Source organism: Acomys russatus, chromosome 24 (genome assembly GCF_903995435.1).
Source record: "Acomys russatus chromosome 24, mAcoRus1.1, whole genome shotgun sequence".
NCBI classification, from domain to species: domain Eukaryota; kingdom Metazoa; phylum Chordata; class Mammalia; order Rodentia; family Muridae; genus Acomys; species Acomys russatus.
The window spans coordinates 50,436,531-50,540,209 of NC_067160.1; the positions used below are offsets into that span (position 1 = coordinate 50,436,531).

The 103,679-nt window shown below is 49.4% G+C and overlaps 1 protein-coding gene and 2 non-coding genes across 4 annotated transcripts; 1 reads left to right on the forward strand and 2 right to left on the reverse strand.

Moving 5' to 3' along the window:
* Positions 1 to 7,387: 7,387 nt before the first annotated feature.
* Positions 7,388 to 7,497, reverse strand: LOC127207772 (small nucleolar RNA SNORA76). Its single transcript, XR_007832979.1, has one exon. It is a non-coding gene; the product is annotated as a small nucleolar RNA SNORA76 (small nucleolar RNA).
* Positions 7,498 to 33,654: 26,157 nt separating this feature from the next.
* On the forward strand, positions 33,655 to 97,842 carry Stxbp1 (syntaxin binding protein 1). Of its 2 annotated transcripts, XM_051166266.1 has the most exons (20): positions 33,655 to 33,837; positions 61,921 to 61,970; positions 64,179 to 64,260; positions 66,521 to 66,597; positions 67,977 to 68,055; positions 68,819 to 68,922; positions 71,716 to 71,864; positions 74,656 to 74,740; positions 75,493 to 75,623; positions 77,861 to 77,968; positions 78,772 to 78,832; positions 80,139 to 80,204; positions 80,738 to 80,818; positions 83,267 to 83,405; positions 84,139 to 84,248; positions 85,752 to 85,853; positions 87,590 to 87,675; positions 89,648 to 89,802; positions 91,273 to 91,399; positions 96,400 to 97,842. In XM_051166266.1, exons 1-19 carry the CDS (start codon positions 33,801 to 33,803, stop codon positions 91,380 to 91,382), a joined length of 1,812 nt encoding a protein of 603 aa, XP_051022223.1. In that variant the 5' UTR covers positions 33,655 to 33,800; the 3' UTR covers positions 91,383 to 91,399; positions 96,400 to 97,842. The 2 variants fall into 2 exon arrangements, with proteins under 2 accessions (XP_051022223.1, XP_051022224.1); XM_051166267.1 differs by lacking the exon at positions 91,273 to 91,399 and having other exon boundaries at positions 33,656 to 33,837; positions 96,400 to 97,839.
* Positions 53,496 to 53,620, reverse strand: LOC127207815 (small nucleolar RNA SNORA31). The gene has a single exon (XR_007833015.1). It is a non-coding gene; the product is annotated as a small nucleolar RNA SNORA31 (small nucleolar RNA).
* Positions 97,843 to 103,679: the final 5,837 nt, after the last annotated feature.

The window sequence follows — 103,679 nt, forward strand, 5'->3', positions numbered from 1 at the left end:
AAAAGGGGAGAGAGGGGGACCTGGTGTGGCAGCCCAAAGGACAAAGGTATAAAAGGGGTGGGTAATCAAAATGGCTGGAAGAAGAGCCTCTGGGATGGAGGGGGCGGAGTGTGCCAGCCCAACCCTGTAACAGGTAAGGGCTGAGAGACTTTGGGAGAACCTGGTGGCCAGGTCCCCTTTGATATGTTAAATAGGCACCTGGACCAATCGTCCCACCCTGGGTCTGAGACTTAACAATGCGCATGTGTGTTCTTGCACGTGGAGGCCAGAGGTCAACATCAATGCTCTCCACCTTATTTCTTGAGGCAGGGCCTCTCCCTCAACCAGGAGCTCAGTGAAGCAGCTAGACAGGCTGCCTGTCTCAGCTCCACCCCCACCCCAAGCTGGAATTACAGAAGCATGCCCTAAATTCCCACACAGGCTCCTGCAGCCTGTCAGGTAGATGCTGGGTATCTGAACTCTGTTCTTGATACTTACCAACTGACAATCTCCCTAACCCTGTGTTTTTGTTTGTTTGTTTGTTTGTTTTCTTTTGTTTTGTTTTGCGAGACAGAGACAGACCTGGACTCCCTTTGTAGACCAGGTTGGCCTTGAACTCCCAGAGCTCCGCCTCCCTCTGCCTCCAGAGTACTGGGCTACCACAGTCAGGCGAGGCTGCCTCTACCCAGTAGACACTCCCACCCCAGATAAAGGATAAGTATGTTAGGATCTGGGACAAGGAGGGAAGGGACCCTGCTGCCCACCTGCTGGGCCTGCTCCTCCTAAGAAAGAATGCCACCTACAGCCCTTGACTCACCAGTCCTCTGTCAGGAAGTGGCTTCTGCCAACCTGCCTCTCCGCAGGGCTGCCCCGCCCCACCCAGCCCCACCCGAAAGCACATTTGGAAACAGCCACCCGAAGGTGAAGAGTAATAAGCCTTTACTTTCAAAGGGAGGGTCTAGAAGGCTGGAGCCAGAGGCTGGACTGAAGCCCAGAGCAGGGCAGCCATTTCTCTAGAGTTTCCAGGAGGGGCTCGACCAGTACTTACCTCTCCTTGTCCTATAGGAAGAAGGAAGGACCCCTCTTTGCCCCCCATCCCCCCCACAGGGTTCCTCTCCCTGCAGGTTGGCTCCAAGCCCTGGCTCTGCTTGCCCCACAAACCTGTCAGACTAGAAATAGAGGAGGAGGGGAAAAAAAAAAAAAAAACAACAAACACCTCCAGTAAACTGTGGGGTGTGTGTGGATGAATCGAGATTTTGTTTTTAAGGAATATCATGTGTCCACCTCTGTTTACCTGGTTGGCATGCCCTGTGGTACGGAAGGAAGGGACCCTGGCATTTGGCCCAGACCTCCCCCTTGGGCAGTGAGAGGCATGGCAGCATGCAGCCTGTTCCACCCATCACCTGGCCTCTGCGAAACTCCCTTCTTGATCCGTTGGGACTATGGCCTCATGCAGGGCCCAGCAAGTGCCCAGGCCTTGGCTGGCCTGCCTGGTGATGGCACTAGACACTCTAAAACACAAACATGGAGCCGGGCATGGTGGCGCATGCCTTTAATCCCAGCACTCGGGAGGCAGAGGCAGGCGGATCGCTGTGAGTTCAAGGCCAGCCTGGTCTACAAAGCGAGTCCAGGACAGCCAAGGTTACATAGAGAAACCCTGTCTCGAAAAACCAAAAAAAAAAAACCACACAAACATGGTTATGTTATTCTTCACCTTAAACCTTCTGTGGCTCCCGCTGTCCTTGAGAGGAGGCCAAATTCCTAAATGTGACACTTAGGAAATTCTTTCAAGCCTCTCCGTTTTTGTTTTTGTTTTTGTTTTTAATGTTTTCACATTTATTTGTTTATGTGTGTATGTATTTGTGTGACAAGGGAAGGGAGAATAGCACAGAATGTGGATCTTAGATTTGCAAGCGTCTCTTCTTTCTTCTCCTCCCACAATGTGGCTTAGATAGCAGCTGCAGTCCCCTGCACCCTGAGTGAGCCATAGCGCCGGCCCCTCCTTTATCCTGCTTCTTTTTCCTCCTTCACCAGGTCACCCCGCACTTTCACGTATTTAGACTAGTCCAGCCCTCCTCTAGCTCAGAGTTTACAAACTAGCCAATCCTTTCCCCTGGGTTTTACCCCTCCAACCACCACGCACTGTTCAGACCTCAGATAAAACCATAATCCTTTACCACACACCTCTGAGTCAGGCTAGGCCCATCATCATTGCCCTCCCTACAGTCAGCACGCTTAAGGTTTTGTTTTGTCTTTAATTGTGTGTGTGGGTTATCTGTGTGACCAGAGTGAGCATCCTCTCTGTGGACTAGGACCCTCCTCATTGCACGTAACATGACAGGATTGAGTGAGCACTAACCATGGGCAACGTGAGGTCCACTTGCCCCTGGAACTTAACAGGCTTGTCGGAGACCTGTGTATCGTCACACCTTCAGCAGCCATCTCCACCTCACGTGACAGCAAAATAAGCCCCTGCCAATAGGGTCTGCTAGTGTAACTTTAGGAATAGGGGCCTCACTACCATTCCAGATCGTGGTTCCATGGTCAAGGCAGACAGGGAGCTGGGGAAGTGTCCTGAGGACAGGGCCAGCCTAAGTTAAGCTCCCACACACAGCAGGGATGCTGCCCTGGGTACCAGGTTTCTCATTCTCTGCTCACCGGCATCTGCTGGGAGAAAACAGGCTCAAGGATGCTCTAACTTGTCAGAATTTTCAAAGCAAGTAAGGGATGAAGGGTTGGGATGTAGCTCAGCGGTAAAGCATGTTCTTGGAGTGTATGAGGCCTTGGTCCCATCCGACCAGAATCAGAAGAGAGAAAGGAGGCCCTCACTTCACAGAGCTCTGGCTACTTCAGAGCTTCAAGGAGCCATACCTCATGCCACCTACCTTGTATACCCAGTCCTAACCCCTCAACCACTTCTTAGGTCCAACATAAGATCTTCCCATTGACGTCACCCACGTCCATGTGTCAGAATGTCATAGCAATACTTTCCATATCAATGGCTATTCATCTATTTTATTTTATTTTATTTTTTCCTTTTTCAAGACAGGGTTTCTCTGTGATAGCCCTGGCTGTCCTGGACTCACTTTGTAGACCAAGCTGGCCTCGAACTCACAGAGATCTGCCTACCGCTGTCTCCCAAGTGCTGGGATTAAAGGTGTGGGCCAAGCCGGGCGTGGTGGCTCACGCCTTTAATCCCAGCACTCAGGAGGCAGAGGCAGGCGGATCGCTGTGAGTTCAAGGCCAGCCTGGTCTACAAAGCAAGTCCAGGACAGCCAAGGCTACACAGAGAAACCCTGTCTCGAAAAACCAAAAATAAAAAATAAAGGTGTGGGCCACCACCACCCGGCTCTCACTTACTATTTTTATTTTGTCTTCATTCCCAAGCCCGGTTTTGTGTGATATTTGTGGTTGAACCCAGGTCTTCATGTATGTTTGGCAAGCCTTCTAAGAACTGAGCGACCCACCTACCCACTCAACTTTTATTTTATTTATTTATTTTTCAGTTCTTCAAGACAGGGTTTCTCTGTGTTATATCGGCAGTCTTAGACTCGCTTTTTAGACCAGGCTAGCTTCAAACTCACAGAGAACTGCCTGGCTCTGCCTCCAGAGTACTGGGATTAAAGGCATGCACCACCACGCCTGGCTCAACCTTATTTATTTATTTATTTAGGTTTTTCAAGACAGGGTTTCTCTGTGTAGCTCTGGCTGTCCCAGACTGGCTTTGTAGACCAGGCTGGCCTCAAACTCACAGCAATCTGCCTGCTTCTGCCTTCCAAGTCCCGGGATTAAAGGCGTGTGCCACCACTACCCAGCTCAGTTTTTTTTTTTAAGACACAGACACGATCTCGGCCGGGCATGGTGGCGCATGCCTTTAATCCCAGCACTCAGGAGGCAGAGGCAGGCAGATCGCTGTGAGTTCGAGGCCAGCCTGGTCTACAAAGTGAGTCCAGGATGGCCAAGGCTACACAGAAAAGTCCTGTCTCAAAAAAAAAAAAAAAAAAAAAAAGACACGGTCTCACCATGTAGCCCTGGCTGTCTTGGAACTCACAGAGATCCTCCTGCCTCTGTCTATCAAACACTGGGATTGCTGGCTTGTGCCACCCACCGTGCCTGGCTTTGTCTTCTAACTTGGGGGTGGGAGGGGTGTTTGTTTTGTAGCACTGGAGGTTGGACCCCTTCCTCAGAGTACAGTAGACGTGAGCTCTGACTTCAGCCCTCCTTTACTGTGAGACAGGGTCTCTCAATAAGCTGCCCAGGCAGTCCTTAAACTCGCAGACTCCCAAGTAGATAGGATTAGTGCCTGTGCCATCAGCCCGCGAGGTTTTGCTTTTAAGACAGTCTTGCTGTGTAGCCCGGGCTCACTTCAAATTCACAACGGAGGGTTTATGTATGACTTTGAACTCTTTTTTTTTTTTTTTGGTTTTTCGAGACAGGGTTTCTCTGTGTAGCCTTGGTGACTTTGAACTCTTGATCCTTCTGTCTCCACCTCTCAAATACTGGGATTAGAAGTGTGTGGCACAAAGCCCAACTTCAAAACGATTTCTGAGAATTGGGGTTATAGGAGTGAAATGGCTGGCTACACCTCCAAAGCTTGGTGACTGACTGAGGTGACTGTAGCAGCCTGTGTCCCTCAGGCACTCCCTGCCCTGTGCTATCTTATGTCTCTCATCAAGTAGTCCTTCTGTTGGCTGCTGCACTTAAGCACAGGCCTTACCACTCACTCGCTGTTCTCTAGTCATAGCTGGCCCTGACTCCTGGTGGACCCTGGGAGCTGTGAGTTGCTAAGCCCACTGGAGCTGGCCAGTCCTTCCCAGTTCTTCCCTGCCCCCCAGCCCCCCTGGCCCTCAGTAAGGGGAAGGGACTCAGGCCCCATCAACCCACACCCCACACACCTCTTCCACTGTAGCCTCTCGGTTTCCTGCTGGCCCACAGCTGTCCCTCACCAGCCGGTGACTCAGAGCCTTCCAGGATGGCAGTGCTGCCAGCCTTGCCCAGCCCTCTGGGCGGGTGACTAAGCTTGTGGTAAAGAGTGGGCTGAGCTCCTGGGGCAGGCGGGGCTCCTCTACTGTTCTTGTCCTCCTTCCTCTATCCTTCACTGTCTGCTGATTTCTGTCTTCTGGACCTTCTTCAGAAAATGGGGACAATCTCAAACTCCACAAATGTTTCCCGGAGCACCAAGCATCCCACTGGGACTGAGAATTTCAGAGAGAAGGAAAGCAAAGAGGAAGTGGGAGAGAGATGTAGTCCCAGTGTAAAGGACTGGCGGAGGGGTGGGCAGGATCCAGGACTAGGAGTGGCCCACCCTTCCCCCACATATGCCTCTGTGAGGACTGGGAAGCCAGTGCCCAAGAATCTCGGCCAGTCTGGTCCAGGGCCCCAGCTAGCTTGGCAAGTGTAGCAGGCTGGATTCAGCCCCTGTCACCCACTCCACCAGTCACACTTGTACAGGGAGGCTTGGGTGAGGAGGCTGGGGTAACACCTTCTTCTGGGAGACATTTAGAAATGGGTTCTCAGCTGGGCAGTGGTGGCGCATGCCTGTAATCTCAGCACTCGGAAGGCAGAGGCAGGCGGATCTCTGTGAGTTCGAGGCCAGCCCGGTCTGCAAAGCGAATCCAGGACAACTAAGGCTACACAGAGAAACCCTGTCTCAAAAATAAAATAAAATAAGATATAAAATAATCAGAAGATGATGTCACATTCCCTGAAACTGGAGTTACAGAGGGTTATAAGGTGCTACATGGGTGTGCTGGGCACAAACCTCTGCACGAGCAGCCAGTACTTCTAAACCCTGAGGCATCTCACCGGCTTTCAGATGTGCTGTTCTTTTTTTTTTTTTTTTTTTTTTCCGGAGACAGGGTCTCTCTGTGTAGCATTAGCTGTCCTGGACTCGCTTTATAGACCAGGCTGGCCTCGAACTCACAACTATCTGCCTGCCTTTGCCTCCTGAGTGCTGGGATTAAAGGCGTGCGCCACCACGCCCGGCCAGAAGTGCTGCTCTTTTTATCACCCACATTTTGCTGAGAGAAAGCCTATGGGTCACCAGGTGAGAAGCCAGGAAGCCAGGTATCCCAAGCCGACTCTTAGACCCCCAAATTGGTGGATTGTGGATGTGGAAATGGATGTGGAAACTGGCTTGGTCATTCGGGTGGATGAACTGGTCCCAGACCATCACTGGTAAAACCATGTGGACCTCCAGTGTGGTAGCATATCAGTCAACAGCCTTTCCTCCCTGACACCCCGCCAGGGGTTGCCTAGCTTCTTCCTGCTCAGAGTGTCTCTGACTTTAAAGCAACAAAGCCCTTATTTCCCAGGTGTTTTCCTGAACCTTCAAAGGATCCCAGAAATAGAAATGACCCTCTGGCACCTGGGAGACCGTCCGCTGTACCTGAGTGATTGGCCATCTGGACCTTGGTTTCTGTAAATAGAGCTAGAAGTCCACCTGAACTCTAGCTACCAGAAAGCCTGGGCCAGGCACTGTCAGCGACTGGGGAATTGCTCCTAAGAGCAGTGTGCTAATCTCAGAGGTGGTCTACACCGGGGATTCTAACTTGGGGGGTGCTGTGCTGTGATACAACCCAGGAACTCCCCCACACTAGGTGAGTGCTCCATTGTTGAGCTCTGATCCCGCCAGATGCCGATTCTGACAGTCTGAGGGCAGGCATGCACACACACCTTGACTGGGAGGGCGTACCTGGAGGCAGGATGGCACTGTGGGAGGAGGCAGCATGTAAGCCAGGCAAGCCATCAGGGAGAGAGAGAAGCGGTGTCGCAGGTGTGTCAGCTGAGCTGCCGAGGCCTGATTTGTGGAAATCCTCCCCAAGGCTGCTCCCAATGGGAAAGAAAGGTCCCTCTGGGTTCCGGCAAAGCCAGAAGGCCGTTCTGGGGAACAAGGTCAGACACTCGGGTCTGTCTGTTCCTTTGCTGTTTCTTTTGTTTGCTTTTACAAAATGACCTAGCTTTCGGCAGGAGGTGGCAGGGGTTTTGTTTTTGTTTGTTGCTTTTTTTTTTTTTTTAAGATTTATTTATTATGTATACAGTATGCATCAGGTCACATTATAGATGGCTGTGAGCAACCATGTGGTTGCTGGGAATTGAACTCAGGACCTCTGGAAGAGCACTCAGTGCTCTTAACTGCTGAGCCATCTCTCCATCCCCCTTGTTTTTGCTTTTTGAGTCAGGGGCTCATGGGGCTCTGGCTGGCTTTATATGTACCAGGTAACAAGATGACGTTGAATTATTGATCCTTCTGCCTCTACCTCCCAGATGCTGGGAGTACACGGAGCTAGCTGTGAAACCCAGGGCTTTGAGCATCTACCAACTGAGCCCTTCTCATTGGCTTTTTGTTCATTTGTTTGTTTGTTGGTTGGTTGGTTGGTTGATTAGTTGGTTGTTTGGTTTGGGCTCGGCCTGTAGCTAGCAGTTAAAAGGGCCTCCAGAGATGGGCAGGCTCCAGTTATGCGCCAGCAATTGGCTTGGCAGCACAATTTAACCCATCAGTGAGTCTTAAAAGTATGATTTGGGCTGGGCACTGGTGCACGCCTTTAATCCCAGCACTCAGGAAGCAGAGGCAGGTGGACCTCTGTGAGTTCAAGGCCAGCGTGGTCTACAGAGCGAGTCCAGGATCTGGGCTGGATGCAGTGGCACGTATCTTGGGAAGCTGAGGCAGGATGATCACTGAAAGATGGAGGCCAGCTTGGGCTGTACAGTGAGTTCCAGGCTAGCCTGGGCTACATGATACCTGTCTATATGTGTATGTGGTACACACATGTACATGAGTGCACTCGTGTGTGCATCATGCCATCTTCTTAGCTTATATAAAACACTTCTGACCAGATGAGGTGCCACATGCCTGTAATCCCTGAGTGCTGGGATTAAAGATATGAACCACCACACTCAGCTTCATGAAAAAAAAATTTAGGGGGGGGGGTGTTTTTTTTTTGGTTTTTTTGAGACAGGGTTTTTCTGCATATGTAGCCTTCGCTGTCCTGGACTCACTTTGTAGATCAGGCTGGCCTCGAACTCACAGTGATCCACCTGCCTCTGCCTCTCAAGTGCTGAGAGTAAAGGCGTGCACCAACATGCATGGCAAAATATTTTTTTAAAGTAACTTTTATTTATTTATTGTTATGCACATTTGGTGTTTGCTGTACATGAATGTCTGTGTGAGGGAGCGGGATCCACTGAAACTTGAGTCACAGGCAGTTGTGAGCTGCCATGTGGGTGCTGGGAATTGAACCTGGGTCCTCTAGAAGAGCAGCCAGTGCTCTTAACCACTACGCCATCTCTCCAGCCAAAATTTTTTAATAAAAAAAAAAAAAAAAAAAAGAAGATGGTCTCCTTGGCTGTTCTGGAACTTGCTATGTAGACCAGGCTGTGTTTGAACTCACAGAGATCTACCTGCCTCTTCCTCTAGCGTGCTGATATTAAAGGTATGTGCCACTATACCCAGAGATAAGTTATTTTAACTTTTATCATAATGAAACATTTTTGTTTGTCATAGAAGTTTATATAAGCTGGGTGTGGTGGTGCATGCCTTTACTCCCAGCACTCAGGAGGCAGAGGCAGGTGGATTGCTGTGAGTTCGAGGACAGCCTGGTCTACAAAGCGAGTCCAGGACAGCCAAGGCTACCCAGAAAAACTCTGTCTCAAAAATCCAAAAAACAGCAATAACAAAAGATGTTCAAATGGACAGAACATTCTCCACAGTTGAGTGAGGTATGACTTTCACACGAACTCTGGTGCCTCATATTTGACCATGTCCCCTGGAGGCGGAGACCTGGTGGCACTCAGAGGAAGGACAGCAGGTTACCAAGAAGAGACTTGATACCCTATGAGCATATATAGGGGGAGGAAATCCCCCTCAGGAACAGTCATAGTGGAGGGGAATAAGGGGAAAATGGGAGGGAGGGAAGAATGGGGGGATACAAGGGATGGGATAACCATTGAGATGTAACAAGAATAAATTAATAAAAAATAAAAAAAAAAACAAAAGATGTTCATATAAATGGGATCAAACAGTAACACATCCTTCTTATTACTGTTGTTAATTTTTTGAGACAGGTCTCACTGTGTATCCCTGGCTGGCCTAAGACTCGCTATGTAGACCAGGCTGGCCTCAAAGTCACAGGATTCCATTCTGCCTCTGCCTCCTGACCACTGGGATTAAAGGTATGCACCACCACACCTGGCTGGTTGTGTTTTTTTTTTGTCTGGCCTCTTTTGCACAACACTGCTCCTGAGAGGAATTCATATTGCAGCATGTTTGCAGTGCATTCCTTCCTATTGCTCTAGTATTCCATTATGTGGTCACACTACGGAGCACCTGCCCTGGGTGTAGTCCTGGACTCGATTTGTAGACCAGGCTGGCCTCGAATTCAGAGTGATCCACCTGCCTCTGCCTCCCGAGTGCTGGGATTAAAGGCCACCACGCCCGGCTCACATCTAGCAGTCTTATGATGAGTACACATTTTCATTTGTCTCGCGTAAATAGCCAAGAGTGGAATTTATAGCTCATAGAGGAAGGATTTGTATTGCTAGAAATCACCAAACTTGAGCCGGGCGTGGTGGCGCACGCCTTTAATCCCAGCACTCGGGAGGCAGAGGCAGGTGGATCACCGTGAGTTCGAGGCCAGCCTGGTCTACAAAGTGAGTCCAGGACAGCCAAGGCTACACAGAGAAACCCTGTCTCGAAAAACCAAAAAAAAAAAAAAAAAAAAAAAAAAAAAGAAATCACCAAACTTTTCTCCCCCAAAATGCCTGTCCTACTTTAACACCCACACAAATGATATACAAACACTCCAGTGGCTCGGTGTTCTTGTTGACATTTGTCATTGTCAGCCTTTCATTCTAGCTTTTCTGATGGCAAACAGTGGTGTTCATGCTGGCTTTGTCTCCCTCACACACTTTTTTTTTTTTTTTTTAATTTATGTGCATTGGTGTAGGGTGTCAGATCTTGGAGTTACAGACAGTTGTGAGCTGCCATGTGGGTGCTGGGAATTGAACCTGGGACCTTTGGAAGAGCAGACAGTGCTCTTAACCACTGAGCCAACTCTCCAGCCCCGCTTTTTTTTTTTTTTTTTTTAAAAAGGTCTCACGTATTCTAGGTTTGTACCAAAGTCCCTATGTAAGGGAGGATGACCTTAAATTCCTGATCCTCCTGCCTCCATTTTCAGAGTGCTAGGATTACAGGTATGTGCTGTCACATCTGGCTAATTACTATACATATATACATTCAAGGTATTAGCGATTGAGCCATCGCCCTCGTGCTAGCTAGGCAAGTGCTGCACCACTGAGCATGTACCTCAAGCTTTCTCTCATTCCTTTAACAGTTAGTTTTTTTTTTGTTTTGGTTTGGTTTTTGGTTTTTCGAGACAGGGTTTCTCTGTGTAGCCTTGGCCATCCTGAACTCACTTTGTAGACCAGGCTGGCCTCGAACTCACAGCGATCCGCCCGCCTCTGCCTCCCGAGTGCTGGGATTAAAGGCGTGCGCCACCATGCCCAGCTCAACAGTTAGTTTTCAATCCATGCTACAAGGGAGATGAAGGGTCAGCCAGCCAGACTGACTTGGAAGAGAGGCATCTGATAGAAACAGGGAGAGCAGAAAGTCAGCGAAGGTGTACCCTCAGAGATGCTCAGGATGCCCAGGGGAGAGAAAGACCCTAGCGCTCAGACACACACACACACACACACACACACACACACACACACACACACACACACACACCCCACTCTCACACATCCCCTCAGCCCCCCACATGCAGACACACACAAAATAAATAAATAAATAAATAAAATGTAATTAAAGACACACAAAAGGAGGCTGTAGAGATGGCTCAGCTATTTAGCTTACTCATTGTCCTACCATAGGACCTGCACGTATTTTATACCCAGCACCCACATCACAAGGCTCACAACCACCTGTAACTTCAGTTCCAAGGCCAGACTCTGACTTCCACAGGCTCCTGCACACACATAGTATGCATAAACTCAAGCTGGCACACACACATATGTGAGTAAAATAAACAACTCTTTTAAAAAATAAATAAAGCCGAGGGGTGGTGGCATACACCTTTAATCCCAGCACTCAGGGAGGCAGAGGCAGGTGCATCTCTGTGAGTTTGAGGCCAGCCTGGTCTACAGAGCAGGGTCCAGGACAGCCAAGGCTACACAGAGAAACCCTGTCTCAAAAAACCAGTCCCCCCCCAAAGAAAACACAAACAAACAAAACAAAAAGAAGAAAGAAAGAAAAGATGAATAGAGGCCTGATTTTCAGATTCTAGGGGGCTCAGGTTTTAATTTGTGATTTGATTTATGATCCTTCCCCTCTTATATGGTTCTTCCTCAAGAAATACCTGCCTGGTCTTGGAGGCTGAGGTCATGGGGCACCAGGCTTTAACACAGAACCTGGGCACAGCTACTGTCTGACCTTTGCCCTTCCCTATTTCTGCGGCCAACTTCAGGCTGCCTCATAGACCAGGAAGGTGTCCACTGCCCCCTGGTGGTCACTGAGATGTGGACACAGAGCTTGGCGATCCAGCCTCTCCCGACACCCCCATGACAGGCCCCAGTGTGTGAGCAGGCGCACACATGCATACATACATGCACACCCAGAGAACTGTCTGATGTGTTCACCCTCAGGCTTCCTTTCTTCCTCTCAAGAACCAACTCCTGTGTGCCCCACTGCTGCCATCTTACCCCAGCTCCCCCAGCTAGTAGCCCCTACCATTGTGAAGCCTTCTGGTACCTCCTTGTCTGTCCATGGCTCTAGTGTCTACACAAAGCAAAGGCGATCTTTTTTTTTTTTTTTTTCCCCTGACACAGGGTTTCTCTTATAGTCCTGGCTGTCCTGGACTCACTTTTAGACCAGGCTGGCCTCGAACTCACAGTGATCCGCCTGCCTCTGCCTCCCGAGTGCTGGGATTAAAGGCGTGTGCCACCACTCCTGGTTCGCAAAGGCGATCTTTTAAACAATTATGATTTCAGTGAATGCTCTAAATAGTGTACATATCTTAGGTGCAGAGCTCTCTCTCTCTCTCTCTCCCTCTCTCTCTCTCTATATATATATATATATCTCACATATACATATATGCAAATATGTGTGTGTTGGGGGTTGGTCTGGTGCTATATTTATATGAATGGCTAAATTCTGGGCCCCAAGATCTGGTCACGATCTGGACATAGGCACTGCTACGTACTCTGAACAATGTGTAAACTTTGCACTCAATTATCTCTGCTTAATAAACAAAAGTCTGGACAGCCTGTAACTGGGCAGAAGGGTGGTAGGTGAAGTTCCCGTTCCTGGGGCTTAGAGGTCTGAGGTAGGGACCAAGAGGGAGAAGGAGGAGGAGGAGGAAGAGGAGGAGGAAGAGGAGAGGAAGATGAAGAGAAAGAATGTGGCCCGATGAAGCCGGGCGTGGTGGTGCACGCCTTTAATCCCAGCACTCGGGAGGCAGGGGCAGGCGGATCGCTGTGAGTTCGAGGCCAGCCTGGTCTACAAAGTGAGTCCAGGACTGCCAAGGCTACACAGAGAGACCCTGTCTCGAAAAACCAAAAAAAAAAAAAAAAAAAAAAAAAAGAATGTGGCCTGATGGAGCAGATCCTGCTCAGACTGGACAAATATTGGCAAGTAACTTGGGCATGCGGCTGGAAAGTAGCTACACTAGCTTAGAAAATTATTATAAATCATTCCTGCCCAGTTATTATGCTTAAGATTATTAAATAAATCAATAGGTCTCACCAGGCAGTGGTGGCACACACATTTAATCCCAGCACTTGGGAGGCAGAGGCAGGTGGATTGCTGTGAGTTCAAGGCTAGCCTGGTCTATAAAGTGAGTCCAGGACAAGCAAGGCTACACAGAGAAACCCTGTCTCAAAAAACCAAGAAAAAAAATCAATAGGTCTCTGTCTCAATTATTTAGGAGCTGCCAGGTTAGGAAAGCCCTCTAGAAGCTGGGCATGCTGGTGCATTCCTGTAATCCCAGCACTCAGGGAGGCAGAGGCAGGAGGATCACTGTGAGTTTGAGGCCAGCCTGGTCTACAAAGTGAGGCCAGGACAGCCAAGGCTACACAGAGAAACCCTGTCTCAAAAAACCAAAAACCAAAACAACAACAACAAAACAAAAAAAAGAGAGGGGGGCGAGAGAGAGAGAGAGAGAGAGAGAGAGAGAGAGAGAGAGAGAGAGGAGAGAGGAGGAGAGAGAGGAGAGAGAGAGAGGAGAGAGAGAGAGAGAGGAGAGAGAGAGAGAGAGAGAGAGAGAGATTCTCTGTGTATCCCTGGCTATCCTGGACTCACTTTGTAGACGAGGCTGGCCTCAAACTCACAGTGAACTCACAGGCCTGCTCCTGCCTCCCGAGTGTGTGGGCCATCATGTCCAGCGCTTTTTGATTTTTTTGAGACAGGGTCTCACTGTGTCACTTTGGCTAGCCCGGAACAGATCAAGCTGCCCTCAAATGCCTAGAGATCCATCTGCCTCTGCCTCTGCCTCTGCCTCTGCCTCTGCCTCTGCCTCTGCCTCTGCCTCTGCCTCTGCCTCTGCCTCTGCCTCTGCCTCTGCCTCTGCCTCTGCCTCCTAAGCGCTGAGATTAAAGGCAGGTATCACCACACCCAACCCTTTAACTCTTTTCTTTACTGCTGTCTCCCCTGCACCTAGCACAGGTCCCAGCACACGTGAGGCATACAGAAATATTTGGCGAATGAGGGCGGTGTTTATACTAATGAGCTCTGAGAAGGGCAGACCTCAGATTGCACCATCACTCTGATACGACCTGTAGAGAGATTTTAACCCAGCATCGTGGCTACCGTAGCTGGAACACAGACACACCCTTTTAGTGTGCACCTTTGATCCCAAACAACGAAGGACGCCTAGTCCTAGGACAATTGCATCAAGAGAAGAAAACAACAAAGGAAGCCTAGTCCTAGGACAATTGCATCCAGAGAAGAAAAGTCACTTTTACAATTACCAGCTGGGGAACAGAGAGCGAAGGACCCCTTGACTCTCAGCTTTGTTTCCATGGTCCACAAAGGGAAGTGAAGGTGGTGCTTTTGCCTCGGGGTGTCCACTGACACGTGGATCCAGTGCTCATCCAAGGCCAAGCAACGCCCGCTGTCTCCAGGTGTACAGCTGAGCTTGCTCATCAACGGCACCCCAGCCCGGCCTCTTATTGACTATTCGGCTCACTCCCAACCAGTTGTACACACTTCTGCTCTAAGTGTGCTTAGCCTTGGGGGAGGGGGGCTAGGGTGCATAGGCAGGGAAGAACTGAGGCAGGGGACTTCATCTCTGTGGCTATGGAAAAACCATACCCTGTTGGGTAAAGGCATTCTAGTGAGATCCTTTTCACATGGAGGATCACCCACACTCCTGTGTGTAACCCCTCAAAAACATGCTCTGTAAGTAACCCCAATAAACTCATTTACTGATGCCCCAGGGAGAACTTGGGTGGCGGCACACCTTGGTTTGTCAATGAGACCTTGGGGGGGGCATTACTTAGGTCTACCCAAGGACAGGAATTTTAGCAACAGTGACTTAGGTCTTGTCTGGCTTTGGAAGCAGCAGCTTGCATGGATGGAAACTGCGGCCTTTCAGGTCTTTCCTCCCTGTATAGCCCTTCCCTTGGTCAGCAGAGTTCCCATAGCAGCCTGAGGTAGCCTAGATAACTGTAACCCCAGCACTCAGGAGGTTGAGGCAAGAGGATGGGATAGACGGTGACACAAGGGTCCTGAGTTCAATTCCCAGCAAACCATATGGTGACTCACAACCATCTGTAATGTGATATGATGCCCTCTCTGGCCTGCAGGTATCTACGCAGGCAGAGCACTGTATGCTAACTAACTAAATAAATCTTAAGAAAGAAAGAAAAGAAAGAAAAGAAAGAAAGAAAGAAAGAAAGAAACACACAAACAGCTCTTGTAACTGTGCCACCATATGCCTCCCTACTTAACAGCTGCCTAAGGGCAGCAACAGTGATTTCCTAGTAAAAGCAGCCTGGCCCAGAGAGGAGAGGAAAAGGAAAGAGAGCTTTGCTGATGGCTGCATGGCAGAGGTAAGGCCCTCTTACAGGTGACAGTGCTGGCAAGTCAGTACACAGGGATGGCCGTGATGAGCGCAGGCTTTGGGAGTAGGAAGCCATGGGGGAGTCAGGCAAGACGGTTCATGCCTGTAATCTTAGGTGGGGGCAACAGGATCAGGGGTTCAAGTCATCCTCAAGTGCATACTGAGTTTGAGGCCAGCCTGGGCTACATGGGACCCTGTCTCAATAATAAAGAGACAAACAGATGCTAAATAAAGTTGTAGGAAAAGAAGAAAGGCAGCTGCCCAACATTTTGGGTGCAAAATTTAAGGGAGTGTCAAAACCTCAGCGATCAAGTCAAATAATTATCTGGTGCAGTGTATATTTATACATATATGAGACATGAGCAACGTAAGTATATTGCAGTGCTGGAGACACAAGCACAGGTCATGAATACCAGGCAACAGTTGTGTAACTGTTAGCTGGAGAGATGGCTAAGAGCCCAGCTTGCTCATTTGTGTTTTGTTTTTGTTTTTGTTTGTTTTGTTTTGTTTTTCGAGACAGGGTTTCTCTACAATAGCCTTGGCTGTACTTGGCTCGCTTTGTAGACCAGGCTGGCCTTGAACTCACAGCGATCTGTCTGCCTCTGCCTCCTGAGTGCTGGGATTAAAGGTATGCACCACCACAGCCAGCTTCTGGTTGCTCATTTGGTCCTGGATTTAGTCCCATTACCCACATGGCCTGTTACTCCAGCTCCAGGAAGTCCAATACCCTGTTCTGTCTTCCCTCAGTGCCAGACAAGTGGTGCAAATAATACATTTAGGCAAAATGCCCTTATGTAGGCTTAGCTTTTTTTCAAAAATCCACTTTATTTGGGGTTCTTTAACACTTCTATCTCCCTTCCAACCTACCAGCTGAGGGGTGGGAGAGAAAGAAGGTTAACAGGAAAAGAGGGTTGTGGACATTTTTAGAAATAGTTTCTTGGGGTGATTCCACTCTTTGTTGTCAGGCCAGCCAAACAGCAAACAGCGATACGAATCAGCAGTGGCATCACCATCCAACAGAGACAGCAAGACTCTGCCACATCGGCAGAAATCTGAGGAAGCTGCCAAAATCAACCAGAGTACCACATGAAATTCTCTGGAGCGTTTCTTTCTGCAAAGTGTGGAAAAAAACCGAAGACCAGCAAAGTGATGTAAACCATGGCAAGGCAGAGTGATGCAGAAGTGTCTTCATCCCTCACATGAGACAGCTTCCAGTAAAACATCACGGGTCTGTTTTCTGCTAACAAAGGTCAAGAAACTGTCTTCTGTGGTGGAAAAACATTCCTACATCCCATATAAAACCCCACATTCATATGATACAACTGAGTCTTCAAAAACAAACAAACAAACACCCAAAAACTTCCACTTCACCTGTACATATAAAAATTATATTGGGCTGGAGAGATGGCTCAGTGGTTAAGAGCACTGCCTGCTCTTCCGAAGGACCCGGGTTCAATTCCCAGCACCCACATGGCAGCTCACAACTGGCTGTAACTCCAAGATGTGACACCCTCACACCAATGCACATAAATTAAAAAAAAATTAAATAAAAATTATAAAAATTAATTTCTTTTGTTTTTTCAAGACAGGGTTTCTCTGTGTAGCCTTGGCTATTCTGGAACTTTCTCTGTAGACCAGGCTGACCTCCAACTCACAGACATCTGCCTGCCTCTGCCTTCAGAGCCCTGAGATTAAGAGTTCACCACCACGCCCAGCTATGCAATTTTTAGAAGTTATTTACTAATTTATTTTGGGTGTATGTACTTGTGTGGGCAATGTACATAGCATGACATCAGTGTCTATGTCAGATTGGTTCTCTCCCTCTACCACGTGGATCCTGGAGATAGAATTAAAGTAGTCAGAGATGGACATGGCGGTGCACAGCTTTAATCCCAGCACTCAAGCACTCACGAGGCAGAGACAGGCGAATCACTGTGAGTTTGAAGCCAGCCTGGTCTACAAAGCGAGTCCAGGACAGCCAAGGCTACACAGAGACACCTTGTCTCGAAAACAAAACAAAACAAAACGGAGTTAAAGTAGTCAGTTTTGGCAGCAAGTGCCAGAACCTGTCAAATATTTGTTTTATTTTTAGAGACAGGGTTTCTCTGTGTAGCCTTGGCTGTCCTGGAACTCACTTTGTAGACCAGGCTGTCCTTGAACTCACAGAGATCCTCCTGCCTCTGTCTCTAGAGTGCTGGGATTAAAGGTATTTGCCTCCACAGCAAGGCTGACACAATATTTTCAAAAGACACAATTATTGATAAGAAATTCATAATACTTAAAGAAGTGAGGCCAACACGCTACAGAAGTGCCTGTGCATCTGTGTTTATTGTAGCACAAGATATGGAACCAACCTAAGTGTCTATTAATGAGTGAATTCAGCACCTTTACATGCTAAGCCATCTCGCCAGCCCCACAGTGAACTCTCCCACCCCTGAGGCAGGGTTTCTATGTAGCCTTGGCTGTCCTGGAACTCACTCTGTAGACTATGCTGGCCTCAAACTCACAGAGATCCGCCTGCCTCTGCCTCCTGATTGTTGGGATTAAAGGAGTGTGCTATCACTGCATAGCACACAGTAAACCTTAAAAAAAAAATTAACTAAACTTTATTTTATGTGCATTGGTGTCAGATCCCTAGGAACTAGAATTACAGACAGTTGTGAGCTGTCATGTGGGTGCTGGGAATTGAACCCACGTCCTTTGGAAGAGCAGACTCCCAGTGAACTTTTATTCAGCCATAAAGAAGAATTTTTGCAGGCAGTGCAATGGAAGTGGAGAACAAATGGAACAAACTGAAGATCATCACGTTATCTGAATAAGCCAGACTTGGAAGAAGAAGAAGAAGAAGAAGAAGCAAAATGAAGAAGAAGAAGAAGAAGAAGAAGAAGAAGAAGAAAGAAGACGAAAGAAGAAGAAGAAGAAAGAAGAAAAGAAGAACGAGAACGAAGAAGAAGAAGAAGAAGAAGAAGAAGAAGAAGAAGAAGAAGAAGAAGAAGAAGAAGAAAAAAAGTCACATAGTGACATAGTGAAATGCCCCTAGAAGGACTGCAGGAACATGCTGAAGAAAATCGAAATTGGCCAGCATTCCAAGTGTAGTTGCCTCCTCTCTGGTAAGAGACGAGGGGGCCCTGTGCAGTACCTGTTATTACTCAGGTTCTGGCATGGAAATGGTGGCTAGTAGGGGGCCTAGACCTACATCACCACTTCTGCTGTCAAGGTCAAGTCAGCCTCCAGAGGACTGAAGGACCAGGAGTAGTGCGACCATCTGAGACATCCCCAGTCTGCAAGAAGTGGGTTGATTTATGTAACAACTACAGCAAATGTTTGCAATCCACAGGCTGAGCGCACAGCACAGTGGAGGAGCTTCCCAATTGGCCTAGATGAAGCCCTCAGGCGCCTGATGTTCCTCCTGACCACCAGCAGGTGGCGGAGTCAGCCTGCATCTGGACAATGGTTTCTCACTGAGTCTCAGCTCTGGTTCCAGCGAGCATGCTAGCTTCTTTCTCCCTGTCTCCCCATCCGCATCGGAGATCTCAGGCCTGCCTTTGCCTCCTGAATGCTGGGATTAAAAGTGTGTGCCACCACTGCCACCATTCAGCCAAGGCCTATGAGTTTAATTTGTTTGTGTGTTCAAAGATTTTGTGTAGCCGAGGCTGGCCTTGAATTCACTAAGTAGCCAAGGTTATCCTTGAACTCTTAATCTTCCTGTTTGAGTTCCAGCACTAAAGGGAAAAGTTTTGGCTGGGGATTCAGCTCAGCAATAGGTAAAGCATGTGCTTAGCACAGCACACACAGGTAACAAGAAAAGAAAGCTTAGTATTCAGAGCCAGGCTCGTGTCTACAGTCCCAGCCACTTGGGATACTGAGGCAGGAGAATCACAAGTTTGAGGCCAACTTGGATTATTTTAACTCTGAGTATAGATTTAACTGTTTCCCATTGATTTTTGGTTATGGTTTTGGTTTTCGAGACAGGGTTTCTCTGTGTGTAGCCCTGGCTAACCGAGACTCACTTTATAAACCAGGCTGTCCTCAAACGCATAGAGACCCACCAGCCTCTGCCTCCCAGGTGCTGGGATTAAAGCTGTGTACTTGGGGCTGGAGAGATGGCTCAGCGGTTAAGAGCACTGACTGCTCTTCCAGAGGTCATGAGTTCAATTCCCAGCAACCACATGGTGGCTCACAACCATCTATAATGTGATCTGATGTGCATTGTGTACATGATAAATAAATAAATCTTAAAAAATAAATAAATAAATAAATAAATAAATAAAGCTGTGCACCGCCATGCCCGCCATTTTTTTTTTTAATTACTATGAAATGAAATGAAAATACACAGGAGCTCTCTCTCGCTGTGGTCTAACCCCATCTTCCTAGGGCTGTCACTGCGGAGCCGAGTGGGAGGAACCTAAGGATGGATAACGGGGACGAGTGCAGTGACGTCAAAGATCTAATGCTTCTCAAGAAACAAGAGGAGACGTCAGGCGTAGTGGCGCATGCCTTTAATTCCAGCACTCAGGGAGGCAGATGGAGGTGGATCTCTGTGAGTTCAAGGCCAGCCTAGTCTACAGACAGGGCTACACAGTAAGACTCCGTCTTGAAAAAAAATTTAAGTTAAATTTTAAAAAGGGGGGGGGGCGGGGGCAGAAGAAATCAGAGGAGAGACCCTCCACGGCTAAGAGTACTTCTTCCAGCCAGGTGGTGGTGGCGCACGCCTGTCATCCCAGCACTCGGGAGGCAGAGGCAGGCGGATCTCTGTGAGTTTGAGGCCAGCCTGGTCTACAAAGTGAGTCCAGGACAGCCAAGGCTACACAGAGAAACCCTGTCTTGGGGGGAAAAAAAAGAATACTTCTTCCTCTTGCAGAGGACCTGGGTTTGATTCCCAACACTCATGAATGCCAGCTCACAACTGTCTATAACCCCAATTCAAGGATGTACATGAGAGCCGGGCGTGGTGGCGCACGCCTTTAATCCCAGCACTCGGGAGGCAGAGGCAGGCGGATCGTTGTGAGTTCGAGGCCAGCCTGGTCTACAAAGTGAGTCCAGGATGGCCAAGGCTACACAGAGAAACCCTGTCTCGAAAAAACCAAACAAAACAAAACAAAAAAAAAAAAAAGAATGTACATGATATACAGAGGTATATGCGAGCAAAACACTCATATATATATACACAATAAAATATTTTTTTTAAAAGACGGAAATCAGTTCAAGGCCAGTCTGGTCTAGAGAGGAAGTTCTGGCTAGCCAGGGCTACACAGTGAAATCCTGTCTCAAAAACAGCAAATGTCACCCAATCAGCCCACCAGCCAAACAAACAAAAGACTGAAAGGGAGGAGCAGGGGTGGGGGTGGGGGTGGGGAGGTGGGGATGGTGAGGAGATAGATACCCATGCCTAAAAAAGGGGTGTGTGCTCCTGGAGGCTGAGGCAGGAGGATCTGGAGCTCCCTGCTAACACAGGCTGTATAGTAAGACCTGTCTCATACATAATAAATAAATAAGCAGGGGCTGGGGGTGGCTCCGTCATTAAAGTGTTCGCTAGTAAGTATGAGGGCCTCAGTGAGGGTTTCTGACACCCCCATTGGCCTCAGAATAGTGCATATCTTTAGTCCTCAAGAGGCAGAGGCAGGTGAGTTTGAGGCCAGCCTGCTCTACATATGAGTTCCAGGCTAGCCAGCCCTACACAGTGAGATCTTATCTCGAAAGGAAAAATGTGAAAGGTCTCATGTAATGGCCCGTGCCTAGAACCTTCTGGTTAATTTGGTGAGCTCTAGGTTCAGAGAGAGAACCTATGTTAAAAAAAAAAAAAAAAAAAGGCAGTCACGCCAGGTGTGGTGGCGCACATCTTTAATCCCAGCACTCAAGCACTCAGGAGGCAGAGGCAAGCGAATCACTGAGTTCAAAGCCAGCCTGGTCTACAAAGCAAGTCCAGGACAGCCAAGGCTACACAGAGAAACCCTGTCTCAGAAAACAAACAAACAAACAAAAAGGGAGTCAGGACCTCAATCCCTGGCCTCCAAAGGCACCCCCTCATACATCTGTATGTGAACATGCATACGCACATACCAAAATAAATAAAGCCAATGAGGGCAAGAAATGGGCCTGACCTGGGATTCAGCATGCCACAGCCTTCTTCTCGCCTCCTCCGAGGAGCCTCAGCTCAGGAAGCTGAGGTTGTAGGAATGTTCTGAGGCTCTCTGTGGATCCTGGCAATGTCCTGACACAGCTCCTGGGCGGCTCTGCTGATGGCCCTGAAGGCGCGTTAAGCCCCCGGGGTGGGATGTAGCAAACGCGTCTTGAGGTTGTTGGGAATCTGTTCTGTTCAGTACCTGCTGTTTTTGCTCTGGGAAGCAAACAGCTGCTCTAGCAGCCCCTTTGGGGACCCAGGGCGAGGCTGCGATGTGCTCAAGGGGGCGTAATGTCACAGGCTAGGAAGAAGGGAGGGAGAGCCTTAGAGCCTTAGAGACTGAGAGGACAACATCAGAGGAGGAGGGTCCCAGTGAAGAGGAAGATGGAGAGTCACACGGGGGGGGGGTGTAGGGGGGCGGCGGAGCAAGCTCCCATCATTGACAACCAGACAGGGACCCAAAGCCAGGCTCCTCCCCTGCTCTCCCAGTGGCAGACACCTAAGTGTCCTCTAGTGAAGCAAAGGTGGGGAGGAAGGGTCCTAGGTAGGGAGGAGGGTAGCCGGACCTCCTAGGAATGACCTCTCTCCTGCGGTCCATCCGTTCTTGATTTGGAGAGAGACACCACCCAGGACAAGAAGCCCAGGGCTCAGGTCTATGCAAATGAAGAAAACCCTTTCTAGAAGGAAGAAAGAAGTGGCTGGGAGTCAGTCAGAAGGCAGATGCAAACCCCAGAGCACTGTCTCCCTGAGAGGTAAGCCGCCGCCCACCCCACCCCCAGCTCTGCCTGCCTGTGGGCAGGCAACACTTCCAGGCTGAGCCACATCTGCAGCTGGGCCTGACTCTGAGGTGAGGAGTGAGAGAGAAGGGGGCTGCTGTCAGGCATGGGTGAGTGTGGAGAGCAGAGGCGGAACACGGAGGCAAAGGGTGGAGAAAAGGAGGAAGGGAGTATGGAGAGGCAAGAAGCTAGGAGGGGGCTAGAAAGGCAGCCTGTGTTTAATGTTGGGAGTGAGCTTTGTTCCCTTGGTGTGCTGAGAGCTTTTCAGGACACAGTGCTAGGGGCGGGGCGTGGGAAGGGGGCAGGAGAGGAGGATGCTGGGATGCTGCCAAGGACTGAGAAAGGGCTAGTGGTGTTAAGAAATGATCTTAAGGGCTGGAGAGATGGCTCAGAGGTTAAGAGTGCTCTCTGCTCTTCCAGACGTCTTGAGTTCAATTCCCGGCAACCTCATGGTGGCTCACAGCCATCTATACTAAGATCTGATGGCTTCTTCTGGCCTGCAGATAGGGCACTCATACACATAAAATAATAAATAAATAAATAAATCTTACAAAAAAAAAATAAAAGAAGGAAAGAAATGATCTTAAGGGCTAGGTGTGGTAGTGTTCACTTTTAATTCTAGCACTCAGGAGGCAGAGGCAGGCGGAGCTGCTCCATGAGTTCAAGGCCAGCCTTGAACTGGTCTACACAGTGAGTTCCAGGAAAGCCAGGGGTACACAGAGAAACCTTGTAAAAAAAAAAAAGTAATAAATACATAAATAAATGCAAGCAAACTTGGGCCAGTGAGATGGCTCAATGGGTCAAGGTCCTTGCTATCAGGCCTCACGATCTGACTTTGATTCTTAGGACTCATATTGTGAAGGAGATAACCAACTCCTGCAAGGTGTTCCGTGACCTCTGTGTATTTGCCATGGTAGGTGTGTGTATACATAACACTAAATTTAAAAAACAAAAATAAAAACCCTTCTATGACTCCCATAATTTGATGGGGCAGAGGCATGCCAATCATTGACACCCCATCAGACACTGATGCCCCACCCATCCTGAATCTCAAATCTCTACAATCTTTTTTTGTTTTTTTTAACTTTCAAAATCAACTGTCAAACCCCCCAGTTTTACCGAGCTATACGGCCAGAGGGAGACATCTCACAGGGTCACCAATTTCGTCTAAAAACTAAAACTAAAATATTCCACCACAGTCTCATTGGTTTACTGCGTCATCCCAGGGCACTTTGGCACAAAGTATAGAAACCCCAGGTTGGAGCTTTTTAAAAATTTTATTTTAGGCAAGCAGTGGTGACACACACTTTTAGTCCCACCACTTGGGAGGCAGTCAGGTGGATCTCTGAGTTTGAGACCAGCCTGGTCTATAGGAGTTCCAGGAGAGCCACGGCTACACAGAGAAACCCTGTAGTGAAAACAAAAACAAACCAACCAAACAAAACAAGCATAGAAAAGCTTTCTGGGGGACCTAACCACAAACAACTAATCTATGTAAAAGGCACTGAACCTGTAAAACCTGCCAAATTGATTTTTCCAAAGGAGATGAAAATAGCTTTAAGGCTTCTAATGTGTGGCTTTAAAAAAAGAACTTGTTTGTTTGTTTTTGCCTTTCCTTGTTCCTGGGTTTGTTTCAGGACTGTGAGCCTTGCATGTCCAGGCAAAAGTGAGCTCAGAGCGATCTCTACTGTGTTCTCCCGTGCTTGCCCCATGGTCTGGTCTCTACGCATGCCCAGAGCCAGGCCTAGCTTTCGGCACTTACCCTCTAGGTGAAGATCCTGGTGCTTAGTGTGAGGCAGCCACACCTCACCCTTGTGCAAGGGTGCTGTGTGAGTCGGGTACCTCGGCGTCTGTAGCTTCATTTCCTGTTGGAGACTTCTTGGTCCAGTTCCCTGAGTTCTAAAACAGAGGTAGCTGTGAATCCAAAAGAGGAGTCATTGTTGTTAAGGGGCCACACTGTCATATATTGTTATTAAATCTCTGTACCTTAAAGAATAAGTTTCTGGCACTTGGGAGGCAGAGGCAAGCCGATTGCTGTGAGTTTGTGGCCAACCTGGTCTATAGAGTGAGTCCAGGACAGCCAAGGCTACATACAAAGAGAAACACTGTGTCGAAAAACCAAACCCAACCAAACCAGACAAAAACAAAGAATAAGTTTGTTTCCTAAGTCTAATGTAGCCTGCAAACCATGTTTTTCATGAATATATGGTATGTGTGTGTGTGTGTGTGTGTGTGTGTGTGTGTGTGTGTGTGTGTGTGTGTGTGTAGCCACCCCTTTGCCTTGCTGAACTCTTGAGTCTGTGATGCTCCCTTCACAGGACAATGTTCTACCCCACAGGCAGCCTGGAGCCCAGCTCTTTTGGCCAGGTGCTCACAGCCAATTACCTCAACAGCTGTTTTCCATCAACCCTAACCCTTCCCCAAAAAGAGTCCTCAAAACCCAGCCAGGGGCTGCTCTCTGACACCTTGACTTAGGGGGTGGCAGCTGTTTGGTCAGTCTAAATAAAGATTCTTTTCCTTTTTCTTTTCTTTTTTTTTCGAGACAGGGTTTCTCTGTGTAACCTTGGCTGTCCTGGACTCACTTTGTAGACCAGGTTGGCCTCGAACTCACAGCAATCCACCTGCCTCTGCCTCCCGAGTGCTGGGATTAAAGCCAACATGCCCGCCTTTAAATAAAGATTCTTAATCAGACAGTTGTGGAAATGTCCCCCAAAGCGCCCCCTCCAAGATCTAACACAACCTTGGGAAAAATGTGACCCTCTGTTACATTGTGTTTCCCCCCCAAAGTGGCAGCAGCATCTTATTTTGAGGGGTACAGGGCTGAGGAATCTTGCATCTGCTTCCACTGTAAGAACTGGTCAAATGGCTCAGCACTTAAATCAGTTACTGGCTTTTCTTTCTTCCTTCCTTCTTTTTTTTGGGGTTTTCTTTTTTTCTTTTTTTTTTTTGGTTTTTCGAGACAGGGTTTCTCTGTGTAGCCTTGGCCATCCCGGACTCACTTTGTAGACCAGGCTGGCCTCGAACTCACAGCGATCCGCCTGCCTCTGCCTCCCGCGTGCTGGGATTAAAGGCATGCGCCACCACGCCCAGCTTTTCTTTTTTTTCAAAACAGGGTTCCTCTGGTTAGCTTTGGCTGCCCTGGAACTTACTCTGTAGACAAGGCTGGCCTCGAACTCATGGAGATCCGGCCACCTCTGCTGGGACCAAAGGCATGCACCACTGCTACCCAACTCTGTTATTAGTTCTGCAGAGGACTCTGAAGTTGGTTCCCAGCACCTGCATTAGGTGCTCACACTTACCTGTAACTCCAGATCCAGGAGGATCTGATGCCTCTGGCCTCTGTGAACACCTGGACTCACACGCACTTACCCATACAAACACAGATACTCACATACATATAATTGAATTCTTAAAAAAAAAAAAAAATCTCATTGCAAAACCTGAATATAGGGGCAAGGTCCCAGACTTGTGCTCCAGGTCCAGCTTTCCCTGCAGGGTCTCTCTCTCTGTGTGGATGGGTGGATGACAAGGCAGAGACATCACTTTTTTCTTCTTAAAAAAAAAAAGTTATTTATTAGCCAGGCATGGTGGCACATGCCTTTAATCCCAGCACTTGGGAGGCAGAGGCAGGCGGATCACTGTGAGTTTGAGGCCAGCCTGGTCTACAAAATGAGTCCAGGACAGCCAAGGGTACACAGAGAAACCCTGTCTTGAAAAAAAAAAAGTTATTTATTGTGGGGAAGTGGTGGTGCATGCTTTTAATCCCAGCACTCAGGAGGCAGAGGCAGGTGGATCTCTGTGAGTTCTAGGACAGCCTGGTCTACAGAACAGCCAGGGCTAGCTTCGCAGAGAAACACTATCTTAAAAATCAAAAACAAAACTCACACAAATATATGCATTTTACGTGTACGTGTCTGGGTGCATGCATGTGCCCCATATACATGCAGAAGTCGGAGGAGGTGGGAAGGGTCATCAGATCCCCTGGAGCTGGAGTTAGAGGGTTTGTGGGTGTTGGGAATCAAACCCAGGCCTTCCTGTGCTCTTAACTGCTGGGCCATGTCTCCAGCCTCCTCCTGTAGACGTCTCTGCTCCTGAGCCTGAGAGATAGCTCCATAGGTAATGGCGTTTGCAGCCACACCTGCCGACCTGTCTGATATCTTGCTCCCACACGGTGGAAGAGGAAACCGATTCACACAAGTTGTCCTCTGAACTCCACCTTTGAGGACACACATACACACATGAATAAACAAATGTATTTTTGTACAGAAAAAGAAATTGTACCCAAAGCAGTGCGGGATTGGGGAACATACCGGCCCAGCAGTCTGAGGGAAAGGGCCGGGTGGGCAGAGAGGAACACAGCTGGCGATGCAGCTTTGAAGCGGAGGGAGGCAGGTGTAAGCCCTAGGCGGTGGAGGAGTGGCCCACACTCCTCACTCAGGGCTCCATCTCTCTATATCACTGCACCAGGTTGCTACTCTGTAATTCACCCGGTTCCTGTTTCTTGCCAGCGTGTTTTCTTACTCTCGGGTTCTCCAGGCAGCTCCCTCCTAAACTGCCCTCAGCCCTAACCTTTTCTCCTCTTTCCATCCTGTCCACCTGGACTGCTCTCCCCATCACATGACCCGAGCGTACATCGTAGAATTCTTCCCACGCCAGCTGCGGGTCTGCAGAGGGCTTTGCAGAGGCTGCGGGCAACGCATGCGCACTGTCGGCGCACCTGCGCCTCTGCTGGCCGCGGAGGCTAGACATTCCCTACGCACCCTGCGGCATCATCCTGGTCTGGTCCTTGTGATAAGATGAGGCCATGGACAAGGAACCCGATTGGGCTAAAACTCCAGAGGTGATCTGGTTCTTGTTGCTGATACACGCGTAACAGGCTGGCCACAGAGCCAAACCTCTCCTTCCGCCAGGGCCTTTGGGCTGTGTCCTGGGCTCAGCAGATCTTTACGGGGGGGGGGGGGGCCATCAGGTAGTCAGAACCCGAGTGGAGTTACTGGTCTGCACTTTTAGCCTTGTGACCTTGGCCAGGTGGCTTGACCTTGGCGGGCCTGGAGAAAATAATGATGTTGCCCTTCAGAACCGGGACAGGCAGCTCCAGGTTTTCCAAGCATCCCCAGTCCTTGCCTGCGGTAGTGCGTGGCTGTCATACTCCCACTTTGCTATGTGATCCAAACATTTTGGATTTCTTCTCTCACTCCTCCCTCCCTCCTTCTCTCTCTTTCCCCTCCCCCCTCCATCTTTCCTCTTCTCCTCTCTTCTCTCTCTGGTTGCTTTTCTTTCTCTCTCCCACTCCCCCTGCATGTGCCCAGAGCTGCTTCCAGTAAACTTGTATTTATATACTTTAACTTGTTTTTCATTATTAGCTCATATCACCTTGATAAGGTTTATCAAATAATGCCACCGACCTCATGGAGGTGGAGGGAAAACTACTGAGTGTTCTGTGCTGTCTCACACTCTCGGCCAGTTGCAGAATACAGACAGCTCACTTGTAATTCCAGAACTCAAGAGACTGAGGCAGGAGGATTATCGCTAGTTTGAGGCCATCCTGGGTTATCTAGGGAGACACTGTCTCAGCACTCTGCTCTAGGGTAAGTGGTGTTGGTCATTGCTCTGGATCCTCAGACCCACCCTCAGTGTGAGACGCTTCACAGATGGGGAAGCTGAGGCTCAGTGAGAGGCTTCACAGATGGGGAAACTGAGGAGAGATGTCCGGAAGCATTGAGCCAGGTGATAGATTCCACATTCAGCATGATTTCAAAGCAGGGTGGCTTTAAAAAATTTTTCTAATAGGATTTCATGTGAGTTTACGCTGCCCTCGAACTTGCTACGCAGCCAAGGACTGTGAAAGGATCATCTTGAACTCTTGATGCCCTCCCCTTCTTTGCTTCTACCTCCCAAGTGCTGGCATTATCGGAGCCAGAACCCACCAAATCCAGGCTTCTTGGTGAGTTCACAGTCTGTCATCCTACTTGCTCTTTGAACTATCTTTTTTTTTTTTTTTTTTTTTGAGACAAGGTTTTTCTGTGTAACAGCCCTGGCTGTCCTGGAACTCACTTTGTATACCAGGCTGGCCTCAAACTCATGGAGTTCTACCTGCCTCTGCCTCCTGAGTGCTGGGATTAAAGGCGTGCGCCACCACCGCCCGGCGAACTATCTTTTTAAAACTAGCATCCATTCTGATTTTACCCATCACCAGGGGACATTCCAGGTACATCCTCTTGCAGAAAACAATCTTTTTGGGCCCCTGCTACTACTGAAAATAAGGAGCTGCTTTATTTGCTGTGATCTTTGAAGAAGTTCCTTATGCACAGACCCCACACCACCTGAAAGTCGACGATGAGTGATGCAGCAGGCCCCCCCCCCACCCCCCAGCCAGCCTCAGGCTCTCGGATGTAATCCCAATACCCTCTTTTTCCAGAGAAGCTAAATCCCTTTCTGTTGCTGGGTCTTTGCACCCACTGTGTGTTCAACAGGGTACTCTCCCATCCCCTCCTGCTACCTTTTCCTTGGCTCAGGGAGCCCATTCTGACTGCAGCCTCGCCTGTTCCTTGGATCAGGTGGCCTGTCACCAACTTTCACAGCCACCTTTCCTGTTTCAGATCTTTCCAGAACGCATGGCTCCTTCACTACTGTATGTCTTTGCCATCAGTCCCTCAAGAGCTTATGGTGCTCAGCCCGGACATCAGATGGCACCCTTATTGGCCCACTTGACTGCGTGAATGGCAGTTGAGCCCTCAACATCCCTACTCCTTAACAATAAGAGATGTCAAGCCTGGTGTGGTGGCGCATGCCTTTAATTCCAGCACCAGGGGAGGCAGAGGCAGGTGGATCGCTGTGAGTTCGAGGCCAGCCTGGTCTACAAAGTGAGTCCAGGACAGCCAAGGCTACACAAAGAAACCCGGTCTCGAAAAAACAAAAACAAAACAAAACAACCCCCCCCAAAAATCCAAAAAAAAAAAAGAACAAAAACAAAAACAAAAAACCAATAAGAGATGTCTCAAGCTTCTAATTCACATTTCCTTGGTAGATGCATTAACTGTGGAGTCTCTGTTGACACATGCCAGCTGGTTAAGGAAGGCGCATGTGGTGTCACAACTGTACCCGGGGTTCCCTCGCAGTTACACACGCTAGCTCCTTCTCCAGATGAACCCAGAATCTACCAAGTGTTCTCTAAGCCAAGGCAGAGCTGATATGTGGAGAGAAGACATATTGTACCTTCTGTCTAGGAAGGAAGCGAAAGTCTCTTCGGGTGCAGGCTGAGGTAGAGGGCAGATGTCTGGGTTCCTTTTCCTGTTGCTAAGGAAGAAAAATATTTAGTTTGGTTCACAGTTCAAAAGGAAGTCTGTTATAGCAGGGTAAGCACAAAGGTAGGAGCTGGAGATGGCTGGTCACGTTCTGTCCACAGTCAGGAAGCACTGAACTCACAGCCTAGGGAATGATGCCAACCACAGTGGGCGGGTTTTCCCACCCCAGTGAGTCTAATCACAATACTCTCCCACAGGCATGCCAGAGGCTGACCTTCTCAAGCTAAATCCCTCACAGGCAGACCTGGAGGCTTGCTTTGTTGATTGCAGCCCCTGCCAAGTTGACAGTCCATACTGTCTATCACCAGAACACTGTCAAACCTTCTCAGCCAGGCGCTGGTCTCTCGAGCTAGGACATACGGTATTTTAAGTTTGACCACAATACACTTCATGACCTTGGAAAAACTCTTCCTTAGTCTTTCGCTTCTTATCCTGAGGTGCAGTATAAAATGTGGTTCAGAATTCAAATTAGAGAGTTGTATTACTAGGGGCTAGCCTGAGCTCCATTGGCAGACTGATTGCACAACATAAGCCAGGCATGAAAGCGCATGTCTATGAGACCAGCATCTGGGAGAGGGTAAAAGGAGGATGAGAGCGTGAAGGTCATCCTGAGCTACATACCAAGTTTAAGGCCAGCCTGTGCTACTTGAGCTCCTGTCAAAAAAAAAAAGGCACATGGTAGGGGGATGGGGGCAGTGCTAGTACACACCTTTAGTCCCAGCACTTTGGAGGCAGAGGCAGGTGGATCTCTGAGTTTAATGCCAGCCTGGTCTACAGAGTGAGTTCCAGGACATCCAGGGCTGCACAGAGAAACCCTGTCTCAAAAACTAAACAAAACAAATTATCACAAAAAAATGAATAAATAAAGACAGAGGTATGGTGGACACCTTTAATCCCAGCACCCAGGAGGCAGAATCAGGTGTGTTTCTGTAAACTCCAGACTAGCCAGGGCTGCATAGTGAGAACAGTCTAAATAAGTAAGTAAAATACATTTGTTTTAAAGATAATTGAATTATTGCTTAGTCATTAGTCAACGCAGCCTGTCTGAGACTCCAGGTCCCTGTCTGTAAAGTACTCACTTAATTTCCAAATGATATGAGAAGGGGTCCTGGATCACAGGCCGTTCATGTTTGTGGGGTACTCTCTGACTTCACTCCTTCATCTGCTGTCCTTGGTGATTTGTTTTCACTTATTATCATTATGTCTGAAGAGCACTTTGTGCTAGTCACCGCATGTGGTCAGAGAACAACTCTAGAATCAGTTCTCTCTTGTTATGTGGGCTTGGGGGTGGAGGGGGTCAACCTCAGGTTCTCAAGCATGGTGGAGAATGCCTTTACCCATTGAGCCATACCCATTTGTTTCAGGGTTGTTTTTTTGTTTTTTTTTTTTTGTTTGTTTTTTGTTTTTTTTAGACAGGAGATTGCCATGTAGCTCAGACTGGCCAAAATTCACAGAAAGTCTCTTACCTCAGCCTCTCAAATGCTGGGATTACAGATGGATTGCAACCATGTCTAGCAATCCTTTATGCTTAAAAAATTTATTCATCGGCCGAGCGTGGTGGTGCATGCCTTTAATCCCAGCCCTCGGGAGGCAGAGGCAGGCGGATCGCTGTGAGTTCGAGGCCAGCCTGGTCTACAAAGTGAGTCCGGGACAGCCAAGCCTACACAGAGAAACCCTGTTAAAAAAAAACAAAAACAAAAAAATGTATTCATTTAGTAGTAGTTATTATTATTATTATTGTTATTATTATTATTATAGTTCGATGTGTGTATGTACATGTGCTATGGCACTCATATAGAAGTCAGTCAATTTTAGGGAGTTGGTTCCAGAGAACTGTTGTAAAAACTTTATTATATTTACTTAATGTGTGATACCGAGTGCCACCGTGCCTGTGTGAAGGCCAGAGAGCAACCTGTGGGAGTCTGTTTGTTCTTTGCACCAAGTGGGTTCTGGGGACCAAACTTAGGTTGTAAGCATCTTTACCCACTGAGCCATCTTGATAGCCCTTCCTTTGTGAGGTTTTTTTTTTTTTAAACTGGGTTTATGTAGCTCTGGCTGTCCTCAAACTCACTGTGTAGACCAGACTAGCCTGGAATTCTTGGAGGTTCACTTGACTCTGCTTCCGAAGTGCTGGAATTAAAGCTCTGTGCCACTATGCTCGACTTTATGACTCTTGTTAACTTACTATATATACAGTGTTCTGTCTGCATGTGCATCTTCTGCAGGCCAGAAGAGGGCATTAGATCTTACTATAGATGGTTGTGAGCTGCTGTGTAGGTGCTGGGAATTGAACTCAAGACCTCAGGAAGAGTAGTCAGTGCTCTTAACCTCTGAGCCATCTCTCCAGATTTTCCTCCTCCTCCTTCTTCTTTTGGCTTTTCTTTTTTCTTTCTTTTCTTTTTTTTTTTTTTTTTTTTTTGGTTTTTCGAGACAAGGTTTCTCTGTGATAGCTTTGGGTGTCCTAGACTCACTTTGTAGACCAGGCTGGCCTCGAACTCACAGCGATCCACCTGCCTCTGCCTCCCAAGTGCTGGGATTAAAGGCGTGCGCCACCACACCCGGCCTGGTTTTTCAAGACAGGGTTTCTCTGTGTCTTCTTTTTTTTCCCCAATGATTTATTAATTTTTGTTTTATGTGCATTGGCATTTTTTTCTCCTTGTATGAGTGTCTGAGGGTGTCAGATCCCCTGGAACTGGAGTTACAGACAGTTGTGAGCTGCCGTGTGGGTGTTGGGAGTTGAACTGAGGTCCTTTGGAAGAGTAGACAGTTCTCTTAACCACTGAGCCATCTCTCCAGTGCCACTTCACTGCCCCCAGCTTTGTGATTCTTGTTTGTTTTTCTAGACAGGGTTTTTCTGTGTGGCCCTGGCTGTTCTGGAACTTGTTCAGTAGACTAGGCTGGCCTTGAACTCAGGGATCCTCCTATTTTTCTGTCTCCCTTGTGCTGGGATTAAAGATATGGGCCACCACACTTGGCTCCTTTGTGATTTTTTTTCATTTTCTTTCTTCTTTTTTTTTTTTTTTTTCTGAGACAGGGTTTCTCTGTATAACAGCCCTGGCTGTCCTGGACTCGCTTTGTGGACCAGGCTGGCCTCGAACTCACAAAGATCTGCCTGCCTCTGCCTCCCGAGTGTGTTTTTAAAAAGGTTTATTTATGTATGTATTTCATGTGTATTTGTCTGCATTTATGCACACCAGAAGAGAGCATTGGATCCTATCAGGCTACAGGCAAAGACAGTTGTGGGTGCTGAGACTTTAATTCAGAGCCTCTATAGGAGCAGCCAGTTCTCTTAACCATCTCTCAAGCCCTGTCCCTTTGTGATTTATACATTAGCTGGACTCTTCATTTTTCTTTGAAACCGGTTACATTTTATTTTATTTTTCACCGTCAGGTATCAAACCAGAGATGCTGAGATACTACTGAGATATATCTCCCATTCTTGTTCTATGTTTCAAAAGTGATCTTCACTGGGCGTGGTGGCACATGCCTTTAATCCCAGCACTCGGGAGGCAGAAGTAGGTGGATCTTTGGGAGTTCGAGGCCAGCCTGGTCTACAAAGAGTCCAGGACAGCCAAGGCTACACAGAGAGACACTGTCTCGGGGAAAAAAAAAAGTAATCTTCTTCATTAACAAAGATGAGACAGTGAAAACCGATACGTGACCATTTAAGTAATGTACACTCCAAGAAGGAGATGCTGAGTCCAGAGTTGATTCAATATTGCTAATTAGATTTGGACTTTGGACGTGTGGTTTCGTATCATGTCTTGTGCAAGAGTGCAGGCCCAATGTACAGAATATCAGCTTATACATAGTGATGGGGAAATAACATTTATTAGTGAATGAGAGATAAATAGCACAGCAGCAAGTGCCTCAGGTGTTTGTTTTTGTACCTGAAAACAGAGATTAGAAACGATGTTCAGTTATTGAGCAAATTTAGTAAAATGATGGCTGAAAGGTGGATGACACCGAGCCTAGCGCTTGGACAGTGATGGATAAAAGGACCACAGAGACACAGGGATAGTTTCGGTGTACAGTAAGTCTATGTTGTGGCTGTGAATTGGTGCAGTTAATAAGAATCTGCCCTCAGAGCTCTTTTGGTTGGCAGGGAAAAATGGAAGGCTCCCAAAAATGCAGAAAGAGCATCACAGCCTTGCTTTCCGAAGATTCCCAGGGCCGGGGCTGCCAATGCAGAGCTGGTGGAGGGGATTTTAGGACCCTGAGCCACGGGCGCGCGCGTAGGATGCAGGGGAGAGCGCACCCGGAGCCCATCCGCATCCTGGAGGGCGGGGCCTCACGCCGAGGTCGCGCTACGATTGGCGGAAGCGCGCGGGTGACGGTGACGGCTGGCGCGAGGCCCCGCCCCCGAGCCCCCGCCCCTCCCGCGCGCTCCGGCCGCTCGGCAGCCTCGCTCTGGCTCGAGTCGCGCCCCCGCGCCGAGTCCGCGCGTCAGTCGGTCCCGAGCGCGGCTGCGGGGCGACGGGCTGCAGACAAGCGGGGTGCGCGGCTCCGGGGAGGCGACGGTGTCGCGGGAGGAGCATCGGAACCCGAAGACTCGCAGAACGCCATGGCCCCCATTGGCCTCAAGGCGGTGGTCGGAGAGAGTAAGTGCCATCGGGGTGCTGCCCGGGGGCCGGCGGAACCCGTTATCCAGGCGCCGCCCTCCCGAGAGGGAAGCCCCTCCGGCTTCCTGCGGCCGGCAGGCTTTCCTGACTCACCCTTCTCCCAGATCCCCTCTTCATCTCTGTCCTGCTCACCCCGACGCCTTTTCGGTCGCTATTCCTCCATCTCCTCCCTCCTCCTCACACCCCGCCTTTATAAACATCCCGTTTCCCTTTTTACCTTCATCCCTTCACCTCCATCACGCCATCTCTCCTGCTCCATCCCATCCCGTCTCCTCTCTCCCTTTTCATCCCAGACCCCGTCTCTCCCTCCCCCACCCGCGCCTTTATCTCCCTCCAGCCCACTACCCTCCTCTGCAGCCTCACCCTTCTGCACCCCAACCGGTCTCCGCTGGTGGTATTCCTTTCCTACCGTCCCCTTTCGTTGCCCTCTGCATTTCCAGAGCTCCCGATTCCGCTCCCTTTTTTCTGTCTCCAGTCCCTCCCTCTTTCCCACTCTCCCTCGTGAATCGTGACGAACGAAACCTGGCCTGCGTCCTCCTCCCTCCCTGCCTCCCCTCTCCCGGGAGCAGGGCGCTGTCCCCGCCTGCAGAGACCCACCTGGGAGCGGCTGGGCGCGCGCCGCCGGGGCCACTCCTGTCGGCAGGGGAGGGGACACGAGGTTTTCCTCCCGCGGGGCTCTCTCCGCCTCCCCTTCCCGGGGCTGGACTTCAAGGGCGGGGTCTTAGCGGGGTCCCGAACCCTTCGAAATCCCAAGGGAGACGGGAAGCGTTTCTGAGTGCCGCGGGAGGAGTGGCCCCAGCCAGCCAGCGCCGCAGTCTGCAGTCTCGCTGCTTGTGGGACTCGGGCCCCCGGGCGTCGCTGCGGGGAAGATATAATTGTTTATGGGTTTGCATGAAAGGCACAGCAGGCACTTAACATTTTATTTTAAGATTTATTTTTATATTGGATGGTGAGCGTCGAAGTGAGAGCGGGCTATGGGTATTTTAAAAACGGCGTTCTCAAATAAGATGGGTGACCTAGGTGGAAAACTAGCGCCTCTTCAATATTTTGACACGTCTTTATAATGAAAACGTGAGAACTGCTGTGGCTTTCGCTATCTTTTTGGAGTAAGAGAAAATGAAAGTGCCTTTTTCCTGTAGGAGAGGTGGAAATTTACAGTTTCCTTTTTCAGTGAGCTTCTCCTATGATAGCCTGCTCCACCCCACCCCCACCCCCATCAAATGCAGCATAACTGTTGATCATCCTAACTGCCCTCCCCTATTCGTCTGACTGGTATATGGGAATACTCTTTTGGTGGAATCTAGCCATGTGCAACCTTCCTTCCCTGATACAGTACATCAGAAGATAGTATTATAAAAACAAAACCCAAAATGGACACTTTTTAAAATGCTCATGCTAACACCCGTGCTGTAGAGGTTATCTGAGCTGTTTTCTGAGGAGAAAACAATGTTTAAGGCTGGAAGGATCCCATAGGGATTTTCTAATGTCAACATCTTCGTTTTAACCCATGGGAAAGAAATTGAGGCTTGGAGCAGTCAAATGACTCGCTGAAATTGTTAATTAAAAAAAAAAAAAAAAGGTCCAATGTGCATTTTCTTGCAATTTAAGTAAAACCAACCTCCTTGCTTTCAATATACATACAATTTCCTACAGTACCCCTCTTTTCAGGGTTTAGAGGTGTGGCCATATTCCAGGTGTTATAATCGAATATTACATTTTGAGAGATTAAAATACCTAGTCTAGAACTTCCCCCAAGACAGTCTCTATAGTCCTGGCTGCTGACCCAGGAGGCACCGGGTAACCTAGGCTGGCTTTAAAATGATCTTAATCCTCTCGCCTCAGCCAGCGTCACAAATGAAGAGATTATGGGCGTGAGCCACCTTGTCCAGCTAATTTGTTGTTGTTTGTTTGAGAGAAGGTCTTCCTTTGCAGCCCTAGCTAGCCTGGTACTTCCTACCCAGTGCAGGCTGGCTTTGAATTCATCATACTGCCCCTGCCTCAGTTTACCAAAATGTTGGGATTACAGGCTTGCACCCCCACACCCAGCTCAGAAGTAAGGTTTTTGTATTCTTTTGTCAAGACCCTTGATTATGTAGGTGTCACCATAACCTCTTTCCTTGCCTCTTCTAGAAGTAAGCATCAAGATAAAAAAAAAAAAAAAAATCAGTATGCAATATGGCCAAAATTTCTCTTGAAACAAAGTGAAACTGTGGTGTACAAAAATAAACCCAACTTTTAAAAAACTTGGTGAATGTGTGAACAGCCTTCTATTTCTGTGACAATTGAGTTAGACATGTGCTTTAGGAAAATGCATCACTGAAAACTGTTTTAATGCTACCTCCTAGTTTTTGGTGGGGTTTCTACTTTGGCTTTTAGGGTGAGATGAGGATTTTTTTTTTTTTTTTTTTTTTTTTTTTTTTTCTGCTGTCCCAAGAACTGAGGCTGGAATAGCCCAGGTGCGCCGGGAGCTGGCCAGAGGCTTGGGATGAGCTAAATACTGATCTCCAGCTTCTCTCTGGAGTGTGCGGCCACTCTCATTCTAAGCAGTAGGGGATAGGGAGGATTGAACCTGTGGCCTCTAGTATGCTAGGCTGGTACTCAGTCCACTGAGCTACATCTGCAGCGAAAGCTATGTTTTTAAAATCCACTATGTGGGCTGGAGAGATGGCTCAGCGGTTAAGAGCACTGTCTGCTCTTCCAGAGGTCCTGAGTTCAATTCCCAGCCATCTACAATGAGATCTGATGCCCTGTGCTCATATACATAAAATAAATAAATCTTAAAAAATAAAATAAAATCCACTATGCACCAGTTTAAATGTCACCTTCATGGCCTGGTCCTCTTGATCTATAGTCCTATAGTCACTATCTTAGTTAGGTGAGACCCTGTGACCAAAACCAACTTGGGGAGGAAAGGGGTTGTCACCGTCACAGTTCGTCACTGAAGGAAGTCGCGGCAGGGCAGGCACCTGGACTCAGGAGCTGATGCAGAGACCACGGAGGGGTGCTGCTTACTGCCTTGCTCAGCGTGCTTTTCTCACAGAGCCCAGGAGCACCAGCCCAGGGGTGGTCCCACCCACAGTGGGCTGGGTCCTCCCATTTAAATCAGTAAATTAAGAAAATGCTTTACAGGCTTTTCTATAGCCCCATCTTACAGAAGCATTGCCTTTTTGTTTTTGTTTTTCAAGACAGGGTTTCTTGTGTGTAGCCTTGGCTGTCCTGGACTCGCTTTGTAGACCAGACTGGACTCAAACTCACAGAGATCTGACTGCTGCTGTCTCCCTGAGTGCTGAGACTAAAGGCGTGCGCCACCACCACCTGGTTCAAAGGCATTTTCTTAATTGAGGATCCCTCCTCTAACTTATGTCAAGTTGACATAAAACTAGCCAGCACCGTCACTGGCAAATTTTTTCACAAGTAAAAAGTGATCTTGTTCATTTTGCATGTTTGTTTGGTGGGGAGGCCCACATCTGAATTTTGTATCCATTTGAAAGTCACAGTCTGGTTCTGTGATACGGGTTCTGGACCCAAAACTTGCAACTAGCTTATAGTTAGCAGTTGACAAATATTTGCTGAATGAACAAATGCCATTTAGGATATGAATAAATGTAAAATAAGTGTAGTTTTGAACCCCTTGCCTTCCCCTATAATCTGCCCCAGTTTAACATAGAGCCCTGCACATGTGCAGTACCAGCCCCAGTGCCCTCCTGGTCCCTTCTAAGTTAATCTCACTGGACAGCCCACAGGCTGTGGGTATAAGTAAAGAAGAGGATGGGGGCTGGAGAGATGGCTCAGAGGTTAAGGGTACTGACTGCTCCCCCAGAGGTCCTGAGTTCAATTCCCAGCAACCACATGGTGGCTCACAACCATCTATAATGAGAACTGGTGCCCTCTTCTGCCACACAGGCATACATGCAAACAAAACACTGTTTACTTAATAAATAAAAATAACTCTTTCAAAAAAAATTAAAAAGTAAAATGTGATTTCTAGGGCTGGGGAGATGTCTCAGTGGAGAAAGTGCCTGCTATGCAAGCACGAAGACCTGAGTTCAGCAGATCCCCGGCCTCAGGTGAAAATGCCAGGTGTAGCCACATGCATCTGCAACCCTAGCTTGGAGGAAGTGCCTGGAGGAGACAGATGGATCCTTGGAGCACAGGGCTAACCAGACTAGCAAATCTGTACACTGTAGCGTAGATATGATAGCAGGCGACACCTGATGTTGGCTTCTGACCTCCATTTGTTTGAACAAACATGTCTTTTCAATGGCGTTTGTGTATACATACACACACACACACACACACACAGATAACACAGAAAATATGTACATTTTTAAGAACTTGATTTCTTTCATCCAGAGCCGTATTAGTACATGCTGGCTATCTCAACACCAGGGAAGCAGAGGCAGGAGGATTGCAGCAAGTTCTAGGCTACTGTAAACTGCATGAAAAGTTCGAGGCTGGTCAGGGCCATGTAATGAGACCCTATCCCAGCTCCTGCCCTTCCTGAAAGTGACTCCTATGGCATTTGCTGGTGTGTGTGTATGTGTGTGTGTTTGTATGTGAGTGTGTGGTGTGTGTGTGTGTGTGAGTGAGTATGTGTGTGAGAGTGTGTGTGTGTGTGTGTGTGTGTGTGTGTGTGTGTGTGGCATTTGTTCCTTTTCATCACTGACTACTGTGCTGTCACATGAGTGTCCTCCATCTTCCAGGTCAAGGACCTTTGCGTTACTTCCAGTTTTGGACAATTTACAAATAAATGTTCACCCACAGATTAAAAAGCAATTATTGCATTGATTTATTTTGTGTGTCTCTGTGTGTGCACATGCTTTCCATGGCACACATGTACAAGTCCAGAATTGGCGTATACATATGAACATATATTACTACCTAAATGCCTAGGGGTAGGGCTAGTGGATTGCATGAGAAGCATGTTTAACTTCGTGAGAAACTGTCATGCAGAATTCTGAAATGGCAGGACCAAATTGTTATTACAACCAGTGGTGCTCAAAATTTCTTGCCAGAACTCAGGAGCTTGAGGTCAGCCTGGTCTACATAACAATTTCCAGGCCAGCCTAGGCTACAGAGTGAGACTCTGTCTTCTTGTGAGCTGTTGGTGTTTTGAGCTGGCCATCCTGACAGGCTGTGGTAGCTCACAGTTTCCGTTTGCATTTGCTGAGAGCTTCCCCAGTGTAGTTCTGTATGCCAATGGTAAAGTGTCCAAATCTTTGCTTTTGTTCCCCTCAAGGCAGGGTTGTTTATGCTATTTTTATATTAACTGGCTTTGTTTCTCAGTTTATTTATTTCTTTTTTCTTGTTTCCCTCTCACCCCCCAGACACAGGGTCTCTCTGTGTAGCCTTGGCTGTCCTGGACTCGCTTTGTAGACCAGGTTGGCCTGGACTCACTTTGTAGACCAGGCTGGCCTCAAATTCTCAGCGATCCACCTGTCTCTGCCTCCCTAAGTGCTGGGATTAAAGGCATGCACCACTACGCCCGGCTCTCAGTTTATTTCTTTTTCTTTTTTTCTTTGGTTTTTTGAGACAGGGTTTCTCTGTGTAGCCTTGGCCATCCTGGACTCACTTTGTAGACCAGGCTGGCCTCGAACTCATAGCGATCCTCCTGCCTCTGCCTCCTGAGTGCTGGGATTAAAGGCGTGCGCCACCACGCCCGGCTTCACATTTTTCTTATGGATTTTTTTTAGATTTATTTATTGATGAGTACAGTGCTATCTGCACATATACTTGCAGGCCAGAAGAGGGCAACAGATCACATTATAGATGCTTGTGAGCCACCATGTGGTTGCTGGGAATTGAATTCATGACCTCAGGAAGAGTAGTCAGTGCTCTTAACAGCTGAGCCATCTCTCTAGTCCTTTCTTAGGAATTCTTATTTGTGTCCCAAGAAAGCCTCGTCTAGATGAAGTTCACAAAGATTTCCCCTAAGTTCTCTTTTAAAAGTTTTTACCATTTGAGGTATTTGCTTTATTTAGATTTGAGTAATTTTGAGTTAAATTTTATACAACATTTGAGGTATAGTCCAGGTTTATTTTTTCTCTTGTGTTTGAACGTCCAGTTGTCTCTGCACCACTGAACTGTCCTTGGGTCCTTGGTGACATCATCTGGGTGGGCCTGGCCTGGACATTCTGCCCTACCGTGAGCTGCATGACCATTTCCATCAGCACCTGCTCTCCTAAGCTTTTACTGCAGGTATGGGAGCCCGCCCCACCGTGACTCGGCTTTACCGCAGGTGTGGGAGCCCGCCCGCACCGTGACTCGGCTTTACCGCAGGTGTGGGAGCCCGCCCGCACCGTGACTCGGCTTTACCGCAGGTGTGGGGGCCCTCCCGCACCGTGACTCGGCTTTACCGTAGGTGTGGGGGCCCTCCCGCACCGTGACTCGGCTTTACCGTAGGTGTGGGAGCCCGCCCGCACCGTGACTCGGCTTTACCGCAGGTGTGGGGGCCCGCCCGCACCGTGACTCGGCTTTACCGTAGGTGTGGGGGCCCTCCCGCACCGTGACTCGGCTTTACCGTAGGTGTGGGGGCCCTCCCGCACCGTGACTCGGCTTTACCGTAGGTGTGGGGGCCCTCCCGCACCGTGACTCGGCTTTACCGCAGGTGTGGGGGCCCTCCCGCACCGTGACTCGGCTTTACCGTAGGTGTGGGGGCCCTCCCGCACCGTGACTTGGCTTTACCGCAGGTGTGGGAGCCCTCCCGCACCGTGACTCGGCTTTACCGCAGGTGTGGGAGCCCGCCCGCACCATGACTCGGCTTTACCGTAGGTGTGGGGGCCCTCCTGCACCGTGACTCGGCTTTACCGCAGGTGTGGGAGCCCGCCCGCACCGTGACTCGGCTTTACCGCAGGTGTGGGGGCCCTCCCGCACCGTGACTTGGCTTTACCGCAGGTGTGGGAGCCCGCCCGCACCATGACTCGGCTTTACCGCAGGTGTGGGGGCTCTCCCGCACCGTGACTCGGCTTTACCGCAGGTGTGGGAGCCCGCCCGCACCATGACTCGGCTTTACCGCAGGTGTGGGGGCCCTCCTGCACCGTGACTCGGCTTTACCGCAGGTGTGGGAGCCCGCCCGCACCGTGACTCGGCTTTACCGCAGGTGTGGGGGCCCTCCCGCACCGTGACTTGGCTTTACCGCAGGTGTGGGAGCCCGCCCGCACCATGACTCGGCTTTACCGTAGGTGTGGGGGCCCTCCTGCACCGTGACTCGGCTTTACCGCAGGTGTGGGAGCCCTCCCGCACCGTGACTCGGCTTTACCGTAGGTGTGGGGGCCCTCCCGCACCGTGACTTTTTGGCTTAACCCCGCAGGTGTGGGGGCCCTCCCGCACCGTGACTCGGCTTTACCCGCAGGTGTGGGAGCCCGCCCGCACCATGACTCGGCTTTACCGTAGGTGTGGGGGCCCTCCTGCACCGTGACTTGGCTTTACCGTAGGAGCCCGTCCGCACAGTGATTCTTCCCAGTTGGCTCCTTCGTCATTTTGCGTCATTCCCTTATCGGCACACATCTCGGAATCAGCTGGTTGATTTCCGTTAAAAACTGGAATTTTTATTGTAACTGTGTTGACTCTGTAGGGAGATTTGACATCTGAACAACTTTTCCTAGTTGAGTTTACTTGCTATATTGCAGTGTGTCTATCTAAGTTCTTTGTTTCACAAATAAGAGAGCACACACCATAATACAGAGAATCCCAGAATATATGGCAAAATTACAATAATTAATTGTGTTTCCCTAAATTAGCAATGAATTATTAGAAAGTCAAATATGGGGCTGAAGAGATAGCTCAGAGGTTAAGAGCACTGGCTACACTTCCGAAGGTTCTGAGTTTAATTCCCAGCAACCACATGATGGCTCCCAACCATCTATAATGAGATCGGTGCCCTCTTCTGGCCTGCAGGCATTACATGCAGACAGAACACTACGTACATTAAAAAAAAAAATCTTAGGAAAAAAAAGTCAAATCTGGAGTGCTGGTCTATGGAGCTGGGAGAGGCACTGAGTGCTGGGGCACGTTCGAAGTTTCCAGTGTAGCCTTCCGCCCTCCCAAGAGTGAATTACTTAGGTATAAATCTAGCAATATTTTGCAGATCTGTGTGTTGAAAGCCATAAATCCGAGGGCTAGAGCAATGGCTCAGAGGTTAAGAGCACTGGCTGTTCTTCCAAAGGTCCCGAGTTCAATTCCCAGCAACCACATGGTGGCTCACAACCATCTATAATGTGATCTAATGTCCTCTTCTGGCCTGCATGTGTACATGCAGGCAGAGCACTGTATAAGTAGTAAATAAATCTTTAAAACAACAACAAACAATAACCTTAAATCCATAACAAAAGAAATCCAAGAAGGCATACATAGGTATACCATATTCATGGATTGAGAACTGTCACTTTTATTTACTTTTTTAAATGTCCTCAAATTCTCTCTGTATTACAGCAATTTCTTAGCTGTATAACACCTCAGTATTGAACTGGATTTCTTGTTTTTACATTTATTTCAAAGGGGAACTTGTGGTAGTCAGGTCTCTCCTTCCACCTTGTTGGTTGGGGATTGAACTCAGGGTGTCAGCCTCGGGGACAAACACCTGCTGAGCCAGCTCTCCAGCCCTCAGAATTTAACTTTCTGAAGAACCTCCAAAGCAGCTGCAGGGCCTCACCTTTCCTCTAGGTGTCTGAGGGCTATAGTTTTACAAATTCCTCAATTCCTGGCCAGGCTTGCTGCCTCCCTCCTCTGCTCTTCCCTCCTTCCTTCCTTTGAAGGAACTTTTATTAGTTACAGGCTAAACTCAATTCCCTTTCTTTCTTTCTTTCTTTCTTTCTTTTTTTTTTTTTTTTGAGGCAAGGTTTCTCTGTGTAGCTTGGCTGACCTGGACTCGCTCTGTAGACCAGGCTGGCCTCGAACTCATAGTGATCCGCCTGCCTCTGCCTCCCGCGTGCTGGGATTAAAGGAGTGTGCCACCACGCCCAGCCTGAGTGAGTGTCTTTTATTACACTCTGGAATACTAGGGTTCAGGGAAGTGGTAAAGTGGCAATGGAGAATTTGGCTCTCTGGCCTCTCCAAATTACTTGCCGCTCTACCCTTGATCTTTAATGAATTTATCAGGCCAAATTTTATAATTTCCCCTGGCAGTTCAGCATCCTTAAATTGTGCACTGTGGTCCTAAGCTTGCCCTAGGAAAACTGTGTCTGGAAGGCCAGCTTTGGGGCTGATCAACAGGACCTGGCTCTTCCTAAGGGCATTTGGGTGGGGTTAAGCACTGTGAGGTGCTACTGAGAATGCTAATTCCAGCATGGATCTTTAATGTAAACATCTTTTAATGCTTTTCCTCCAAGCTGTGAAGCTGTGGCTTGGCCTTTTGATAGATAGCTGGTACCCCGCCACCCCACCCTACCCCAACCTGGCTGTGGTCAGCAGGGAACTGTCAATCATTAGCCTCTCCGCAATCAGCCAGATTCTCATCATGGCAGCCCAGTTGCTTTGAACAGTTCACAGAAACTTTAGCAAACTCTTCCTTAGGAGGTTCTGCTTTAGTCACAACTTCTCCAGACAACTTGCAAGAAAAAGCAAGAAATAGGTTCTGCTATGGCAAGCCTCTATAAATTCTGCAAGACCCTATGTGAGCTAGTCTCATTTGGGGCCGGAGGGGAGCCTGGCTGTGAAGGTCCAGGTTCAAAGTGGTCTCCAGAAGTCAGTCTTTCTGTAGTGGCCTTTGGAGATCTCAGAAAACTCAAGGGTCATTGAATGAACCTGGATTTCACTCGGTGACTGCCAAGGGGCCTTGGAACCGAGCGCTTTTGTTCATTCAGCCACCATGTAGACAGCCTATCGGTGCTAGAAGCTGTGCAGTAGGTGTTGGGTGAGGGAACCTGCCCCTCCTGCCTTGACTGCCACAGTGCTAGGACTATAGGCCTGTGTCACCAGGGCCCAGCTAGACCCGGTTCTTGTGGGGTCCAAGTAGCACAGCAATGCCCTGCCCTGACTGGGACTCTGGATAATGTTGAGGCCCATGGGAAACAAGTGAGGACAAGGAGGCCTGGAAAAGGAAGAGCTAGCCATGCAGGAGGTAGTGTCTGTGGGGCCCGAGTAAGGCAGGCAAAGGAAGAGCTGGGTTTGGCAAGAAAGAGGGACCCTGTAGTGAGAATTCTGGAATTTTGGTTTCTTTAAAAAGCACAGAAATGGAGAGCCAGGTGTGGTGGTGCCCACCTGTAATCTCAGCACTGGGGGAGGCAGAGGCAGGCATATCTCTGAGTTCAAGGCCAGCTTGGTCTATAAAGCAAGTCCAGGACAGCCAGAACTACACAGAGAAACCCTGTCTAGGAAAAAAAAAAAAAAAAGGACAAAACCCCCCACAGAAATATTATAAGAACATGTGTTTGTTTTAATCCCAGATGTGGGGATGTGGGACTGTTTCAGACTGTCCGCAGCAGCTGACTATGATCTGCCTTGTCCTCTAGCACAGGTGCGGTTTTGCCAGCTGCCCATAAATTCTGCGATTGTGTGACATTTGGAATTCTGGGCTCCAAGAGGTGGGATTAGTGGTTGTTGGTTGTTTAAGGAGGTTGCTTGCTGTTTGTTAGTAGCTGTGGTCAAAGAAGAAACAAACGGAAAGAAATTAGATTCAGGGATTTTCCTATTTCCTTTCTCCCCTCTTTCTTTGTTTCTCTCCTATCCCGTGTTAGGGGATGAAACTGGAGCAGGGGACAAACGATGGGAAAAATAAGAACCCACAAAGTAGCAAAGGCCGCTACAGGACCCAGGGTAGTTTGGCTGGGGAAGGGAAGACAGAGAGGAACTGGAGGAGTGCTAGAGTTCCATCCTTAGCCTTTTGGGATTTAAACATTTTTTTTTTTATTGTGTTTATTTTTGTAATGGGAAGGGTCATGTAATGTGTGGAGGTTAGAAGTCAGCCTGCGGGAGTCGGTTTTCTTCTTCCATCATGAAGATCCTGGGGACAGGACACAGGACGTCATGCTTGGTGGCACACTTCTTTGCCCACTGATCCATCTCCCTGGACCTTTTGTTGTTTTTCAGAAGCCCTGAAGACCTCATGAAGACCTTTAAGTCAGTGGGAGACTGGTTAGAATAGCTTAGAAAGTGCCCTGCTTCTCTGTGGAGATGGGCTGGGAGGTAGTGAGTGAGGGGTTGTGGTGGTGTCCTGGCCCTGACAGTATTTGGGAGGCTAGTAACCTAAGTCTGAGGCAGAGCAGGGGGTGGGAGAGATAGGCGAGCTGGGAGAAGTCTTACAGGTGTTGAATGGCCATTGGATGAGAAGAGAGGGTGGGAAACCAGTCCTGGTTTAGAACGTTCCAGCAAGTCCTAAGGTCATCTTGTTCAATGTGAGACAAAGGGCAAGAGAAACAGCAGATTCCGGGGGAACATTAGCTTCCCTAGGCACCTATGCACTGTCCACCCCCCCCCCCCCTCCTCTACCCCCTCCATCCCCCCTCCCCCCCAAGAATGTGCCGAAAGGCAGTGGGCGGGGCTATCAGAGATCAGGGAGAAATCAAGATGGAGGTCAGGCTGTGGGCCATTAGATGACCTAAGCTGGAGGGGACAGTCAGACAGTTGAGAGGATGGGAAATGTGGAAGAATGAGAGAGACACTGACAGTGACTGATAGGCCCAGGCAGAGCAGCCAGAAGGCTTGAGAGTCAGCAGCCAGGCCAACCTGTCAAGCAAGCAAGGGGCCCTTGCAGCTTAATTCTCCATGACCTTGAGCCAGGTGCAGTTCTCAGCTCAGGGGCAAGACTGCACGCTCCAGTGAGGGGGTGCTGTAGCCGGACACTCTGAGGGGTGCTTGCCTCTTGGTGTTTCCCAGGTATCGGCATCAATAGCTGCCCATGCTGACTTCATTGCTCCTGGTGCATGGAGGATGAAGTGTGGATGTGTCTCAATGTGTGGAAAGGCAGAGTTTGTGCTGTGTTAAACATGGCGTCAGACTCTGGGGCTCTGGGAGGCATCTGAGAAACCCCCCAGTCTGAACTCTTCCCCAGAGCTGGGGACTCAGGTGGTTCTGTCTGTTGGGTGAATCACCTCCCCAGGCCTTTTCCTTCTTTGTGACTTGCGGGGACAGACAGCACCATACTCATGTTCCGTGCCAGCGCAGACTCACAAGGACAAGCCAGAGCCAGGAGGACTGCCAGAAAGGCAGCTTACGCTGAGTGCAGACACAGCAGTGGGTTTTCTCACACTGCCCTATAAGCTTCCTGTAATGGCAGGAGAAGGCACGGGGCTGCTGTAGCCGGACAGCCTGAGGGAAGCAGGACCTTACAGCTGTAGGTGCTTCTCAGGGATGACGAGGGACCAAGCCCTGGGGAGGTCTTCTGAGTGACTTAGGTTTTAGTGTAGCCAGGAGGGCACTCAGAGACAAGCCTCCCTCTTCTCAAGAGAGAAAAGAAGCATGGGAGCTAGGCAGGGTGTACTCTAAAGTGGGCTCTTGTACCTCTGTGGTCTTGAAATGGTAGGCCGCTAAGGGCAAGCCTTTGTAATTACTCAGCATTTAAGAGTGTTAGCCACTTGGGCTGGAGAGATGGCTCAGTGGTTAAGAGCACAGTCTCCTCTTCCAGAGGTCATGAGTTCAATTCCCAGCAACCACATGGTGGCTCACAACCATCTATAATGTGATCTGATGTCCTCCTCTGCCTGCAGATGTACATGCAGGCAGAGCACTGTATACATAATAATAAATAAATAAATCTTAAAAAAAAAAAAAAGAGCGTTAGCCACTAAACCCAAGTGTATTTGTGTGCTGTGGCATGAACACAACCCGTGCTAAATAAATAAGTAAATAAATAAGTAAATAAATAAATATTTAAGAAAATGACTCAGGCCCGGGCATGGTGATGTACACACTGGGGAGGCAGAGGCAGGCTGGTCTACAAAGCAAGCCCAGGACAGCCAGGGATACACAGAGAAACCCTGTCTCCAAAAGCCAAAAAGAAAGAAAGAAAAAAAAAAAAAGAAAGAAAGAAAAAAAGAAAGAAAGAAAATGACTCAGCCTGCAGGCTCATCTTGTTTGTGCATAAAGGCTGCTCCCTGGAATCTATTTTTTATTTTTGTTTTGGTTTTGTTTTTCAAGACAGAGTGTCTCTGTGCAGCCTTGGCTGTCCTGGACTCACTTTGTAGACTAGGCTGGCCTCAAACTCACAGCGATCTGCCTGCCTCTGCCTCCCAAGTGCTGGGATTAAAGGTGTGCGCCACCACGCCCGGCTGTTTCCTGGGATCTGAAGATGAAGCTGTCATGGCTTTCCTTAGGTATTCTCAGGGGTTACCTGCTGGGAAAGCACCCTAAATAGCCTCCGAGGTATCTCCCTCTCTGGGAACCTCTGCCATTTGAGTGTTCCACCTCATGGTGCTCAGTCTTTCTTTTCTTTCCAATCATCTGTCTGCGTTTTCTAGGAGGTTTCCTCAAAATCCCTCAAATTTATCATTCTATTTTTCTGCGTAAGTTTTTGTTTCTACTCTCATAGTCTTTCTAAATTCCAAGTAGTTCTCTCTTTTTTTTTATGACTCTAAAGTCTTGTCTCATGGATGGAGTAATTTTTACATCTTCCTCTTTAAACACACACACACACACACACACCCCTCATTTAGATTTTCTTCCTCTTCTTCCTCCTCCTCCTTCTTTTTGGTGGTAGTTTTATTTGTTGCAGTGTCTGTTTTCCATGCAGGAATTTTTCCTCAGATGTTCAGCAAACTGTGCTGTCTGCTTATGATTAAGAGTGGGAGACGCAGACAGCAGTTGGGAGCTTTCAGCCTGGATCAGATGTGTTGTTGAGGGACCCCCAAATCAGTGTCTTTTTCTCCTTAGTCCCCACAAAGTGTCCTCCTGTCTGACACCACGGTCTAGTGACAGGAATTCTGGAAATTGAGTGGGTGAAAAAGACTGGCGATAAGAAGGGGATTTTCTTTCTTTGGTTTTATCCCTGAGACAGGGTTTCTCTGTGTAGCCCTGGCTGTCCTGGAACTCACTTTGTAGACCAGGCTGGCCTCGAACTCACAGATCTGCCTGTCTCCCCTGCCAAATGCTGACACTGAAGGCACACACCACCACTGCCTGACAGGAAGAGGATTCTTGGCAAGCTGAGTGTGTGGCTCCTTTGGTTCTCCTTTTCTGAGTTGAGGCCTGTAGTGAGAATTCTGGAATTTTGGTGCTCTAACAGAGGCGTGGTTTTCCAGCTGCAGATAGTTTCTGTGATTGTGTGACACTTGGAGCTCTGGGAATTTTTCAGAGGGCATATACTTGCTAGCTCCCGGATAGGTGGGGCTGGTGGTTGGTGGTCATTTAGAGAGGTTGATTGAGGCGTGTTAGAAGTTGTGCTCAAGAAGAATTAAAGAAATTAGATTCAGCTCTCTTTCCCTCTCTCTTTCTCTTTCTTCTATCCTTGCTTCTCTTCTATCTAGTGATAGGCGGTGAAATCGGGGTGGGGGATAAAGGGTGGAGAAAAAGAAGAACCCACAGGGCTGGAGAGATGGCTCAGAGGTTAAGAGCACTGGCTGTTCTTCCAACAGTCCTGAGTTCAATATCCAGCAACCACGTGGAGACTCATAACCATCTCTAATAAGATCTTGTGCCTTCTTTTGGCATGCAGGAGTACATGCAGGCAGAACACTGTATACATAATAAATAAATAATTCTTAAAAAAAAAAAAAACCCACAAAGCAGCAAAGATCAGCAAGAGAGACCCATACGTCTTAGGTCCTCCAGGCCAAAAGGAAGCAGCACTGTTCAGCCATGTTGGAGGTGTATGACTCCTCAGCTGTGGACAGTGGGGAAAGGTACCAGGGGCATAAGCACTTTTCACACACAGTCAGCCCACACACCTCACTCGTGCCTGTCTCCTTTCAAGTTCCACAGACATTGCACGCTGCCAGCTCCTAAAGCCTCCAAGGATCAGGACAGACTGACACGCTTGGATGGACTTAGCTTCCATGGGTGCAAAGCAGCTAGTATGTCTGCTGTAAAATGAGGTATCAGTCAGGAGAACTGCATCCTAGGAAGGAAAGAGGGAAGTGGCCATCAGACAGAGGCTGGGCTCCACCACACCCTGTTTTCTAACAGCCAGTGACAGGCCTTTGGGCCACTATTTTTTTTCTCTCTCTTCCTCACTGATATAAGCAGTCATAAATCTTAGCATTTTAGTGCTGGTTATGTGGACAGCAAACAAGAGCTTGGCTACAGGTTAAAAACAAATATTTGGGCCCAGTTTGGTGGCACGTCTTTAATATTGGCACTTAGGAGGCAGAGGCAGATGGAGCTCTGCAGGTTTGAGGTCAGCCTGGTGTATATAGGGAGTTCCAAGCCAGCCAATGCTATAGAGTGAGACCTTGTCTCTAAAAAAAGACAAAAGAAGGCCAGGCATGGTAATGCACGCCTTTAATCCCAGCACTTGGGAGGCAGAGGCAGGTGGATCTCTGTGAGTTTGAGGCCAGCCTGGTCTACAAGGTGAGTTCCAGGACAGCCATGGCTACCCAGAGAAACCCTGTCTTGAAAACAAAACAAAACAAAAACCCCCAAGTATTTGTGATAGCCTACACCCAGGAATGTCATGATAAACTAGTTTTCCAGCCTCCAACGTACATGGTCAACAAAGTGGTCTTGGGCATAGAGCCTTATGCACTCACCAGGCATCCTCTGCCACCTTCCCAGTGCACAGTTGAGGGCAGGTCGCCAAGACCACCCCAGCACCCAACCTTTACTGCATGCTCTGGCAAAATAACTCCATCATGCTTAGGAGAGTGCGTACAGTTCATATGGAGCTAGAGAGAGCTACCTCCTGTCATTTCAAGTGGAAAAGAACAATGAAATGTCTGCATAGGAACTTGAAAAGAAATGTTGTTTGGGGAGGGGGAGCATGGTACACCTCTTGAGCTCCCAGCATTTGGGAGGCAAGAGCAGGCAGATCTCTGGGAGTTCTGGGCCAGCCAGAACAACATAGTGACATCCTCAGAAATGAAACAAAGCAGTTACAATGTTTTCTAGGGAAGGAAGAAACACAGCAAAGGCACATGTGCAGGAAAGCGATTTTAGCTACTCTCAGTTAAGAGGGTTATGAGCTAACAGCCCAAAGGAAAGGTACAGTCACTTGCCCTGCACACGCTGTGGAAGCTAGCATCTGGTCTTTCTCCTGGTGTGTCAGCATTCTTTTCTGCGAGCCCCACCTTTTTCCTGTGCTTGACCCTGTGCCCAAACCCAAATAGGATATTTTCTTTTTTTTTTTTTCAATTCTTTAAAAGATATTTTTAGATTTATTTATTTTATTTTATGTGTCTGAGTGTTCTGCCTGTATGTCTGTGTACCACATGTGTGTCTGGTGCCTGCAAAGGTCAGGAGAGAGCTTTGGATCCCCTGGAACTAGACTTACAAAGAGTTCTGAGCCATCCTGTGGGAATCAAACCTGGGTCCTCTGCAAGAGCAGCAAATGCTCTTAACCACTGAGACACAGTTCCACCTAGTTTCCTCGCCCCCCACCCCCGTATCTTATTATAAACAATTGCACAGACTCAGGAAAAAGAAGAATCCCCCCAGAAACTGGAACTTTCCATGTGCTTACTTCTGGTGGGAGACTACCTCCTGCCTCTAGAAGCTTCCCTTGGGGCCTTTCTCTCATGTCAGTGCGATATGTACGGAACTCTGTATCGAAGGTTTCAGAGGGACTTTCAGTTCTTGCTCTGACAGGCTGGGTCAGGGTGTCTCAGCTGCCCAGGGAACTCAAAAACATCTTGGGTCAAGTGTTCCCCCAGTGAAGCCGGGTGTGGTGGCGCACGCCTTTAATCCCAGCACTCGGCAGGCAGAGGCAGGCGGATCGCTGTGAGTTTGAGGCCAGCCTGGTCTACAAAGCGAGTCCAGGATGGCCAAGGCTACAAAGTGAAACCCTGTCTCGAATAACCAAAAAAAAAAAAAATGTTCCCCCGGTGCAAATTCAGTCCGAGCACCGGACCACCCTGTCCGCACTGGATTCTCGAGATCCGAGGGAGCACTCCATTGCACTGCCCTCTTCAGAGTCTGAGGTTGGTCTCTGGGATGCCCACACAAGAAATTAACTGTGAACCATTAGATGCCACTTCAATTCAGGTGGCTGCTGGCCATGCCTGGGTCCCTACAGTTCATAGACTTACTGCTTACCCCAGGGTCGGTGCTGAGAGAAGCTCAGTGGTTGACAGTGAAATGCATTCAGACTGGAGACCAAACTGCTGGTGGTGTAGGAGAGGGCAGTGTCTTTTGTTTTGTTTTTTTGTTTGTTTTGTTTTGTTTGTTTTTTGAGACAGGGTTTCTCTGTGTTAGCCTTGGCTGTTCTGGACTTGCTTTGTAGACCAGGCTAAGCTGGAACTCACAGAGACCGACCTGCCTCTGCCTCCCAAGTGCTGGGATTAAAGGTGTGCGCCACCACACCGGCAGTGTCTTTTCTTGAGCAAATATAAATTGCTTCCCTCATCACTGAATCATTCGTGATTCTTTCTTCCTTCCCTCCCTCCTTCCTCCCTTTCTTTCTTATTTATTTATTTATTTATTTATTTATTTATTTGTGAGATGCCAGGGATTAAACCTCAGGCCTCCTGAATGTCTGGTGAGCACTCACCACTGAGCAGCCCTGCCTTCCTTTAAATGTTGAGACTTGGAGTAACTTGCCTAATAGGCCTTGAACTTGCAATCCTCCTGCCTCAGCCAGCTGAGTAACTAGGATTACAAGTGTGCCCCTGCCCTACCCCCAACTGACAGGCCCGCGCTCTCTCTCTCTTCTCTCCTCTTCTCTTCTCTTCTCTTCTCTTCTCTCCTCTTCTCTCTCTCTTCTCTTCTCTTCTCTTCTCTTCTCTCTCTCTCTCTCTCTCTCTCTTGGTTTAAAGTATCAAAATAAGGGTTTTTCTTTGAGACAGAATTTCTCTGTTGTAACCTTGACTGTCCTGGACTCACTTTGTAGACCAGGCTGGCCTCGAACTCACAGCGATCCGCCTGTCTCTGCCTCCCAAGTGCTGGGATTAAAGGCATGTGCCCCCACCGCCCAGCTTTCAAAATAAGGCTTTAAGAAAATAGAAATAGTTTTAGTTTCCGTTTTTGCTGATCTTGCCATCTGCGTGAGTTTTTATAACGTCACAGCTCCTTTTATCTGAGGAACACTATGTTTAGGCGACCTTAGGAAGGAGAACAAGGTAGCTTTTTATTTATCGTTGTGTCTGTTACTATTTTGGCACTGTTTATTGAGGCTAAGGCCACATCTGCTCATGGTCCCCAGGACGTCCTCCGTGTTGACCAGCCTGAGAGAAGCTAGCTTCTTGACTGGCTTTCAATCTCACAAGGTTGGGAAAACACAGGGAGAATCTGCCTGGAAAGTGAAAGCGGAAGTCTTTCCTGAAACTTGGCCCAGCACCCTTCGGTCTCTGAGAGAGCGTTAGCTGCCGTGCACGTCTCTCAGCTGCTGGCAGGCAGCCCACAGCTGGATGTCATAACCTTGGGCGTCTGAGTCTTAAGCAAAGTCTGGGGCGTGCTCACCAGTGTAATCAAGCCATGGCAACCCAGCTCCAAACCCTTGGGCCCTGTTCTTTCCTCTAATCCCCCACCACCCCAGAATCAAGCTTACATGGACTAGACAGTAGCCACTAAGCAGTTGCAGAGAGGGCAACCTGTTCTTGCTCTGTGGCCGATGGCTTTGTGGTCTCTCTTATGTCTGCAATGTACAGTTTAGATACAGATAGTAAATAAAAGTCTTAGCTAAATGCTGTTTTATAAGGGTAGGTTGGGGGACCTGTCATCTGAAAGCTCTTTTGGCAATCCTGTGTTTAAAAAATCTGCATTATTTAACTTTTTTTTTTTTAAATAAATTTTATGTCCATTGATGTTTTGCCTGCATGCGTGTCTGTTTGAGGGTATCAGATCTTGGAGTTACAGACAGATGTGAGTGCTGGGAATTGAACCCCGGTCCTCTGGAAGAGCAGCCAGTGCTCTTAACCACTGAGCCATCTCTCCAGCCCCTTAACTATTTCTTTACAAGTGAGTTTAATGTACTTTATTTTTAGACAACCCACATGACATGTCTTTTAAAAAAAAATGCCCCAGCCAAGTATGGCGGTACACTCCTTTAATCCCAGCATTTGGGAGGCAGAGGCAGGTGGATTTCTGCGAGTTCAAGGCCAGCCTGGTCTACAAAAAAGAGTTCCAGGACAGCCAAGGCTCCACAGAGAAACCCTGTCTTGAAAAACCAAACCAAACCAAACAAACAAAACAAAAAAACCAAAAACAAATAAAAACCCCTCAGTGTCTCCCTCCATGTAAATAATGGCCAAAGGAAAGGCCAAGCTGCCATCAGTCTCATTTGTCTTAAGTCCTGGTGCTATTTGGATGGTCATCAGCAGCTGGTTATGGTGACAAGGGATAGATCCAAAGTACTCCCTGATTTGTTTCTGCAAAACAGTATTACATGGGCTGGAGACATGACTCAGAGGTTAAGAGCACTGACTGCTCTTCCAGAGGTCCTGAGTTCAATTCCCAGCAACCACATGGTGGCTCACAGCCATATGTAATGTGATCTGGTGCCCTCTTCTGTCATGTATGCACACATGCAGGCAGAGTACTGTTTACATAATAAATCTTTTTTTTTTTAATTACATAAAGAGCTTTTCCAAATTGAGTATGCAGCTTTCCTACCATACAGACGTGCTCCCCAGTTCAATCTGGACGCCACAGAGACAGGCAGAACCCAGGGAGCACTTTTTTTACATCCTAGTGCAGACCAGAAGAACAGCTGCAAGGTGCTCAAGGCCGTCAATGCACGCAGTCATTTGTTTGTTTGTTTGTTTGTTTATTTATTTATTTATTAAGACAGTCTCATTATATAGACCAGGCTGGCCTGGAACTCACAGTGATCCACCTGCCTCTGCCTCCCAAGTGCTGGGGTTAAAGGCGTGTGTCATCACACCTGGTTTTCTATCTTTACTTTATTTTTGAGACAGGGTCTTATTTAGCCTAGGCTAGCCTTGACCTCACTATATAGCCAAAGATCTGGGACTCTTTTGTGTTTGTTTGTTTTTTGAGGCAGGGTCTCACTATGTAGCTCTCTCTGACCTAAAACCCACAGAGAAGCTGGACGTGGTGGTGCACGTCTTTAATCCCAGCACTCGGGAGGCAGAGGCATGCGGATCACTGTGAGTTCGAGGCCAGCCTGGTCTACAAAGCAAGTCTAGGACAGTCAAGGCTACACAGAGAAATCTTGTCTTGAAAAACCAAAATCCAAAACCAAACCAAAACAAAACAAAAAACTCACAGAGATCCTCTGCCTCTGCCTCCCCATGCCTGGCTGACCTCGAAACTCTTTTCTCTGTGTAGTCCTGGCTGTCCAGGAACTCACTCTGTAGACCAGGCTGGCCTCCAGTTCACAGAGATCTGCCTGCCTCTGCCTCCCAAGCACTAGAATTAAAGGCGTGTGCCACCATTGCCTAGCCCACCGTGAGCTGCGCTGGGGGTAGAGCGTAGGTTTGTCATACATGAGATCCTGGGTTTTGTCGTCAGCACAGAACAACACCCCAGCAAGTGAGTACACAGAGCACTTCTAAGGTGGTGGCTGTTCTTACCTGGGCATTGCTTGTGTCTCTGCTTTTACACAACACCGTAGTCCTCACTGCATTTAAGAGTTTTCTGGCCGGGCGTGGTGGTGCACGCCTTTAATCCCAGCACTTGGGAGGCAGAGGCAGGCAGATCGCTGTGAGTTCGAGGCCAGCCTGGTCTACAAAGTGAGTCCAGGATGGCCAAGGCTACACAGAGAAACCCTGCCTCGAAAAACCAAAAAAAAAAAAAAAAAAAAAAAAGAGTTTTCTGGTTTGCACTGTTTACCTTTGTTGTCCTTCCAGAGTGAAGGTGGGTGCCCCCAGCAGGCCCTGTGGGAAGACCTCTGAGGTCTCTGTTCAAGCTGTGGACTTTGGACTGGGTCTTCTGAACACAGGGGAGGTGTGAGAACGGAGACCCCTGGGCTGAGTCGCCTCCTTCAGCTATGAGGCCTACCATAGATCACTGTTCGTCTCACTCACAGAACTCTACCCATCCACGCTAGAGGGTTCTGTGGGCATTTTACCCAGTCATCATGTCATCCCTGATGTGGGATGTGATGGGAATGCAGATCCAGGACAGGAAGGGCTCTGACATATTTGAAGGGGACTAGGGCCTGCGAGAGTCCTCAACAAGTCCTGCTATCACACCTGGAAACTGCCTCCACCACACCACGGTTCATTAAAGTGTGTGTGTGCATGTACGCATGTGTGTATGCCTGCATGCGTGTGCATGTGAGAGTGTGCATGTAGGTGTGTGTGGGTGCATGTGGGCATCAGAGGACAGCGTTGGGTGTTGTTCCTCCCCAGCAGACTATCTTGCTTTCGAAGATGGTTTCTGACTGGGACTTGGGGTTCACTTAAGCAAGGCTGCCTGGCCAGCAAGCCCCAGAAATTCTCCTGTCTGCCTTCCTATGCCACCACGCCTGGCTTTGTATGTGGACACTGAGGTTCAGACTCAAGTCTTCATGCTTGTGTGGCCTGAGGTGGATGGTGGGAACAGCGTTTTGGCTGAGTAGTTACTTGACCGGTTCTAGAAGGCTCTTGGTCTCTCTCAGTGGAGGAGGTCTGCAAAGTAGAGGGAGTGAGAGGGGATTATATGCTAGAAAATAGCCCCGGCCACTTGATTCTCTGTGCTAAAATGGGCTCTAATCCGAGTTTCCTTTTCAGTATTGGATTAAAGAATGTAGGGCAGGGCTGGGATTGGCTGTTAATAATAGCCAGGACAGATATATGCCCCGAGAACTCCGGGGAGGAGACGAGGCTGCTGGAAGGCAGCAGTTGCACCACTGAGGGGTGCCTGTGAACACTGCGCTCAGTTTGGGTTTTCTCATGTGCCTCCGCATTTCCCAGTCTAAGTGGCTCTTGAGCAGTGCTTTTAGCTGCATTTAAATTTTTGTTAGCAAAAGATATCTTCAGCCCCAGTCATGTGTTAGGCTCAGGTAAAGCAGAAGGGGTGGACTGTATGCAGGTCAGTGGCAGAGTACTCGCCACCCTCTGCTGTGTCACAAGGCCAGCGCAGCCACAGGGAAGGAAGCACATCTTGCAGTGGGAGGGAGACAGGGTCCTGCTGTGGGAGGGAGACAGGATCCTGCTGGTGGGAGAGTCCAGACAGCCAGCTGAGGCAAAGGAATTCAGCCTGGGACACCTGCGCTTGATGCCCCTCCATATTCCAAGAGGTCACCCAACCGAAGACTGCAGAGGAATGCAGAGACAGCCCTCCACACAGTGGTCCAGAGCACTGTCTTCTGTTCTCTGGGGCGTTGTTGTTGTTATTTTGTTGTGTTTTGTTTTTCTACTAGTAGGAGCATGGAGCAGCATTGGGACCTACCGGCAATTAAAGCTAATCATTTTGTTTCCTAAAAGTAACATTTTGCTCTATGTTTTTCCAATTTTCCTGTGCATATATGCTTTTACAAAACAGGTGTGTGTACAATAATTAAAAAAAAAAGGAGGCCACAAGTTTCAGTAAAGCAATGAAGGGTACTTGGGAAGGTTTGGAGAGAGGAAAAGGAAGGGGAAATTATGTAATTATATTGTAATGTAAAAAAAATATTAGCTAGGTGGTAGTAGTACACGCCTTTAATTCCAACACTTGGGAAACAGAGGCAGGCAGATATTTGTGAGTTTGAGGCTAGCCTGGTCTACAGAGCAAGTTCCAGGACATCCCTGTCTTGATAAAACAAAATTAATTAATTAAAAAGCCCAAGAGTCTGACAAGAACACAGGGATTCCCAGGTAGCAGGCAGGGAGCTCATGTACAGAGAGAATAATAAACAATAAAACCCAGTTGTATTTGCATTTGAAGTATTGACATACCTATTTCAATGAAATAGTAGAATTCTAGTGCCTTCGATGTGGATTTGTGATTTCATTTACTTACAAACAAAAACAGTTGTGGAGCTGGAGAAGTGACAGTGTGGGCCTGACCCGAATCCCATCCCTAGAACCCCGTAAAGATGGAGGGAAAGCCAGGTGCAAAGGACCCTTCAACCTCAGTACTCAGGTGGCTGAGGCAGGAGCATCCAAATTGGAGGTCAACTTGGACTACATAGTGAGTCTCAAAAAATAAGATAAAGTAAAAATTCAGGCTTCCCAGCGTCACGTAAAGTGGTGCTTTTAGAACTGCCCGGAAACACTAAAATGTGGAAGTCTACTTCCCTGATCTCCGGGAAGATGCGCTGTTTCTTCTTTTTTTCAAATCTTCCCTCGACACTGTTGAGGTTGCTGATGGCTTCACCTGCAGCCCGCCTCACCCTGGCACGGTAGCCTGTGGTCTCAGCCTCTTCTGCTCAGGTCAGATGCTGACTCCACCCTCTCCTCTCCTAAGCCATTCTTCCTGTCTTTCAGTTTTGCCAAATCTTCTGCTCTCTCACATCTTTCAGAACAAACAAAACCTTCCTTTGCTTTCTCATCTCTGTTCTGTCAGTTTCTTTGTTCTCTGCTACCTTTTAGCAATTCTTTCTGAAAGGATTGCCAAGGTCATCGCTCAGTTCGTCCTCCTCCCTCCCTCTAGTCTGGTTCCATCTTGTCTTGCTGAAAGCCTGTCAAAGTAGCCAAGCTCATATCTCCGGAGGTGTTGTTGATGTTATTGTTGTTGTTATTATTATTATTATTATCATTATCATCATCATCATTTGCTTGTTTGTTTGTTTTTTATTTTTGAGACAGGGTTTCTCTGTGTAGCCTTGGCTGACCTGGAACTCACTCTGTATGTAAACCAGGTTGGCCTTGAACTCACAGAGACCCAATTTGCCTCTGACTGCTGGGATTAAAGGCTTGAATCACCCACCACCCGGCCAGAGTTACGGATTTTATCCAGTCTTACATCCTATTTCTCTCTATATATATATATTTTAAAGTTTTAGGTTTATTTTAATTTCTAACCTTTATTTTCATTTTATGTGCATGGGTATTTTGCCTGTATGTATATCCTTGCACCATTTGCATGTAGTGACTACAGAGGTCAGAAGAAGATGTCAGACCCCCGGGGACTGGAGTTATAGATAGCTATGAACTGCCATGTGTGGGTGCTGGGAATTGACCCCCGAGTCCTCTCCCAGAACAGTCAGTCCTCCTAACTGCTGAGCCATTTCTCCAGAAGCTAAAGTTTTAGTTGGTTTTGTGTGTGTGTGTGTGTGTACGCGTGTGTGCGTGCGTGTGTCTGTGTGTGTGTGTGCATGCGTGCGTGCGTGCAAGTACTTGAGGTGGCCAGAAGAAGGTGCTGGATTTTCCTGGAGGTTGTGAGCTGCCCTTGTGAGTGTTGGGAGATGAACTCCAAGTCCTCGGCAGAGCAGCAGGTGCTGTCCTCACTGCTGAGCCATCTTTCCAGGCCCCTCCTGTTGCTCTATAATTTCTCCATTTGTAACCGCTGCTGAGACCATTCTTCTACACTGGGGCGCCATCTCCCCATCTCCAACTACCTACCCAGCACCTCCCCCTTGGATGTCTCTCATCCACCTTATCCTCCTGCTACACCACACAGGGTCTGTCTACATAGCCCTGGCTGTCCTGGAACTCACTATGTAGACCAAGCTAGCTTTGAACTCACAGAAATTCTCCTGCCTCTGCCTCCCTTTTAAAACTTCTATTATCTTATCTGTGTGGGTGTTTTGCCTGCATAGTGCTCAAAGTGGCTAGAAGAGAGGTTTGGTTCTCTAGAACTGGAGCTGTAGATGCTGTAAGCCAGCATGTGGGTGCTGGGAATGAGCCAGGTCCTCCACAAGAGCAGCCAGTGCTCTTAACCACTGAGCTATTATTGCCCCCATCCCATTTTTCACAGTTTAAAAAGGTCAAATAAAACTGGTATATTCTCCTATTGGCCATGTCTCCTCTCTCTGTACCCCTCTAATAATCTCTGCCTCGGTGTCTTTGATCTCAAGTACTGGGGTTTTCTTATATCGTGTGTCACATCGACCCGCTTCTTGCCATCCTTATCCACAGCACATCAGGTTAGCTCCCCACCTCCCATAGTTTCACAGCACCCAGCCAATAAAAACATACCCTTTGCCAAGGGCCACAGTGCACTGTGTGGTCAGCCTCCATCCTCAGCCCCAAGCAAATGCCAAGTGTCTTTTCTTTGTCCCCTGCAAGCTTCGGTGAGTGTCCCTCTCTCCTCTTTATCTGGTGGCCCGATTTCCTGGGGACTGCCTTGCTGCTGTTTGTGCTGTGTCCTGGCTCCCTCGAGTATTCCTTTCAGGGTGCTTAGGAGATGTGTCGGGTGCTGCTTTCATTGGGCAGTTGCTCCATCCTGAGCCTGTGAGGCCTCGGGAGCTGGCCGGAGCTTGTGTTGCTCCTCCAGTGCTGTGCAGTGTGGCTCACCGAGGGAGGGAGTGAAGGCATAGACCCGTGCTTTCCAGTCCCATTGTTTCCAACAGGCGGGCACACAGTAGTCTATTACAGTAACATACCCCAATTTACTCAATCACTTCGTGTCCAGTTTTTCACCATACCACAGTATAAGCAAATTAAATGTCCCCTGGGATTATTTTTGAGTAAGCTGTGGACTTTTATGCTGGCATTTAAAATCCTAGGGAGCTGGCTGGGGATGTGGCTCAGTGGTAGAGCACTTGCCTAGCGTGTGTGCGACCCTACATTCAATCCTCTGAAATTACCATGAACAACTAAATCCCAGGAAGTAGAAGTGTTTCTCCCATATTAATCTTATTTTTCTATTTTATTTATTTTATTTTTTTTCCCCCCGAGACAGAGTTTTTCTTTGGAGCCTTGGCTATCCTGGATTCGCTTTGTAGACCAGGCTGGCCTGGAACTCAAAGCGATCCACCTGCCTCTACCTCCTGAGTGCTGAGATTAAAGGTGTGTGCCACCATGCCCAGCTCTATTTATTTTAACTTGTTTTTTAAATTTGTCTTTTCAAGTCAGAGTTTCTCTGTGTAGCCTTTGCTGTCCTGGACTCACTTTGTAGACCAGGCTGGCCTCGAACTCACAAAGATCCACCTGCCTCTGCCTCCTGAGTGCTGGGATTACAGGCATGTGCCACCATACCCAGTTTATTTTAACTTTTTAAAAAATATTTCATTTAATTTTAATTTATGTCCATTCATGTGGGAGTGTCAGATCTTGGAGTTATAGACAGTTGTGAGCTGCCATGTGGGTGCTGGGAATTGAACCGGGGTCTTTTTGAAAGAGCAGGCAGTGCTCTTAACCACTGAGCCATCGCTCCAGCCCCCCTTATTTTAACTTTTAAGACAGGGTTCCATAAGTTTATTTCCATGCAAGCATGTAGTGTACTTTGAGCATATCAGTTTTAGTAACACATGGAAATGAGTATGTAGAGTAAAAGAAAAACATTAAATGCGACCTCAGCTATATGAAGTTACATAGGGAAAGCTGGCATAAAATGAACTAAATGTTAACTAAATACATTTTAAGTGAGCACGATTACAAATAAATGGCTTTTCTTTTGTTCCCTTTTATGATATTGGCTATTGGACCCAGGGCCCTGTGCTTGCCCTGTCACTGAGCTTTGGAGTCGTTTCCCAGTTATTACCCAGGCTGTCTTCCAGCTTACCATCTTCCCACTTCAGTCTCTTAAAACGAGCATTAGGTATATTTTAAATATGATTTATCTGTGTTTTTCAGGTTTTGCATTGTTGCTGGGTATAGTGGCATACATCTTTTTTGTTGGTTTTTTTGTTTGTTTATTTGTTTTGTTTTTCCAGACAAGGCTTCTCTGTATATTCTTTACTGTCCTGGACTCACTTTGCAGACCAGGCTGTCCTTGTACCCACAGAGATCCAGCACTGAGGGAGGCAGAGGCAGGCAGATATCTGTGAGTTTGAAGCCAGCTTGATCTACAAAGTGAGTCCAGAATAGCCAAGGCTACACAGAATAACAAAAAAAGACCTTTCGTGTCCTAGAAGGGCAGCAAGGGCCTGAGGGCTTGAGACATCTGCCAATCTCTGCTGTGAGCCTTGTCGTCATTGCAGGATAGTGTGGGGCCTGGCCTTTCTGAGCAGCAAAAATCATATTTCCTGTGAGGCCTCTGTGGCTGTCCAGATATGTGTGAGGCTTCTGTGGCCGTTCCTGTAGGGCTGTGGAGTTGTAGAAACTGGCCTCCTGACATGACAGCAGTGGCAGCAGCGTGGCACAGATGAGCTCAAGAGACTTTGAGCCGCTCCCGGCTGTCGAGTTTGAGGGGGACCCTTGGGCCTGAGACCTGGTCAGAGCCTTTTGTGTACTTACAGCAGTGGTTCTCAGATCTGCCATCCTGGGGGTGGGGACGCAGATCACAGCTGCCTCCACAGGAGGGCTGTGAGGCCGCTGGCCTCCTTTTCATGCTCTTCTGAGCCCTGTCCAGATGTCACCCGATGCCAGACGGATTGGCTTCAGAAGCAGAAGGGACAGACAGCTGTCCCCTTGAAGCCAGACATTCAGGAGAGCTACAAAAATGTAAGACCCCAGCGGTCTCCTAATTTTTTTTTTATTGAGGAAAATACAGTTACTGTTCATTCACTAAAATATTATTTATGTTGATATACGCTGGTTTAGTATTATTTTTGATGAATCAGTTAATGTTTTTTTTTTTTTTTCTAGTTTGTTTTTGGAACAGTATCTCCCTATACTGTCCAGGCTAGCATTCTGTTACCTCTGTGTCCCAGCCTGGCCTCAGACTCAGAATTTGCCTACTTCAGCCCCAAAGGTCTGCAATTACAGAGGTGCCCACGTGCCTGGCTCAGTCTTGCTCCCTCAATGCCTACAGTTACTTACCCCATATAGCTAATCTCGGGGGGGGGGGTCCTTTGTTTTGAAAAGCAGCATCAAGAAGCATGCCCTGAGATCAAAATGAGTTAAGGAGACAGGAAAAGAACCCCCTCTGGGATGGGGGGGTGGCTGTGGCTCTGTGAACAGATGGGTTGAACTGTGCGACTGAGGGAGCAAGGGAAGATGCCCTAGTCTAATGGCGGGGTGGAAGTCTCTGAAATTACAGTAACATATTCTCTCTCTCCCTCCCTCCCTCCCTCTCTCCCTCCTCCCCTCCCTCCCTCCCTTTTTCTCCCTCTCCCTCTGTTTTTAGAGATCATGCATGATGTGATCAAGAAGGTTAAGAAGAAGGGGGAGTGGAAGGTGAGTAGAGTAGTCTGTGACCCTAAAGGTTCATGTGCGTGAAGGGCTGGGGAGACCGCTCAGGGGATGAAGTACACGATGCACAATAGTGTAAGGACCAGAGCTTACAGCCTTACAAGAAAGCTGGGCAGGGTGGCGACCTACCTGTGATCCCTCGCACTCAGGAGGTGGAGCCTGGCTCTCTGGGCAAGCCTGCCAACTGCACTAGCAGAATCAAGGAGTTCCGGGATCAGTGAGAGACCTCGCCCCAGAAAACCAGCTGTTGAAGAGAACACCTGACATCAGCATGTGCATTCCCTTGCACACACATGAACACATGCATGCAAACATACCTCTTGACCCCTCCCACACACATTCAAGAGACAAAAAAGATAGAGTTGGAGTTGGGGGGTGGGAGATAGAAACAAGAGCTTTTCCCAGGGCGAGTATGGCGTTGTGGGCATTGTGTCTGAGCTTTGGTTCAGAAGTCTCTTCCTGGACGTGGAGCCAGGGTGATGGCTCAGCCGGTGAAGGTTCTCTGAGGTAGGCATCGCACTGGCCCTGAGCTGCTGGGACTCTTCTGGAACTTGTCCTGTGCTGATGAAGGTCCCTCACTGTCCATTTGGAACTTCACATTTCCCTGGGGTCAAAGCCCACCCATGCTCAGGTTCGTTGGGCCTTGGACTTCGAAGCTCAGTTCTGGCCTGTGGTGTTGTGTTTTGGTTCTCACAGGTTCCAGAGGGGAAGCCATCTGGTGGGAACTCATAGGCTTGTCTCTCTGTCACCCTTTCCATCAGGTGGGGCTTGGTAGACATGGGGACTTCAGCTGCCTCCTCAGATGTAACCAGGGGACTGCTGTACAGCCCCAGAAACTCTCTGATCGGGCCGTCTGCGCAGTTGGCTCCCATGCTCAGGGTCTCTTCTTGCTTTGTATCTTGAGGAGAAGAAAAGGCCTTGTTCACTGTTGCCTTTTTCTTTCTACTGTGGAGTGAAAGGACATAGGAAAGATGCACACTTCGGGGCGGAGCATTCTTGTGTTTCCAGCCTGGACGAAGATGTGTGCTGCTGGCGGGGGGGGGGGGGGGGGGGGGGGGAGGAGCCTGACCGTAGCTGCACTGAGCCCCAGGAGCCGCCGTGTGTGTGGACACTAGCCAGACCCCCGTGAGAGCGAGTTAGGACCCGAAAAGACCCCCAGATATGGCTGACCCTGAGCGCTGCCACATACATGAGTCCCTCCTCTTTTCATTTCAGTTCGTGCAAATGCTTATGAGTGTCTTTGAGGTTTATGAAGTCACGTCAGTGAGAGTAAACACTGTTGTCTAGAGGGTCAAGTTGGGAAGCAAGTGTGTATCCCAGTGTAGCTGGGGGCCACAGAGAACACCTTCTCCCATATTCTACATTCCGACTATTCTTTCTTTCTTTCTTTTGGTTTTTCGAGACAGGGTTTCTCTGGTTTTCCTGGACTTGCTTTTGTATACCAGGCTGGCCTCGAACTCACAGAGATCTGCGTGCCTCTGCCTTCCTGAGAGCTAGGACTACAGGCATGCGCCACCACTCCTAGCTTCTTCTTCTTCTTTAAAAAAATTTTTTATTCATGTTTTTTTTTTTTTTTTTTTTTTGGTTTTTTGAGACAGGGTTTCTCTGTGTAGCCTTGGCCGTCCTGGACTCACTTTGTAGACCAGGCTGGCCTCGAACTCACAGTGATCCGCCTGCCTCTGCCTCCCGAGTGCTGGGATTAAAGGCGTGCGCCACCATGCCCGGCCCTTATTCATGTTTTTTATTTTTTATTTAAATAATTTATTCAGATCACATCTCACGTGTATCTTCCTGTTCCCCCCTCCTTCCCTCTTTCACTCTATTCCCCTCCCCCTAGGTCTGTGACAGAAGGGGACCTCCTCCTCCACTTGATGATCAAAGCCTATCAGGTCTCTTCCTAGTAGCCTCGTTACCCTTCCTCTGAGTGCCACCAGGTCTCCCACCAAGGGGAAGTGGTCAAATAAAGGGCACCAGAGTTCATGTCAGAGTCAGTCCTGCTCTCCACACAACTGTGGAGAATGAGCTGTGCATTGGCTAGGTCTGAATAGAGGTTTTTGTTTTTGTTTTCTTTCTTTTTCCTTTTTTTCTTTTTTCCCCGGCGGAATGTTCTTTTGCAAGCCTCCTACAGGAAGCCAGTGAGAGAATGAGGGCAGGCAGCCACTGTGCAGCCCTGAGCCAATCTCTTCCTTCCAGGTGCTGGTGGTGGACCAGTTGAGCATGAGGATGTTGTCCTCCTGCTGCAAGATGACAGACATCATGACCGAGGGGATCACAAGTGAGCACAGCCCCCTCCACCTTCCCTTGCAGCATGCCGTACCCTCCCTGTTAATTGCTGTCCTGGGCACTTAGATGCTTCCGGCAGCCCGTGTGGTAAGACTGTAAGCCTCTTTGGGCTTGGAGCCCTCACAGAGTGCAGCACAAGTGCTCCTTAAATGCATGCTAAAAGGCTCGGCATTCAGGGAGGCAGAGGCAGGCAGATCTCTATGAGTTCAAGGCCAGCCTGCTCTACAAAGTGAGTCCAGGACAGCCAAAGCTACACAGAGAAACCCTGTCTTGGAAACAGACAAACAAAATGCATGCTAAGGAATGCCACATAGAAGGGTCAGATGGAGAAACAAGACTGGGGTTGAAGAGATGGTTCGGTGACTAAGAACGCATGCTGCCCTTTCAGAGATCCACGTTCCGTTCCCAGCACCCACATCAGGTGGCTCACTGCGGAATCTGCTGCCCTCTGCTGGCCTCCAGGAGCCAAACCCACACACAGACACGCTTATATCCATAATTTAAAAATAAATATTTTAAAAAGCAAGATGGCACTCTACCCAATAGAGGGGGGAAAATAACGAAATACTTAAGGAAGGAAGAGACCCAAATAGCTGACACACATGTGGAAAGTTCCTGCCTTCACCCTGATGAGGGACTTAAGACACCTGTGTGCTCCAGCTGAGGCTGGGCAAGCTGAGTGAAAGGGTAGAGGAATGGGATCCCCCAGCGGGATGGGACGCTAGTCTGCAGCTGCTGCAAAGAGCACTCGGCAATGTGTGATAAAGTTTAAGATATGCGTGCCTGTGGCCCAGCAGGCTCAGAGGTAGATGCGGATTCTGCCCCAGCTTAGGCGCGTGCCCAGCAAACATGGACAGGAGTGTTCACAGACTGTTGCTTACAGGAGGCCCGCATGGAAACAGCCAAAACACCCATCAAGGGTAGAAAGGTTGGGGCTGGTGATATGGCTTGCGGGCAAGGACATTTGCTGCCAAGTCCAATAACCCATTTGGTCCCTGAGGACCAAACTCAGGTTTTGGAGGAGAGACCCAACATCCATAGGTTTTCCTTTGGCCTCCATGTGCACGCATGCACACACACACATCCATACACACTAACTCAGTAAGCAAACAAGTGCAAAACAATTAAAAACAAAAAAAAAGAGGAGAATGGTTAGATGTGTGGCACATGGCTGTAATGTCAACACTCAGGTGTCAAGAGGATTACCGTAAATTCAAGAATAGCTTTGGCTATGTAGTAGGATTTGGGCCCAACCTGGGCTGTGAGTAAGAGGCTGTATTTAAAAAAAAAAAAAAAAAAAAAGGGTAGAGAGGGCTGGAGAGATGGCTCAGAGGTTAAGAGCACTGACTCCTCTTCCTAAGGTCCTGAGTTCAATTCCCAGAAACCACATGGTGGCTCACAACCATATATAATGAGATCTGGTGTCCTCTTCTGTCGTGCAAGCATATATGAAGGCAGAACACTGTATACATAGTAAATAAATAAATATTTCTTTAAAAGGTAGAATGCTTACACTATAGCACATCTTACAGCCGTGGAGACAGGCAACAGCTTACTGCTCACAGTTACACTGCTAAATCTGAAAAACAAGGGACAGAAGAAAGTGACTGAGGAGATAGGTCAGTCAGTAAAGTGCTGGCTACATAATCACGTGGGCTAGCCTGGTGTGGTGGCTCACATCTCTGATTTCAAGGCCAGCATGGTCTACATTACCGGCTCCATGTCTATAAAGAAAATATGTAATCCAAAGCCCCTGGCTTTGCTGCATCTTGGAGCTCTTGGAAGAAGCACAGTCACTCGGACGGTACATTTGCAACACCTCATTAGGAGTGCACAGGAAAGCATCTGCTTGGTGCATTGGTGCACGGAGCTGGCGGTGGACCCCTGGGTCACACGTGTGCTTGGCAAGTGCTCTGCACCACGAGCCGTGTCTGCAGCTCAGGAGAGCTGTTGGCAGATAAACCCATCGTGGGATTCGAAAGGAATTCTAGGGGATCAGTTAGGCGAGAAGGAACTGAAGGGGCGAAGGGGCTGTCCTGGGCAGAGTGCAGCCTTCCTCTCAGAACAGGCCAAAGCGTGCAGGACCTGCTATGGTAGGATTTCGGGGTTCTAGCACCTCAGGCCTCATTTCCCAGGAACAAGGTGCTTAAAGAAGGTGGAAGGGGTCTCTTTGGATCCTGTCTGTGCTAGTGTGAGGCCTGGCCCGATAGCTTCCAGTTGTCTTACTAACTCCGGCCTGTGTCTTTGTCTAGTTGTGGAGGATATCAACAAGCGCAGAGAGCCACTCCCCAGCCTGGAGGCCGTGTACCTCATCACCCCGTCTGAGAAGGTAAGCCCCTCAGTGTCCCCTGCTCAGGCTGAGGCTCTAGCCCAGAGCTCCCGACGTTTCTAGGTTAAGCATGCATTTAACATGCGGCTCTGTTGAGGCATGTCGTCAGCGGTAGGCAGGGTGGGGGCCCTTGGGCGTGCGGTAAGCCGCAGGAAACAAACGCAGCTGCGGCATAGAGTGGACAGCCAGTGCTGGCGCCCTGAACTCCCCTCTTCAGCAGTCGAGGTTCTGCATGCTCTCTAAGTGATCTACCTTCAGGCCTTGGCATTTTGTGTTCCCAGGGTTATTTCTTCAGTATCTAGCTTGCACTCAGATTTGTCAGATCAGGTCTATACAAGGACCATCTCTCTCTTTTTGGCTGATAGTTGTTGCCAGGTGTTTTGTTTGAGGTTTGTTTGTTTGTTTTGTTTAGTCAACTTGACACAAGAGTTTTCTGGGAGGGTCAGGCGGTGGTGGTGCACACCTTTAATCCCAGCACTCGGGAGGCAGAGGCAGGTGGATCTCTGTGAGTTTGAGGCCAGCCTGGTCTACAGAGGGAGTTCCAGGATAGCCAGAGCTGTTATACAGAAAAACCCTGTCTCTAAAAACAAAAAACAAACAAACAAACAAAAAAAGAGTTTTCTGGGAAAAGGAACTTCAACTGAGAAAATATCTCCACCAGATGATCTGTGGGCAAGCCTGAAGGACACTTGATTTCTTGATTATTGACTGATGTGACAGGGCCCAGCCCACATGGGCAGTGCCACTCATAGGCCCAAGTGGTTCCCTGATGGTGTGTATTTTCAAAAGCAGGCTGAGCAAGAGAGCAAGGCAGTCAGCCGCCCTCCTCTAGGCCTCTACCTCAGTTCCTGCCTTCAGGTTCCTGCCCTGACCTCTGTTCTGACTCTTCTCAGCCACAGACAGTGCTATAGAGCTATGATTGGAAATAAACCCTTTCCTCCCCAAGTTGCTTTGGGTCATAGTATTTTAGCACAGCAATAGAAACCCTAAGGGCTCTTATGTGTATGTATGTATGTGTATATAATATATATTTTTTAATTCCCCTGAGTTTCACGTGTTATTTTTACTTTTAAAAACTAGCTTTCCGGTAAGTTTCTGTAGCTAAACTGCCAGAGCAACATTAACATGAGACTTCTGGAAGGTTCTGAGCAGTTTTGTGGGTCCAGGTTCCAGTGGCACTGACGCTGTCGTTCTGAAGTGAACCACATTCTAGAACAATCCTGCCTTTAAGTGCTCATGGCCCGATTCACACGGCAGAAGCCCTTGGCTGCAGTGCAGTGAGCCTGAAGCCAGTGGACTCAGTCATCTGTGGGTTGCACTGGCTTCTAAAATCAAATTTAATGCCCCCTCCCCTTATTTTTTTTTTTTCCTGTTCTCAGTCTGTCCACTCTCTCATCAGTGACTTTAAGGACCCACCGACTGCTAAGTACCGGGCTGCTCACGTGTTCTTCACAGACTGTAAGTACCCTGCAGGCTGCTCCTGCCAGCCCACGTTAACATTTCCTCACAGCCCCACTGAGCCCGAGCCAAGTCAGGGCAGCAGAAGAAAGGATTTGCACTGTAGTGACGAGATTTTCTCTCTTCAGAAGATGAGCCGTGGAAGACAGAGTTCCTGTCAGTTGTCCCAGAGTCGGCTTTCTGATTTTCCGCAGGCTTGTGTGTGGATAAGCTGTTAGGAGCAGAGTAGCTGCAGAGAGAAAGTGAGGTAGATCTCACCCCATCTTCTCCCTCAGGATAACCCCACGGGCCACCCCTGAGAATACAGAAAGGGAGTAGCAAAGATGAGAAAAAACAGGGAACACAGCACTGATGACCGTTAACCCATAAGATGCCCCCTGGCACCACAAGCTGTTTCCTTGGCCTGGAGGGCATCATGGCCTCCGTGCCGTTGCTCTCGATTGCCCTTGTGCCTTTCTCTTCTGGTTCTTTCTTCCTCACCCTTTCTTAGTGACCTCTGTTGTTTGCTCTCCTTTCCTTGGGATCAGCAAATAGTTTTTATTAGCTTGTGTGTCTCAGTCTGTTGCCGTTTGCTCTGTCGGGCCCTGCAGGTAATTTTCCATTTCTATACCTCAAGGCGCTGGATAGCTGAGGATGTGATGAACTTATTACTAGGTGCCTTTTTAAAAGTCTGAGTGAAATAAAGGTACAGTGACAACATGGCTGTTGACTGAGCTGGCAGACGGATGGACTGAAACCCCACTGTCTTTGGTCATTCTTGCAGCGTGTCCAGATGCCCTGTTTAACGAGCTGGTGAAGTCCCGAGCAGCCAAAGTCATCAAGACGCTGACGGAAATCAACATTGCGTTTCTCCCCTATGAGTCCCAGGTGCGGTCTGTGTCCCAGCTGGTCCATCAGAGTCAGGTGGGGGAAGGGAGCGTATTCCAAGTCGCCAAGCACTTTGATCTGTGCGGGGGGGGGGGGGGGGGGTTACTTAAAGGATACTGACCGCCTTGGCGTCTGCCCATTGTCGTCATCTCTGTGATACCACTGATCACTGCTCCATCCTCTTCACTGGCTCCTTGAATAATCCAAAGTAGCTGTTCCTACAAGAGGGAAGGAGAGGCAGGGCAGAGGGCAGAGCACCCCATCTGCTGCAAGGGAGGCTGTTTTTATTGACAATAACCCCAGCTTGTCATGTGCTGAGAGAACAGATGGTCACCTCCATGTCAGCTGCTAGCACTTCATTCACCCTCACCCGAAGGTTCCAACAGCAAAGTCCTCCCCATAGGGGGGAAAAAAAAAGCTTTTAGGCCCACAAAGGTAAAGCTGAGTGTGAGAGAATATATGAAATTGATTTGAGTATTTTTAGGGCTTGTCCAAACGTTTTCTCCTAGCAAAAAGAATCAAAAGCCCCAGGATTTGCATCCATTCTGAAGTGGTGAAAGCCGTGTCCCGGATCGCTGTAGATCAGCTCCTAAAACCATGGAGTAGCCTGCTGTTAGGTAAAGGTGAGATGCAGCTCAGCGGGCAGAGTGTTTGCCTGGAGTGCACGGAGCCTTGAGTCAGACTTTTACAAATGGAGTATGGCAGCACACGTCTGCATTCCTAGCACTTGGGAGGTGGGTGGAGACAGGAGGATCAGGAGATCAAGGTCACAAGTTTGAGATGAGACTGGGCTACATGAGACTCTGTCTTTAAAAAAAAAAAAAAAAGGCGGGAGTGGAGATAGAGGCAGAGAGAGGAAAAGAAAAAGAGAAAGAGCTGGGACAGATACAGCATGAACAGTCAGAGCTGGCTCATGGCCTTTCTGCTTGCTCTGAGCCCTGAAGCCTGCCTTCTGCTGGAGAGCTATATATATATGTACCCACTTCCCTGTGAACCCCATCATCACTGAAGCAAACAAAATCCAGCTTTAGCACATACCGCCATGTTATTTTTCAGAAAACATGAGAAAGTAGTATATTTTAAAAATCACTTTTTGTGGGGCTGGAGAGATGGCTCAGTGGTTAAGAGCACTGTCTGCTCTTCCAGAGGTCCTGAGTTCAATTCTCAGCAACCACATGGTGGCTCACAGCCATCTATAATGTGATCTAATGCCCTCTTCTGGCATTCAGGTACACATGCAGACAGAGCACTGTATACATAATAAATAAATAAATCCTTAAAAAAAATTTTAAAAATCACGTTTTGGGCTGGAGAGATGGCTCAGAGGTTAAGAGCACTGGCAGCCCTTCCGAAGGTCCTGAGGTCAATTCCCAGCAACCACATGGTGGCTCACAGCCATCTATATTGAGATCTGGTGCCCTCTTCAGTGGGCACGCCCACATGCAGGCAGATGTTGTATTCATAACAAGTAAATAAATATACAAATCTTTTTAGAAGAAAAGAAAAAAAATCGCATTTTGCCAGCTTTAGTGGCATGCCTTTAATCCCAGCACTCAGGAGGTAGGCGGCAGGCAGATCTCTGTGAGTTTGAGGCTAACCTGGTCTACAGAGCAAGTTCCAGGACAGCTAGGAATACTTAGAAAAACCCTGTCTCAGAAATGAATAAGCAAATAAGATCACTTTTTAAGGTAAACACAATCTCATCTCTATAATCCCAGCATTTAGGATTCTGAGGTTAGGGAAGCACCTCAAATCCAAGAATATCCTGAGCTAAGTAGTGAGATTCAGATCAGCCTGAACTACAGAGTAAGGCCCAGACCTCACCACCACCATCATCACCACCACCACCATCATCACCATCATCATCACCACCACCACCACCATCATCACCACCACCATCATCACCATCACCATCATCACCACCACCACCATCACCACCATCACCATCATCACCATCACCATCACCACCACCACCATCACCATCATCACCACCACCACCATCATCACCACCACCACCATCATCACCATCACCATCACCACCACCACCATCATCACCATCATCATCACCACCATCATCATATCTCTTTTAAAAGGAGATCCAGGGAGTTTACACAAATGAGAACATGAGAGAATTCCTGATAGTTGGGGCACTCTATCTTAAAGCGAGAATTCTAACTTCCACAGCTCTTTACAAAAGGGTGGGAGGAACAGGAGGAGGAGAGTACTTAGAGCAGTTTGCCAAAGACAGGATATTATTAAACCTATAAAAAGCTCCTTTATTTGCCCACGGTTGTGACACAATCTCCAGATCATTCTCTGTTTATTAAAAGCAAACTCAAGTCAGCCTATGAACCTTGCACTGACCTCCAGTGACATTGCTCACCAGACACCCCGGGTGCACACACCCTGAGATCCTCAGCATTACCTTCCCTCCCCACGGAAGTCTGCTGCCGCCAGTAAACACCTTACCTCCTTGTAACCATCCCCAGACCTCCCTCCCCCGAGAGTCCAGGCACACCACACCCCCCAGCAGTCCAGGGCATTCTTACTTTATTCTTTTCTCAGCTACTTATCAAATTCTGCGTTCCATACAATTCACTTCCATTGTGTTTCATATCTATCTTATGTGACAGACAGACGCCTAAGGGTCAGGGATGTTCTGGTCACTCATATTTGAAGTGCCTGGCACTAGGATAAACAAAAGCAAAGTGTGCAGCAGGCTGGCAGGGCGACAGACACTCTAGCAGCTCATTTGTAGGACTTACACCCTGTGTGTGTTTCTTTACCCCCCAGGTGTATTCCCTGGACTCCGCTGACTCTTTCCAAAGCTTCTACAGCCCTCACAAGGCTCAGATGAAGAATCCTATCCTGGAACGCCTGGCAGAGCAGATCGCAACCCTGTGTGCCACCCTGAAGGAGTACCCGGCTGTGCGGTATCGGGGGTAAGGCAGCACGCTAGGCAGCTCTGGATGGCATCTTTTGTGTCCCACAAACACCTGAGTTCAGTCCCTAGAACCCATGAAAAGATGAAAGGAAGGAACCATTTCACAAAGTGGTTTTCAACTCATGTACATGTGCCATGCTCAAATGCCCCAGCATACATATCACAAAATGATAAATACATAAGGATATTCCTTCAGTGATTTTTATCTCTTAGCACATTCAGAAAAGAACATAATACTCTTTGCAATGTTTTCAAGCCCACATCATCTTTGCAGGGGGTTTGAAAGTAAAATACAAAGTCAGCTATGGTGGGCAGCACATCTGTAATCTCAGCACTTGGGAGGGAGGCAGAAGGGAGTTACAGATTGCCCTCAGCTGAAAGAAAGAGGAGTGGAGGAGGAGGGAGGGAAGGGTGGGAGACAGGTGAGTGATTCTCTAAAAGGCACAGTCTTTAGATTTGTAAAATATGATTTCTTTAGCCAGGCGGTGGTGGCACATGCCTTTAATCCTAGCACTTGGGAGGCAGAGGCAGCCTGGTCTACAAAGTGAGTCCAGGACAGCCAAGACTACACAGAGAAACCCTGTCTCGAAAAAAAGGAAAAAATTTTAAAATTTATTTTTATGTCTATTGGTGTTTGCCTGCATGTGTGTCTGCATGAGGGTGCTGGATCCCTCGAACTGGAGTTACAGACAGTTGTGAGCGGCCATGTGGGTGCTGAGAGTTGAACCCAGGTTTTCTGGGAGAGCAAACTTCTGAGCCATCTCTTCAGCCCCTAGTCTCTGAATCTTTAAGAAAGATTTAGTGTTAGTAATGTTGGTGCACACTTTTAATCCTAGTATTCGGGAGGCAGAGGCAGGCAGATCTCTGTAAACTCGAGGCTAGCCTGGTCTACAGAGTGAGAGGAGGGCTATGTAAGAGAAACCCTGTCTCAAAAAACCAAAATATAGAGACGGAGAAATGACTCAGCAGTAAGAGCACTGGCTGCTTTCCCAAAGGACCCAGGTTCAATTCCCAGCACTCACATGGTAGCTGCCAACTGTCTGTAACTCCAGTTTTAGGGGATCTGGCACCCTCACATAGACATACATGCAGACAAAACACCAATGCATATAAAAAATAAATAAATCTTTAAGGAAAAATAAAATAAAATAAAAAATAATAAATATAAAAATAAAATTAAAAGATTTAGTTTTATTATCTTTAATATTACAAGATATAATAAAGGTATAGCATATAATGATATGATACAATCAAGGTATCACTATCTTTAATAGTGCGTGTGTATGTTGGTACATGCACTAGTACAGGTAACCTCGGAGGTCAGAGGGGACAGAACCCTCTAGAGCTGGAGTTACAGGCAATTGTAAGGCACCTGACACAGGTGCTGGGAATTGAACTTGGGTCCTCTGGAAGAGCAGTACATGTTCCTAACCGCTAAGCCATCTCTGCAGTGCCCAGTCTTTGGGTTTTAGGATGTCATTGACTCATCCCTTGCTGTGTGTTGAGTGCCGGGGGGACTTCATGCTGAGGACACAGCCCCACCCTCAGATGCTCCAGGTGGAGAGTGGGTAATAGTGGGTGCACTATGTGTGAAAGAAGCACTCACTTCCCAGGGCCTTCAAGCAGCAGTCTAAAGTGATGGGGCGCCCAGAGAGAGCAGGGGCCCTGCAGCCTAGGACAGTGCTTCTGTGGCAGTAGAGGCAGGAGAAGGATGAGGGCACTTGGCTCTTGCTGTTGGTGCAAGCAATGGCTTTGGGAAATCAAAGGGCGAGTATGGTCTAGTCTGGTACAGTAGCCATGTAGGGCAGGGTTAGTTTCTCAAGACTTCCTGAGAGGTTGGCACAGGGAGCAAAGCAAGAGTTTTAGGAGAGGAACTGAGCAGGAGTCAAGGCAAGGGAGAAGCGGAAGCGGGCAGTGAGGCCAGGCCACCAAAGGCAGAGTGAAGGCCTTGGCTGTGGTGACAGCTGTGGTCTGACGAGCAGACGCTCTGTGTGTCTCAGGCCCAGCAATGGGTGAGGCCAGTGGCCACCAGTGTGTGGCTCCGAGCTGACTGCTTCTGAAGGCCACAGGCTGAAACTGCCCTTGTTTCCTGGTCCGCTGAAGTTCGGGGCCATAGAAAACACCAGTACAAGTTAAGAATGGAGCCTTGGCCATCCTCCTGACACAGGAGCAGGAACAGAGCGACAGTGGCACAGAGGCTGGCGAAGGCAGAGACTGCAGCCATATCATCTACCAGAAGCAAGGGGGTTTGAATGGAGGACAGGGTATTTCTTCTTCCACATAGACTGGAAAAGGGAACAAGAAAGATAATTTATAGGCCGGGCACTGAGCTGCGTATTTCATTTTTCTCTTTAAACTACACATGTAACTTGTGGGTTTGTTTGTTTACTTTTGAGATAGTGTCTTATTATGTAGGCCAAGCTGGCCTTAAACTGGCAGTGGCACTCCTCCCTCAGCCTCATACGCATTGATACGTTGTTTTTCTTCTTGTTTTTCGAGACAAGAGTTTCTCTGTGTAGCCTTGGCTGTCCTCCACTCACTTTGTAGACCAGGCTGGCCTCAAACTCACAGCGATCCACCTGCCTCTGCCTCCCGAGTGCTGGGATTTAAGATGTGTGCCACCATGCCCGGCCCATTGGTACATTCTTACTGTAAAAATCTTAATATAGACCATGCTTCACCTCCCCTGTCCGTCCTGCCGTGCACTGTGTGCTGCCTGGAGGCACTTGCACTTGGCACAGTATTTGGAGGCACAGGTGGCTCACCCTCTGTCTTTTTCCTTTTGTCAGGGAATACAAGGACAATGCCTTGCTGGCTCAGCTGATCCAGGACAAGCTGGACGCTTATAAAGCTGATGACCCAACCATGGGGGAGGTAAGTCTGGCCTTGGACCACAAGGTTCTCAGTGTGAGTAAACAGGGTTTGTGTGGCTGACCTTGGGGCAGCATGGCCCTGCAGCTCAGCGAGCATATGTGAGGGCTGCTTTTCCTGTCTCTAGTGGAGTGCCCAGTGCCCCTCGGGCAGGCTGATGCAGGAACATGCCGCATGGCTAGGATGGCCAGCTTGTTCCTGCTTGCTAGCACTTGCAGCTTCAGCCCTCAAGGTCCAGGGAACTCACCAGTAGCAAAGTAGCAAAGGTAGCAAGTAGCAAGTTGACAGCGGTACAGTCCAGTGTCTGCACATATGCCATGTGCACATGCCACAGTTCTGTGCACTTTATATAACTAGAACTGCCACTGAGATACAGAGCCAGGGCCTAGGGCCCAGTCAGTGGCAGAGCGCATGCTCGCTGTGGGAGACCCCAGCTGGTTCCCTAGACCCAGAGCTGCTCCGTTAGTGCTGTAGACTTGTAATCAGACCCCTCAGCAGTGAGCGCTCCAGACAGCTGGTCACCACATTTGTAACAAGTGGCTGCTCAGTTGTATACGCTTCAGGGCTGTGTCAGAGGCCCATAGGAAACCAGCGCCTCACCTGGAATTGCTGGTGCTCTTGGTGAGCAGCAGGCACAGCACCCATTGCCGTTGTGGTGGCCTCGCTCCCCAGAGCTCGCTCCCTGGTGCCCTGTAACAAAGAGGCTCTGATCATTGGTTGGGTGGCTTTTGGAGCAGCTCTCTCTCTCTTGCCAGGGTCCCGACAAGGCACGGTCCCAGCTCCTGATCCTGGATCGAGGCTTTGACCCCAGCTCTCCTGTGCTTCATGAGTTGACTTTTCAGGCTATGAGTTACGACTTGCTGCCTATCGAAAACGACGTTTACAAGTAAGTATTAAGTGACAGGGTCCACAGTGACCAGCTCTGCAGACAACTGGAATTCCTCTGACTAAAAAAAGGATGTTTTTTTTGTTTTTTTTGTTTTTTTTTTTTTTTTCTTCTGTTTTTGTATGTGTGTGAAGTTTGCATACATGTCATGTGTGCTATGCATGTTTGGGGGTGGGGCAAGTGTATGCACAAAGGTAGGCCTATAATTGATGTTGGGTGACATTTTTAAAAATCACTTTCTACCTTAATGAGGCAAAGTCTTTCACTGAACCCAGAGCTTGTCAGTTTTGACTGTCTACCTTTCCAGTTTACCCCAGACACCCACCCCCTTGTCTCAGCCACCCCAGTGCTGGATCATAGATGGCAGCTGTGCCTGTTCACGTTTATGTGGCCTCTGGGCATCTGAACTCTTGTCCTCAAACTTTGGTGGCAAGCGCTTTATCCATTGAGCCATTTCTCCAGCTTTCCCCTCCCCCAAAAGAATGGTTTTGTTTGTTTGGTTGTTTTTTGTTTTTTGTTTTTTTTTTTTTTTTTTGTCTGCTTGGTTTTTAAAGACAGGATTTCTCTGTGTTAGCCTTGACTGTCCTGGACTCATTCTGTAGACCAGGCTGGCCTCGAACTCACAGTGATCCACCTGCCTCTGCCTCTTGAGTGCTGGGATTGTAGCGTGTACCATCACGCTGTGCCCAACTGAACTGGAAGTTCTTAATTACAGATCACAAAATATGATTGTGGCAAAAAATGTTTTGTTCTGTGCAGTGAAAGTGCTTTCTTCATCACAAGAAATATCACCTGCCTGTAATCTCCACACTTGGGAGCCTGAGGACAGGAGGGTCATGAGTTTGAGGTCAACCTGGACAATGTAGTGTGAGACTCTGTCTCACAACAAAGAATGGCTTTAAAATAGAGGTTCCAGGACTGGAGAGATGGCTCAGTGGTTAAGCACATGGCTGCTCTTCCAGATACCTCAAGTTTGATTTCCAGCACATACAAGGTAGCTAACAGCTGTCTGTAACTCCAGTTCCAGGGGACCTGACACTCTCTTTGCCTGACACAGGCAAAACACAAACATAAAATAAACAAACAAACAGAATGATTCTAGAACTACACAGATGGCTTCATCGTTAAAAGCATTGGCTACTTTTGCAGAGGACATGGGGTCAGTGCCCAGCACCCACATGGTAGCTTTAAAACTGGTTGTGACTCCAATTCCAGGGGAATTGGCACCTTCTTCTGGCCTCTGTGGGCACCAGGCACACACATGGTACACATACATGCATATAGGCAAACACTCATATAAATAAAATAAAATAAATACATCTCTTTTTTTTTTTTAATGATTCTGCTGGATGTGGTGTCACCCCCCCTTTTTTGGGGGGAGTTTTGTTTGTTTTGGTTTTTCTCTGTGTAGCCCTGGCTGACCTGGACTCACTTTATAGACCAGGCTGGCCTCGAACTCACAGAAATCCGCCTGCCTCTGCCTCCCACACCTGGCTGGCATCACACTTCAATCCTAGCCCTCAGGTGGCAGAGGTAGGAGGATCTCTGAGTTTAAGGCCAGCCTGGTCTACGTAAGCAAGGAACGTATGTAGGACTACACAGAGGCACCCAGTCTCACTTACTTACTTACTCAATCTTAAACTGATGTTCATGGCTTCCATCCCTTCTCCCTTTTGGTTCCTGATATTGTCTCCTCTGGCCATTCACGATTCCATGTGTAATATTATGCTGAGGACCCATCACAGAAGCTTCTGGAAACCTGTAGACAGATGCATCCCTCCCCTTTCCCAGAGAGCGACAAACAGACGTGTATGCCCATGTAACTCTAGACTCACATGTAACTGGTACAGGCCCTCGACCTCCCAGCTCTGAAGGCTTAAAGCACAGCTCTCTGGCTTTGGGCAGAGTGCTTTCTCCTTGCTCATTTGTGCTGTCCCAAATGGCCTGGTCAGCCTGTCATGTAGTCACAGTGGTGTTATGAGCCACACCTGGGATCATCTGGCAGCTGAGAAAACAGGTGTTATCCTTAGAAACCAAAGGAGACACCTATCATCGCAGCACTTAGGGAGGTGGAGGCAGGAGGATCAAGAGTTCAAGACCTGCCTTAGCTCTTTAGGGAGTCTGACGTTAGCTTGCGGCACATGAAACCTTGTCCCATAAAACTAACAAAAAAATCCAAAGGGGGCACGGGACATGCCACAGGGACATGGGCCCTACCCAAGTCCTGTCTCCTCCAGGTATGAGACCAGCGGCATTGGAGAGGCACGGGTGAAGGAGGTTCTTCTGGATGAGGACGACGACCTGTGGATTGCGCTGCGCCACAAGCACATCGCAGAGGTGTCCCAGTAAGAACTCTGTCACACCTTCCCCAGGGTGGGCCCTCACCCCTGGGCCGGCAGTAACCATGCACACCCAGCCACTTGGGGAGTGAGCTCAGACTCATCCCCTTGGCAAAGTTGCCACCATGCTAACCAAGGCTGACAGCTCCCTCCTGTTCCTTCCTCGTGCGATTCTCCAATTTGGCCAATTTAAAAAGTCCACCTCTACTGGGTGTGGTGGCGCACACCTGTAATCCCAGCACTCAGAAGGCAGAGGCAGGCGGATTGCTGTGAGTTCTAGGTCAGCCTGGTCTACAAAGTGAGTCCAGGACAACCAGGGCTACACAGAGAAACTCCGTCTCAGGAAAAAAAGAAAAAGATCACGCTGGCCTCGAACTCAAAGATCTGCTACTTCTGTTGGGATTAAAGGCTTTGGTGAGCCACATGCCTGATATTGGGGAGGAAATACTGACCCATATTTCCTGCCATTACATTTATGCTACATGCATTTACATTTTCCAAACATAAAATATGAATGTTTCAATTTGTGTGCATTTGGAAAGGACAAAAGAAAAACACAAGGGGATAGTCCAAGACTGATCCCTTTGCCCTTGAGTCATCTGGCACACACTGCCCTGGAGACAGACCAGTGACTTAGAGTGTCAGTTGGAACAGCATGTGCCCTTCACTTTAAACACATACCTCAGTGGGAAGAGAATTGTCACTTAGTCCCTCAGGAAGGCTCTACACGGCTTCAGTGGTCTCTGCGGAGAGTCCTGGGCACTGCGTTGAGCATGGCTGCCTCCCTGCCCCCCCTCCCCATTTTTCAGGGAAGTCACCCGGTCACTGAAGGACTTTTCCTCTAGCAAGAGGATGAACACCGGAGAGAAGGTAAGCCTGCTGGTGCCCAGACGTCCTGGGGTCAGTAAGTCCTGCCAGTGCACAGGCATCCTGGGGGTCAGCAGGCCATACTGAGGCCCTGGTACTCAGGGGAGAAGGTAAGCCATGCGAGTGCCCAGACCCCCTGACGGCCAGCTGCTGCCCTCTCTGTGTCCCACCGGGAGTGCATGGGTGGGGTCACGGTTCTCCATTCACTAAACTGTCTACTTTGGTTTTGCTTTTAAGACTCATATCTGGGGCACGGGTGTGTGGCTCAGTGGCAGAGGGCTTGTTTAGCGGGCACAGACCTTGGGTTTGACTCCAGCACAACAGACAGATCCTGTCTGGAGCTCCCGCCGTCAGTGTTTGTGAAGAGCTGCTTTCTCGGATCTGGATGGTTAAGATACCGATCCTAAGCCAAAAGAGTCGAGAGAGTGTCTTAGCCTGCTGAGGCCACTGCTGGCTCTGGCCTTCTTTTACTGTGTTAGAAGTGTCGTGCCCAGCCAGATGTAGTGGCGCTTACCCTTAGTCCCAACCAAGATGGTTCAGCAGGTGAAGACTTTGCCTGACATGAGTTTCGTTCCTGGAACTCACGTGTCAGAAGGAGAAAAGTGGCTCATGTAAGACCCCCCCCCCCCGAGACTTCTCTGAGTACACTGTGACACTCATGCTGGTGTACTTGTGCACAGACACACGCACACGCACACAATTAATTAGACTATGATTAAAGGGCTGGAGACATGGCTTAGTGACGAAGAGCAATTACTGCTCTTACAGAGGACCCACGTTCTCTGTGGGTTCCCAGAACCCACGTCAGCCCACAACTGCCTGGAACTCCAGCTCCAGGGGGTCTGATGCCTTCTGGCCCCCACAGTTGCATTCAACTGTGCACAACCCACACACAGACATATAAATAAATAAATAAATAAATCATTTAAGCATGTATGATAAAAATAAAAATATATACAATTTAAAAGTTAACTGGTTCGCCGGGCGTGGTGGCGCATGCCTTTAATCCCAGCACTCGGGAGGCAGAGGCAGGCGGATCGCTGTGAGTTCGAGGCCAGCCTGGTCTACAAAGTGAGTCCAGGATGGCCAAGGCTACACAGAGAAACCCTGTCTCGAAAACCCCCCCCCCCAAAAAAAAGTTAACTGACTTCAAGGTTTAATTCTCCCCCTGAAGACAGCTGTGACATTTGGGTCACTACATTGGAGTCCAGGAATGGACACTTGTGAAGTCTACTGTGGCTGCTGTCCTGCCATGGGCCATGCAGCTTCCCAAGGCTTTATTAGTGACACGGGGCTTCCTTCCTCATAGACCACCATGCGGGACCTGTCCCAGATGCTGAAGAAAATGCCCCAGTACCAGAAGGAGCTCAGCAAGGTATGGAGACCCCACCCAGAGTGCCTGACTCATCAGAGCCGGCCTCCAGGCTGCTCCAGGCCTGCTGCACCTGTGGCTGCATGGAAACCTACAGCCCCTGGCTTCCGCTCTCACTAGCAAGGGAAGGAAAGGGAAGGAAAGAGAGACTGTTTCCTGTCGCTCTCTCTGCCTTTCTCCATCTTTTTCCTTCCCTCTTGGTCCTCCCTTACTGTTGACTGGAGGTTCCTCACCTCCCGGCCTTAGCTGATGCTGGCTGTCCTCATACAGCTGCTGGCCTCCCTCGGAGGGGCTGGTGTGAGAGAGGGCCAGGAGGTGGCAGGGCTTCTGTGTCCTCATCATAAACGACCTGCAAGGTGTTCACCAGGAGCCGCTTCTGGAGGGAGGTGTGCCTCCTGCCACTGCACCCTCCTAAAAGATGCCTCCTTCCTCTCCTGTGGGCTGTGGTTCGCCCCACTCTCCCTCTGTGAGGACACCCCGTCAGCATTATGTGAATCAGCGGTTCTCTCTGTTCTGACTCTTAACGCTTTTCCTAGTATTCGACTCACCTGCACCTTGCTGAAGACTGCATGAAGCATTACCAAGGCACCGTGGACAAACTCTGCCGTGTGGAGCAGGTGGGGTCTCCTTCCTTCCCTCTCTGCCTGCTGCTGCCCCACCTGTTCGCCCTACTGAATTTTAACCTGTAACCTTGAACATCTTACAGAATCGTAGGAGCTAGAGAAGGGAGAGCCTCTGACCCTGGGTTGGCTCACCTGTGGTGCCAGTGTGGCTCCACTTTGGCGGGTAGGGCCTAGATGGATCTAGAGTGCTGTGCTGTTTGGACTTTGCATGCGTGCCTCTTTCCAGAGGCTCTGTTTTTCCTGGAGTGACAGCTTTGAGGGAGTTGTGAGCCTGACAGTGGCAGGGCGGGCTGATGTTTATGTTCCGATGTGCTCTGGTCCCACTGTGACCAGCGTTGGCACCCCGGCCTACCAGGGCTGTAGCAAGGTCTGAGTCCTCCCAGCCTTGTTAATCCCAGGCCTGGGAGCTGAGGTCAGATGGAACTTATACTCTCGCTGGGGGTATACGGTGTCCCCTGCTTCCTTTTCCCTACCGGCTAACTCATAGCACTGACATCATCTTCATCTTATGGAGAGTTCCAAACCAAGGGCACGGCAAAGCTGCTGAGCTGTGTGGCATCTGTTTTGTTATTGATTTCAATCCCCCCTCGGCTAGTGGTCTCAAGAGATCAGACCCAGGGCCTCACGTGGCCTGAGTAGGCCCTCGGACACTGAGCCATCCTCTTAGCCTCCGTGTGTCAGCTTCCAAAGGAAGGAAGGAGACACTGAAAGGTTTTGAACTGCCAGCCTTAGTGGCACAGACCTGTAACCGCAGCTGCTTAGAAAGCCGAGCCAGGAGGACCACAGGTTTGAGGCCAGCCCGGACAGCGTAGGCCACCCCATCACACACGCCACCACCAAAGCCATTCTGAAGCCTTAGCTGGAAGTCTCATTTTACAGCAGAGCTCTCAGAGTGGAGCTCAGATCCCCAGGTGTGGCTTGCTGGGAGAGGCTCAGTGGAGGCTCGCATGCTCCAGTTCGGTAGTGTTTGCTAGGTTAGAAGGTGCCAGTTTCTTAGGCGCCCTCCTCAAACACACACCCTCTCCTCAAGAGCTCCACCTTCCAGAAAGTGGGGTCTGTCTGTCTAGTCCAGCATTTCTCAACCTGTGTGTCACTACCCCTCTGGGATTTGAACAGCCCTTCACAGGGGTGGCATATCAGATAGGATAGTTACATTACAATTCATAACAGTAGCAAAATTACAGTTATAGAGTAGCAAATATTCTATGGTTGGGGGGTCACCACAACATGAAGAATTGTATTAAAGGGTCGAAGCATTAGGAAAGTCAAGAACCACTGGGCTAGTCAGTTCAAATTAATTTTGGAAGCACAGTTTTTTTGTTTTTGTTTTTTAAAGTGGTTAAAAAATATAAGAAGTATTAAATGGGTTGTAGTGGTGTACACCTATAATCCTAGCACTCAGGAGGCAGAAGCAGGTGATCTCTGTGGGCTTGAGGCCAGCCACTGTCTATATAGTTGCATTTCAGTGAGCTTTGAGAGTGTGCTCTAGGGCAAAATGGCTCAGCAGATAAAAGTGCTTGCTGCCAAGCCTCACAGCCTGAGTTCGATCCCTGGAACCTACGTGATGGAAGGAGAGAGCCAGTTCCCACAAGTTGTCCTGACCTCCAGTGTGTATCATGGTTCACACTTTTAATCCTAGCATTCAAGAGGGAGAGGAAAGAGGGTTTCTGAGTTCAAGACCAGCCTGGGCTATATATAGTGTGTCCCAGGCCAGCCAGAGTTAAACCGTGAGACTCTATCTCAAAAACAAAATAAGCTGAGTGTGGTGGCACACGCAGCCTGGATGTGAGATCACTGTTTGTGTAAGCTCCCGGGGTCTTGAGAGGAAGAGGAACACCAGGTGCCCTCCTGGGAGCTCCAGAGAAAGCTGTGGCTGCCTCAGACTTGAGTAGGTGCTCCTGACTTGCAGAGGGCAGCATCCCCCCCGTGTGAGTGGCATCATGGCTGTGCTCAGTTCAGTCTTCTCATATTTCCTGTCCTCCCTCTCCAGGCCTAGGAGCCCTTCCTCTTTGTCTCTCCTCGCCCTTTGAAACGCTCTAGGGTGATTAAAAGCAGAGCAAAACTCGGCGTTGTTAAAACTTAGTGTGCCCTTCCATGCCAGGAGAGTCAGGGTGGAAGGGATCCAGCCACGCAGAGGCCCCTTGTGATGCCCACGTTTTCATGGGTGGGAAGCAAGCCCGAGTCCCTCGGCTGGGTTGTGTATGTCACAGATACAAGTGCCCTGGCCTCCCCCTGCAGGGAACAGTGTGACCAGTCACTGTGCCTGCTTTGGGGAAGAATCTCAGGGGTCTCTCCTGGGATTGTGGATCAGCCCGTTGCTGTAGGAGACCTACTCACAGCCAGCCCCAACCACACCATGAAGTCGGGCACTTGTAGATAGTGAACTTTCTGACTGTCACAGACTGTCACAGAAATAGGGCCAGCAAGCTGTGTTTTCTACAGGACCTGGCGATGGGCACAGATGCTGAGGGGGAGAAAATCAAGGACCCTATGAGAGCCATTGTCCCCATCCTGCTGGATGCGAATGTCAGCACTTACGACAAAATCCGCATCATCCTGCTCTACATATTCCTGAAGAACGGTAGGAGCCGGGGAGGACAGGAGGAGGAGTGGGAGACGGCCTGTGCAGACGCCAGCGTGCAGCCCTGGAAGGGGGGACCGGGAGGGCCAAGGGGCTCCTCCTGCATGAACTGCAGAGGGACAAAGTCAGCTGCCCCACAGGCTGGGCCTGCTCAGCAGCCCTGAGTGGATAAGAAGCAGGTGACACAAGTGGCACCATCTGACTCCTCCAGCCAGCCAGTTAGCTAGCACTCAGCCTGCCAGATGTTTCCTAGTTGTATCTCATTAGTCGTCGAGACCTGTCAACGATAGGTATTCTGTTTGTAATCCTTTGGGAGGTAGAGGCAGGGATATCAGGAGTTCAAGGCCAGCCTTAGCTACAAAAGTAAGTTTAAGGCTAGCCTAGACTACACAAGACCCTGTCTACAAACAAACAAACAAACAAAAACAGCAACAAATAGTTTTTGCCCATGTCATTGTACTACAAAAGGGTAATGTGACTTTGGTGCGGGGTGCAAGTGAGGAAGGAATTCTGGGAAGCCCCAGTGGATGGAAACAGACCGGGAGGGGCAGGTGCCTCAGGTCAGGCTGGCTCTGGTAGAGTGGAGGGTTATTCTGACTCCATGGTAGGTGTGGCTGACAGAGCAGTTCCTGGAACGCCACCGCCACCAAGAAAGAGAAGGGAAGCGCTGGCTCTGCCTATGGGGTGGGGGTGGCAGGGGTTAGGTGAGGTGACCAGGAGTCTTGTTTTTCAGGTATCACTGAGGAAAACCTAAACAAGCTCATCCAGCATGCCCAGATCCCTCCGGAGGACAGTGAGATCATCACCAACATGGCTCACCTCGGCGTGCCCATCGTCACAGATGTAAGGGCTTGTCTGTAGGCCGGGGAGAGGGAGAGAGAGAATCAGAGATGAGGCAGGAAAGGACAGTGAGACAGAGGTCAACGTCAGGAATTAGACCCGTGTCCAGGAGTCACATGGCCACTAAAGCTGAGCTGTCTCTGAACTCATCCAAAATGGGTCACCCCAACTTCCCTGTCATATCATGTGTGTGACCTTGCCTTTGGGCACATTAGACTCAGCACCTCCTGTAAGGATGGCAACATTGTCAGGCCAGCTCTTCGCTCCGTGTCTTTGGCAGTGGGGTGACTGAGAGCGACATCAGGCAGACAGTTCAGAAGGCCAGGGGCTATACAGTGTCCTCTGAGAGAGAGGGTGGATCCTCTGTTTAAGACAGTGCCTTGAACTGCAAATGGAAGAGCCCCACTGTGTGCTTCCAAACCCGCCCCCAAAGCCAGCAGGGATCTCCCAGAGGGACAGGGTTCCATTGATCTGACCAGCGGCCTGCAGCTGGCAGGGGTCAGTGGTTTTAGAACCTGGGTCACAAATAGCTCAAAACAGCGAAACTGATTGATCTAGAACAGCCGTGCTGCTGACATGAAGCAGAAGTCCAGGCCAAACCCAACCTCGTGTCTTCTCCTTCATAGACAGCAAATTGTTTTTAACTACCCATATTCCTTTTTTGGCACCGAGCCTCACTCTGTAGCTGAGGGCTGGGCTTGAATTCATGATCCACTTGCTTCAGCCTCCCAAGTGCTGGGATTGCAGATATGAGTCGCCACACCGGGATGGAGCTTTTGTTTGCTTTTTTTTGTCACAGCACTTCCATATTTGAGCTCCTGTCTTAGTCACTGGTCTGTTGCTGTGAGGAGACACCATGATCAAGGCATCTCATAAAAGAAAGCATTTAACTGGGAGCTTGCTCACAGTTTCAGAGGTCTAATCCATTATTCTCATGGCAGAGAGCATGGCAGCAGATGTGTGTTTTGGAGAGACAGGCCGGGCCTGGCAAGGGCTTTTGAAACCTTAAAGCCCACCCCCAGTAACACACTTTTCTCCTACAAGGCCGCACCTTAATCCTTCTAATCTGTTCAAATAGTGCCACTCCCTGCTGACCAGCATTCAGACATATGAGTCTGTGGGCACCATTCTGAGTCAAACCATCACAGTTTTTCATGACTTAAAAACCATACTTTGAGCTGGGCGTGGTGGTGCACACCTCTTAACACCAGCACTCTCTGGAGGCAGACAAAGGGAGTCTGGGACAGCTAGGGCTACATGGAGAAACTCTGTGTCAAAAAAACCCAAAACAGCAAAAACCATTTTCTCAAGTCTCCCTTGTTTTCAGACTTTGTTAAAGAGGTGCATTTGGGGGGCAGAGGTACATTTTGGGGCCCTACTGGGTAGACCTTCTTACTGCTCTTTACCAATGTTAACTCTGAAGAAGGTCCTTGAGGGACTTTCCAGAGGTCCCTGAGACCCAGGCGGCCCTGACCCGAGTCTGACCTTGTGTGTGCTTGCGTTCAGTCCACTCTCCGCCGCAGAAGCAAGCCGGAGCGGAAGGAGCGCATCAGCGAGCAGACCTACCAGCTCTCACGATGGACCCCGATCATTAAAGACATTATGGAGGTCAGTCTGGGATGTGGCAGCAGGACCCGGATGCTCTTCAGTAGGTGGCCCAGGTCCCAGCACCCCTGTTCTCAGGTAGCTGTGACACCCCGTGACTTAGTTCCTGTGGGGATAAGTTCCCAGACCTCAGGGGCTCTGTCAGTCCTCTCAGCCACACATAGGAGGGAGCCTCCTCTCATGTCAAGTAAAACTAGGGAAAGACAGACCCATGGAGACTCATGGTCTGCCTGCCCACTGCTGTGGTCTTAGGGGATACAGTGCATTCTGTAGCGGTGCCTCTGTGGTGCAATGCCCTGACGATCCAGGTTCATGTCAGCATGCCACATTCAGATGAGGAACGTGCTAGGGGACGTGGGCCTTCTACATCAGACCCAGCCAGATGTGGCAGGGTGGCCACAGGGGGCCTGCAGCCCACCCACCTCTCCCCCTGCTGCCCTCCTGAGCTCTCCCCACACTAGCACACCAGCCTGGGCTCTGCGCCTCAAACTAGTCCCCTGGAATAGTCCTGTCCTTATCTCCACTTCCTGGTCCTGCTTCCCTCCCATGGCCTCTCACATGTCTGACCATCCAGCATCACAGAACCTGTTAAGTGCCGAAAGCTCTGGTCAGTGATGCTATTTACATTATCCTTGCTGCCCTGGTTGAGGCCATCTTTTGTTTTTGAGATTGGGTCTCAAGCCCAGGCTGGCCTTGAACTTCTGATCTTCCTGTTCTCTCTCATGTCAGAGCTGGAGTAAAGGCATGTTTCACTATGCCTGGTTTCTGCAGTGCAGGGATCAGCCCAGGGCTTGACACATGCTAGACAAGTACTCTATCGACTGTGTCATTCACCCCGGGGTCATCTTCTAATATGGTGATTCTGTCACTTTGTGCCCTGTGTCCATGGCACAGAGCCTCAGGCTAAGCTGCGACACCATGCTTGTTGGCTGTCAAGGGATGCGAGGTGGTGGGCTTTGCAGCACCAGGGGTGTGGCTCCTGAACCTCCTCATCACAGCAGGAACCCTGCAGGGCCTACAGCACTAGGTCCTTTAGGTTGGATGTGACAATCCGCCCAACTTCTGCTCTTGATAGGCAAACAAAATGGGCGTCCAGAGACCAGCTAGCGCCTTGCCTTGTCTCCCTGAGTAAGTTCAGGTATTGCTACCAAATTATATGCTAGAAGGAGAGTATTTATGTAGGGTGAGTCAGTGTCTTATTTTTAAAACCTACAAACCAAAAGGGCGAGTGGGACCAACTGCCTGTCCCTGGCTGTGGGATGGAGGAGGCTGTGCTCTGGTGCGTTGCCCCGTTTTTTTCTGCCCCTCCTCCCTGCTCCCTTAGGAGGCCTGTGTAGGCTTCTCATGCTGCTCCTGAGTGGAGTGTGGATTTCCAGGTGGCTGGAATTCGCCCCGTGACACACGACACGGGAGGTGCTACCCAAACCTAGTTTTCCCCAGGCTGACAGCACATGTCAGGGATTTAGTGGACAGAGTACAGCGTATTTGGCCTCAGTGGGTTGGTTACCTAGTGGAGTACACTGCAGACATGAGGGGAAATGAGTGCTTTGTATGTCTGACAGAGTATCTCATAGGACCAGGCAGCCTAACAGCCTGCAGCTGAGTGAGCGCCATAGCCCAGGCCTGTGCTGGGCCCCTGGCCGTGGCAGCAGGCACAGGAAGAGCGCCTCCTGCAGACGTGGTCACTACCTGACTTTCTCTTCACAGCCGTGGCTGATCTCTGTCATTCTCCTCACTAGGACACTATTGAAGACAAACTGGACACAAAACACTACCCGTATATCTCCACCCGCTCCTCCGCGTCCTTCAGCACCACTGCTGTCAGGTGGGTTGATGCGGGGAAAGCTGGGGGGGTGCTCTGTGAGTGTCTGGGGTGCTGTGGCTGTGAATGGCATGTGCCATCAGAACCCCACACACATCATACACGATGGCCAGGGCACAGCGGGCCCCCACATCATACACGATGGCCAGGGCGCAGCGGGCCCCCACATCATACGCGATGGCTAGGGCGCAGCGGGCCCCCACATCATACACGATGGCCAGGGCACAGCGGGCCCCCACATCATACACGATGGCCAGGGCGCAGCGGGCCCCCACATCATACGCGATGGCCAGGACGCAGCGGGCCCCCACATCATACGCGATGGCTAGGGCGCAGCGGGCCCAGGTCTACACAGGCCGTAGGCTCTCCCTTTGGCTCCCAGCCCTTCTTCTTTCATGCATCCTGTCTACCTCAGGCACTACCTCCTTGCTCATCCTTGAACAAGCCAGGCCTACTTGTATCTCAGGGCCTCTGCATTTATACATGTGTGTGCACACGCACACACGTCTGCAGCCCCTCTTTAATCTGTAGGTCTTTATCGAGTGTTCTTTGAAAGTCCCTAACCACCTGTTTAATCATAGAAGCTCAGCGTTCACAGCACTTCTATTCATAGTTGCCTAGTGTGGAAATGGCCTGGGTGCCTGCCAGCTGACAAGTATTCCGACAGCAGCTCATGAGAACTGGAGGCTGAACCTAGAGAGCTGTCAGTGGCTGCAGTGGGGACCGGGGTTGACACTTCTTTACTCCTCCTTTTGCTTTGTTTTGTTTGAGGGTTGTTCATTTGTTTTGTTCTTTTTGTTTTTTGTTTTTTTTTTTTTAAGACAGGGTTTCTCTGTGTAGTCCTGGCTGTCCTAGAACTCACTCTGTAGACCAGGCTGGTCCCAAACTCACAGAGATCCACCTGCCTTGCCTCTGGAGTGCTGGGATTAAATGTGTGTGCCACTACCACCCTGGCTTGTTTTGTTTTTTGAGACAAAACCTCACCTTGGCTGTCCTGGAACTCACTATGTTGACCAGGCTGGCCTTGAACTCACAGAGATCCACATGTGAGTTCTGTCTCCCAAGACTGAAATTAAAGGGTGCTCCACTGTGACCAGCAGCACTGTAGAATACAAGCTGCTGTCCCTTTTTTTTTGGCTGACTCTGGCTTTTCTTCTTTCTGTGTGCACCCTTGGCCTTTGCCTGGGCCTGGGCCAGAGGTCTGCAGTGGCTTCTATGGCAATGACATCCCCTTGGATGGCAGCAAAGGTGAAAAAACCATTGCCAAACGTGAATAAACCACCGCCTCCAAGTGCTGCCCTTGCTAAGCTGGTGGTTCATGGAAGAGACTGACTGATGGTGCCCAGCTGCTTCCAGGGCTGCCGTGAGGATGCAGGACAGCGCATCCTGGTGTCCAGAGGACGCTTGCTTTCTCCCTTTCCTGTTGTCTGTTTTTTCAGCCTGGACAGTCCATCTCTCCTTGTATCTGAGTCCAGGTTCCTACTGAGGAAGTCCAGGGATAGAGGGAGGTCTGGTAGTAAAGAGCCACCTGCTTTTTACCTCCCCAGTAAAACCTGAGCAGCACTCTGTGGCCCTTGTCTGTCCCAGGGCATTCAGCCGTCCCCATCCTGTGAGCCTCTGACTTCTTAGAGGCAAGTGCCTTTCCCTGGGGACACAGTACCAGGATACCTGGCCCCCTCAAAGCCTCCTGCGGTCAGTGTGCCAACCTGACACAGCCCTCCGCCTCTTCCCACTGCTCAGTGGTGCATAGTCCCAGGCGATCTCAGGACCAGGCCTGATCTGAAGCAGACATCTGACTGAGAACCAGCCAGGCAAAGCTGCTGAGACAAGCTGGTCTTGGTGCCTGTGTATTTCAAAGAGGCTGGCATTCACAGCCCAGGCGCCTACAGCGCTGTGCAGCTTGGTCAAAACTGGTGTGCGGCGCAGAACCCTCTGGACACCGAGTCACCTGTAACTGACCTCTCTCCCCCCTCAGCGCCCGCTATGGACACTGGCACAAGAACAAGGCTCCCGGGGAGTACCGCAGTGGCCCCCGTCTCATCATTTTCATCCTCGGGGGCGTGAGCCTGAGTGAGATGCGCTGCGCTTATGAAGTGACCCAGGCCAACGGCAAGTGGGAAGTGCTGATAGGTGAGCAAGGCATGTGCTCCGCAGGAGTTGCTGCCTCATTGCCTGTCAGTCCATCCCATGCTTTGTGTTGCATTCCATCTTAGGTCCTCCCTCACCCCAGCAAAACTTGGCCCTGGGTAACAGTTTGTGAATGGCAGGAGCTAGAGATAACTGCCCTACTGTGTCTCTTGCTGAAAGACAGCAGTTTGGGATAGAAAAAGCCCAGTCACAGAGTCTCAGATTCATATATGACAGTGCCGAGGGCAGTCACCTTGAGCAAGAGAGGAGCCCTCCAACAGAACAGAGTCCGGAGCACCTCCTTGCATCCTGGAGCAGGGCTGAGAGGGGAGTTGCCTGTTTCCTTGCATCAGGCCTTGGACCACAGCTGATGTCAGGGCTGTCACTACTGTCCTCTCTACCACTTTGTTGGAGATACTGTGTCCATAGATGCTGCCGAAGGCCACCAGCCTGGTGGCTGGGGCAGAAGGATTCCTAGTCACTTCCCAAAAAGCAGAAGCAGCTAGAGGAAGATGGTCTGCAGCAGCAGGAGGAACTTCCTACTTCCTGTCCCTAGGATCTGCTGTAGCTTCTAGGGCTGCCAGAGAAATCTGGGTTCTTTCAGATGTCTTCCTTTTGACTCCAGACAGAGTTTTATGTACCACTAATTGTCAGGTGCCATCGAGGACACTGTCCTGTCTAGTCTCACCCTCTGTGGGAACACAGGATGGATAAAGTGTAAAGCCCGAGATCGTGGTCCTAGGAGTGTGCCTGGGCACCGTGAAAAGCAATCCCCTTTAGGGCCATTGGATGCCACATCTGCCCAGCCAGAAAGGCTTCCCTCCGCTCACAGGGGCCTGCTGCTGCCCATACTCTCAGGTGAGGTCAGCGCAGCAAGTGTCACTTCTGTCTATCCAGCTTGGATGACCAAGGCCCAGCACCCCCAAGCTATCTAAGCAAGCAGGCTCCACAGAGCAGTAAGATAGCTGCATCTGCTCACCGAGGCAGGCACGAAAGGGTCATCACCGTCGCATAGCTGCAAGGGAAGACTATACAGCCCTCCCCAGCTCCCACCAGCACCCACGATTAGCTTCCGTGCCTGTTTTTCTGTCCTACATAGGCCCCATGAGTGTTCCCTGCTCACTGCCTGCGTATGTGCTGCATGAATGTGTCATGGGACCCTGCGCTCAAACACAGCTTTCCTGGACAGCAGCTGGCACAGCCAGGCTTTAGGCGTGACCCTTTCCTTAAGGTTCCTTGTGCAGGGGGAGGGTGGAGCCCAGGGGACAGATCACTGCCCTTGTGAGTTTGGGGGGGGGCTTTCTGCTGTGTGGCCTCACATGCTCTGTGCATGCCGGCGCCTTGCTGCCTGTGTACGTGTGTGCATGTGCCCATGCATGCCTCACCCCTCACGCCTCTCTGGCTTCGGGCGCTGGGGCCTCCGTTGGCACGTCCAGGGGCGCCCCCGTTCAGCCGGCCTCTATTCTCCCACAGGTTCTACTCACATTCTCACTCCCACCAAATTCCTCATGGACCTGAGACACCCCGACTTCAGGGAGTCCTCTAGGGTATCTTTTGAGGATCAGGCTCCAACAATGGAGTGAGAGCTAAAGAAACAAAAGTAAAAGCAGCTTATTACAGAAAGAAACTCTTCCATCTGAAGGGCTTTCTTTGATTATCCTGTCACTCTTTTCCTTTCTTTTTCTCTTTTTTACTTTATTATTTCTTTGAATTTTTTTTTTTTCTTTTTCCAAGAAAATGCTTGCAGTTCTTAACGCCGATTGAAAATGTGTCCAGTGCTGCCTTCACACCCTGGGCTCCATCCACCAGCTCACTCAAGCCCTGGGTGAATGCTGCGCAGTCACTGGGGTTAAATCAAGTGACAGTAACTGTGTGTGGCTATTCCTCCGAGAGGAGCCTAGGAGTCGAGGGATGTCTGAGGCATGGTGTCCAAGCCTGCTGCCCAGGGTGAAGTGTAGGCTCCTACTGGGTATGTGAGCTCGAGAGTGAGGCCAGCAGATGTTCAGGATGGCCACATGCAGAAGGCCAACCCTTGGGAGATGCCTGCAGCACCCAAGGGTGAGAAATGAGTAACAGAGGAGACCCCAGGCCAGCACAAGGCAGGGGGATGGGCACCTTCGCTCAGGATAGGTACAAGGCTGTCAGGTGACCACCCTCCAGCTGCTCTGCGCTAGGTGACAACACTGATCACATCACGTGCTGCTCTCTGCAGAAAGTGCACTCTTTCGTCCTGCTTTTATTCCAGTCCAGTGGGGCAGGTTGCAATTTCAGCTACTCAGCAGGCAGAGGCAGCTCTAAGCCCCACCTGGGCTACAGAGTGAGTTCAAGGTCAGCCTGGGCAACTCAACAAGACGGGCTGGAGAGGCGGCTTAGTGGTTAGGAGCATGTCGTTCTCTTGCAGAGGACCCAAATTCTGTTCCCAGCACCCACATTCAACAGTTCCCATCACCCATAACTCTAGCTCTAGAGTGCCTGATGCTGTTGGCCTCTGTGGGCACCTGCATGCATGAACACATACACACTTACGCCTGATTGAAATAAACGCAAACCTTTTCTTTTAAAGTAAGAAGAGAGCTAGGATGTACCTTAGTGGTAGACCGTTCGCGGGAAGAGAGGGAGGAAGGGAAGAAATCGCGTTTCTATTGGTACTCTGAATCAATCTCTCTCTCTCTCTCTCTCTCTCTCTCTCTCTCTCTCATCAGATTCTCTTCTTCCATACCCTCCCTCTCCATCCTTAAGTGTGCTGGGAACCTCCTGTGTTAGTAATTCCTTGGGGTTCTTACCTGTTTTATTATGGGCTCTAAACGTATTCTTTCAGCATAAGTTGACACATGACCCAGGGAGTCAGCAGGTTGGAGTGTCCTGTAAGCATGGTGAGGGAGCTCCCTGGCCACAGAATACAAGCACAGGGACACTGGTCACTGCCCCAAGGCTCTGGTGGATCTCAGCCCTTCTGGAGTTTGACTAGACACCACCAGAAGCTGGCTTGCTCAGTGTGAGTTCCCTGAAGGAAGGGATAGAGGCGTCTCCATTTATCTGCACTTCCCTCAGCAGGGCAACAGCTGCAAGCCAAGGAAATGGAGTTGGCCACGGCCCCTAGGCCTCAGCTCCATCCGTCCTGTGCTCATCTTCCTGTGGAAAGCCAGGTCAATAGGAGATAAGACATAGAGGCGCACATCTGTCAGCCTAGGCCTCAGGAGACGGAAGCCCTTGGATCTCAAGTTCAAGGCCAGCCTAGTGTACACAGGGTCTAAAAACTAAATAAATAAGCAGGACATGGTGACAAAGCCCTGCACTCAGGAGGGAGAGACAGGTCAATCTATGTGAGTTTAGGGCCAGCCTGGTCTACGTGAGAGTTTGGGAACAACCAGGGTTCCAGACTGAGGCCCTGTCTCACAAGTAAATAAGTAGAATTGTAAATATAGATGTATAGAGGGAAGCAGAAGGATGGAGCAGTAGCCACAGAGCCCTTCCACCAGCGAGGCCGGAGGCAAAGGACAGCCACGCCCCTCTCCTCCTGTGACCATCCAGGTGACCAGGGTCGGAATAGTGCAGACAATTAGAGAGCATTGGGAGCATTGGTTTGGTAGCTTACCTTTAAGGAGATGAGGCCCAGCCACAAAGATAGTGTCCCGAGCAAGTATCACGTGTTCCGGGAGACAGCGCCTTGCTGAGTCTTCCTAGTTCCCATCTCTCCAGTCACCGAGGCAGCTGTGGGTCAAATGAATCTTGACCATTGAAGAACCCCAATTCTACCAAGCCTCATCTTAGTCCCTCCAGACTGCCCGTGAGTGATGCCCTCTGACAGGATTTCTACATTCTTGCCTTGTGATGTAGGTCAGCAGTACCAGTCGTGAGTGGATGGCCAGGAAGCCACCAACACAAACAAGAGAGGGGCTGGAGGAATGGCTCGGTAGTTAGGAGCACTGGCTGCTCTCCCAGAAGATCTGGGTTCGATTCCCAGTGCCTTCATGGGATCCAGTCACAAGGGAGCCAGTGCTCTCTTCTGGCCTCATTGAGCACCAGGCACAGACATGATGCAGTAACATACACTGAAGGCAAAACACTCATATACATAAAATAAAAGTCATTTTTAAAAAAGAAACAAGGAGCTGGGTGTGGTGGCCCACGCCTTTAATCCCAGCACTCAGGAGGCAGAGGCAGGCAGATCACTGTGAGTTCAAAGCCAGCCTGGTCTACAAAAGTGAGTCCAGGACAGCCAGTGCTACACAGAGAAACTCCATCTCGAAAAACCTTAAAAAGATACAAAAGAAAACAAGGGCCAGAGAGATGGCTCAGAGGTTATGCTATCTGCTCTTCCAAAGGTCCTGAGTTCAATTCTCAGCAACCACATGGTGGCTCACAACCATTTATAATGATATCTGGTGCCCTCTTCTGGCATGCAAGTGTATATGCAGGCAAATAAATCTTAAAAAGAAAAAGCAAATGAGAGAAGTCTCAGACTAGATTAGACCTATTTAGTGCACATGCTTTTTATGAGGGTTTTTTGCTTTGTTTTGTGAGACAGGGTTTCTATATGTAGCCCCACTAACCTGGAACTCACTTTGTATACCAGGCTGGCCTTGAACTCAGAGATGCATCTGCTTCTGCCTCTGCCTCTCAAGTGCTAGGATTAAAGGCATTTGTCCACTGTCCACTCACTTGTGAGGTTTTTGTGTGTGCTTCCATAGAGAACATGTTCCAGTGTTCCAGGTTGGGGCTGTTGGTTCTGACACACAGACATCCTGTGCAGGTCCCTCTGATAAGGATAGCTTCTTTTCCAGAAGGCTCCAGGGACCACGCTCCCCCTAAGGCTTTGAAGCATGAGACTGGAGGCCACGGCTCACATTTCCTAATCACCCAGCCATGTGGACTAGAAGAGAGCCTCTGAGTTCTTGAGTAGAAGGCGGTGTAGCCAACCTCTTGGGGACCAACGTAAGATCACTGCGGTTTAGGGGCTCGCTTTGTTCGCTCTCTTTGTCGCGTAGGTGGTGCCAGGCTCCACCTGCAGTGCTGAAGCAGCTCAGATGTCAGGGCCTAGCTATGCTGACCTGATCAAGGGAAGGCCTCACTGGGTCTCCAAGACTCGGCTCTACACTTGTTCAGTAAAGGCTAGGAAAGCCTAGTGGTTAGGGATAAGGTGGGCTCAGAATATTCTACGTCATAGGTTCCCCGACCTCCCTGAGGTTCTGAATGGAGGCGCTTTGGAACAGGCCTCTAATCAAAGGGCTTTGAATTTGCCTTCAAGATCAAGCCAGCCTCTCTGTTCCTAGACCACTTTCCAGCATGGGGGCAGGGCATTCTCCAGCCAATGTGTTCCTTGTTGACTTCAGGAGGCCTGAGGCCACTCCTCACCTGATCCAGAGCCAGCTGCCCGGAGTGAGTGGAGGTCTGGATGGCCCTCCCTCAGGCCCTGGCTCACGGTGACATCCCTTCCCCTGTGAAGACCTGTGGCCTGCCTCAGGCCTCCTAGGAAGGCTGGCAGGCTCACTGAAGTAGGTGGTGTAGACACTCCTGACAGCACATCCGCTCGGTGCAAGGAGCTGCAGATCTGCAGAGTCATGAAACAGCCTTAAAGTACAGGGCCAGCGCAGCACAGGAAACGCTCAGGGCAGCGTGCTTGTTGACCCCAGGACATAGCCTGGACGGACTCCTCAGAAGAGTGACTGTAGGGACAGGACCTGGAAGATGCCTCTGAGATTGATGCTTTTCTTCCAGGAGGCTTCCAGGTCACTGAGCACATGGTGGCCAGAGGCACAGGGACCAAGCCTCCTTGTGCCTGCCCTTGGAAGGGAAGGTGGAAGCAGGGGCTCAGATCGGCTACCCCCCCCCCCCCCACAGAGGCCTACTGCTTCCAGGTCCCCAATGAGGCACATTTTCAAGGACGGATCTTTGGTTGAGTTCTCCCGCCCCACCAGGCCCCTGCTTTGCGCCCACTGCTCATGCATGCACGCTCATGCGCACACCACCCGCCACCTCCATTCTGCCCAAACCACTCGGCCCGTGCATCATTTTAGTGCGCCTACATCTCTACGAAAAAGCCCTCCATTTTTTAAAAAAATGATTTTTTTAATTTTAATTTTATTTTTACATTTGCTCTAGAAGTATTATCTGATTCCATTAGCTTAAACTTTTGCAAGCATTTCCAATCTCTTACAATACCGGTCTCCACAAGGTAAGGCCTCAGGTCCCTGCCCTTTCCCTGCCACACCTGAGGTCCCCCACCGTGTCACTGGGTCCCCGTGCCCCACCAGGCACCATTCTCTCCCCCTGCCCTCCTCAGCCACTGTCCCTTGCCATGCTTGATACTTCTCTCCTTGGCGTCATGTTGACTTCAAGAGATAATGAACAAAGCATGGCCACCGCCCGTCACCTGGCACATGGCGCTGAACTCTGACTGAGAGATGGTTCCTAGGTTCAGCCTGGGGCCCTGCCTGAGCCCAAATGCCTCCAGAGCCTCTTCTGACAGGGCCCAAGGCTTCCATCCCCAACTCCTTCCCAGCCTCCACTGGACCCAGACCAGGGTTGGGGGGATGGAGAACTGGGAAACGCAGCCTCAGGCGGCACTAAGTGAGTGAACTGTCTTCTCTGCCTTCCCAGGATCCACGCACATTCTCACCCCACAGAAACTGCTGGACACGCTGAAGAAGCTAAACAAAACAGACGAAGAAATAAGCAGTTAAAAACTAAGCTGCCCCTCCAAAGCCCTGGCTCACCCTTCCCACAATGCTCTGCAGCTCCCCAGCGCGACACCTCGGTTACTCTACTGCCTCCCCATCCCTGCACGCCCTGGCCACCCCGTTGCCATGCTGAGTTGTTCTCCTGTGCGATGACACCCCCATCTTGTCCTCTGAAAAGCAAGAGAGTACTGTGTTGTTATTTTTTACAAAATGAGTCTCTTCTGTACGTTTCCCACAGTAAGTTCACATACAAGCGGCACGCTGCAGGAGCGTCAGAACTCTAGACCAAGTGGACTCCCCTGACTTACGATCCTGTGACCTGTATATAGCCCTGTGCCACGTGCACACACTGCTTGAGTATGGAGAAGGTAGACGTGTGGGTGTTTCTTAAGGCTTATTTGGGCTTGATTCTGTTCATGTTGGGAATCATAAGGTATCTGTCCTCCAAATATTCCACACCAAGGAAGCGATCTATTTTTCTCTGCGGTTCCACTTACTGCCTGTTCTCCTGACTGAAGAACAGCAGTCATCAGAGACCCCTAGAGGCCAACATGGAATGGGCCTCTCCTTTCCCAGTGTTGCAGGTGTGTGTGTGTGTGTGTGTGTGTGTGTGTGTGTGTGTGTGTGTGTGTGTGTGTGTGTGTGTGTGTGTGTGTGTGTGTGTTTATGGGGGTTAGGGTGTCCACAGGAAGCCAGACTAGGTGCCAGCCAGTCTTCTTCCAGAGCCTAGCACGGCTTGCCCTGACCTGTGTTCGCAGTGCTGTAACGTGAGTTAAGTCCTCCAGCCTAAACCAGCATGTCTGGCGCCCTGGGGTCCTCAAGAGAAGAATTAGGCACGACCAGCCCCCTTCCTTCCCAAGGCTTCACTTGAACAGGGTCAGCCTGGATAGAGGTCAGGGGTCAGGAGTGGATAGAAAGATGTGGGTTTGGCATCCTGGTCAAAGGGTGTGTTGCTATTGAAGGTAGGCCTGAGGAATGGGGGCCCTGCTGCTCAGAGTACCTTCAGTTTAAGACACTTCATCAATCTTAATTTTGTGTAATGTACAGTCATGTGTTGTGGTCTTACAAAAACAATGATCATTTTATTCTTTGTATTAAAAATCGTTGCTGTATAAAGCATAGCTCGCTATAAAGCAGAAATTCCAGAAGCAGATGCTGGAAGGATGGTCTCCATCCTCAGGACGCAGCGGCTCCCTGAGTGTGCCACTCACTCTGCTGCTGTGGCCGCAAAACAAAGACAGTGGAAGTCACAAAAAATGTCCCCTGCCCAGCCCCCGCCCCTCCCTCCCACAGACTTGTGTATATTACTGTGTCTTGTGCTGTCTTCGCAAATGTGGTGTATGCCTTCCTCCTGCCGCAGGTGACCTGTGCCCTCCGCCCCACCACCACTAAGTCTCTCCTCTCCTCAGTTTTCAGGTTGCGCCCCCTTACCCTTCTCCCTCCAGTGAACTTCTCCCCGTAGGACTGAACCATAGTAGCACTGGTTGATTTCTTCGCTAACCGTTTCTCTCATCCTTCCCCTCTGGTCAAGCACTGCTCATGCTCCCAGGCCTTGTTTGTCGAACGTGTGGGGTTTTCTTTATGTTATTTATATAAATAATTTCTCAAACGGATATTTAAAAGAAAATCTAGTCTGTCTTGAAACTTGTTAACTTGAAACTCTCTCGAATCTCAGTGTTTAAAGTATGGAAGCACAACCATGTACCGCTCTGTACCGTCCTGTACTGCAGCATTTGAGTCTAATAAAGACGTCAGCGCTCGCTCATGTGCAGGGCCCACTGCAGAGCCGGTTTTACTTTGGGGACTACTGAGGAGCCCACAGCTGCAGCTCGGAACCTTCTGAATCCCCTGGGATTGTGGCTTGCATTGCGTCTGTACCTGTCTCCCATTTGGGGACAAAGCTTGTCTCTTGCCTCATGCAGCAAGAAGAGGCTGCTCCAGTGGCCATGGCCACACCCACCACAGGTCCCAGTACTTGAGAGGCAGAGGCAGGACGATCTCTTTTGAGTTCAGCCAGTCAGGTCTACATAATTAGTTCCAGGCCCAGTCAAAAAAAACACAGTGCAACACTATCTCAAATGATTGAATAAATAAAAATAAATAAATAAAAATAAATAAGGGCCTTTTTAGACATGAGGAGCTTTTCAACCTGTGCCTTCCTAGACTGCCTCAGACACCACAGTACCCTCTCTCAACTCGAGCGTGTGGTCCTGTGTCTTTTTTTTTTTTTTTTTTTTTTTTTTTGGTCCCGTGTCTTTAAGGTACTGGGATGTCAGTCTCTCCATCGATGTCACTGCTCCTGCCCCAGCTTCCTTCCTCTAGTTTGGAAGCTGATGGCATCCTGTGAAATCCTGCTATGAGGTTGATCCAGAGAAACCAAAGATTCATGGGGCATAGGACAGCGGGGCTCATTAAATGCTCTCCTGCTGAAGTTCGCGTACAGCTTGTCCCTGGGCATTCGTGTGCTGGGAGCTTGGCACATGAATGCTCAGGGTGGCAGTCCCAGGGTGGCAGTCCTGGCAAAGATTGAGGGGTGCTGTTCTGTAGTCAGGCCTGGCCTCTTCTTGGCTGGGTATTTCTCTCACATGCTCCAGCCCTCAGCCAGGAAGTGTGCCTAGGCCTCCATAAGCAGCTGAATAAACCAAGCCTGGGGGCACAGGCTTTTTAATTCTGAGGCTGCCTATACTACAGGGTAAGTTCAAGGTCAGCCTTAGTGAGACTCTGTTTCAAAACTAAAAAATTAAGAAAAAGCTTCAAAGTTGGGATATGACACCAGTTAGAACGCATCCCAGGCATGTGTGAGGCCTCGGGCTCCATCCCAGCACCACAACACACAACAAAAATCACTGGGCCTTGATGGTGCATGCCTTATAATGCCAGCACTTGGGAGGCAGAGCCAGAGGCAGGCAGATCTGTGAGTTCGAGGCCAGCCTGGTCTACAGAAGGAGTTCCAAGACAGCCAGGGCTATACAGAGAAACCCTGTCTTGAAAAATTAACTAGTAACGGTGTGGTGGCGCACACCTGTAATCCCAGCACTTGGGAGCCAGAGGCAGGCAGATCTGTGAGTTCAAGGCCAGCCTGGTCTACAAAGTGAGTCCAGGACAGCCAGGGCTACACAGAGAAACCCTGTCTCAAAAAACAAAAGAAGGAAGGAAGGAAGGAAGGAAGGAAGAAAAAGACAGATTAGCTAGTGCTGGAGTAATGACTCAGCAGTTAAGAGCATTTAACTCTTCTTTCAGAGGACCAGAGTTCAAGTCCCACAGGATGAGTGTCAACCTCCCGTAACTCCAGTTCCAAGGGATCTGCCTCCCCCTTCTGGCATCTATGGGCACTGCATGTATATGCAGGCAAAACACACACACACACACACTTTTTTGGTTTTGTTTGTTTTTATGAGACAAGGTTTCTTTGTGTAGCCTTGGCTGTTCTGGACTTGGTTTTGTAGACCAAGCTGGCCTGGAACTCACAGAGATGTGCCTGCCTCTGCCTCCCGAGTGCTGGGAAGCTGGCTGACACGGAAACATTTTAAGGCAACTAATTAAACCTCTGTATACATTATCCAGCCCCAGGTCTCTTGTTACAGTAACAGAAAATGACACCCTCACGGCAGGAAGGAATAGGTCAACTCAAGGCTACTCTGTAGACCTTGCACATATCCCTAGGATGTGCCCAGAGTGGTATTGGGGATGAACAAAGCAAGCTACATCTAGCGACTTCTCTAAGGTCCCAAAGACAAATTGAAGTTTGATTCCACCAAAGGTCCTCCTGGGGAACCAATAAGTGTAGTGGGCTTACTCACAGCCTGAGTGAGGGGTTACAAACGGGAGTGTGGGAATGAGGTAGCTACTTAGTGTGGCGCCCGCGCCACCGCGGTACCGAGTTGAGGGCGAGGGACTGCAGATTTAACTCATGCACACACACACACACACACACACACAGACACACAATAACACAGCGGGTCCTTCCTGCTAAGAGAGCAGCAGCCGAGGCAGCGGTTTATTATTCTCGTTCTCGCTCCTAAGCGCATCTCTAACAAGACGCCATAACGAAAAGGTAGCGCTAGGAACACTGTTGGACCCTTCCTTTTGTAAAGTCCTCTGGAGATCAGACTTTACCTGATCCCAATCTTGGATATTTAGCTCTCCCGATACCATAAACCAAGGACTACTCAATTCTATTGTTTTTATAAAATCTTTAACACTCTCATACTTAATCCCAGTCCCTTAATCACTAGTCCACCAGAACCGTGGACGAACCTGCAGCACCTATTTCCAATACGCCCATTTCCTACCTTCCTGAGGCGCTGGCCAGCTTCCCTGGGCGATCTGTCAGCTTCCTCCCTTCTTTCCCTGCTCCCGCTGGACCTCCACTTGTGGCGCCCGCAGTACGGAGTCGAGGGCAAGGAACTGCAGATTTAACTCATACACACACACACACACACACACACTCTCTCTCTCTCTCTCTCTCTCTCTCTCTCTCTCTCTCTCTCTCTCTCTCTCTAACACAGCGGGTCCTTCGTGCTAAGAGAGCAGCAGCCGCGGCAGCGGTTTATTATTCCCTCGTTTGTTCCAAAGAGCCTTCTTACAGGCAGCAAAACAGGAATCCTCCTCCCAGGTGAAATCCCTCAAGAGGTGATCGCACACAGGAGGAAAGTCTCGAGGAAGGGAGGGGCTCGTTCTCAGAGCAGTAAACATGACTGACTAACCAAGATAAACACAGACATGGAAGCTGCTAGAAACAGAAACAGGACATGAAACAGCAAGACAGGCAGGCAGCCCAGTTGGGCCTGGTTCCTACAATATAGTCTTTCCCAAGACCCTGGGGCCACATGCAGTTAGAGCAGAAGTGAGTACAGCTGAGTGGCTAGATGCACAGGTGGGTCCAGGACCCCCACCTCTGCCTCCTCCTAGAAGGGGGGTGGTGTCAACAGCTGAGGTAATCTTTGCAAGCAGGCCTAGTTGAACTCACGAAGACGGTTGGGATTTGGCTTAAAGGACAGTCCTGTTGTAGAACAGGCTGCTCAGCTCCTCCAAGGCTCGCCTTGTACAGCAGGCGGTGGTGAGGACAGCCATCTTGCAGTCAGGCCAGGCTTCTCATGGATGTGTGTTAGTGAGCCCGCTGCCATTTTACAGATGAGGAAGCTGGAGCTCACAGGGACACAGCATTTCCTAAAGCTCACTCCTGGAAGACTTCGGACAGCCAGTGTGTCATGTTGCTAGAGTGCCTGGAATGAGATACAAAACAGGGACTTGAGCGCTAAACCGAGTAACTGTTGAAGCAGAGCAAATACTGTTTATTCCTTCTTCCAGAGTCCCCTGTCCCTCGCGCTTCGGGAATGGATTTTTTTTGTCGTTTTGTTTTTATTTTGATTTTTTTCTTTCCGAGACAGGGTCTCTCTCTCCTTGTAGCCTTGGCTGCCCTGGACTCTCTTTGTAGACCAGGCTAGCCTTGAACTCACAGCGATCTGCCTGCCTCTTCCTCCTGAGTGCCGGGATTAAAGGCGTGCGTCACCACGCCGGGCAATGGGACTGACTCTTCAACCTCTCTCTGCTGTTTTTGGGGTTTTGTCCTGTTTTATTATCGCTTTGTGTGTGTGTGCGTGTGACATACATACAGATGACAGAGAAGGACTTCCAGGAGTCAGTTTCCTCCTTCCACTGTGGGTTCTGGACAAAGCTCATCAGCCTTGTGCCGCAAGCAATTTTATCCAGTAAGCCCTATTGCTGATCCATATTTTCTTATTTTGAGACAGTGTCTCACCAAGTTGCCCAGGCTAACCTTGAACTTGTATCGCCTGCCTGCTCCCCAAGAAGCAAGTGTGTTAGCATCCTTTTTTCTTTTTTTCTTTCTTTCTTTCTTTTGGTTTTTTCAAGACAGGGTTTCTCTGCGTAGCCTTGGCTGTCCTGGACTCGCTCTGTAGACCAGGCTGGCCTCGAACTCACAGAGACCCACCTGCCTCCCAAATGCTGGGATTAAAGGCGTGCTCCACCATGCCCAGCATGTTAGCGTACTTTTTTCAGCTACTTTATTTTGGGTTCTTTAAATCGCTTTCTGCCTGCTCCTTCCCAATCCCTTCCATTACCCCAACACTGGGTAGGAGAGAAGGGTTAGTGGGGAGAGGGGCTGTAGTTTTCCTTAGCTACTTCCTGCTCCTTGGGGGCAAATCTTCATTTCTGGATATCTGACTTTTTCTCATCACACTGCATCAACAGCAACCAAGAGCAGCAGGAGGAAAGCATCAGCAGTCTTCGTCTTTCTCAGAGCCCCCAATCTGTCTGTCTCTCTCTCTCTCTTTCTCATTTATCCCAATAGACAAAGACCACATCGCCCCCAACCCCCCCTTCCCCCTCACCCCCTGCAGGTGGACGGCTCATAGCTGACACACATTACACACATCCTCTCAGGAGGCAGTTATCAGCTGTGGACAAACGGGAGCAGCCCCCATATCCCACACCTGGAATTAAAACAAAAATGTGTTTACATATAAACCAAAACTTCCCTAATAGGTGTGCATGGCCACACTTGGCTACCATCCTCTGTTCTCCCCCACCCCACCCCCACCCCGCCGCACTTCCCTTAGCCCAGGCTTTCTGTCATTCCTCTCCACCCTATCCCATCAAACAGCAAAGAAGCACAGTGTTTTAACGTCCTACAGAAGCCGTAGTTCCCAGTTTCCCAGGGCTCAGAGGGAGCCCCCAGCCACTCCTCCAAAAGCTGCAGTGTGTCTTCAGGGGGAAGCTCCTGCGACAGGCCAAAGCACAAACCACCAGCCTGCTAACCCTGGAGCCCAGGCCACGAGCTGCGGCTGCTCTGTCCTTCCAGGGGCGACACCAGGCATTCACTCCCGTGGAGTCATAATCGCTGTGGCTGTGAGGATCAGGCAGACCTGACAGAAATCCCCTCTAGGGCTCTGCATAGGATAGCTGTTCCCTCCTGTGACACCCACAAAGTTGAGCCTCACTCATAGCGAACCCACTAAGTCCTCAGTCATTGCTGATCGTGATGAGGGGCCCCAAGCAAGCCTAGGGACCAAAGAGCAGACACACTCATAAACTGAAAAAAGCCCAGTGTGACTGGGGAGATGGCTCAGCGTTGAAAGGATAGAAACCCAAGGGGCCAGCTGGAACACCTCAGCAAGATACCTACTATCCCCATCTCACATCTGTATGCTTCCTCCCCCACTCCAGGGGTTTTCCCTT

Excerpts from the sequence above, each read along its gene's own strand:
- Stxbp1 (XM_051166266.1), top strand. The coding sequence starts at position 33,801 with ATGGCCCCCATTGGCCTCAAGGCGGTGGTCGGAGAGA. Across the intron at positions 80,819-83,266 it reads AACTCTGCCGTGTGGAGCAG|GACCTGGCGATGGGCACAGA; the intron begins GTGGGGTCTCCT and ends TGTTTTCTACAG. Across the intron at positions 84,249-85,751 it reads GCGTGCCCATCGTCACAGAT|TCCACTCTCCGCCGCAGAAG; the intron begins GTAAGGGCTTGT and ends GCTTGCGTTCAG.